The 140176-nt window shown below is 36.8% G+C and overlaps 20 protein-coding genes across 30 annotated transcripts; 12 read left to right on the top strand and 8 right to left on the bottom strand.

Moving 5' to 3' along the window:
• Positions 1-2072: 2072 nt before the first annotated feature.
• Positions 2073-5487, bottom strand: LOC110738224 (probable serine/threonine-protein kinase PIX13). The gene is made up of 6 exons (XM_021918601.1): positions 5327-5487; positions 4899-5215; positions 3476-3611; positions 3218-3360; positions 2877-3000; positions 2073-2740 (listed from the first exon to the last, which is right to left on the bottom strand). The coding sequence occupies exons 1-6, from the start codon at positions 5397-5399 to the stop codon at positions 2316-2318; spliced, it is 1218 nt and encodes a 405-aa protein (XP_021774293.1). The 5' UTR covers positions 5400-5487; the 3' UTR covers positions 2073-2315.
• A 16617-nt stretch (positions 5488-22104) lies between these two features.
• LOC110738196 (probable serine/threonine-protein kinase PBL21) lies at positions 22105-28233 on the bottom strand. 4 transcript variants are annotated; one of them, XM_021918584.1, is made up of 8 exons: positions 27803-28233; positions 27314-27408; positions 27193-27228; positions 26916-27094; positions 26542-26740; positions 23455-23846; positions 22513-22945; positions 22105-22422 (listed from the first exon to the last, which is right to left on the bottom strand). In XM_021918584.1, exons 2-7 carry the CDS (start codon positions 27399-27401, stop codon positions 22676-22678), a joined length of 1164 nt encoding a protein of 387 aa, XP_021774276.1. In that variant the 5' UTR covers positions 27402-27408; positions 27803-28233; the 3' UTR covers positions 22105-22422; positions 22513-22675. The 4 variants fall into 4 exon arrangements, with proteins under 4 accessions (XP_021774276.1, XP_021774268.1, XP_021774263.1 ...); XM_021918576.1 differs by having other exon boundaries at positions 27314-27405; XM_021918571.1 differs by having other exon boundaries at positions 27314-28233.
• A 7083-nt stretch (positions 28234-35316) lies between these two features.
• LOC110736809 lies at positions 35317-36828 on the bottom strand. Its single transcript, XM_021917127.1, has one exon. The coding sequence runs from the start codon at positions 36826-36828 to the stop codon at positions 35317-35319; it is 1512 nt and encodes a 503-aa protein (XP_021772819.1).
• Positions 36829-36954: 126 nt separating this feature from the next.
• On the top strand, positions 36955-39146 carry LOC110736801 (putative F-box protein PP2-B12). Its single transcript, XM_021917117.1, has 4 exons — positions 36955-36966; positions 37267-37527; positions 38237-38361; positions 38614-39146. Exons 1-4 carry the CDS (start codon positions 36955-36957, stop codon positions 39068-39070), a joined length of 855 nt encoding a protein of 284 aa, XP_021772809.1. The 3' UTR covers positions 39071-39146.
• Positions 39147-42728: 3582 nt separating this feature from the next.
• Positions 42729-43552, top strand: LOC110737588 (F-box protein PP2-B13-like). Its single transcript, XM_021917927.1, has 2 exons — positions 42729-42923; positions 43000-43552. The coding sequence occupies exon 2, from the start codon at positions 43067-43069 to the stop codon at positions 43451-43453; it is 387 nt and encodes a 128-aa protein (XP_021773619.1). The 5' UTR covers positions 42729-42923; positions 43000-43066; the 3' UTR covers positions 43454-43552.
• Positions 43553-44656: 1104 nt separating this feature from the next.
• LOC110736792 (proline-rich receptor-like protein kinase PERK8) lies at positions 44657-45172 on the top strand. The gene has a single exon (XM_021917104.1). It carries the CDS (start codon positions 44657-44659, stop codon positions 45170-45172), a length of 516 nt encoding a protein of 171 aa, XP_021772796.1.
• Positions 45173-46661: 1489 nt separating this feature from the next.
• On the top strand, positions 46662-47213 carry LOC110736785 (circumsporozoite protein-like). The gene has a single exon (XM_021917093.1). The coding sequence runs from the start codon at positions 46662-46664 to the stop codon at positions 47211-47213; it is 552 nt and encodes a 183-aa protein (XP_021772785.1).
• Positions 47214-48783: 1570 nt separating this feature from the next.
• On the top strand, positions 48784-51414 carry LOC110736777 (vegetative cell wall protein gp1-like). Its single transcript, XM_021917081.1, has 2 exons — positions 48784-49058; positions 50673-51414. Exons 1-2 carry the CDS (start codon positions 48784-48786, stop codon positions 51412-51414), a joined length of 1017 nt encoding a protein of 338 aa, XP_021772773.1.
• Positions 49859-58734, bottom strand: LOC110738183 (protein-S-isoprenylcysteine O-methyltransferase A-like). Of its 3 annotated transcripts, none has more exons than XR_002514573.1 (3): positions 58482-58734; positions 56261-57098; positions 49859-49944 (listed from the first exon to the last, which is right to left on the bottom strand). XR_002514573.1 is itself a non-coding variant. In XM_021918557.1 (2 exons), the coding sequence occupies exon 2, from the start codon at positions 56914-56916 to the stop codon at positions 56323-56325; it is 594 nt and encodes a 197-aa protein (XP_021774249.1). In that variant the 5' UTR covers positions 56917-57098; positions 58482-58732; the 3' UTR covers positions 55946-56322. The 3 variants fall into 3 exon arrangements, 1 of the variants encoding a protein (XP_021774249.1); XR_002514574.1 differs by lacking the exon at positions 49859-49944 and adding an exon at positions 51936-52566; XM_021918557.1 differs by lacking the exon at positions 49859-49944 and having other exon boundaries at positions 55946-57098; positions 58482-58732.
• Positions 58735-59101: 367 nt separating this feature from the next.
• Positions 59102-60773, bottom strand: LOC110738177. The gene is made up of 5 exons (XM_021918554.1): positions 60326-60773; positions 60163-60246; positions 59743-59825; positions 59417-59619; positions 59102-59245 (listed from the first exon to the last, which is right to left on the bottom strand). Exons 1-5 carry the CDS (start codon positions 60535-60537, stop codon positions 59147-59149), a joined length of 681 nt encoding a protein of 226 aa, XP_021774246.1. The 5' UTR covers positions 60538-60773; the 3' UTR covers positions 59102-59146.
• A 1541-nt stretch (positions 60774-62314) lies between these two features.
• Positions 62315-65900, top strand: LOC110738138. Its single transcript, XM_021918507.1, has 5 exons — positions 62315-63951; positions 64263-64556; positions 64657-64859; positions 64964-65193; positions 65428-65900. The coding sequence occupies exons 1-5, from the start codon at positions 62350-62352 to the stop codon at positions 65541-65543; spliced, it is 2445 nt and encodes an 814-aa protein (XP_021774199.1). The 5' UTR covers positions 62315-62349; the 3' UTR covers positions 65544-65900.
• On the bottom strand, positions 62578-72665 carry LOC110738156 (dihydroorotase, mitochondrial-like). Of its 6 annotated transcripts, XR_002514572.1 has the most exons (10): positions 72368-72663; positions 72126-72214; positions 71834-72015; positions 71040-71176; positions 70379-70544; positions 70151-70267; positions 69790-69950; positions 69337-69532; positions 65094-65153; positions 62578-62608 (listed from the first exon to the last, which is right to left on the bottom strand). XR_002514572.1 is itself a non-coding variant. In XM_021918538.1 (9 exons), the coding sequence occupies exons 2-8, from the start codon at positions 72206-72208 to the stop codon at positions 69341-69343; spliced, it is 1038 nt and encodes a 345-aa protein (XP_021774230.1). In that variant the 5' UTR covers positions 72209-72214; positions 72368-72663; the 3' UTR covers positions 68865-69231; positions 69337-69340. The 6 variants fall into 6 exon arrangements, 5 of the variants coding, with proteins under 5 accessions (XP_021774230.1, XP_021774224.1, XP_021774227.1 ...); XM_021918538.1 differs by lacking the exons at positions 62578-62608; positions 65094-65153 and adding an exon at positions 68865-69231; XM_021918532.1 differs by lacking the exons at positions 62578-62608; positions 65094-65153 and having other exon boundaries at positions 68865-69532; positions 72368-72662.
• LOC110738147 (putative RING-H2 finger protein ATL53) lies at positions 66775-68648 on the top strand. The gene has a single exon (XM_021918519.1). It carries the CDS (start codon positions 67018-67020, stop codon positions 68059-68061), a length of 1044 nt encoding a protein of 347 aa, XP_021774211.1. The 5' UTR covers positions 66775-67017; the 3' UTR covers positions 68062-68648.
• Positions 72666-73440: 775 nt separating the features above from the next.
• Positions 73441-79021, top strand: LOC110738127 (uncharacterized CRM domain-containing protein At3g25440, chloroplastic-like). The gene is made up of 5 exons (XM_021918496.1): positions 73441-73646; positions 74537-74846; positions 75485-75892; positions 76743-77293; positions 77986-79021. The coding sequence occupies exons 1-4, from the start codon at positions 73546-73548 to the stop codon at positions 77289-77291; spliced, it is 1368 nt and encodes a 455-aa protein (XP_021774188.1). The 5' UTR covers positions 73441-73545; the 3' UTR covers positions 77292-77293; positions 77986-79021.
• Positions 79022-79133: 112 nt separating this feature from the next.
• LOC110738118 (pentatricopeptide repeat-containing protein At5g09450, mitochondrial-like) lies at positions 79134-83474 on the top strand. Its single transcript, XM_021918488.1, has 3 exons — positions 79134-79438; positions 79518-79806; positions 82332-83474. The coding sequence occupies exons 1-3, from the start codon at positions 79404-79406 to the stop codon at positions 83223-83225; spliced, it is 1218 nt and encodes a 405-aa protein (XP_021774180.1). The 5' UTR covers positions 79134-79403; the 3' UTR covers positions 83226-83474.
• A 1112-nt stretch (positions 83475-84586) lies between these two features.
• LOC110738108 (serine/threonine-protein kinase PEPKR2-like) lies at positions 84587-89211 on the top strand. Its single transcript, XM_021918479.1, has 5 exons — positions 84587-84801; positions 84925-85001; positions 85121-86165; positions 86570-86866; positions 88560-89211. The coding sequence occupies exons 3-5, from the start codon at positions 85424-85426 to the stop codon at positions 88928-88930; spliced, it is 1410 nt and encodes a 469-aa protein (XP_021774171.1). The 5' UTR covers positions 84587-84801; positions 84925-85001; positions 85121-85423; the 3' UTR covers positions 88931-89211.
• A 10209-nt stretch (positions 89212-99420) lies between these two features.
• LOC110736750 lies at positions 99421-100377 on the bottom strand. The gene has a single exon (XM_021917049.1). It carries the CDS (start codon positions 100375-100377, stop codon positions 99421-99423), a length of 957 nt encoding a protein of 318 aa, XP_021772741.1.
• A 4301-nt stretch (positions 100378-104678) lies between these two features.
• Positions 104679-107785, top strand: LOC110738099. The gene is made up of 3 exons (XM_021918468.1): positions 104679-105636; positions 105975-106287; positions 107307-107785. Exons 1-3 carry the CDS (start codon positions 104870-104872, stop codon positions 107706-107708), a joined length of 1482 nt encoding a protein of 493 aa, XP_021774160.1. The 5' UTR covers positions 104679-104869; the 3' UTR covers positions 107709-107785.
• An 11430-nt stretch (positions 107786-119215) lies between these two features.
• Positions 119216-123339, top strand: LOC110738086 (root phototropism protein 3-like). Its single transcript, XM_021918459.1, has 4 exons — positions 119216-119746; positions 119938-120007; positions 121099-122412; positions 122571-123339. The coding sequence occupies exons 1-4, from the start codon at positions 119634-119636 to the stop codon at positions 123129-123131; spliced, it is 2058 nt and encodes a 685-aa protein (XP_021774151.1). The 5' UTR covers positions 119216-119633; the 3' UTR covers positions 123132-123339.
• Positions 123340-134924: 11585 nt separating this feature from the next.
• Positions 134925-139076, bottom strand: LOC110738080 (transcription factor bHLH143-like). Its single transcript, XM_021918453.1, has 4 exons — positions 138750-139076; positions 137292-137909; positions 137030-137184; positions 134925-136936 (listed from the first exon to the last, which is right to left on the bottom strand). Exon 4 carries the CDS (start codon positions 136916-136918, stop codon positions 135770-135772), a length of 1149 nt encoding a protein of 382 aa, XP_021774145.1. The 5' UTR covers positions 136919-136936; positions 137030-137184; positions 137292-137909; positions 138750-139076; the 3' UTR covers positions 134925-135769.
• Positions 139077-140176: the final 1100 nt, after the last annotated feature.

Below are 140176 nucleotides of genomic sequence, written 5' to 3'. Positions count from 1 at the left end.
TTAGCAATGCACAGCAGCAAAGGCAGATCATGCTTCTAGCACAGTTATCGGAAGATATCATGTTGAAAGGCCTATCAATGCATAATGTCATACTGTAACTGCTATGTTAATATATTGTTGCTGCTGCATAACCAGTTAACCACCTATCACACTAAGTCACTAACCACTACATACAGGCTACAACACAAATTTATAGCCACTGAGCCACATAGATACAAACACAAACGCTCACACACACCATGCATCATTCATAGGCTAATAGCCAGTCATTTTCAATTCAAATTTAGTAAAAAATCAGTATATATATTTTGAACTACAATACAATCAAAATTCATCCCCACTTAATTATATACAAAGTGTGTTAAGTTAGTGTGTACTACAGAGATTGATCTTAGTAAATGAATTAAATAAAAAAAAAAGTAACTAAATCTATAATGATCGAATAAGTGGTCAAATGACATAATCCGAATTTAGTTATCACACATAAGCTAAAATAATAAACATAAACTTATAAGTCTGAAATTAATGAGAAAAACTAATTACAATCTATACATATTTCGACTTTATTATATCTATTTTGTGAAATTAAATATAAAAAAACAAGTAATGAAAATTCTAGATTAAAACCCTAATAAACTAAAAAATTTGGAGGTCATCATATTCATACATTATCATACAAAAAATAACAGTAATCAACTACATTGCATTAGATTGAAAGTATCATACAAATATAACACGAAACCCTAGCTCAATCAAATGAAATATTGAAAACCGCAATCGAACAAATCATAAATAAAAGACGAATCACATACTTTCAATCGAAAACCCAATTAAGAAATTCTTAATTGAACATATTGAATTAAGAAAATTCAAAGATAATAATGCGAAAACGTTTACCTAAATTGAATGAGTTGCAGCCTTGCAAGATCGAGGTTGAAGAAGAAGGATCGAAGAGATTTGATTGCAGACGGACCACGAGGTTGAAGAAGAAGGATCGAAGAGAGGGGTTTGAGGCTTGAGGAAGAGATTCAGCGCTTGAGACAGTGAGACTGTGAGAGGAGAGAGTGAGGCAGTGAGGCTAGGGTTTTTGTTTTGAGAATGAGTGAATGACTGAATGAGGGTGGGTATTGGGTAAGTGGGTTACTGGGTTAGATTTCATTAGGTGTAGTAATTTTTTTTTTTTAATCGTATTATGCTATGGCTAGTCGGGTCTTATGCGGGTATGGGGTGGGTATAAAGCGGTTATGGGTCGGGTATGGAGTGGGTCAGGCGGGGCGGGGCGGGTACGGGGTGGGTCAGGCGGGGCGGGGCGGGGCGGGTATGGGGCGGGTCTGGGCGGGGCGGGTATTACATAACAACCATCCCCGCCCCATCACCCATGGCGGGTATGGATTTTAGACCCATCCCCGCCCCGCGACCCGCCAAAGCTAGACCCATCCCCGCCCCATCGGGGCGGGGATGGGGCGGGTCTCCTACTAGACCCGCCCCAGTGACATCCCTACAAAAAATCAAAGTGCGCCATCTAATAAAACTAAATTTCACTCATTCATCCGCATGAACGCTAATCATGTATAAACCATTATCTGATATGACCCAAACCAATTAGAGTATTAGATCCAATTTCTAACCAATTGCATACTTAATCTGACAGCAATTATACCCAATCTTGACTCTATCCAAAATATTTTTGTATAGTTTTGCAAAAATAAATTAAGAGATTGTTCAACTTCCAACAAAAACTTTCACTAGCTCCTTCTTCCTGAAGTATCTACTTGTCCATCCTAATTTAAGTACAAATTATGCTGATAACCTTTAACTTTAAATATAAAGTTGAATATACATAGTTTTCAAAATAAATCAATAATTGATGTAAAAGATGCCCAAGATGGTGATTGAAGTTGCTATGTTGAATCTTAATTTGACAGATAATGCACTATACTAATGCTAAGTACAAACTTGGTCAAAGCATAAATCTTTAACATTGAAAGCAACTTAAAACCACAAATATTACACTCTCTTGTTATTTGACTTTTTCGTCTCACAAAAAGAAATAAAATAATTTGTAGAAAGAATGAATGATGGGTGATAATAATATCAAGGAAAATTAAATTCAATTCACAAAGAATTATTACAAATACATACCAAGTATAACACAATACATCAAATTACAGAAACTCTTTCTTAACTAGCTATATATATTCAGTATTATCCCATCATAAAATGGAGGAGGTAATATCATTAAAAGAACAGTTTAATTTAGAGTATTAGGCTTGGCCAAAAAAATGACAAGTTAAAGCAATTTATGAAGACATATTCTACCTAGATTGTAGAGAATTGGGTTGTGATCGAATCCCATTTTGTCGACGATGTCCATGAGGACGAACAGCTGCACTACCTGCTGAGTTTCTCCTACACACCCTTGGTTTGTCATGAGCAATGCCTTGTATCTTTACTAAGGACTCCAAAACTTCTTGCATTGATGGTCGCGCTCTAGGTTCGTGTGCAAGGCAAGACAGAGCTAGTTCAGCAGTTGCTAACGCGGCTTTTGATGGATACTTTCCCTCCAACCTAGTATCCATTACACCCTTCAACTTCCTTTTATCAGATAAATGGGGTTTGATCCAATCCACCAATGTTTGCTTGTTGGTAGGACGATTTGCATCAAGTGCTCGTAAACCAGTCAAAAGTTCAACTATCACGACACCAAAGCCATAGACATCACTCTTGACATACAAGTGACCTATAATGAGCACAATGATGTTTTTTGGTTAGAAGTAGACTTGATTATTAAACAAACTCATTGTTAAGATTGTACATAAAAAAAAATTGATCTTTATTACTATGTACTGTTAAATTAAGGCTAGTTTAAGAGATACCTGTGGCAATGTACTCAGGTGCGGCATATCCATAGCTGCCCATAACCCTTGTTGTGACATGGGATTGACTTGCCGAAGGACCCAATTTTGCCAAGCCAAAGTCTGATATCTTTGCATTGTAAGACTGAGAAGGAAAAAAAATGTCTGATATCAAATTGTTGTTCGCATGTTTGAGATTTACGGTGTCTAGGTGAAACTTACTATGTGTCTATGTCAAATGTTCAATTAGCAAACTCTTATCGCTAAAATTCTCCTAAACAGTTCTATATGAAAATACACTATTACTACTATGGTAGTAGTATTTAATACCATATTTTACTACGGAGTATAAATTTACTTACGCCGTCTAGGAGTATATTGGAAGCTTTGGTGTCACGATAAATAACACGGTCATCCGAAGAATGTAAGAAGGCAATTCCCCGTGCAGCTCCGATGATAATTTTAAGCCGTAAGTCCCAAGGAAGTGGTTGAACAGCAGAGCCCCCTGTGTATTGCACAAACATATTAACATCATAACTTTTTTAAAAAAGCACTCTGATTACAATTATTATTCAGTCTAAACCATTTTCTACCAAAATAAGATTTGAAGAAAAACTTACTTCCAAAAAGATGATTTTCCAAACTCCCCTTTTGCATGAACTCGTATACAAGCAGCAGTTCTTTGTCTTCCCAGCAGTATCCAAGTAATTTGACAAGATTAGGGTGCGAAAGCCTTCCTAAAAAATTTACTTCTGACTGCATCGTAGGATAAATAATGACATTAACATTCGCCCCCAATTACTCCCAATATTCTAAAAAAAAATACATATTTCTAGGACAACCATTGTATAATGTTCAATGTTTCAAGCGTTTAGGTCTTTAGGATGTACTCTCTCAATCCCTAAATTACATTCCTAATTCTAACATTTATTCCTCACATAATAAAGAGAAGTAAAAATGTAATTTAGGGACAGAGAGAGTACCATAGATTTAGACCTCTCCTAAGTCCTAACCCCGACAAATATATAAATTTCATGCTCAATAATAGTTTGTACCGTATTAGTTTACATATCATAATCAAGCTTATCTATAAAATCAAATTCCACAATACATAAGAAAATGAGAGCCATGTTTTTGACTTTAAGTTCTGATTTCTAATAATTTCTTTTAATATAATAACTTGCAATTCCCCGTTGATTTTTTAACATCAATTATTTCCCTAGTATTACGTATGAAAATTGCCACAATTCCACAAAATATTAGTCAAACAATTTGGCTTTCATAATTGCAAGTCAACATATGTGGCTTCATTTTCCCAGTAGTTACGCTTACGCAAAACAGCCCTTCAATGCCAAAGATAACAGAATTTTTTCTGTAACAGAACAATTTAGACTAAAGACAAGAAACTTCCTCTAAATTCTACTCGTAATTCATATACACCGATTCAAATATAACATCTTCCATCTCTTAAGTCATTTACAAGTATACAATCAGTACAGTATATGTGATTATTAAATCCGTAATACATAGTATATGAGTTTGACCATCCACTATGAACGCATGAACTTTGTGAATTTAGGAATTAAACCATTTTGATTAGTGTCATTATTATATATTATTGTGGTTACATCTGTACTTATTCTCCTATGTTAAAAAAAAAAAAAATTTGTGTTCACTTTTACCCACTAATCCACTATAATATACTAATAACACCATTAATCAGAACATAACTTTGTCCAAGACTTTAGAAAAGGCATAATTCAACCTTCTAATGTGATTAATCATACTACTCCACTTCTGTCTATTAAAGCAACAAACCATAGATTAGATTAAAAAGTTTGCCTTTTGAGTCCTATAAAAAGCACAAAAGACATAAATGTACACCAAACTTCCTTGGTACTAAGAACCATCTTCGAACCCAAGACCATCCAAACTGTAACGAAATGACTAAACTAGTTGACACCCACGATAGGCAATACAATACAGACGGGTTTATTAATTATTAATTGAGTGAAATAGATGATGATGATGATGATGAGTTACCTGCCATTCCTCGAAACCTTGAACACTTTCGGAGTTCAACTTTTTAATGGCGACAACCAAACCGCTACCACTCTTAGGAGGATGTTTATTTTCAAGCCAGCCTTTATAAACTCGACCAAAACCTCCTTCACCCAATAAATTATCACCCTTGAAATTTCTAGTAGCAGATTTCATTTCTTGAAAACTATACTCTCTTAGATATGGAGTAGGCAAAATCTGGCCATTTGGATACACATCATCACCACTTGATGCCGAAAATTGGCTCTTGGTTGATATATTGCTGCTGCTTGTTAATGAGGTGGTCTGACTAATTACACCTGTTCATATACACAAATACAATCATCTATCGAATTAGTACTCTGTTTCGGTTGTTAAATTTATTACAGGAAGTCGATAAAGGACAGGACAATGATGTAGACGAGATTTACCTGAACTAACGTTTCCGGTAGTGCTAGGAGTTGTGGTGGGTGTCTCAGCTGGAGAACCCCAGCAATTTCCCATTTGATTCTTCTGAATTTATCTCTCTAATCAAAGAGGGAAAGAGAGAGAAAAATGAATGTTATGTATTTTCAATACTTATAATTATGACTAAAAATATGGAGGGGTGTTTGCTTTGTATTTTGATTGGTGGTTGACTAGAAGAAGCAGCACAAAATGATAAAAATTAAATTAAGATTTTTTTATTTTATTTTAATACCAACGCTTTCTTTGCTCTTGGTCATATACACTTGCGCCTTGTTCAATGGGTCCATTTATATAAAACAATACTTGTATATGTAGCACTCATTTTCTCATGTCCTTGATTTTCATACTTGGTTGGTCAGATAAATAATTAAATTTTCAAATATTCCTATCCATACTTTTCCTTTTGAAAAATTTGGCCTTCTAAATTGATTCTCACCGGACATTTTTATGATTTTTTATTAACAAAACAAATTTTATTATAGGGTAACTTTTACTTGAGATAAACAAACTTAGTGTAAGTATGTAACTTTGTAAGCAAATGTTGATATGACTGTCAAAATTGTGTAATCCGATTCAACATAAAAAAAACATTCAAAAAGAGTGATTCTCTTTTTGAATGAAAAAGAATACAAATCATTTGACACTCATAATTTGCTAGCCAAACTGCCAAAAGAATGTTGGACGGGGCCATGAGGTAATAAAAAAAAATCCCATACTAGTCTTCTTATGTAGTGCGTATTGATATTGTCTGGCATTGAACATAATAACGGAGTTTTTTAAATCTAGAGAGAACCGATGAACGGTAAAAATTAGTGATGTAGACGAGATTTAATCCTGGATTTTTTAATATTGCAAAACTTTAATTAACCAACTAAACTAACTGACACGTATAGATAATAAATGACAATATGTACTCCGGTAATTAGTCTAATCAATCTACAAGCTTGATGATTGTTGTTCTCATTTCACATTGACTTAAAAGTTAAAAAAAATAATAATAAATAAATAAATAAAGAGTGATATCCAAATGCAGTATAAACATAATCCTCGTTAGTCATACCATTAAAATAAAAGTAATGCAAAACAGAATTGTTATAACCATGAATAGAATAAATATTATTAACAGTGTGAAAGTTCCCAAGGACTGAGTCAAATTAACAAATATTAGCCTTTATAATTAAACTGTATTAAAATGTTGGACTTGGCAGCTGTAATAAAGTCAAGAATACCCTTAATAGTTAATACGATACGATGTTGATGTCAAAAGGAAAGTCAAGTCAAGCATTTCTTCAAGCAAACTCCTTCATTTCTCTCTTTATAATATAACCCTTTGCCTCCAAGAGAAAACTGAATTGAAGCTTCAATGAATTGCAAATGCAAGTAATGTGAAATTTCTCCACGTGGGAAATACTCGGGTACGTAAGTTTGAGACAAAGGACTATGAGTCCACACTAGAGATTATGATGACATTGAACTAGACTAGGTAATATAATAATACTTGTATGTCATACCTACATTTGTTTGGATATCGACTGCAGCGGCTCCGCCAATGACTTATCGGGCGTTCTAGCGTGGTGACACCGTATCAAGGGTGTTATTACGACCTCCAGCCTTATTGAAGTTATTACTCTGTACGATATAGCGTAGTGCACTAGTGCTTTAGTATACGTGTAAGATGAGTCATAAGAACACTTTGATCAAACCTTTATTGTTAATAGATTATCATACTCTTTTAATGTAAAATATTATTATCACATGATTTTTTAATTTGATGACTTGACTATGATAATTGATAGTCATGACATAGATAGGATTATAGGACCGTTTTTTTAACACTTGTAAAGATTTTTTGGACAAACATTAATAAAAATTCATAAAAATTTCAACTTTTCATTGTCACAACTAAAAATTTCTAAGAATTTCATTTGAAAAATAATATACAACTTCTTACGGAAATTTATTTTCATATCAACTAGGAGGAATTGTTACACCAATACACCTTGGTTACAATAAAAACAAAGTGTAGCTTTTGAAGTTGATGACATGATGACGTGATGTAGGCGATGTCAAACTCCCCGCGTAAAATAAATTTATAAACTTAGTAATTACGACGAAGAACGAAGCAATCTCATCGAGTGGAGTCATTAGATACATTAATGTAGATGATAATACGGAGAACCAAATTATACTGCTTCATAGTCATCGGCTTCAAAACGACGTCACATCAAATCTCTCTCTTACGTGTGAGCCCTACCTCTCTTCACACTATACAATTGGGCTTTTGTTTTTGAGTGGGCCAATATCTGGTCCCTTCAAGACTTTTTTAAGAAAATTTATTATTTTATTTGGGTCCTGAAAGTCTTCCCACGCTCCTCTCTTAATGGGCCCCCTTAAAATAAAATACAATCATAATGTATTTTGGATTCATGTATCAAACTATCAATGTATGGATGCCGTATGCAAATATCCGGTAGATTGTAACGTTTGTCATTTCATAAAATTTATAAATACAATACATAATACAATTTTTTTTTTTTGACACATACAATACATAATACTATAAGGTTCAATACTTTTGAAACTCAAATCACTAATAAATTTGTGGACAGGCTTTGCAAAGTAAACCATCTACAGAGTACTTCTTTGACTTGGATTTGTTACTTCTAGATCTCTTTTGCTTTAGCTCTAATTTTGATTCTATCTCTTGATGTCATGTTAAACGGGAAGGTAACTCTATAGCTCATAATTTAGCCCGCATTGTGCCTTTTGGTGTTGAACAGGTATGGGAGAGTCATGGTTCATGTGACGTTGCTCTATACATTTTGATGGATAAATTAATAATATAAGGCACCATCCATTTTTCCTCAGAATAAAAAATTGTCAGTGTTATTAGCTCCTATAGACTTTTTAGCAATAATAAATTCAAAAGGTCGTATCATAAAATAGGTCAATAAAGAATAATCATATTAATTTATAGTTATGCATCAGACTATCAAATTATCAATCTCGTTCAAAACCTTGTAATGTTATTTTATTACACTGTTTAGCATTTACTATTTAGTGATTAAAAAAAATCTCTATTATGTTTGAAGCTTGTAATTTGGATGTGTTCTCCCAAAATCATAGAAATTCAAAAATCACAGTGTATCACACCCAGGTGTACCGAACTAAGCTTGGGTTAGTTCTACTCTTCATTTGATGATTAAACGAAAAATAATCATTTAAATGAGAAAATAATACTTATGGGTGTATGGTGCACTAAGGTGTACAACTGTATACCCACTTTTCTAATTTTAAGGGGGAAAATAAAAATAAATAAATCTAGCAAAACTCCAGCTCATCAAGAAGCATGGTTGACTATAACATCTTGTTCACGGTCAACGGAAGATTGTTTTAAATGTTACTGTACTGTAGTTTACACATTACACCAACCACTAGTTAAAGCTTAAATTCGTTGTTAGATTTGGTTCTTCATTCAATTCTTGCTGAAAACAACATTTCATGCGATTATTTTCTTTATTTATTGGTGGTGACTAACATGAGTAACATCATTACGTACATCTGGTCATATGTACAGTACTGTGAGATCTTTTCAAGCATTATAATATCTTTGGCCTTTACCAGTTACCATTAACAAATTCAATTAATAGTAAATTAGTAATAGAAACTAAGAGCATACACAATGGTTGCCCAACCCCATCTTGGTTATTGATTATTTTATTATTTTATCCATCTTCCACCTCACTTATAACCACTCTTATAACCATTTAATAACCAATGTATGCCAATAGTTAACCATAATATTTTGGTTATACATTTTCTCTCTCCTACTTTTACCCAACCCCACCACACAATTTATTACTTAAATTCTATTATTATTAAATAATGCATTTGGAGAATTTGAATAATTAGGATTTTGTGGTGGTTGAAAAGGAAACGGAGTGAAAGTACTTGGATTTGAGAAATTGAGATTTTGTGAACCGTAATTCGGAAAATTTTGAAAATTTGTATCTAAATCTGAGTTGAGATCAATTGGAAGATTAGAATAGTAAGGTTGAGGATTTGGATTATTTTGGGGCTGTGATGAGTTATGAGATTTTGTGGATTTTTTTTTTCTGTTAGATTTTGGAATGTTCATCTTAACACAATTTGCCAATAAGAATAGTAATTTTCACTTAAAAAAAAGTTGTTTCAAAATACTTCAATATTGGGCTCATTTTATAGAGAAAAATAAAATAGAGCCGTTGGTGTATTTTTTTTTTTTTCAGAATTGTATTTTAAAAATTATGGCCGTTACAAAAATTACAACGGTTATAAATTCAGAGCAAATCTCAACCATTGATATTTGTATTACGTGTCAAAATCTTAGCCATCCATGTCAACCAAAAAGCAAAAAAAAAAAACTGCATGACCATATACATAACCGGTTATTTGAATAACCTGGTTATTCAATTGATACCCCAATAATTTCTCTCTCCTCAATATTTTATTAATATTTTCATTTTCTCTCTCTTAATAACCACCCAAATAGTTAATGGCTGTGGGTACTCTAAGAGTAAGCAGATACTAAGAAGTTAAGAACTAATCTACAACTCAACTAAGTGACACAAACGTTACGGTGATGTATATATGCTACCTCTGTTTGCATCAAGTAAATAAATAATATGTTACCTTTGTCCTTTAATATTTTTTCCGTTTTGCTAAATAATCTACCATAAGAGTTTGTTCTCATTGACTGAACCGAACTGAGTTGAACTGAGCTGAGCTGAATATTTTATGAGAAAAGGAAATTAGGACCTGAACTGAACTAATTAGAGCTGAACTGAAATGAAAATAATCTGATGAGAACAGAGCCTTAGTGAAAGTAATCTGAATAGGATACCTAGAAATGACCAATTAGTAAAAATAATCTTGATAGAATTACCGAGAAATGATTGTTGGTCTGAAACATTAAAAGAAAAAAGATTAGTGGTTATGAAAGAAAAGTTCATTGACATTTGACATCTAATTCAAGTACCTTAACATTTGGGTGACTATGATTTACTACAAAGTCATTGTCAAAGACATACATTTAGATATCCCCCATAGTTTACGGCTTGTTTCAGGTGAAAACAATGGGACCTTGTCGAAGGTCCGATGAAGTGGAGAAGACTAGATTCGATCCAAGTAATGTTGGGCCGAAGGTTTCCTGCACAGTAAACACACGTAAACTAGCCTCGGGGGTGCTGCCGAGGAAGGCCCCTCCGATGCTAAAGTCAGTACAGTGCGTAGAAAGAGTACACTATGCAAGAGAATTAGTTGTTTGAGGCTTTTTTTGAATGAATGTACAAATGTAATATTGATGGCTTTTATACCTCTGCATACATGGAGTAGTTGGGCCTTAGCCCAATTGGCTAACCTTGAGGACTGATCTTTGACTTTAGCACAATTGGAGAGATGAACCTTGACCTTGGGCTTTTAATTGGATCATTTAATGCCTAAGCCCAATTGGACTAAATTGGACCCAAACAACTTGCCCCCCAGACCCGATTTGGAAGGATGACGGGTCGGGTTTGATTTAATCAGAAAAGGAGGGAAGTGAATGATTTAATTAATCCAAAAATTTGAATTTAAACCGTAATTAATGAGATAACAACAGTTAAGGCGGATAATTGTGGAAGTTGGACGGATAATGGGCAGTTTAATCGCAAGGTCGTGTGTTTAACGGTTACTTAGTGGGGTATTTAAGAGAAATTGAAACGCGGACTCCCCGTATTCCCATTTCTGGAGATATAATCAGAGGCGCGTCATCTCTCCTCACTTATTCACCAACACAAACCCAGAATCCTCGAGAGAACCCAAGAACCCGCATCAAAACTTCGCAAATTCCCCGAGCATTAAGCTTAGAAACTGAGACTTGCCACTACCAATTCGTAAATCGGCAACTTTCGCTTCAGATTAAGGTAAATTCCTTTGATTTTAGTTTATTTTTCTTCGAATTTGAACTCCTTCCCTTTTTTTCGACTTTTTTCTTCGAAATTATCAATGGCAAGAGGAGTTAGGGGTAGAGCCCGTGCTCCAAGAAGAGCAAGGCCAATTCCCGATCCCAGGAACAGGATTGGGACCTGGAATGGACGAAGAGCAGAGTCTGACCCTGCTGAAGGGATCAGGGCGACTCCAGTTTCCTCGGCTCCTCCTCAGAGAACGGAGGGGCCGAGCGCTTCTGGGCGGGACGACGAAGTTCCCGCTGTCCTTTGGGATATCCTTCCCGGGTTTTCAGAGTGGGAGGATGCCGAAGTAGCTTCGGCCATGATAAAGAACCGCCCCTACTCATGGTGGTGGAGAATGCCGAACAGTATCGGTTTGCCGAACAAATTGAGTTGCATTACGGCATCCTTGAAGCTGATGGGTATTGGTGCCGAATGCCCGTGGCATCCGATAGAATCCATCGTCCACCCCCGGGGTATGTGGGGGTGTACACAAGACAACTTCAGTATGGGCTGAGGTTCCCTTTGGACGTATTCGTCCGAGACTTGCTGATCCATTACAATATTTCCCTATGTCAGCTAACTCCTACTAGCATCCGAAGGGTGATGACATACTTATGGGTCTGCAAGTTCTTCAGGTATGTGTCGAACCTGCACTGCTTCAAAAAGCTTCATCGGCTAGTGCCAAATATTCAAAGTGGGCACGGAAGTCATGGTTCTGGGTGGTACCGGATTGAGTCTCGGCCCCAGTACCTAACCATGTGGCCGAACGACTCTTCAGACAAGGACTGGAGAGGTCAATGGATTTGGGTTAGGGCACCCACGGACCCAGGCCACCCTTGCGTCTTCAGTGCTCCCCGGTACCTTGCTGAGCCTGATCCCGACATGGGAAGTTTAGGTCCCCCCGCAGATAACGGCCCAGATCCTAACCTTAATCAACAGAATATCTTCGGCAAGCTGCCGAACCGGGGGGGCAGCGGCCGAATGCAGCATATCCCGGAGACTTGGCTCCCCGATACGCATTATGTTTTCCAAGAGAACATGCTAGCAGCTGTTGGCCTCAGCCAAAAGTTTAAGGATGGTAAGCTTCTTCGGCTGGGGCCGAGGCTTTTTAATTATCTCTTTTTCTCCTCACTTCGCTTTTTTATGCTGTGCCAACCTAACTGAACTGACCTTTCCCCTTTTCTTTTTCAGAACAGGACGAGACCAACGTCGGCATTAACTACGCTCGTCTTGGCGTCAACCGAGAACGAGTTGTAACTGATTGGGCCCCCTCTATCACTGAACCGAGGCATAGGGAAGTTCATCTAGACTCTTCCCACTTCCAAATTGAGGCTGTTGCTCTGTATCAAAGGCAGAAGCCTTGGTGGAAGAAGAGAGATCCCTGGTTTCAGCTGCTGGACGAAGAAGCTGAAGCTGCCCGTACGGCCGAAGAGGTTGCACGGGTTATTGAAGCTAGTGAAGGAGGAGAAGGGTCCTCCAGGGCTGCTGAAGAAGAAGCTGCAGCTAGGGCAGCTGAAGAAGACGAGGCTTTGCTGAAGACCTCGGTGAGCTTTCAGACTTAATTTTGTCTGTTTCTGTTTGTTGTTTTGTTTTTACTCACATTCTTCCTCCCCCCCTGTCTTTTACAGTCTGAAGAGAGTAATAGACACAGAGAAGGGAAAGCCCCTATTCGTCCCGAAGACCAGATACAAGAAGAGTCCTCAGACTCAGACATGGACGAGTAGCCGCTTGAGAAAAGGCGCCGAAGAATGGCCATCATCGGCCCCCATGACTTTCAGCGGAGGCCGATGACCATCGGCGTCGAAATAAGGGAACCCGAGGAAGGCAATGGATCGCCGAGGGTTCCCCGGCCACCACCTCAATCACCTCCAAAGACCCCTCTGCCACCTCCCGAGATGGAGGTGGATCAGAAAACTCCCGAACCTAAGGGAGGGGTCCAAGAAGAAGTTCAAGAGAGTGATGCTGAGCACAAGAATGAGGATGTCGTGATGCCCAGTGCTGAGGGTTTCACGGCAGACATTGCAAGAGAGGTTGAGGCTTTCGTCCTCACCCCTGAAGAAGAAGAGGTCATAATAATTGACTCTTCTGAGAAGGAGGATGCTGAGCCATCCAAAGTTAAAGAAGCTCCGTCGTCATCCTTTCCTTCCTTCCAGACTCTGCAATCTGGAGAAATGGGTTTCTCGGCCCCCCGAATTCCAATCCCAGATCACATCTGGGACCTCATATGGGGTCAGAACCGAGAAGGTGTTGCAGCCTACTTCGACGATTTTCCTGGCACGTCCGAAGTAGATAGGGCAAGAATCTGGTCGCTGAAGGCCACTGCTGGGATGGGCGAATCCAGCAGATCAGTTCCTGACCCAGCCAGGTCTAACCAACTGCTGATGATGCAGGTGATTTTCCTTTCCTTTACCTCCTCTAAAATTCAGCTCTATTTTTTATTTTAACTTGTGCTCCTGTTTTCAGTTCGTGCACAATCAGACTCTCACTGTAGAGCTGATAGATACCCTACAAGATAGGGTAGACGCTGCCGAGCACGACAAAAAGGTAGCCGAAGAGGAGTTAAAGCTTGCTAAGCTGAAGCAAGCAGCAGCTGAAGAGAAGCAGCAGAAGGGTGAGGAATACGAGAAGAAAGCTGCTGAAGCCTTCAAAACCTTCTGCGATGCTATGGAGAAGGAAGTTTTTCCCCCACTGATGGAAGGGGAAAAATTTCTCCAAGAGCACATGGGAGTGGACATCTCCAAATTCAAGGCTACCATTGAGAGCCGAATCCAGGAAGGAGCTGCTGCACAAGCTGAAGTGCAGCAACGGCTAGAAGCTCTTGAAGCCAGCAGAATGATGCTGAAGATATGCTCCAAGCCAGGGATGTCCAACTCTCAGAGGCTGCTGCTGCCGCTGAAGCTCAGAGAGCTAAGCTCCAAGAAGCTGAGGATCAGCTGATGGCCAAAAAGGAAGAAGTGGCCCAGGCCCAGACAGAGGCTTCCCAAGTTCAGCAGCAGCTGAATGAGCTAAAAGGTTCCTCCTTCAAGCTCGCCGATGAGCTGAAGAAATCCAAGGAAGACTTGGAGGAGACCCAGAAGAAGTTGGCTGATGCTGAGGCTCTACTCAAAGTCCTTGTCTATACCCAGGAAGAATATGAAATGGGTTTCAGAAACGGGTTCAGAGTGTGCCGAAGAGTCTGCCTTCATGCTGAGCCGAAGTTGGAATGGTCCAAATGTGCTGAATGGGTCCAGAATCCCGAAGACCCTCATATGAAGTATGCAACTCCAGTCGAAGCTGAAATCCTTAAGGCTGAGGAAGCCGAAGAAGAAGCTGAGAGAATGGAGTTGGAGGCTGAACAGAGGGAAAGGGAGGCTCGGCAGAGTGCAAAGCCTGCTTCTTCTGCTGCTGGGGCTGAGACCACCATGAGGCCCAACAATGCTGACCAGTCTGATCCTCGGGCTGAAGCATAGTAACTCGGGCAGTCGTCTTCAGAATCTTGCGGTTCATCATGCGCTCAACTTTAGACTTGCCGCTTTCTGAATTTTTTGCCTTGTTTGTTTTTTGCTTCAGCTTGCCTTGTCGTACAAAACAGTTTAATTTTTTGCTTCTGTACGTATTTCGGCAGCTGTTATTTTCCGCTTGTGGGCGGCTGCCGATATAGTTTCTTAACTTATTTGAACTTGTAGCTCAATTTCTGAGCATAAATTATTAATTTGATGTTCTTTTCTTCAGCTGCTTTGTTTTTGAGTGCTTTACTGTTTCTTCAATTCTGCTGAACATAAACTTGCACTGGTAGTGCTTCTTGCCCCCCCAGAAATTAAAGTATGGCTTCAGCTGAATAAACAATTTCTTTATTTCTTAAAAATGGGTATTCGAAACACAGGGCCACCTGAAGGCAATGCTTCAGATAATGGCTTTCTGGGATAGGCAATATCCCAGAATTGTCCATGGACTCATGCCTTTGGAGAACAAATCTTACTGAAGCTTGACTTCAGCTGAAAGACTAGAGTTCTTTAAAAAGACGAGTTTGCCAGCAATCAGAAACCCGGTTACCCGAAGGCGAAGGTTTCAGACGAGGCTGAATAAACAATTTTTAACTGTTGCTGTTATCCTTGATTTTCTGTCTATCATTGAAAAATGGATATCCGAAACACAGGGCCAACTGAAGGCAATGTTTCGGATAATGGCTTTCTGGGATACAAGGCTCAGTTAAGGCAATATCCCAGAATTGTCCATGGACTCATGTCTTTGGAGAACAAGTCTTACTAAAGTTTGACTTCAGCTGAAAGACCAGTGTTCTTTAAAAAGACGAGTTTTGTCAGCAATCTGAAACCCAGTTACCCGAAGGCGAAGGTTTCAGACGAGGCTGAATAAAAAACCCTTAAAGAGTAGATAGAACCAAGAAAACTTTGAAAGGATAAAAAGTTGCAAACATTTATATAAATGGTGGCTCCAAGGCCTTTCATTAGTTCAAAATGTACTTACAAAGATTGTCCTGCCCCGAAGGGTTTACACATGATATTTTTTCAGTACATCAGCGTTCCAGTGATTTTTCAACTCAGTTCCATCCAACTGCCGAAGTCGGTATGTCCCTGGCTGAAGCTCATCACAGATTTCATAAGGCACTTCCCATGCAGCTGAGAGTTTCCCATGGATTCAGCCTTTCTGAACTGCAGCAGCATTCCGAAGGACAAGGTCTCCACTTTTAAGAGGCCTTGCATGGACCCTTCGGTTATAAAATTTGCTGATTCTCTGCTTATAAGCGGCCATCCTGTCTCGGGCTGAGTCTCTTACTTCGTCGAGGAAATCGAGAGATTCCCTCATCAGTCGCTCATTCTCAGCCGAGAAGTGGTGCACTCGTAAGCTCTCAGAGCCAATTTCCACTGGAAGAACGGCTTCTGCACCATACACCAGTTCAAAAGGTGAATAGCCCGTTGCCTCTTTTTCAGTTGTCCGAAGGGACCAAAGGGTTCCAGGGAGCTCCTCCAGCCACTTGGACTTTTGATCTTCCACCCTTTTCTTGAGGGCATTTAGGATCTGTTTATTTGCAGCTTCGGCTTGTCCGTTACTTTGCGGGTGGCATACCGCTGAATATGCCAGTTTGATGCCGAACTGATCTGTATACCGCTTCAATGGTAAGTTATCAAATTGCCTCCCATGATCGAAGACAAATACTCTCGGGATGCCAAAACGAGTAATGATATTCTGCCAGATAAATTTTCTGACAGTTTGCTCTGTAATGTTCGAGGCTGCTTCGGCCTCGATCCATTTACTGAAGTAGTCAACACCAACTATCAGCCATTTTTTCTGGTACACAGCCTCTGGAAATGGTCCTAGTATATCTAGTCCCCATTGGGCAAACGGGAGTGGATTAAGGATCGGCTGAAGATCCCTTGCTGGCTGGTGGATAACTGGAGCGTATTTTTGACATTTTTCGCATTTCCGGACCAGCTCCTTAGCATCTGCGATCATGGTGGGCCAGTAATATCCAGCCCTCAATGCCTTGTGGGCTAAGGTCCTTCCCCCAATGTGGTTCCCACAGATGCCGAGGTGAATCTCCCGTAGGATATAATCTGCATCTGTTGGTCCCACGCATTTCAGCAATGGGGCTGAGAAGGACTTTTTCAGAAGTTCCCCCCTGAAGACAATGAACCTTGAGCTGGTTCTCTTCATCTTGGAGGCCAAAGCTTTATCTTCGGGAGTTTCTCCCCGAAGCTTGAAAGCTAGGATGGGGTCCATCCAACTAGGCTCTGGGTCAGCGCAGCACACTTCAGGTGCTTCGTCGACACTTCTCTCTCGACGCACTTCTACATATACAGATCTGTTCAGCTCGGTAAGAGATGAACTGGCAAGTTTGGAGAGTACATTGGCTTGAGTATTCTGACCCCTTGGGATCAGCTGAACCTCAAAAGTTTTCAGCTCTGAAATGACTGACTTGGTCTTGGCAAGATAAGCTATCATGGAGGGCTCTTTGGCCTCGTAGCTGCCGCTAATCTGATATGCAACTAGCTGAGAGTCTGTTTTCAGGCAGACATGATCGGCTTCTAGGGAGATGCACAATTCTAGGCCGGCGATTGCTGCCTCATATTCGGCTTCGTTGTTCGAGGCCTTAAAAGAAAATTTTAGTGCATACTCAAAGGATTTGCCTTCGGGAGAAGTTATCACTACTCCTGCCCCCGAACCGTTTTCGGTGGAAGATCCATCCGTAAACACGGTCCAGACTTTCTTTTCTTTGTCTAGCGCTTCTTGGTATGAGCATTCGGCCAAGAAATCCGCTAGAGCTTGAGCCTTAATGGCAGCCCTCGGACGGTAGCTGATGCTGAATTCGGTGAGCTCAAAAGCCCACTTGGCTAGCCTACCAGATTTTTCAACCTTGCCGAGAACTTTTTCCAACGGCTGATCAGTTAAGACCACTATCTGATGGCAATCAAAATAGGGCCTCAGCTTCCGAGCAGCTACTACTACCACGAAAGCGACTTTCTCGAGTAGTGGGTAGCGAGTCTCGGCATCCGTCAGTGTATGACTGACAAAGTAGATCGGTTGCTGACTTTTACTTTCTTCCTTCAGCAGTACTGCACTGATGGTGGCTGGGCTAACGGCCACATACAGGTACAAAGTTTCTCCTTCTGCTGGGCTAGCCAGCGTTGTGAGTTGAGCCAGATGCTCCCGAAGCTGTTTAAAGGCGTCTTTTTGCTCTTCCTCCCAAACGAGCTCTTTTGTTTTTGGGAGTTTCAGGGCTTTGAAGAAAGGTAACCCCTTATCCGAAGCTCTGGAAATGAACCTCGAGAGGGCTGCCATTCTTCCGGTGAGCCGCTGAACATCCCGCTTTGTTTTCGGCTCAGGAAGGTCGAGCGCTGCTTTGACTTTGGAGGGATTGGCATCAATCCCCCTTTTGCTGACTATGAACCCAAGGAATTTCCCTGACTTCACGCCGAAGACACACTTCTTCGGATTCAGCTTCATTTGATGCTTTCTTAAGGTGGCGAAAGTTTCAGCCAGGTCCTTAACATGGTCCTCAGGTTTTTTGCTTTTGACGATCGAATCGTCGACATAGACTTCCATGTTTCGGCCCCTTTGATCGGCAAAAACTTGATCCACCAGCCTTTGATAGGTTGCTCCCGCATTTTTCAATCCGAAGGGCATCATTTTGTAATTGTACACCCCAACGTTCGTGACGAATGCTGTCTTTGCTCGATCGTCGGGGTGCATGAAGATCTGATGATACCCCGAGAATGCGTCCATGAAACTAAGCAAGGCATGGCCACTTGTCGAATCGACTAGCTGATCGATCCTCGGCAAGGGATAGAAATCCTTCGGACAAGCCTTATTTAGGTCCGTGAAGTCAACGCACATCCTCCAGGTACCATTGGCCTTCTGAACCATCACCACATTTGCCACCCATTCTGGATATTGGCAAGGTTTGATGAAGCCTGCCTCCAGCAATTTTTTGACCTCGGCTGCGATGTCTCGGTTATTATTAGCGGAGTAATTCCGCTTATTTTTCTTGATTGGTCGACACGTTGGGTCAACATTAAGCTGCCGAGAAATCAAACACATCTCTGTTGTCCCGAAGGAGATGAATAAGTTCACAACGGGTGTTCGGATCAAGGTCCATCCCGATTCTTACACATTTCTCAGCGTCTCTTTCGGCCAACTCAACTGTTTCAGTCTGTTGGTCCATGTCCATTGCTGATGGACTGGACTCTTCATAATCTGGCCTGCTGCCTATGTCAGCAGGTGTCCCAGTCTTTTTGTTCTTCGGCTGGCTCTCTGAGTCTTGCTGTTCAGCTGAAGAGCTAGCCTTTTCCCTTTCGGGCCCTTTACCTCTGGGTACAGATCCTTGGGCCGAAGCACTTAGGCCTTTCGGCTTTTTTTGTGCTTGGCTCTCTTTCTTTTTCTTTCTCCTCCTCATCCTTGTCGTTTGTGCTCCCTCCGAGAGCATATTCCTCCCGAGATAACATTGATCGGAGAGAATTTCCCCTCCGGTTTTTTACTGTTCTTCCGGAGGAAGTCGAGGTCTTGCCGAGAGTCCTTTGCTGACTTCTCGGACTCTTTTTTCTCTCGGTGATCCGCGATGTATTTTTTCAAGTATCCCTTCCAGACCATGTCCTCTATCTGGTCCTTCAGTTGGATACACTCCTCAGTGTTGTGCCCCGGAGACTCGTGGAACTCGCACCACTGATTTTTATTTTTTCGCTGATACCACTCTGGGAGTGGTCTCGGCTTTCGGTAACTCTGCTCCTCCTTCGTCACGCTGTAAATTTTGACGCGTGGAAGAGAGAGCGGAGTGTAGGACTCGTATCTGCCTGTGTATGAGGCAGATTTTTCCTTCTTTGGGTCGCTGGCCGAAGATTGCTCCGAGGCCTTTGACTTTCCCTTTGCCTTATGGCCTTGGCCTTCAGACAAGGGTATTTGTCTTTGTTTCCCTCCCCCAAATTGAGGTTGGGTTTTCGCTTTGTTCCATTCTTCGGCTCGGATGAACTTATCCGAGGCATTCAGAGCTTCCTCCAAGGTCTGCGGGGTATGCATGACCATGAAGTCTAGGAACTTCCCGGGCTGCAGGCCATTCTGCATTGCAAAAACGGCTAGCCCCTGGTCCAGCTGAGAGACGCTGGATGACTCGTTACTGAAACGGGTCAGATAGTCTCGGAGGCTTTCGGTTTCCCCCTGTTGCAGACTCATAAGTTCTGCAGTAGTCTTCTCTCGGCGGTTTGCCGTGGAAAACTTGCTCCTAAACTTGGAGGACAGATCATCCCACCCTGTTATGGAGCCTTGCTTTACTCCCTTGGAGATCCACGCTTGCGCGACCCCCTTGAGAGTGGTTGGGAAATATTTGCACCAAGTCGCTTCGGATCTGGGGCAAAGATGCATATGAGTCTCATACGAGGCCACGTGGTCCTTCGGATCCGAGGTCCCGTCATATGTGATGTGCGACGGTATTTTAACCGTGGGCACGTGCTCTTCCAGTATCCATTGCTCGAATGGCGAACTGGCGGGTAGCATAACGGCCTTGCCCTTGTTCCTGGCCGAAGGGACCGCGCTCCGCCCTCTTAGAGAGGTAGGAGGGGTTTTCGTCCCTGGCTGGGAAGTCTGGGCCTCGGCCGCAGGGAACGAGAGGCGACTGTGCACGCTCGGTTCCTTGCCGCCGAGTCGGTCGAGGACGCTTCGGCGAACAGTCTCAGGTTGTTCTCGGTGAGTAGATTCTGGCCGAGAAGCTGAGCTGCTGCTCTTATGCGTTTCTGGTCGGGAGGATGAGGATCCTTTGAAAAATTGAGGGTTCTTTTTCCTCTCTTTTTCATTTTTCCAGGTATCCTCTTCCCACTCTTCCAGTTCCCGGAAGGAAGGAAGCTTCCCACCATCATGGTCTAGCTTCCTCCGCTGATGCCGGGTATGCGGAGGAGTTCGATCACGAGGTGGTGGCATATTTTGTGCCCTCATTGCCTCCATGAGCACTGCCAGCGCTCTTGCCACCTCTTCCGAGCTGGGCCCCGTCAAAGGGGTCCTCGGCCGAGTATGGGAATGAGGGCGCACAGTCGATGGTTGGCTTTGGGGCACTGAATGTGTCCTATGATCAGACTCACCCCTGCTAGACCGAGAGTGACTCGGCCTATGATGAGAGTTATGAATTACGGGAGAAAGGGAATCCTCCCTGTATGATCCTCCCCCCGAGCTGGCACCCTTGGGAGAGTTCCGGTCCGGCGAGGGTGATGGTGTAGGGGTTTTAGGCTTTTCGCCCGCTCCTTGACGGAGGCCTTTGCTCTTGCGGTTCTTAGCCATTGCTACTAAGATAATTGCAAGATGATCTTGGTTAGAAATTTGGCTTAAAGATTTTTGGAAGTCTTCCCCACAGACGGCGCCAAATTGTTTCAGGTGAAAACAATGGGACCTTGTCGAAGGTCCGATGAAGTGGAGAAGACTAGATTCGATCCAAGTAATGTTGGGCCGAAGGTTTCCTGCACAGTAAACACACGTAAACTAGCCTCGGGGGTGCTGCCGAGGAAGGCCCCTCCGATGCTAAAGTCAGTACAGTGCGTAGAAAGAGTACACTATGCAAGAGAATTAGTTGATTGAGACTTTTTTTGAATGAATGTACAAATGTAATATTGATGGTTTTTATACCTCTGCATACATGGAGAAATTGGGCCTTAGCCCAATTGGCTAACCTTGAGGACTGATCTTTGACTTTAGCACAATTGGAGAGATGAACCTTGACCTTGGGCTTTTAATTGGATCATTTAATGCCTAAGCCCAATTGGACTAAATTGGACCCAAACACGGCTCAATATTTATTTTGATTGGTAGACTAAGCAAATGTATAGTTTCATGCACCTTTCTTCCTAAATGACTTACTAAATCATGTCTACCATGAATTTTACATGATTTGTAATTTGTATCACAACCAAGTCAAAGCATTATTATAGAGGAAGTAGTCAATCCTATTTATTATCTTTCACACCATTGCGACAGTTATCATATTTGCTCTTTTCTCACACAATACTCATTAAAATCAATACTCGTTCATAATAAGATAATTCATCCATTTCTTTTAAGTTGCAACAATTTAACTTCTTACGCTAATTTAATGTCACGCGCCTTTGTGGAACTCCCACCATGGCCGCCCATCGTGCACAATAAGCACAACCTGTGCAAGTGTCACATCTGCACCACTCAAAAGAGCCTCGGGAGTAGCTTTCTCTAGGCACACCCAAGTGTAAAATACGAGTATAATATATGAATATTGAGGGCTATCCCCACAGAAAAGAAAAGGAGGTAAAAGAAAATTGACAAAGAGCTGGTACCAAATAAACCAAACACTACTGAATAATTGTTCCATTTCATGCCAAGAGCTGAAAGGAAAAGAAGAAGAAAAAAAAAAAAAAAAGTTCTAAAAGCTTCTTCAACTCCCTAAAAAGTTTAACATTAACTCTGCTAAACCAACCTACTTATTTTCCTCTCTTAATCTCAAAGTATCCTATTCAACTATAGCAAACAGCATCTGGAACCCATCAAGCAGCCCACGATAATGAAGCAACTGTATCCTCGAACAAATCAGAGCAATCCAATATATGTCTTCTATACACAAACTGAAAACGCTGAATAATTTTAACCACCTGCATAACACAAAGGACACACGATAAATAAAAGAAAATCCAGAAACATGAAGGATTTAGAAGGATGAAGAGAGAATACAAATATATTACCTTATTCTTTCTGACCTAACAATACCAAATATATATGTGCAGTCATTAGACATATAATATAACTCAAACAAACTTCTTTCACTCCCACCACTTTGTACAATTGTTGAAATAGGATGTTGCGACTTCTTTAAATCTAGCATTTTCTTTTTAGGAGATTTTTATTCTAGTATCTGCTTTGATCACGTTGTGAAGGTGAAGGCCTGCAAGGACTTCGTTCTGCAGAACCAGCAGCTGCAGGAATATAAGGTTGTGTAGCCAGATATTCAAGCGCCACAAGGACATCCTTGATGAAGGGTCGGTGTAAGGGCATTTCCTGAAGACAAATGGCAATTATTGCAATGGCTTGATGGAAACATCGCACAGGATACTGACCCCTCAGTGCTGGGTCAGCCAGCTTGTAAAATTTTGTGCGGTCCTTGAAGATACGGAGTGCCTGCAGAGGATAAAGGTATATAGAGATGGGTTACTGTAACTGGATATGGAAATTTTCTACTAATATATCTTTGCTTGATATGAATGTAAACTCTAACATTCAGTTTTTGGCACCACTATTGCTTGAAAATAGCACAGAAAACATACGAAGTATTAGTTATGACTTGTTTCTTAAAGATAGATGAGAAGATGATGCACTGCCTTCGAGGCTTAGGATGTAATAATTGGATTCGACTTTTGGGTAAAAACCCCCGAAAGTTAAAAAACCAAAGCTCATTCTGGGAAAACAAAATGGTTAATGAGATGCAAATTCACAAACAGATTTTCTTTGTTGACATATGAGGAAATAGGCGACAATGTAACTCCTATTAGCCTGAGAGGGGAAGGGAGGAAAAACTAAATAAAATGGCGGATTTCTGGAAATATAACCAACAGATATATCAAATCTTAATGCTCTGCTATATACCATTAAAGGTGTAATATCGAAGTATGATTTATAAGCCAACTTACCCATTCAACTAAGTTTTGCTCTGCGCGACCCCTACTTGGGTCAATTGCTTTGCGTCCAGTGATGATTTCTAATAAAACAACACCAAAGCTATAGATATCAGATCTTATGGTCAGTTTACCACTCATGGCATATTCTGGTGCACAATATCCATAAGTTCCCATCACGCGGGTAGAGACATGGGTCTTGTCACCAACAGGTCCCAACTTGGCCAGCCCAAAGTCAGAGAGTTTGGCATTGAAGTCATTGTCCAGTAGTATATTTGCAGGTTTCAAGTCCCGGAAGATAACTGGTGGATCAGCTCTGCAGTGGAGGTACTCCAAACCCTTTGCTGTATCAATAGCAATTTTTATGCGCGTGTTCCAGTCCAAGGGAACCCAATTAGGCATCAAACCTGAAATATACCCCAATAGAGAAAGAATATCATAAATATACATACAATGTAAAATAGAAAAGCATTTAGGTCTAACCAAATATCTTAATCAGGTAACGAAATGAAGGGGATAGGAAAAGGGTGAGAGCGAAATAGGGAAGAAAATTTAAGCGTGATCCAAAATAAATTTAGAAGATTTATGTAACAGGCAATATATAGAAAAGCATATTTGTCAATTAACATTTCAGATCAAAATAAGTGCAGACCACACAAGATACTTGAAACCGAAGAACTACATAGCTCTTTCTAATTTTCTATGGCTACTTTTCTACCAAGTGAGAAAGATATACAACCTGAGCAAATAAAATTTATATTCTACAAAGAATTCCGAGGAATATAAGTACTAGGAATGGAATATAAGTACATTTCTACCAAGTGCACCACAACACAAATAGAATTTCATGTTTCAAATGCCTATACCGTTCCTTGCACTTGACTGGCTGTTAAATTACCCTAAATTTCGTTATATGTGAAAGAACGACGACTCCTTTGGTACCTCAAGATTGTAGAAATGACAATAATACGAAGCATAGAAAAGAACAGCGTTCTTTCTATATCAAAAGAAGCAAAAATATAAAGAAAGATATGCCTGCAGTCAATTTAGATCCGCTGCAACAAAATAATTTCCACATATACTGTGAGGCTGTAAATACTAGGAATGTTCTTTAATATAGTTTAAAAGACATGATGACTTTTTGTGTTGGTGCATTATTAATTAAAATAATTAATAATTAATTATACACTTCAGTTAATGTACTAGACATTCGAGTTTCCATTATGCTTACTCTCCCAGAATTACAGCCAATGAACCTATGTTGGCTTCATAACTAAAGCATCCCTTACACCCACGTTATTGCTACAGAAAGTATTTGTGGTAAAAATGGCTATATTTGGTGCATTCCTAAATTGAAGTGCTTGGTTAAGTCAGCACTTCATTTAATGTATTATATGGTCGCTTCCAATATGGTCATGGACATGATATAAATTTCATTACTTAAGGTTTCTATCTTACATAAAAAGGGATGCATGCCTACTTTACAGTCGTTGAACCTTAGTCCATTTAGTTAAGGCATCCCATATGCTCACATTCATGCTGCAAAGAAGGTTCCAAGCAATACAAATTCAATAACTTGCTTCATTTAAACCTAGGGGCAAGGCCAGAATCAAATAAACTATATACTAAATTTTGCAAGGGACGATAGACAAACCATATATTCATGTAATTGTTTGTGGACAAGTTTTTTCATGAACTTGACTAGTTGAGAGTCAAACTCAATATATTTCAGCCACCATTGATTATTCTAAGATTACCAATAAACCATCATAATAGCAGAACCTCCTCAAAGTCTCAAACTAACAAAAACAATTTTCCTCCAACATAGAGACCTCTTTAAACTCAATACTCAACAGTACAGTACTATAGTGCTAATATTTCAGTAAATCCCTAGATTCATAGGCTATTTTGATGAGAAAAACTATCCTCAAGCCTCACCCAATCTCAGCTCAATAATAAATAACAAATTTCCCTTTAAAATTTTCAATCACGTAGCAGTTTGTTTTCAGGACTTATTAGGCAAACCTGGGTAGCCCTAGATATCACTTGAATGACTTGCAACACAAACTTTGAACTATTCAAACCAAATCCTTTCTTTTCACTCCAACTGTCCAACATACTTCAATCAGTGGCATCCTATATCCTTTGATGGTGATTCTATAGAAATGACAGGAACCCGGAAGTTGGAAGGAAACACTCCAAAATAATTCTTATGAACATTTTAATTCCAGTGTTCTAGTCAACATACAGCAAGGGATTATTCATTATTATTGGCAAACAACTCTAGTTCGGTAGTTCCTACTTCCTAACAGGGCATATATCAGACTTCAACTCTGCTTCAAAACTACAGATGAATACATCAATACCCATTCACGTGTATTTATGGTAAAATTTGATCTACAAATCACATCAATACTTATAGGGTATATTCTAATCATTCTATCTGATGTCGTGAGCTATATATCCATATTAATAAGCAGACCATAATATAATTCAGCCAGTCATCAGACATCACCTTTTTGGGAAATTGATTTTGACACACCCTTAATTGATATTGGCACACCCCCATGTGAGAAGAGCATAAAAAAAACTTTGCTCTCACATAAGGGTGTGCCAAAATCAACTTATTGTGTGCCAAAATCATTTCCCCCTTTTCGGTGCTGATAAATTTAGCTGATCATAACTGACCGCATCCATTTTTTTTAATTTAATTAGATCCCATCTAATAAAATACTAATATGCATAAATAAAAAGGGAACACAGCCAACCTGACACCATTTTTAATGCTTACAACATGATTAAAAACAAATATGAGCATGATGCACAAATAGTCAAAGTAAGCAGACACCAATACCTAGAAACCTTGAGAATTATAAACAGCATTATTATACTTCTACTTGGCACTAGATTTGAGCAATATACCATAATTTGAAAACAAAGTATGGATTATCTCTAAATCGTAATGTGCTAAAGTGTTACCAAAACAAGATTAAACTCCAGAACGTGATTATAAACTGGGGATCTTCAAATTAGTCATATACACAAGCATAAATCAGAGATCTTTCAGCTTATAGCACATTTAACTGAGTGATCAGAACATACTTGGGTTACCGAACAGGTGGTCCTCCAAGCTACCCTGAGGCATGTACTCATAAACTAAGAGTTTTTCGTCACCATCCGTACAGTAACCTTTCAAGCCCATAAGATTAGGGTGGTGGAGAAGGCTAAGCATGAGAACTTCGATGATAAATTCCTGACTTCCTTGAATTCCTTCATGATTTAATTGTTTAATTGCTACAATCTACCAACAAATGCAGGATCTCACATTAATAGTAGTTTATAAGTACAAAAGATGTCATAATCCAATATAATAGGCCACAATTATATTCTAACATTTAAATTAAAACTATTCGGACGCAAATGTATGACAAGGTAACCACAGAACAAACAAAGTTGCAAAACTTTTAACCACTAACCTCCCCAGTGTCCAACCTTCCCTTGAAAACCTTCCCAAAACCACCTTCACCAATGATGTTAGCACCATTGAACATTCCAGTGGCGATACAGAGCTCACGATACGTAAAGGCTTTCGCCGGACTTCTCAACTGAGCAGCCGCATTAGCAATCCCTAAGTTTGCATGAACATTAACATTCTCTACAAAATGATGCACAATTTCTCTAACAATCAAACACTTTATTCTATGAAAATTCATACTTATATCATTTAAACAATGTCTCACTGTCACAACTCACCATTTTCATGCACCCTATCTTTTCTCTGCCTACTCACTGCATAAATCAACCATTTTCAGCAGTAACATTAAAGAATCAAGCATAAAACAACAATGTACATTAATAAGGTTGCAAATTATACCTGACGTACGAGAAGCAGATCGAGCTCGATCAGTATCCTCGACCTTCACAACCTTTTTCCGAAAAGCAAGGCAAGAAAAAAGCCCCATTTTTCTGCTAAAACACATAGAATTGAAGACACCCAAATCCAAATTAAAAAGAGGGGAAAATCAAGAACCCTAAGTACCCATTTGCACTAATTTTCCAGCAAAGTCAAATTAAACCCAACTCATTTCTTGAAATTTCAAATTAAACATAACCCAATTCTTAAAATTTGAAATTAAACACAGCCATATACTAAAGACATGAAATTAAACAAAACTCATTTCTTAAAACTTGAAATTGAACAAAACCCATTTCTTAAAAACTTCAAATTGAACCTTAGAACTTTCAAACTCAGTAACCCAGTAAGTAAAACTTCAGAGAAAAAATTGAGGACTGAAAGAAATAAAAGACAACCAGAAAATGATGAACAATAAGCAGAAAAAGATAAGCAGAAGAGTACAAAAACCTTTGAAGCAGATCTTAACGAACTCAAGTAGAGTAGAGAGAATTACTGTATTTTAAAATCTGAATTTTTTTTAGTTGCTACACAACAAATCAGCCTATATTTATATTGAAAAGGATGAACTTGGGGTTTTTTACACATTAAATTTCATCAAAACAATTGTTACAAATTCACTAAAAACCAATTTTTAAGAAAGGAAACAAAAATCAGTGTTGAAAATTAATGTGATATTCTGTGATTTCTTGAAGGGAAAAAGCATGATAATTGACCATTAAAAAGGAAATAAATCCCCGAAAAAATTGAAATGCTGATAGTTTCTTAATTTGAAGAGCTGATTCACACTTTAGTAAAAAGTTTCATCAATTTTTTTTATTTTTATTACCTAAGTGATTAGTTGACAATTTGACTGTACAAAATTTTGAGTTTCTAGTACGAGTAGAAATTTAAAAATTAAAATCATCTTTTTATTTTTATAAAATGGATAGATATAAAGAATGTGGGCCTATTGGGTTGAATTACTGCATAAATTGATGATTGTTGCTGGTCGTTCTCCATAATTTTCTCTCTCTTACATTTTCTCACAAAAAAATTGGGTCAATCTTATAATCTTATTTAAAGTTTGCTTTACTTTTAACATTTAAACGTTGCGGTAGGGATTTTGTCCAGTCTCCTCTATTTTTGGGTGGTTAGATTTTGCATCATGCATCAAATCATCCTACTGTAGTAAGTTTTTTTTGGGTCCAATGTTGGAATGAGTTTAGAGCTTGTTCTAATAGACTGAAATCAGCTGAACTGAGCTGAGATGAACTGAATTGAGTTGAGTTGAGCTGAGCTGAACTGAACTGAACTGAAGTGAATTGAACTGAGCTGAACTAAACTGAACTGAAATGAATATTTTATAAGAGAAGAAAATTAGGAGCTGAGCTGAACTGAATTGAACTGAAAATAAACATATGAGAACAAACTCTTAGAGCGTTACAAAAGACTCCAACAATGAACTTATGACTTAATGTACATATGCCCTTGTTGATAGGTTAATATTTCTTTGCTATTGTATTAGCTAGTAATCTGGCTACTAATGCTCAATTTATGTTTAACGGTTAAGTATTCCAACGTAATATGTGTCTTCTATGAAAAAAACTAAATATACTTAATTTGATTCCGATCTGTCCACTAGCTAAGCTAGTTTGTTACGAAGTACTACCTCCGTTAAATGTTATGTGCAACTTTGAAATATTTTATATCTCACAAATAATACCCCAAAGTTGCGCATAACATTTAACTGAGGTAGTATTACATTTGGCAATACTAGTAGATTTGATATATATATACCGCTATCAAGTTGCTTGTTTGGAAATAGAATCCAATGTACGTTATTAAAGTATAAATTTATATTGTATATAACTTGATCAAACTCATAATTGAACTAACCATCCTTATTCAGTTTAACCAGCAAACAAATTATCCATTAGTATAAATATTTAGATAATCAATGTAATGAATTCACGAGCTTAATTAGTATAAGCCTCATAGAATCCGACTTACATTAAGTTTATGAATTTGTTACGTGCAATGTTAGATTGGTTTCTATTATTGCAGCAAATAGAAAGATAAAAATAATTGTAGAAAAACAAAGGGAGTTTATGTTTATAATCAACTATTTATTTAAAAGATACAGAAAAATAAAGATTAGGAGATTTATGATTAGCTTTTTTGTATAAAATGTAATAAGCTATTACTGGACAATAAGCTATTACTGGACAATAAGCTATTACTGGACATATACTCTGTATCCTATGAGAGTTTGCGCAATCAGGTTCACGGTGAACCGTAAATCTAAATGTATTGTTTGCTCATTATAATGATTATTGCTCATTTAATCATCAAATGGTCGAAAAAAAATTTGATCTCTTGGTTGCACTATACATGTGGGTGTATGTAATTACTTTCAGTATTCTATATAGGTGAGATTGTGTAATACTGTAATGTATTGTCTCCTTTTCTTATACCTTGCACCCAAATTGAGAACTGAGGTAAATGATGTTTGCACCATTATAGTTAATTTATTAACACAGCAGAGAAAACAACCCCTAATAAATCAATTAATTATTGTACGAAAGTTAAAAAAATGTGTCAATTTATAGGAGCCTAGGAGGTGTATATACTAGTATATACCATGTAATATAATTTGGTACAGATCCATGTGACGTAGAACTAATAAATATTTCATAGACTGACACATTATTTAAAAATTACAATATTAAAGTAAGTAGTAATTCATAGGCTTTAGATGTCTGATGAAATATAATTAGTAAACAATTAAGTCAATAGATTAAAGTCCACTTAATTTGGAAATCTAGTTTAAAGGTTCGTCATGTGATTGTTAAAGTTGGATTTGGTAGCTTTGTACAGATTATGTATAATTTAATACTTATTCTACTTAAATATTAGTAATATTTTGATTTTTACATAATTCACTGTATAATTGTAATTTTTAAATGTTAGTATCAATTAAAAATATGTATTAAAACGGATCTAACAATATTTCATGCCATTATAATAAGTTTCCTTAATATAATTCGTCAATCATAATCAAATACTGCAATAAAATATAACGAAAGAAGTAGGGTGTTATATTGGTTGTTAAGTGTAAATTCCTTCAAAATCTTTTTTTTTTCCTTGTTAAAAAGGGTATTTTTGGTTTAATTAATATAGATTACATTTAATTTTGTTGGTGATATTTAGAGCAAGTTTCTCTTTTTATACTGAATTTTGATCTATGTTAAAGATAATAATAAAGTTAATTAGGTAACCATTTAAGTATTAACTTGGAAAAAAAAATAGCTTAGTTGTTTTTTCTTTGTTTCTTCTTCTATCTTTTTGTTTGTAATGTTCCACAATAAAATAATTAAATAAATAAAAAAAGCTTGATAGAAATGATGATGGATAAATTGTCAAGAAATTGAAATTTGTATCAATTATAAAAATAAATAAATAAAAAGACAAAAGAACGTACAAGACTACAAGTAGTGGAGATTGCGAGATGACAGTTTAACATTTACAAGGCTGAGATAAAGACTGAAAACCTACTTAATCTAATCTTATCCATCATTTTATTAAGACAAAAGCGTATTATTTGAGTTGATATGAAATGTCTCTCTTTATTCAAACAAAAAGGCATAACTAATTAACGACTTATTAGTTGTACTTTATTGGCTTAATTTATGATTACTTCCAAGATATTTTGCTGATTTTTATTTTATTTTATACTTGTACTTGTTACATATGTTATTATAAAAATAAAAAATAAAATAAAAAAATCATAACACTAATTGTACTAGAATATTGACTAATTTGTTATTTTAGCAACACTTTTTAAAGTGTATACTGTATAGTTGATTGATTTTATACTAAAGGTAACGTTTGTCACTCAATAAATTATACGAAGTAATAAGATTTGGGTTAAATACTTCGATAAATTTATGTATGTTACTCCCTATGAAATACTATATTCAATTCATTTTTATTTTTCACTAATATAAAAAATAGTTTAAGTGTAAGCAAACCTCAATCACATACTTTAAAAAAAAACATCGTAACAAGTTATAAACACCTGACATGATAACCTCTATAATAGCTAACCACTTATGCCAAATATGATTAATGTTCAATCAATGCAATTATAGAATTATTAGAATAATCTAATATCACTACTTCAGTCCGGCCTTTAGCTTGATAGTTGATACGTTGGCATTTCGATATCACTCATATTATTTTAAACATATATATGCCGTATATAGGTCATAAAATGTTATAAAATCATGTAATCAAGTTGATATTATACCTAAAAATGTGGTTACATTTTGCATGCATATAAAAGTAGGTTGCAATAATACAAGTGATTTGAGCCTTTAATAAAATTGCCATAACCAAGCATTTCAAGTCAATTAAGGCTCAACTTTAGTATCTCGTCCTCATTTATAATTGTATCATTAATATTTCCGGCCTCGTACAGTCATAACACATGTTCACACTTGTGGTTATTGAATGAGAACCTAGAAATGTTATACGACTTTGAATTAATTTAAGTATGTGAGAGCAATATATCCCACCAACAATCCTTATTGTTAAACTGAGTTTAGATGATTTTAAGGTACAGTCACCTGTACCTAGTAAGGTACAGGCAAAAAACGCGAAACGGACATGTAGCAGTTTTTTTAATGATGTTTTGTAAAGAACATATAACTGTTTTGTAAAGAATATCCAATTTTATGTGTTTTTTTATACATCTAAAGAACATCCCTAATATTTATAAAGAACATGAAAATATTATGTAATGAACATGATTTATGTAAATTCACCATAATTTAAAAAAAAAATAAAAAAATCAAAGAACATTTCACAATAAGTAATTAACATTATATCACAAATAAAAGTACATTACACTGACAATTAAAGAACATTAACATATATTCTTTTCACTCTTTTTTAATATAAATATGTTCTTTTTACTTTAGATATGTGTTCATTACTTTTTAATAGTATGTTCTTTTCATTACAACAGTATGTTCTTTACATGTGTGTAATATGTTCTTTTCGCGAAACGGCTTTACGATGCAAGGTACCAACGCCTGTAGGAACCATACACAGTTTAGATGGGTTTGTTGACAATAATTGACGGTAACAATATATACTTTTATATAGAAAAATATGAAAAACCTCAACAACGAAAGGACAAGTAGACTAAGATGATATTATGACACTTTTGGATCAATCATCAAATTAAAGGATGAAAAAAGCTAACCATGTAGCGTACAAGCCGGATGTAACAATGTTAAAACAATTGATGCAAACAAGAGGACTCATCGATTTATAATCGTAAAATGCTTATATACAGTAGTAGTATATCAATATAAATACTAGTATAATATTTTGTGAATTTCTTTATCCTATAAAACTAAGTATAATTTACATATTCGATCAAATGTTTTTCTTCCATATTTTATACAGTATATCAAAGTGCAAGTCAATGAAAAGTCAAAACAAAAGAAATAAAAAAAGGGGGGAAAAAGGTGTACATATTAGTTAGAGTCTTAGGCTCTTAGGTTGAGACAGAATTTGTATTTGTGCTGCATATTTCCAACACAATCTGATAATTATTCCTTAAATCTATAATAAATAATTAAATAACAATAGTTGGACTTTGATTATGCTTTATGCACATCCAAACAAAGTTGATTATCTGGAACTTGGACCACTTATCCATTCGAAATTTCTAATAATAGCTTCTAGCTTAGAATTATTGTACTACGAGTATTTTTTTTTTCTTAGTTTCCTTTTTTTTTTGTATATTTTATTTATTTATTTATATATAAATGATGTATTGTACTTATTATTATTATTATTATTATTATTATTATTATTATTATTATCTATACTAATCTATTAAAAGGCGTTTCTAAGAACGTCCACGTGTCATGTAAACTCTCTTTATCACGCCACGTCCCCTACTCAACTATTCATTACGCCACGTGACTCTCCTTCCATTTGTTTTTCATTCCATGTCATGCATTCATCATAATAAAAAAATAAATTGTCCATAAGAATTGAACCCACAACCTCTAATTCTAGAATTTAGTATCTTACCACCAAACTATGAGGTTTTTTATGCAATTGAATACAAAATATTAATATGTAGCAAAAAACAATATGAACAACAAATTTTATTACAAGAAAATTAAATTATACATTATAACATATATTAATGTTCAATTCCATGTAATAATCCGGGGCATCGCCCAGGCCCAAAATCTAGTTTTTTTTTTTTTAAAAAAGCGAGCTAATGTAAGTACTTTATTTGCTTTAAATTTAATTTAAGTAAGCAAAGATGCACTACAAATGATTTTGTAGCTGATTTGACCGTTAATTGGTGAATAATTTGAGTAATTAATTAATTTATTTGATTGATTAACTGAGATAATGATGATTAAGATCAAAGTCCAACTATTAGTCTATTATTATCAAAGATCAAAGTCCCCAAATAAAGTTGATTGTCTGGGACATATGGTTTGAACTTTGAGCTGAACCTCCATTAAACAGGCCCAACCAAAGTAATTACTTCGTTTAAAATGGTCCAATGGTTGACTCTTCTCACCAAATCCAAGTCCACTTATTACATTGTTGAAATACTTGGTATGTTATTAATTTTAGTTCAGATGAAATCAAATTGGGATAATGAGAATTATGATATATATGGACTGTGCTTTCAATAAGTGGGTTTAATACATAATTCGTACTCTCCTCGTTTCTTAATTATATGCCTACTTATCTCTATTATGTGAATAACAAATGACAAAAATAAACATATAATTAAGGGATGGAGGGACTAATAATTTATTTGTTACGTTGTATGTTGATTTTGATAAGCAGGTATGAGTTAGTTTAATAAGAATCTATAGCCCCTTGTTAGGATATCATTGCAAATTTGCAACTAATGTTCCATAACCGTAAAATAATTGGTATGGTAACGGTTGGTATACATTCGATCATTTGATTATTAGGGCTAAACATTAATATTAATAAGTTTTTATGAAGTACGGTGCGTAATAAGTAAGCTATAAAGTTACTACTTACATGGCACATCGTATTTATTACTCTGCATATTATTGATTCCTTAAAAAACAGAATACGAGCTAGTTAACCGTTATATATCCCTAACTAGTACGTATATCTTCAAATCATAATATACATATAGTTCTACTCCTTTAGTTTCAGAATAAATGTTCCACTTTGACTAGCATATCTGTTAATGGAGGACATTGACCAATAATAAATTATATTATCAATAAACATAAATTATACTTTAATTTGTAAAAAGTTGATATTCTAACAGGTTCCCACACGACTATGGGCCCGTACACATTTACTGAATTGAATTGAACTGAACTGATTGGAGCTGAACAGAACTGAACCGAAGTGAGCTGAAATAAATATTTTATGAGAGAGGAAAATTAGGAGCTGAAATGAACTGATTAGAGCTGAACTATTAGAGCTTAGAGTTGAACTGAACTAATTAGAGCTGAACTGAAATGAATAGAAGTGAAATTAGGTAAATGTGAACAGGCCATAGATTTAGCTTTATGTATAAATAAAACACCTACAAAAATTAAAGTGGTGTTTATTATTAGTGCAAAATTCAAAATAGTATTTTTTTTTAATAAAAAAACAAGATCAGATCAGATCGAGGGAGTATCAAAAGAGGCCAGGATAGCACTTGTCAGGAGTGATATCTCATTTGATTCCATAAATCAAAAATGATTTTGAAATGAGTTTTCTAAAACCACCTTATACTATCTATACATAACATACGCCACTAATTAACTCTCACATCAAAATCTTAAGCTAATTAATAATAATCCTCAAACAATAAACACTAATATTATTATAGAAAATGGCAAGAGAAATGGTAGAACAACTCGAATTCGAAAGACAAATCATCTCCTACATCGTTGAAAACATTAACAATCTCTCTGAAGGGTCAAAAAATAACGAGCACCGCATGACGAAACATGTCTATACGGACCCCACAAATCACAATGTATTTTTTCAAAAATTCTAGATGCTTTATTGTCACTCAAAGGAAAACTATCTCTAGGATGCTTAGCACGCATACATACTTCACATCCTTTATTTAAACAAGCTTTATTACTAACTGTGGGAAGCAACTTAACTACCCTCTCAGAAGGATGACCCATACGACGATGCCACAACTCCAACTCTGAATTTGCAGCGCTCACATGATGCACCGAATCCATTTTGCTAAAGTAATACAATCCGTCTCTCCTAGTCCCCGTTCCAATCAGCTCCTTCGTGTGGTCCTGTATAGCACAAATATAAGGGTTAAATTGGACAGTACAATTAAGGTCATCGTTGAGTTGCGAAACAGAAATCAAGTTACAACTCAAATTAGGGACATAGAGTACTCCGGTGAGAGTAATCTTGTCCGATAAACAAACAGAGCCAATAAGAGACGACGACACCGTGTCTCCATTGGGCAAACCAACCGGACACTCGAAGCTTTTTGTGTCAAAAAGCCAATATTTTTCTCCAGTTACGTGATGTGTAGCTCCTGTATCAATAATCCAAGAGGTGTCATCAAACTTACCACTCAAACGATTATCAGAAATTGTAGCATTACCCATCAATCCCGTAATTGCCTTCCATTGTTCACTAGAGAATAAACGACCCGAAGCAAAAGAACTTGTATCCTCCGACTTCGAGCCACCACCCGAAACTGCATTAGCCTTCACCGGAGCACCCCGACCACGACTAGCTGCGGGTGGCCCCCCCTGGCTGCCAGCAGCACCCTCCGGCCAGCCATGTTTGTCATAACAGCGGTTTTCTTCATGGCCTCGTTTTTTACAGTAAGCACAAATTTTATCGGACCAACACTTCACGGTTTCATGACCCACTTTCTTACACTTGTCACACACTGGCAGCTGCCTGTCAGAACCACCGGCGCCACCTGCACGACCCCTCCCTGCAGCAGTTCGTACAGCGAACCCGAGAGCAGGAGCAGGATCCTCCTTTGTACGAGAAATCCCTCTAACATTCTCCTCCTGTGAAACCTGTTGGTATGCTCTGTTCAAAGAGGGCAAGGGATCTTGCAAGAGCAATGTAGAACGCAAAGCAGCATAATAATCAGAGTACAAACCGAGCAAAAATTGTTGGAGACGATCCCCATCACGCCGCTGTGCGTGTTGCTTCCCAACATTACAAGAGCACTTCCCACATTTACAAGAAATTAGGGGTTCCAATCTATCAAGTTCATCCCACAAAACCGCTAATTTACTATAATAAACCGCAACTGTCATGTTTTTCAATTGTTCACATCTATTAATTTCAAATTTAATCTGTTGAATTCTAGGGCCATTAACGAGACAAAAACGCTCATGTAAATCATCCCACAATTTCTTAGCATTATCATAATGTGAAAGCATAGATTTTACCTCGGGATCGATTGTGTTCATGAGCCAAGAAACTAACATACATTGAATTGTTACCCAATCATCCTTCGTACATGGCGGCTCGAAGGTGGTGATACTACCATCAAGGAAACCAAATTTCCGGCGAGAGCAAAGAGCAAGTCGCACGGCATGAGACCAATCGTGAAAATTGTCCAATTTTAGACGTTGTGAGGTGATGTAATCCCCGGGCCGATCTTGCGGTCCAAGGTAGAAAGGGGAGTTTGATTCAATTTTTGTAGGTGCCGGTGGAGGAGATGTGTCATCCCCGACGGCCATTATTGGTGTTTACAGAGAGAAAAAAAATCAAGGCTCCGATACCATGTAGAATTGTATAAACTTACGGCTTGACCTTTCATTAATTGGAGCAAAACATATATATACAATGCTAATTCCTAGAGATACCTTAATTAGGTTACTAGAAATTAGGAAACAATATGAAAGATAATACCAAATATTCCACAAAATATATCCCACAAAATATATCCTCAATACGATGCTTGTCGTGTCGCGACTCTCTCTTCGAATTTCAATGAAGCGGCCAACTCTAACGTTGTTTGGAATCGTTTTCTGCCGTCCGATTATCGTGAAATGATCTTACGGTCATCCAACATTGATGATGTTCATATGTTGGATACTCTCTCGAAGAAGGAACTCTTTATGTATCTCGCTGATAATTCTCTTCTCATCGACGAAGGATTGATGGTAATTTAATTAATTTTTTTTTTTTTTTTTTTTTTTTTTTTTTTTTTTTGTCGTTTTAATTTGGATTTTGATTTCTGATTTCTTTTTATCATTGAATTATTTAATTTTTTTTTTTTGCAAATCCTTTCTTTTAAAAATAATTGTTACATTTTGATGTAGAAATAGGTAGAAATAATGATGATTTGGCTTTCAAATGAAAAGAAGCAATTAAACTTGATAATTTTAAGCATAGGAATAAATGTTAATGCTGGTGGCTTACATAATTTAAAATATGGTACCTTAGGACGGTACAAAATTGTTCATATATTACAATTTATTACATAAGATTTCCGTGAGAAAAATAAAATAAAAATTTACATCTAGGTAGATCTAGTGAAGGGTTTATTTGTCACATGTTCCACCATTTCTAAAACTAGTATAGGGCTTATTTGTCACATGTTCCACCGTTTTAAAAACAAAAAATATAAGATAAATGTGATGTATGTACATTGAGTTTTCAATTAAATAATCTCTTACCAATTTAATAATCCTAAGTGTGAATCTAGTTATATAAGCACTCGATCTATGCATGGCTACATACTACATTAATATTTATGATGCAATATTTTTCTTTCCTACATGAGAATCATCTATCATTGTTAAATTTGATAGAAAAATTCAATACATTTTTATTTGTTGTAACTAACCAAAAATCCAAACTCTTGATTAGAGCTTTTCACTGGAAAAATCAACCGGCAAAAAGTGTTACACACTAGCTGCAAGGAAGCTAGACATAACATGGGGTGATACACCAACTTACTGGCAATGGCTTGCCCATTTGGAGCCTCAATCGAGGTTCGTTTCACTTGTATTCGATCTCTTTAATTTTAATTTAACGTTGATTGTTAATAATGAAACAACAACTTTATTCAATTGTATAACCCATAATAATGAAAAAGTTGTTGATTTATTTACGAAAATACCCATATGAGAAACAAATTTTGTTTATCAATATGAAAAACAGGAAATTTCCTGTTAATATTACATCATTTCACTAATAATTATGGTTGATCATGCTATTTCCTTATCTAATTAAATCATCAACAGGTTTGCTGAAGTAGCAAGGCTTGAATATGTATGGTGGTTAGAAATTAATGCGAGAATCACAACATCAATGTTATCTCCAAACACAAGGTATGGTGCATACCTTGTGTTCGACGTTACGAGTAACGTTTGGGAATTCTACGATCTTCCCATTGATGTCGCGGTTGAAACTTCTGGAGGCGAAGAAGTGGTGACCGGGAGGGTCTACTTAGACCCACGTCGTGCAGGTATATTTGACCGCGAGTATGATCTAGTTGCATCATTCGACGATGAAGGGCCAGAAGAGAATGTTAAGCTTCCAAACAAGAGGAAAGATGGGTGGCTTGAAGTCGAAATTGGTGAGTTTTTTACTAGAGAAGAAGATGAACGTGTGACGTTTTCGCTAATGGAGGTTAAGGCTGGGATTGCTAAAGGTGGTTTAGTTGTTGAAGGAATTGAGATTAGGCCAATAATCGAGTAATGGTTTATGTTAATCGAAAATAATGTACCAATGAACAGATGATACATTGGTTTCAATAATAATAATAATAATAATAATTCTGATAAACAATTTGCAAGTTGATTAGTTTTTAATTACATTTTGGTATTGTGCTTATATTACTTATATAGTTATGTATAATGCTCTCATGAAAAGTATAGAGGAACAAACATATCACATCAAGATCAAGCCAAAGTGAATTCTAGCTAATAAATTGACAACTAACAATACATATTAACTGTGATAATGGTTTGAACTTTGATCTTAACCTCCACTGAACAGGTCCAACCTAAGTAATTAGTTGATTACTTCGTTTATGGAGTCAAAATGGTCCAGTGGTTGACCCTTCTCACCAAATCATGGGAATTACTAACTACTACTCCCTCTGTCCCCGATTGATATAGTCACTTTTGAAGAAAAATCACGGGAATTAAGGAGAATTAAAGAAAGTACATTGAAAAAGTAAATTTACATTAGGTATGCAAAAAAGTAGAGAGAGAAAGTAATTAAGGTACATGGGAAAGTAAATTTACATTGGAAGGTTAAATTTGCACAAATATTTTTGCAAATGTTAGAGAATTTTTGTAAAAAAATAATACTCCGTATTAATGGTACTTGAAAAAAATCAAATGTGACTAACATTTTGGGTGCCCAAAAATGGCATAAGTGAATATCAATTGGGGACGGAGGGGGTAGTTATTAAGTACTAATTACTAATTATTAAGTATTAATTAATCAGTACTAGCTATTAATTATTAATTATTAATGACTAATTATTTATTACTAATTACTACTTATTACTCCCTCATTCCCCAAAACTTTGACCCTTTTGGTTTGATTTCGCGGTTATTAAGAAACTTAAATAAAAATAAATAAAAACATATTGGAAAGATAAATTTACATGGGGTTTGTAAAAAAGTAGAGAGATAAAGTATAAAAACATATAAAAAAAACAAAATTTTATATGGGGAAACTAATTTTATACAAATATTGTTGTAAATTGCTGGTGGGTATTTTAATGCAAATGGATCGATCATTTTGGGACTAAAATTAGGCCAAAAGGGTCGAAGTTTTGGGGACGGAGGGAGTAACTACTAATTATTAATTACCTATTACTGATTATTAATTGTTACTTATAAATCATTAATTATAAATTATAAATTATTAAATAATAATAAAGAAGTAATTTGTTTAATAAAAAAACAAAACCAAAAAGGTAATAAGATTAGCTTTTGTTTTTGGCAGAAAAGTCAATATTTCAGCTAGCTTAAAAAGCCATTTACCAAACATATATTTTGGCGGTTTCACCAAAAGAGAAAGCTTAAAGTCAAAAGCCAATAAAAAAGCTAGTCAAAAGCCATTTACCAAACAAGGCCAACATGCAAAATACTCCGTGGTAAATAAGTAGGTTTAATAGTGTATTTGTTATGTCATATGTTAATTTTTTAAAAGCAGATATGAGTTAGTTTAATATAAGTGTCTATAGCCACTTGTTAGATTATTATTCATAACATATAGCTTAATCTATATGATATAATTGCAACTAATGTTAGAGAGATACGTAAAATACTCTGTGATATATATTCATCCATAAAATAATTGATATGGTAAAGATTGGTATATATTGGTCAAGTATTCAAAATGACCGAGTTTAACTGTTACCTTTATTAGGGTTTACAACAAAAAAACCTAACTCTAAGTATTTATGTGTTTAGATCATAACGTATCTATATACATTTTAGAAGTATGTAATAAGTAAGCTATAAAGCTTCCTAAACTACATGACAAATTGTATTTATATTTTGTATATATATTGATTCCTTAAAAACTGGATACGAGTTAGGTTAACCGTAATCCCCAAACTAGTACATATGTTTTCGAATCATAATACACATAGTTCTACACTTCTAATCCTCCCTTTTTAAATAAATGCTCCACTTTAATTAACACATTTGCATATGCTTTCGTAAATATATAAATTATACACCGTAAAGATTTATGATATTGTAACAAGTACTCACATGACTATTTTTATGTATAAATAAAATACCAACAGCTGACAGTTAAAGTAGAGTTTGTAACTACTGTAAAATTCAAAATAGAGCATTTATTTTTAAAACAGACTGGATTAAATGGGTTGGCACTTGGCAAGAGTGATATCTCATCCAATCTCATCCAAATCAATAGAATCAAAATAAATCAAAAAGATTTTATTATTACCATTTATTAGGGTTCAAAACAAATACTTACACCCTAAGTTTACTTTGCCACCTTATACTCTCTATATAACATACACCACTAATAAACTCTCACACCAAATTCCTAAGCTAATAACAATCCTTAAAACAAATTAAACACTAATATCATTGAAAATGGCAAGAGAAATCATCGTTAGAAAAACTACTCGTATTAACAACCTTCCGGATGAATCCATTGCAACCGTGATTTCATTCACCACCCCTCGTGATGCTTGCCGCGTCGCGACGCTCTCTACGGCCTTCAGCGTCGTTGCTGACTCCAACATTGTCTGGAATCGCTTTCTGCCCTCCGATTATCGTGAAATTATCTTACGGGCATCCAACGTTGATCATCATGCTCTTCTGTTGGATAATGTCCCCAAGAAGGACCTCTTTATGTATCTTGCTGATAATCCTCTTCTCATTGACCATGGATTGATGGTAATTTTATTTTTTCGTCATTTGAAATTAATTTGAGTTTTGTTATTTTTTTACGTTGAATTTATTGAACAGGTTTTATAAATAATCCTTTCGTTTTAAAATAATTGATTCATTTTACTGTGTTGACGTAGAAATGATGATTTTGCTTTCATGAATTGACATGAAAAAAAATTATAAAAAAAAAAAACCAATTGGCCATGATACCTACATACTCTTTAATTAAGATAGACAATCCGTAATAATTTTAATCACAATCGTATGTTCAAATTAAATCGTATGCTCAACTTTGACGGTAGTTTTGAGTTTTGTATGGAAAAAAAAACTATTATCATATAATTTTTAGTGGCTTTTAATTATATTTTAGTGGTCAAATTATTGCATAGACAAGTATGTTAATATTGGTGGCTTACGTAATTCAAAGCACGGTATCCTAGAATTGTACAAAATACTATGTATATTATACTTTATTATATATGTTCCCGTTGAAAAATAAAATAAAATTTACATTTAGGTAGATCTAGTAAATGGCTTATATATATGTCACATGTTCCACCATTATTTCTAACAAAAAGAAAAATAAAATAAAAAATATACGAAGTGTAAGATGAATATGACGTTTATTGTGTTAAATCAATTATGCTCTTACGAATTTAATAATCCTAACTCCGCATCTAGTTATATATGCACTCAATGTATGAATCCCAATTTTATTTCCTCAATAATTGTGAAAGGATTATTTAGATTTCCGGCCTATTATCTGTAAGAAATTCCTAATAACTAAGAATCAGGTTTGAGATTCCTACTACTCGTATTTTTTACGGCATGTTGCATGTATTGAGAAACAAAGAAAGCATAAGACTTAATTAAAAGATACTTCGTATATATGACGCATTCTTTTGCACTGATGTCACACCAATAGTAGCTAAAAAGTTCATCGTTGCTTGTTAAATTTAATTGTTTGATGCATTATTTTTGTTGCTTGATTGACGAATGTAACAACCAAAAATCTGAACTCTTGATCATCAGACCGTTTCGCTGGAAAAATCAACTGGAAAAAAGTGTTGCACACTTTCTGCAAGGAAGCTACGCATATCATGGGCTGATTCAACAACTTACTGGCAATGGTGGCTAGCCGAGGATTTCTTGCCTAGATCGAGGTTCAATTCAATTCATTTGTAATTCCATCTCTTTAACGTTAGTGATCATGTTTGCCTTATTTTATGTTGTCAACAGGTTTGCTGAAGTAGCAAGGCTTCTATATGTTTGTTGGTTTGAAATAAAAGGGGAAATCAAAACATCGATGCTGTCACCAAACACCAAGTATGGTGCATACCTTGTGTTCCATGTTAGTAGCAGCGCATGGAATTTCTATGATTATCCCGTGGACGCTGTTATCGAAACTTCCGGAGGCCAAGTGGTGACCGGGAGGGTCTATTTAGACCCTCGTCGTGGAGGTATAGTCGACGAGGGTTATGAATTAGTTCCATTAGCTGGTGCTGAGGACCCAGAAGAGGGTGTTAACCTTCCGAAGCTGAGGGTTGATGAGTGGATTGAGGTTGAAATTGGGGAGTTTTTTACTGGGGATAAAGATGAACTTGTCACGTTTTCGCTAATGGAGATTTTAACTGGGGCTTTGAAAGGTGGTTTAGTTATTGAAGGAATTGAGATTAGGCCAGTGATTGAGTAATGGTTTTGAAATCCAAATTAATGTACCAATGAACAGATGATGCATTGGTTTCAATAATAATTCTGATAAACAATATGTAACTTGATTAGTTTTTAATTACTTTTTGCCTTTTTGGTATTGTGCTTTTAATCTTTTATTGCTTATATATATTGTTCTTAAGAAATATATAGAGGAACAAATAAATGGCATGCATAGGAACAAATTAAACCAAATAACCTCAATATTAATTTTATTCAGATCAAGACCAAGCTAGCTAGATTAAATTCTAGCTAATAATGTGCGTTAAAATCACGTGTTGAGTTTGAATATTTCTTGTATTAGTATTTAGCACACAAATAGTACAGGGAAAAACGAAACATGTATATATATACCAACTTATAATGTTGAAAGTTTGAACAAGAATGATGGATTAAATAATCAATGTTGTCATCGTGTTAAACATACTTAAATTAGACAAGCTAGTCTTTGATTACACTTTACACATTACAGAGTGAGTTTGAGAGTAAAGAAAATTATGCCTCTATCAATTTCTATTGCACCTGAGGATGAAGTTCTGATGAGATTTCATGCATTATTTCATCATTTAAACAAAGTATTAGAGAAAAATAAAAATAAAAAAGCAATCAGCTTTCTGATAGTTTCTAACTACAACAGCCAGCTGAATTAAGCTTCTTAATTATTAATACAAGAAATTACAATATGATTCTGTCTTAAAAGTCTATTTTTGTACATTCGATTGACATTTGAGTGGATGTCCACAACATAATCAAGCATAAAACTTCGTTCAAAAAAAAAAAAAAAAAAAAAAAAATTCAAGCATAAAACTGACCAAATATCTAGTACATATTTATGAAAAAATATACGACACTTGTATTATGAAATGATTTGTATGAAGAATATAACAAGCTAATTAATTTAATATTCTCATCAAATGGGAGTAAAAAAAAAAAAAAATAGAGAACAGAACAATTTTATTGTGTGTTTAAGCTAGCTAGCTCATTACTACTAGTTCTTTCTGTAATTGATTCGTGGAAAGGCACTTATAACTCTGTAGTCTTGAAATGAATGAAAAGATCATGTCTATATTCCTGTGCATTATTACTTTTATGTAATTTAAGTCAATTTGATGGAATAATGATCTTGCTAAACCTTCACAAGAGTTATATAAAGTCTCAAACTTTGTGGGATCAGAATATAATTGAAATGGCAGGGCATAGCAGTATGATGAATTTACTATTAATGGTTATAATACTGGCAACTATGTCTTTCACCACCAAAGCCCAACCTGCGCTCGCGCCAGCCTCATCATTGCCACCTGCTAAGGTGTTTAGTCTGGCATTGTTTTTTCTAAACATTTCCCAACCAGATTTACAACCAACTCCAAACACCGTGCCCTCACCACCATCTCCAACCATGGAACCACCTACAAATGATTCTGTTCCTCCACCACTAGGGGGAAACACTCCGCCATCAGTTCCGATCATCAATCCTACTTTATCACCACCTCCGCCCATGGAACCACCTGAAGATGATTTTCCTCCTCCATTAGGGGGGACCACTCCGCCATCAGTTCCTATGATCAATCCTACTCCACCACCTTCACAACCAAACAAAATACCACCCACGGATGGTGATCTGGCGGTCAATCCTCCACCAGATCAACCACCATCACCACCAGTTAACAAGGATACTACACCAATGCCACCATCAAAAGAGTAAATTTGTGCAGCCAGTTTTCTACTGATGTCCAGTTGTCCACTGTTCAATTTCTTTACCGGTGCTCTCAGGTCTCACCTTATCAGACCTATCATCTTCAGTATGTACTACTCATAGTATGTTTTCTGTGAATATTGTTAGCTTTGATGACCTGGTTTAATCAATTTCTTATTTTACAACACCCTGCTATTCATTTTTCTTCTGTTTCTAATTTTTCCAATACGTTACTGTGCCGATAATACAATGTGTAACCTTTTTCAAAAAGTAATTACTCATTATTACATCAGTCAACTTCATTATTATCTTTATTGGCCAGGCACTAAGCTAGAGTATAGTTCCACCAAAGTTAGAGCAAGATAACAATCCATGACATACATTACATGCACGATGAACAAATCAATGTTAATTTGTCTGCAGCTATTGTGAAAGAAAACTAATAAATTTTAGCAACACATAAAACTTAATGAGCCACATAAAACCCTTCTTAATCCCTTGTATGTACCATTATTAGTCAATCAAGAATCCAAACTTGTTTGTTTGGCTAAAATTACTTTTCATTTCCGACAAGTCCGTGGGATGGAAATGAGGGTCCAAAATGTGGTGCATTTTTCTGTTGTAACCTATAACCCCCCAGCCACATTATGTGCCCCGTCCACCACCTTCACCAAGTCCCGCACCATCAAAAATTTATACGCATAACACCAGACGACCCCACCATGAGCCTAAACAATTGCTCCATATGCAAAAGAAATTTAATCAAGTGGGTTGGAGGTGTGCAGCCGCGCAGCAGTGCCTATCTAAGCTATCAGGGTAAAGTTGCTTTTACATTTTGCTCTTATAACTTTTTGGTTATAGATTTCCCAACTCGTGTTCCTCATTTTGGTCCTATGTCCAACTGCATTTAATTAACTCAGGAGAAATAAAGTGTTATTGCCATGCAGTGAGGAAAATAAAAAAAAGAAGTAATGAGCAGTCAGTTTTCTGATATTTTCTAACTATAACAGCCTGAATTAAGCTTCTTAATTAATACAAGTAAGTCATTTACAATATGATTATTTCTTTAAAGTCTATTTTTTATACATTTATTCGATTGACATTTTAGTGGATGTCCACAACAACATATTCAGGCATATATTGACCAAATATATACAAATACATAAAGAAAATAATATGGCACTTGCATTGATATGAAAGAATGAAACTAACTAATGTAATATTCTCATCAAATGGGAGGAAAAAAAGAAAAAAAAAGGGAGCGATATAGTCCTTAATTATTGAGTTTTTAAGCTAGCTAGGTCAATACTACTAATTCTTTTCTTACTTGATTCGTGGAAAGGCACTTATAACTCTGCAGTTTCCAAGTCAAATGACTGAAAACATCATATCTATATTTCTGTACACAGCAATTTTGATGGATTAATGAATGACCTTGTTAAACCATAACAAGAATTATATATAGTCTCAAACTTTGTGGGATCAGCATATAATTGAAATGGCAGGGCATAGCAGCATGGTGAGTTTACTATTAATGGTTATAATATTGGCAACTATGGCTTTAACCAGCAAAGCCCAACCTCCGACGGCCATGGTGCCTGCCCTCGCGCCAGCCTCAGCATTGCCACCAGCTAAGGTGTTTAGTCTGGCATTACTTTTTCTTAACATTTCCCAGCCAGATTTAACTCCAACTCCACCAACGCCGGTGCCTCCTCCTCCTCCAACTCCAAGGTCGATGCCCCCTCCACCTCCATCGCCAACCATGGAACCACCTGAAGATGATTCCCCTCCTCCTTTAGAGAATCCATCATCATCAGATGGTATTATCAATGAAAACCCACCTTTAGAGGCTCCATCGCCGTCAGATGACTCGGATGGTAATATCAACGACAATCCACAACCATCTCCGCCCCTTCCACCGGATGAGGGGACTGATCCATTGCCAGATCCTACACTCGCTCCAAATCCACCACCATCACCGCCACCACCACCACCAACAGTTACTGATCCGGAAGAGGATGCTACACCGATGCCACCATCAGAAGAATAGATTCCTACAGCTCTGTTTTTTTCCCACACCTTATCTATCTGTATTGCTATTCATCTAGTCATTTTGCTCTGATCACTCGTCATGGTTCATCGCAACGTTTCTCCACTATTTGTATTATTTCCCATATGTTACTATATAAGACGTCGCGTGTACTAACATAATTTTTTGAGGTTAGGGCCATCTTTTTCATTAAACATCTCATTTAGAGATGGGGATTAACAAAGTTTCGGTGTCAAATCTATTAAAAAAAAATGTTGAACTGATAGAGTTTACAGCTCTTGGTTATTATATTCTAAATCAAGTGTGCACTACAAAATCATCTAACTAAATAGACTCCAGTAAAAAATCAATCATATTATACTTGCAAATTGTTAATTAAACGGAAAATTTAAAACAATTGGTAGCTTGTCCTGAAATTCTGATCAAACCTTCCATAACTCCATATTATAATGCCCTCACACAGTCACACACACCTGCTACGAAATTTCCAACCAATTCTGTATCTAAACATAACATAAGTCATTGTTTCTTCAAATTCATAAGATTCGTGGGTTGAAATTAAATAGGGTTCAAATTTGTGGTAAGTCTGCTTTTAGTAGCCATGCTAGCCAGTATAGCCTTGACTACAAAGTCCCAGTACCTCAAGATTGTAAACCGCCAACTAATACTCTCCCTACCAAATGGGTTAGTCCAGGAGCCAGTGTCAGAGACCCTCCCTAGGCGATCCACAGGGATGCTAAAGATTGTTGGTAGACGGCTAAGATCACGAGTGTTCACACCGCCAGCACCTAACCAAGCTCCAGGATACATTCAACGAGCGCCACCAACTCCCCCTCCTATCTACAGGTGACATTATTGGGGATTTTAAGGCTATCGTCTTCACTGTAATACAATCTTATCATCATCATTTTCTCCTAACATTTTCTGAAATTCCATGTATTTCATCATTTAGAGTGAATTAAACTGTATTCGTGAAGAGAAAGCACTTATGACATGCAGTGAGAAATAAAAAAAAAAATGAAGAGCAATCAGCTTTCTAATGTACTGTAGTGCGTTTGGCGTTTCTACCAATAACTGCATGGTTAAACTTCTTAAGTAATACTATCAGTCATTGTTTCTTATTACTATGATGGATGATGAAATTCCCAAGAAATGTTGATGAATTTATCATAACACTTATTTGAAATATTACCCTCCAGAACATAAGTATTTAGTTATTTACATAATTTTTGAGCTTAGGAACACCTACTTTTTTATTGAACGTTTCATTTAGAGAAAAAAAGTGTTGAACTGACTGAGTTTACAGCTCTTGCTTATTATATTCTAAATCAAGTGGACACAACAACACAATTAATTAAATAGACTCCAGAAAAATTCAATAACACTATACTTGTTTGTAAAATTGAAAACTAAAACAAATAAAGAATTGGTAACTTACCCTGAAATTATGATTTAACTTTCCCTATCTCCATATTATGAACCCTGACACACCTGCTACAAATTTTCAACCAATTCTGTTTCTTAAATATCAAGACCTTGTTTCTTCATTGGATTAGTGGGTTGAAACTAAATGGGGATCAAAATTATGTCAAGTATGCTTTTAATAGCCTTGTTAGCCAGTATAGCCTTGACTACAAAGTACCTTGAGATTGCAAACGGCAGACTAATACTCTCCCTACCAAATGGGTTTGTCCAGAACCCAGTGTCAGAGACCCTCCCTAGACGACCCACAAGGATGCTAGAGACTGTTAGCAGACGGCGAAGACCACCAGTTGGCACACCGCCACCACCACAGAGGGCTCCAGGACAAATGCAACAAGCGCCACCACCTCCTCTTATCTACAGGTGACATTATTGGGGATTTTAAGGCTATCATCTTCATGGTAATACAATCTTATCATTATTTTCTCCTAAGATTTTCTGAAATTCACCATCAACTCCAGTAGGCGATTCTGACGTTGAGACATTCAACGACCATCCCCACCTAAGGATGTTTAGGGAACCACCAGACTATGATCCTACACTGAAGCCTAAACCAGAAGAATAGATTTATCATTCCTATTTTTTTCTCTGTTTTGCACTACTCATAGTATGTTTCCTGTGTTTATATCTCTGATAATATGTCAGTTTAGATGGCCTGGCTAAATCAGCTTGTTTTATTTTAATTTCCTACACCCTATCTGTATTATTGCTACTCAATCGTTCATTTTGCTCTAATCACTGATCATGATCCATTGCTACGCTTTTCTTCTCTCTGTATTTTCCAATATATTACTCATTCAACTTCATTATCATTAGTGGTCAAGCAATAAGTAAGAGTTTCATTATCACAAAGGTAACAGCAAGATGACATAAATCATGCACAGCGAACAAATCAATAATAGTAAAGTTTAGCAGGCATTGGATGTACCATTATTAGTTAAACACAATTCACCAATTTCTTAATAAGCCTAAAATCATTACCATTTCCGCCAAGTTTGTGGGTAGGACATGAGAATATGTGATGTGTTTCCTGTTTGCAGTGTTGCTAGTTTTAATGGCATCAACTGTAACCCTTCAGCCACAAAAATGTGTCCGGTTCACTGCCTTTACCTAGTCCTGCTGTGTCAAAAATTGGCATAACAACGAAAGTGCAATGGTTTTTGCCTTTTTAAGACAGATATAGTCCAATATTAGCTCTGCTCAGGGGTTGGAGGGGTGCAAGCGCGGTGCAATATCAGTGCAGCAGCATCTAGATCAAGGTCCCGTCAAAAAAATAATTCAAAGAGCACTCAACTTTCAAATAGTTTCTAACTATAACAGCCTGGATTAAACTACTTCCTAATTAATACTTCGTATAAAACATTTGCAATGTGGTTATTTCATACAAGTCTATGTTCGTGATTCAATTGACATTTGAGTGAATGTGTACAACAGCATAATCAGGCGTAAACTGACCAAATATATATATGAAGAAAAAATGGCACTTGCATTATGATATGAAGCTAATTTATGTAATATTCTCATCAAATGGGAGTATAAAAAACAAATTATAGAGCAATATAATGTTAAATTATTGAGTTTTTAAGCTAGCTAGCTCAATACTACTAATTCTTTTCTTACTTAATTCGTGGAAAGGCACTAATAACTCAGCAATTTCCACTAAAATGAATGAAAAGATCTTGTGTATATTTCTGTACATAATTATTTTATGTAATTTAAGGAAATTTTGATGGAATAATGAATGACCTTGTTAAACCATACCTAGAGTTATATAAAGTCTCAAACTTTGTGAGATCAGAATATAATTGAAATGGCAGGGCATAGTAGTATGGTGAGTTTACTATTAATGGTTATAATGCTGGCAAGTAGGGCTTTCACCACCAAATCCCAACCTCAGATGGCCACGCCACCTGCGCTTGCGCCAGCCTCAGTATAGCCACCTGCTAAGGTGTTTAGTCTGGCATTGTTTTTTCTTAGCATTTCCCAACCAGATCTACCACCAACTCCTAGCACGGTGCCTCCTCCGTCACTGATCATGGAGTCACCCGAAGATGATATCACTCCTCCAGCACCATTAGGGAGGACAAATCCTACACCAGTTCCTATGATCGATGACAATGATCCACCTGAAGATGATTCCACTCCTTCAGCACCATTAGGGGTGACAAATCCAACGCCAGTTCCTATGATCGATGACAATGATCCACCTGAAGATGATTCCCCTCCTCCTTTAGGTATGACCATTCCATCTTCAGATGGTGATATCGATTACATACCACAAGAATTTCCAGGGGATCCACCTACAGGTGAGCCCCTTCCACCGGAAGATGAGACTGATCCATCATCAGATCCTACACTTGCTCCTAATCCACCACCATCACCAGTTACTGATCCAAAAAATGATGCTACACCGATGCCACCATCTGATCCACCGTCAGATCCTACACTTGCTCCTAATCCACCACCACCACCATCACCATCACCACCAATTACTGATCCAAAAGATGATGCTACACCGAGGCCACCATCTAATCCACCGTCAGATCCTACACTTGCTCCTAATCCACCACCATCACCAGTTACTGATCCAAAAGATGATGCTACACCGATGCCACCATCTAATCCATCGTCAGATCCTACACTTGCTCCAAATCCACCACCACCACCAGTTACTGATCCAAAAGAGGATGCTATACCGATGCCACCATCAGAAGAATAGATTCCCTTAGCTGAGTTTTCTATTGTATTCTACTAAACAGTTTCTTTATCAGGGTTATCAAGTCTCAACCTACTACCCTCGTACCCTCGTAGTATGTTTCCTGTGTACATAGCTCCGTGAATGGGTCAGTTTTATGGCCTGGGTTAATCAGGGTTTTCGCACAATATATCTATCTGTATTGCTATTCATTTGGTCATTTGGCTCTGATCACTTGTCATGGTTCATCGTAACATTTCTCTACTATTAAACTCCTGCTTATTTGTTCAACTTCATTATATTTAGTGGCCAGGCACTTTTCCCCTCCCTATTGATCTTAGGGGCATTTTTTTTTTCCAATTAAACATCTCACTTAGTGACAGTGATTAAAGTAGTTTGAGCGTCTAATCTGAGTACTCCGTATTAAACAAAAGTATTTTAGTGTTGAACTAAGTTTATAAATCAAGTGGGTACAACTGTACAACAACAAAATTAATTAAATAAAGAGAAAATCCAAGTTGATATCGGTGATAAACTTGAATTGTTTATCTCATGGCAATTTGGTAATAAAATTGCATTGATGTGCGTGTCTAGGCAATAAAAAAATGCTAGAAGATAATATTATACGGAGAATATATTTGTACTTTGTAACGTGGAAGACTAAAACAATGGGTAGAATGTCCTTAAATTCTGATTAAACTTCCATATTCCGTATTATAATAGCCTCACATTACCTGCTACGAAATTTTCAACAAACTCTGTTATTAATCATAAGTCCTTTCTTCATATCATAAGTTTTTTTAGAGTTGAATTTAAATGGGGTTCAATTACATGGTAAGTCTGCTGTTAGTAGCCATGCTACCCTGTATGGTCTTGACTACAAAGTCCCAGTACCTTGAGACAGCAAACGGCCGACTAATACTCTCCCTACCAAATGGGTTAGTCCATCAACCAATTTCAGAGATCCTCCCTAGACGACCAACAAGGGGACTTAAGATTCTTGGCAGACGGCGAAGACCACCAGTCAGCGCACCACCACCACCTCAGAAAGCTCCAGTACGCAATTTTGTACTACCAAATCCTCCCCCTCCTCCTATCTACAGGTGAATTATTGGGGATTCTAAGGCTATCATCTTCATGGTAATACAATCTTATCATCATTTGCTCCGAGATTTCCTGAAATTCAGTGTATCTAGTTCAGCACATCTCATACAGTCATATGTTGCATACCCCCTTTTCTTTTGTCTATTACTTTTGATCGATCATTCAAAGCTACGCCCATCCTCGAAGATTTCAAGGGAAGAGAAGCCATCTGCAATAACTGCAAGTGCTCCTTCTGGCGTACATACCTATGTATCGGGGGACTAGGGGAAGCCTGTACTATCTCTGAACATCTGAAAAAGTTTGTCTACTTCTACTATAATTGACAAAAATTGTGATTCACATTAGCAAGTCAGCCAAACAACTTCATCTGTATTCCTATTTTGATTACAATATCGTGTAATGGTGTAATCCTTATTTTGGTTTTTTCTTACTGTAAATTCTATACTGCTAAATTTCTACCATTCCGTGTATCTGTTTGGGTGTCAAACAACTTCCCATTTTCCATAGCATTTCAGTATAGCACAACAAACCTGATGAGTTTGATTACTTCAGGTTTCAGGTATTGCTGTTCCTGAAAATCTGGTTGATTTGCATTAAGCCGTACTTTCACAGTTTCAAAGATTCCCTCTGTCCCAGGTTCCAAATATAATAGGCTAAACCTAACTTTAAGGTCAAACCTTGTCAACTTCATAATATATTATTTTTCATTTAACAACTTCAAACATTATTGTTGATCGATACCTATAAACTAATTTAATAATCTAGGCAATAAATCAAGTATAAGAGTTATAAATCCCTGTTGTTAGTCTTACCAGCAAGGTCAGATGTGAGTCAATCCCATAGGGAAGGGTCAGTAATTAAAATTACGTAAGCTCAGCATAGCCTTATTCCCGAAATAACAAAACTTCTCAACTATAAGCCGGTTTTAGAACTTTACTGCTACCCCTTTCCCTAAACTTAAGCATTTTCTGATAATATAGGCAAAGGATTCATGGCATTGACATTGCCAGTAAATACCTGATCCAATGCATGTTTTTCTCGTCTTCTCTAAGGATTTATCTATTAGTCAAACAGCAAACATCACAGTACCCGCTTGGTATAAGGTCACAGGGGAGTTGTATACAGTTTTAATCTCTTGAAACCTGTTTGGAGGAAAATACTTTTACGTAGTATTAAATACTAGACAATGTTATCATTCAATTGCATATCATCTCCATGACTCTATAAGATTTATCCACTTAAGCAGGGGATGATACCGAGTAGATAGTAAAATTTCTTATTTACAATGATAGCTTAACAAAGGTGTTGATTTGAATGGTTTCTGGCAATTTCCTATGGAACATAAGTATTTATGTAAACATAAAAAAATATATAAAAAATAAAATAATAATAAAAAAAATAAATAAAAAAAAAATCGATAGGAAATTACGAGTTAATTTTGAGCTTAGGGGCATTTTTTTCCAATTAAACATCTCGCTTAGTGACAGTGATTAAAGTAATTTGTGGTCAAATCTATTAAACAAAGAAATCTAAGTTTTTAGCTGACCAAGTTTACATCTCTCGCTTATTAAATTAAAAATCAAGTGGGTAGCATGTCCTTAAAGTCTGATCAAACCTTACGTAGTTCCCTATTATAATGGCTTCACATACCTGCTATGAAAATTTCAACCATTTCTGTTTCTAATCAAAAGTCCTTGTTTCTTCATGTCATAAGTTTTTGAGGGTTGAAATTAAATGGGGTTCAAAAACATGGTAAGTCTGCTGTTAGTAGCCATGCTAGCCAGTATGGTCTTGGTCTCGACTACAAAGTCTCAGTACCTTGAGATTGTAAATGGTCAACTAATACTCTCCCTACCAAATGGGTTAGTCCACCAACCAGTTTCAGAGACCCTCCCTAGACGATCAGTAAGGGTGCTAAGGATTCTTGGCAGACGGCGAAGACCACCAGTCCGCGCACCACCACCACCTCAGCGAGCTCCAATACACACTTTTTTAGCACCACCAACTCCTCCCCCTCCCCCTTACCCTTACCCTCCCCCTCCTATCTACAGGTGACAATATTGGGGACTATAAGGTTATCATTTTCATGGTAATACAATCTAATCATCATCTTCTCCAAGATTTTCTGAAATTCACTTTATCTAGTTCAGTACATCTCACATACTCATATGTTGCATATCTCCTTTACTTTTGTCTATCACTTTTGATCTATCATTCAAAGTCGCAGCCACCCACAAAGTTTTCAAGGGAAGAAAAGCTATTGGCAATATTGCCATACATAACAGTGAGTGCTCCTGGTGTATGCACATACCTTTGTAACAGGGGACTGGGGGTAGCCTGTACTATCTCTGAAATCTGAAAAAGTTCGTCTACTTTTACTATAACTGACATAAATTGTGATTCGCATCAGCAACTCATAGTATGAAGTGGACAAAATTTCTAGACCGAAGGGCTATAGGTTTTACATGTAATTCTTGTCTTCCCCCCCTGATTTATTTCAGTAAAGTAACTTCATTCGTATTCCTATTTTGATTACATACATTATCATGTAATTGTGTAATTCTTATTTTGGTTATTTTCTTACTGTAAATTTTATACTGCTAAATGTCTGTCATTCTATGTACTCACCAGTTTTGGTGTGAAACAACTTCCCATATTCATAGCAGTATACCACAGCAAAACTAATGAGTTTGATTACTTCAAGTATTGCTGTTCCTGAAAATCTCATTGATTTTCATGAAGCCATACTTTCATAGCTCCAAAGATTCCCTCTGTCACAAGTCCTCAATATAATAGGATAAATCTAACTTTTAAGGTCAAACCTTATCAACTTCATAATATATTCTTTTCATTTAACAACTTCAAGCATTATTGTTGACAATACCTATAAACTATTCCAAAATAATCTAGGCATAGATTTATTGAGATCAATCTAAAATCTGATAATGTTATTACTCTCTCTTGGTAGGCTTAGCAATTAGGTCAGATGTGAGTCAATCCCATAGGGAAGGATCAGTAATTAAAAAAAAAAAAAAAAAAAAAAAGGTGAGTTTCACTTAGCCTTATTCCCTAAATAATAATACTTCTCAAGTAAAAGCCGGTTTTAGAACTCTATTTGGCTACTCCTTTCCCTAAACCCAAGCACTTTTTGATAAAATAGGCAAAGGATGCATGGCATTGGCATTACCAGGAAATACCTGATTAAATTCATGTTCTTCTAGGATTTATCCATAAGTCAAATAGCAAACGTCACACCACCACTTGGATAAGGTCACAGGGGAGTCATATACAGTTTTAATCTCTTGGATGAGAGGTTCTATGTGATTATTTATGATGGATCCACTTCTTAAAATTTCTGTTTTTCATGTTTACTATTCGAGAAGTTTACAAAAGGGGCAAGAAAAATAAACTAAGAAAAACATATCACGAGACTATGAGAGTAAATGTGTTATGTGTCAAGGTTTTACTTTTATAAAAGCCACTCCCAACATTCGGGTGTAGATTCATTGATTTTGTACATATATTGAGTGTATCATTACAATGGTGAAACAAGTACATATTTCCCAAACCTTTAAGCAGATAAAGAGAAAGCATGAAAGTTTGTTCATGGCATCTTTTATCTACCAACTCAATCAACATACTTAGCATTCTAGAAACACCAAAACTCAAAATACATGTGTACAATGCTACACCATGGAAACAAAGGAGAATTTGAGCAACTAAGCAACCAGCTTTTAGAGTTCAGGTAAGGTTGAGAACAGCTAACCTGATTCTAAGCAAATCTTGTTGCTGACTGATGAAGACATGCATGATAGACAAGGAAAGTTTTCACTTCACAAATGGTACTCCGGACGGGACACTTTGAGCATATTCTTCATACTCATCATCAAAGAACTGTCTCAAGAAAAACTCTTCATAGGGTATGCGTCCAGCAAAGAACTTCCAAACTACCACTGCAAATGCTAGGGTACAAATGGGATTTAACAGCATAATCTGAGTGCCAACTGACCAGATGAAAAAGCCGCAATAACCTGGATGCCTCACAAATCCATAAATTCCGTGAGTTACTAGTCTGTGTTGCTCCTCATGGTGGACTTTAATCAGATGCGTAAAGGCATGACCAGCTGTTACCATTGCCACTTTTCGTATTATTTCCCCAAAGACAACCATGCCAAGGCCTGAGTTGCTTATCCACCAATATTCTTTCAGTCCAGGAAGGAAGGTGATCTCAAGCCAGTACTCAAGCAACGAGCATATCATTGCCACAATGTAATTTTTGCTTATCAAAAGAGATTTCAGAGTCACATTTGATCTCCCATGAATGTAAACAGCTAAAAAATACTCCGAAACATGAAAAAAACCTATAGCCACTATAAATTGAGATAATTGTCTGCAAGCAGTACTGCTGAAGAGTTCAGTCATTTCTTGACGAGAAGATAGTGAAGTAATATAAGCCAATCAGGACCCTTGTCAGAAGATTCAGACCTACTTATTCAACCACGTCAATGCATTAGCATTGTTGATTATCTCAGATCTGGGACACACTGGTAGAGATATGATACCAAGACAAAGAGTCGAGTCTGCATTTCATCCCCGCCTCATACCTTGAAAACAAAAAAAAAAAAAAAAAATGATTCTCGTTAGGATTCCCACCCCATGTGCTCCATAACACAACTAAGCTCACCAGATGTAGTATACACATAAAGGCAACAATAACATGAATATATAAAAGCCTCCTACTTTAGGTAAACCTCAAGCATTCATAATCAGCAGCACTTTGAGCATAACCATAAGAAACTGCGTGATGATAAGAAATAACCTAACAAAGTAAACATTAGGAGGATAGGAAAAGACTGTCTATAAGACACAATCAAAGCAACAGATCATTCATCAATGTAAAGATACTTCCAGGAAGGGTTTCTAAAAATGAATCAAATCTCTTCTCACTCTACTGTAGAAGGGATTTGTGTAATTGTAAAAGGCAACCATTAACCCTACTAACATACGATACAACAAAGCCATATACTGGAATGCTCTTATGTTAAGCAAAAGCACCAGTCATATACAGATAACAAAACCAAGTGATCCCAAAAGAAAAATGCAAGTAAAAAATGGTGGTGAATAGTTAGTCTTGATAACGATGACCAACTCAAAAGCAGTTAGGGAAGAGATCTTCTCTTAATTATCATTTGTGAATATTCACTAATATTTATCTCATTTAACAGCTTGTATGTATATCCTCTTAGCTTGTTATTATCTTTTGTAAACCTAGGTTACAGTACTTCTTAGGTGTATAAATACACGTTAAACTTAATGAGAATACTATCAATTATCTTATAAGTCTTTCATCCCATACAATCTTCAATCACATTTTCCTAAAAACCTAATGCTAGCTTAAACATAACACCAATATCACTAATATCAACACAAGATAAACGGTTTGGAAAGCCAAATCATGATTCATGAAACTCACTATAACAATTTCTTACATTGTACTCTATATCATATTTTGCTCATTTCCATTCCATCCTATCTATCATACAACTTACCGGCTAATTTTCCACCTACGGCGCAACTAGCTTAGTTGGTTAAAATCTACTGGTAGTAGTACCCATAGACCTAAAATTAATTCTCGTTACATCATTTTTCCTTTTGCAGCTATCTCCACACCTTAAATAAATCAAAAGAACTCGAATTACAAAATTTCACAACAAACTAATTCAAATTTCCAATAGACCCAAAATAATGGATCAAAATTCAATTTAAGAAACTACTAATCCTTAAAGTTACATTCTTTCAGTAATTCAATGTACAACAATAAATCTAAGTACCCTTCTGCAATCATAATCATAATGAATAAAGAAGACAATCTATAAATGCAGATTATAAATAATATTCAAATTGTTAGTTTCAAGAATGTAAATTAATCAACAAAAATGAACAACATTATACAGTTTATAAAAAAAAATGATTTTTGGTGAAAGAACCTGAAGAGTGTGATAGCAGAAGATGAATCGGAGGAGAGCCACTGAGTCAGATTCCCGAGTGCAGCCGAGTCGATTTGACTCACTGAAAACCGGCTAAAATAATGTTTGGTTTTATTTATTTTTTTTCCTTTTTTTTCATTAGGATTTAGGACAATAGGCCCATATAAAGAAAAGAGCCAACGGTCCATATAAAGGCCCATATTGTAATGGCAAGGAAAAGGCCCATATGTTACAGTTTCTACCAAAAAAAAAAAAAAAAAAAATCCATAATCTAAGGGTTAAAGTCACTCGTAGCGTAGAAGCAATAAATTTGAAATCTTATGATAAAATTACACATTGATGTGTTTGTTAATTTTTGGTTTTCTCAAAGTCATAGCTTAGAAGCAAGAAATTTTCTAAGAGTGATTGCTTAAAATAGATGTTTTTGCTTAAAAATCATCGTTTGATATAAAATACGGAGTAGTACATAATGCAAAGTAAGCCAAGTATATGTACGATGTATAAAAAGTGTCTATATATGTGCAATGTTGTTGACAAAATCCAAATTTAAAACAAGCTTAATCCATTTACGAGTATGTGTTTAAAGATCAGCAACATAATTTAAAGCATGGAATAGGTAATTATTGAAAACAATGGAATATTATTCGATAATTTCGGTTTGCATGCTACAATTTGTTGCTAGACTTTTTGTCATGTACAATTTTTTCAATAAAGGGTTCTAGTTTCTCTTCCACGTCTTCAAAGTCTTGCTTCATCACATCCACCTGCACATCATGTAATTTACAAAAACTTAAATGGTTGCCATAAAGAAATAACACAAAAATGTTTTTAGAGTATAACATTATCACCCAAAAACTTAACCAATTAAACTAGTTGACATGTACGAGAAAAAATAGAAATGACCTTAATAAACTAAAAATATCGTACGTGTTTACCTTATGTATGATTTCTTCAGCTAAGTGAGCATCCTTAGCAGCCTCCTCTGAAACATGCTCGACAACCAAAGCTGCTTCCTTAAATTTGTTACCATCAGGAAGTTCATTAGCCACCTCCTCCGAAAGCCTCTCCGTCACGGTTGCCACCTTCTCTACCACTTCCGCCACTTGTTCTACTTCTTTCAACACTACTTCCGCCTCACCTAATGTATTTGATAATCATATATAATTATATTAAACAACATCGAAAAATGAAATAAATAAAGATTGTTATGTACGTAACGTTAATGTTTATGTACTGTATTCAGTATATAAATATCAATTACCTCCTATTCTAAGAAGAGTTGTCCATTTAGGTGCCCAAAATGCTAGAAGTAGAGAAAACATAGAGCCTAAAACCATTTTTATCCTGCACACGTAAAACAACAAACTCGTTATTAAATTAATTTGTGTCTACACTCGAAATCCTTGTATATAAATTATACGTATAAATTAAATTGTCTCACATTTTGTATTGCTATCGGAGAAAACGTGATGAGAATAATAAATTTATTATAAAATTGTGATACTGATATGATATTACAAGAATAATAAATCTATCATAGATCAGATATATATAATCACTATATATATTCTCTAAAATATTATCGCAACAACATCAGTTCTAAGATTTCTAACTGTCTCTTAAAATGACTACTGTAGAATCATCCAATAAAGATGAAAATCATCATGAAACACATACATACCACGAAACACGCCTAGCTGGTGGTGGCCGTGGTTTAGGAGAAGGTGGTTTAGGTAACGGTGGTGTTGGCTTTCCATCGCCTCCCCTGCATATATAATTACATTAATAACTAATTAAGATCGCGATATAGCTAATAAACTTGCTAATTAATTATTTACTCTTACGTTCCGCCAGAAGTAGAAGCACCATCAGCACGAATCATTTTTCTACTTCCAGTAGATTGCACATTAATAAAAGAGCCATTATTATCTCCAATTCTTCGCCTAGAATTCGAAAAAACAGCATTATTAGCCAATGGATTGTTTGTTTTTGCTCTATAGAGTTGTATAAGCTCAATCAAACCGCGCATTTTGTATGATCCTAAATTGTTTCTCATCCTTGCAAACGATACTAATACAAATAAGCCGTGATTCTCAATACCAACTTTGATCTTCTTAGCCAAATCTACGTTGGAATTCGAGTTTCGTACAATTGGAAGAATTATGTAACGCTAGCTCGTCCTATATATAAGGTTAACTTTATATGAATATGGCGTGATAATATAAAGTTAAAGTTTGAGTTTGTATAAAGCATTTATATAAGTAATGGCCTAGCTAGTTCGCGTGTTAAATTGGGCGATACAATAATACAGTTTATTTATATATAATCAATTATTTGATGGATTGCTTTAAGGATATGCATGGCTTATGTGAAAAATTAAGCAAAAAAACTCGTAACTTGAAATATAAATTATGTTACTTGCAAGTCATGTATTGCCTAATTTGTATCATATATTAATTATCTTTCTTTCAATCTTTGTATTTCATACGTAAATATTTACTAAAATGGTTTTTTTTTTTTTTTATTGTTTATACTTCATGTAATCATGTTCTCTCATACGGCTCATTTCTTTGTCACGTCGTTAGGAGTACTTGCGTATAAATTTTTTTTGCTTTCTTAGAATTTTTTAATTAGATCCATCTCTAAAAATGTGATAAGAACAAAACTTTTTGGAGGAAAGGAGGGAGAAAGAGAAAATGAATAATCTCTTGTTTAGATAGATAACAATACATATGAATATATGATCGAAATGGGAAGAAACATCCTCCTCTCCTCTCATTATTACTTTTTTCTTTCTTCTGAAATTCCTTACTTAAACGCATGAAATCCACGACATGACATGACATGACAAGTTATCCGAAATTTCCATTATACAACACTAGCTAACAATGGATTAGGTTAGGGGTTGGGTTAAGTCAGGTTGAGTTGATATAAATGGCCTGGTTTGAGAATCTTTCAACCCAACTTGGCATGACATTTAAACAAGTGAACTTGAAGCTCGACTATTTTTAAGGTTTTTTTTTTTATTTATTTTTATTTTTTTCTTAATACAGAGTAAGGAGTATAAGATAATGCATTTGTGTGACTCTTCCTGTTTGATAAAATTTTTCTAATTCTTTGTTAGCATATTATCAACCCAACACTACAACAGTGCAACCATTTCTTAAATTTACCTATAAGTTTTTGCTTGTGATATCAATGGTGGGTAAAGTCTAAACTCTCGATAAAAATATGCTATGCATTTAAAATCCGAATCTCTAACATATTAGCAAACTTCGTAGGGATGTAAGATTTCACATAGATTAATGCGAGTTGGGAGAATGGGACAAATGTTTGTTTACACATTATACTAGTATATGTATGCAAGACCACAACCTTTTTGAGTGGAGAGCCAAGACTACTTAAGAGTGTCTTTATCTTCTTATTTTACTACCCGTTTTCTAAGCATTTTCTCAGCTTCTCCTTTTGCTAATTAATTGCCTTTTTTTTTGTACTAGCTTTTAGAATTTGATATATTTTTTTTACAAATCTTACCTCGACAACTTAATTCAAGTTAAGGCAAAACAGATGGAAAATAAAACTATTATCATAATTCAAAACGTGACAACTTTTTTTTCGGGGGGAGGGGGTGTGGGTGTACTAATGTTGCATACTTTAAATATAAAGTAAGGAAAAAAAAAAAATTCCTCAAAAAAAAAAAAAAAAAAAAGGAAAAAATATTATGGAATTAATAGAATAGCTTATTCATAAAGGTAGAAGCGATTTAAGCTCCAACAATCAGTTAGTCACTGATTCAACTTTGTCTTCCCAAAATCTTACTAGATTTAGATTTGTTGCTTTCTTGTAGCAGTAAGTAGTCTCAGGATAAATGATGGATAACCAACAGATTCCGAAAAAGGGGTCTGATTCAGCTTCACCTGCAGAATCTGAAACTACAAAAGTTCAAGAGATTCAACCTGAAAACCCAACTCCCACAAAGGAGTCTGATTCAGCTTCACCTGCAGAATTTGAAGCTACTAAAATTCAAGATATTCAACCTGAAAACCCAACTCCCACATGCCGCCGCCAAACTTCTCATACCTCTGTAAACATTTCTGATGATGTTTCAGCTGCTTCTTCAGGAGCATCTGCGCAACAGAGAGAATGTTCATGCTTTGAGGTACTATGTAAGATAATATTTATACTTTTGCTACCAGTTATATGTGCTTGTTATTTGTGTGTTGCTGCTATGATTATAGCAGTTTTTTTAGGCCTCATCATTACTTGCTCAGTTATTGCTGCCACAGTCGCGTTACCACTGCTATTGGTGTCATTTTTAGTTATACGGTTACTTCAGTTCTTTAGTCACGGTGATGCCTATGACAAAGCGGTTCAACTTATGCTTTTCATCCGTGCTTGGATACTCATAGATATGGTGGTGTTTCTGATTATATTATGGATTTTCTTCTGGGTACCTAAAAACATCTCAGGGTTAAAGCTGTTGTTAGGATTGACTTTAGCAGATTGGGTAAACCTATATTATGTGATCTTCGGCATCTACATTTTGAGCTGTTTTGTTTCAGTAGTGACCATTAATTTATTACCACTGGTCCCCTTGGATCACACAGAAAGTGGCCTTATATTACCCGAAGCAGTGCTTGAAATAATCGACTGTCTCATTTTCTGGTTGGCAGAATCCGAGGTTATGAAACGTGTTTCCACCTTTAAGCACCACAAGATACTTAGACTGAACACTCAAAAATGGATTGAGGTATCAATATTCGTCCTTGTTGCCTACAATGTCATCACCTTGTGTACTTATATGATAGTGTGGTTGCTAAGGAAGTTAGTTTGTCACAAAATACTTAAACCAGGGATTAATACAAAATCACGTCAATACTTAATTATAGAAAAGTTCCTGCGAGGGAAATATCTAATGTATTGGGCTAATGGAATGAAACGCAGCATCAACTTCATATTAAGATCATTGCTGCTTTTAATTACTTGGGTGTCGTATTTTGGCTCTAAGCTAAACAAAACAACCCAGGCCAAATACATTCTGGATTTCGGAACCTGGACTTGTCTGAGTCTTTTAATTTGCTCCTTTCTTTGGCTGGTCAAAACTTGTGTCTTGCTATCATGGGAGGCTTGTTCTGTGTATAACAGATTGAACTCTAAAATCTTGGAAGGTGGGAAGCAATTGTATTTCCTTGGCATCATAGGTCGCCACAACTACGACATCTTAAACCTTCTGTATGAGTGCAAAGATGATGAAACTTTGTGGAACTATGACATCTTAAACTATGACTCGGATGACCAGAGATTAAGACAGTTTGTCTCACATCTATGTAAAACCTTGTTTCCTACTAGGGTAATGAATTTACACGCTCATTACCTAAGTAAATTGGACGATGTGGATGATTGGGGATATTTTGAAGATCAACTTCATGAATATGTGGGTTCCTCACAAGAAATATCAGCTGAAAGGATGGTATGTACTTTCTTCACCAGTCTTCTTTAGTTCTCTATTTGGGAATTTAAATTAAGCACTTAGCTTGTGGGGTTTTACATTAAGTACTCCTGGAGTTTATTAGACACTTTATAGGGGAATTTATCTTTGGTGACCTCGATTTGGGATATTAATCAGATAGCTTCAATTTGGTGATCTCAAAAATTAGACAGGGTGAAAACCTCTGTTAAATTACTCAGGAGGAAAATTCTTTGACCAGGATTTTTTTTAATGCCATTTCATATTTGTTAGGGTTTAATTGATTGACAGCTTGATTTATGTACATTGATCAGGAAAGGGCACGCAACAATTGTTTGTTCCTTGCGAATACATTAAGTAGTGCCAAGGAGGTTGTTGATTGTTTAAACAAGATAATCAGTTGGCTTTTGATTGTTGCTACTTTCATAATGTGGTTGCTTCTAACTGGGTTGGCTTCCACAAAGGTACTAGTCATCATAGCATCTCCGTTGTTAGCTGCAACTTTTATATTTGGAGATGCTTGCAAGACCCTATTTCAAGGGATCATGTTTGCCTACGTTATACACCCTTTCGATGTTGGTGATTTATGTGTCATTGATGGAAACATGGTAAGTTATTCAACTTTTAATAAAAACTTCTGATTCATTTAGCAACAAATCTTTTCTTATATGATTATGGGATGTTATGATTTGCTATTGTTTTCCATAGGTAGAGGTTAAAACAATTGGTGTTTGGAAATCAACCTTCTCAAAAGTTGGGATGCAAGAGCAAGTGTTATATCCAAATTCAGAGTTATGCAACAAAAATATAATCAACTACAAGACAGAATTTGATTGGAATGATTATCTAGAGCTTGATACAGTCTCATTAGACGAGGAAAAAATCAAGATTTTGAAACAAGAAATAGAAAAGTAAGGGTTTTTAAATGCCTCCTCACATATTTTTGTGTCTCTGATTGTATTTTATGCAATACCATCAAATTATTCACAGTTGGTGTATATTTTTGTTTCATCAGATACCTTGATGATGGTGAGAACTGTAAATTTACACCAGGTTATAATTGTGTGGAAGTGGTGATAACTGAAGAAAACATCAAGATAGCTATTAACTTTAGACACAATGTAAACCTCAAGAATAGCACTTACTTTGAATGCCTCAAGGAAAAGCGCAAGCGGCGATCAGAGTTCATTCTCCATGCACAATGCCTTGTAAATCACATGAAAAATGGAAACACAAAAACCTCAGGTTAGCTTCTGTCCATCATTGTTAAGATTCAAACTTTAACACTTTAAAGACAAAAGCATAAAATTGAAAAAAGGATGAATCAATGGCATGTACTGTATTCATCCTACGTCTTAGTGTAACTTTAACTCTCTTACATTCTCCCCCTTCTCCCTTGTCCCTACGACGTTACATGTATTCTTGGTACGGTGTTTCATACTTTACAGTTAACCTTTAGTGTATTCACCTTCATTGCAGAGAGTTACGAAGATAAGGTAGAAAGTAAAAATGGCAGCTTGATGAATATTCCCGATTCAGGTGATGAAGATGACACTTTTGTAGCAGGAAAGGTAGAGGGAGTCTATGGAGGATAAGTAATTCCGTAAACATGTTTGACTACACTTTACACCTTTTGTACAAGTTTGCAATAAAGACAATCTTGCTACAAAATCATTAAAGCTAGGACTGATCTTATTAGCAATAATGCTATAGTTAACTCAAAGCACTTATATGAGCTTAAATCTCAACTCAAATTCAATTTGTGACCTTAATAACTCGGTGTTGAAATCCAGAATTTGTCTAGAAAAGTTCATCAGCTACGAGCCTAGGATTTTATTAAATGCATAATTAAGCAAACCAAATTTTGAATGTGATCTGATTAACTATTAGCTAATAAGCTTACTATACTAGTATTATCTTATGCTAAGATATACTTCCTCATTTTCCTTTTAGTTGACACGTTTGTTTAGTCACGTTTGTCAATGCACAAATTAAAACACTAATATCTTTAATTACTAATAAGAAAAAATTATAAAAAGTTGATATTATAAAACTATACATTGTGACGAATCTAATAAGATCCCACTTAGACTATATTTTTCCTTACATATAAATCACAAAATACGGCCAAAGGGAGGTGTGTGAATAGTGCTAAAGTCAAAACGTGTAAACTAATAAAAAAACGGAGGTAGTATAATATATTCATAAAGGTATCATCATAACGTCATTGTATAATGTCATAAAGTGAAAATTCCAACAAGAACTAGTTGCTATTAAATATTCAAAAGCATTGAAAATCTTCATTGCAAACGCAAGCAAGACAATAACAAACAATAACAAGACATATAAAGTAATAAAAATACTATCCCTAATTAACTACTCTAAATGATTTTCCACAAAATAATTTTCATGACCAATTGCTGATATCATTCACTATTACATTAATTATTTTTATTATGAACATAATACACCTTGATGTAATTTTAATTTTTAATTTTTAATTTTTGTGTTCTTCTAATTGCTCAGTTGTTAATTGTCCCTGTCTTCTTCTCCTACGACGGTACATACAATATTGGATTAGGTTAAGTAAAACCATCACAAATTTGCATGCCAAAAGCAATACGTACAACCTAATAATATTAACAAAAAGCAAGAACTTAGCTAAGAAAGATACAATATAAAGCGGCTTTTGAGGTAGTTATAATCCTATGCAAGATATAAAGTAGGTTATTTTGTTTGTAATTTATCAATTTTTCATAATCAGTACTGATAAAAATCAATTATCAAATATGTATGAAACTATGAAAATATCTTACTATATTTGAAAAAAGAAATGGTAATATGATTATGAAGTCAAACATACTAATATAAAATTATAAATATGTATATATAAACATAGTAAGTCTCTGGTTGCCGAGAATAAGCAGCCAAATTGACTTAACCTCTGTCTCTCATTCAAAGTCTCCTACCCAAATTTTCCCTATATTTAGTTTCCCCTCACAAAAATTTTCCAACACCTCAAACTCCTATCAAAAATTCTAACCCCTTTCTTTACTCTTCCAAATTCCCATGGCTTCTCTGCACGGTCACAGAAAACTCGCAAACTCGAACTCAAACTCAAACTCCGCCACTACCACTGATACCACAGTCAAAACATGCCTACAGTTTTGCAACTCCGAAAAAAATACAACCTCATCACTATACTCTGGTTTCTGCCCTGAGGTCTGTTTGGCAATCTGCCCTTCTCTTTGCATATACCCCCTCACAAATCTTCCCTTACCTCAAGACTATAACCCTTCGAAACTAAACAAGTCCCATAATCTTTCGCCTCTCCTAATCTGCATGCTTATACTTTTAGCCACAACTTTCCTCTTAATCATCTTTTATGTTCTGTATACCAAACTATACTTCCACTTCTATGCACCCAATAGTCATTCTTTTCTCCAAACAAGGCCTAGAAGTAGACGAGGAGGAAGGGTGGGGAGTGATTCTCAGGATGAAGAACACGTGAGTAGGGTGGTCTTCAACCCCTTCTGGTGCATCCCTACCGTAGGACTCCCTGCTATGGTGATCAACTCCATCGCCGTCCACAAATATGGGAAGGAGATGGAGGAAACAGACTGTGCAGTGTGTTTGGCAGAGTTTGAAGAAGGTGATGTACTGAGAGTTTTGCCTAAGTGTAGTCATGCCTTTCATGTACCTTGTATTGATACTTGGCTTTCTTCACATACTACTTGTCCACTTTGCCGTGCTCCTATTATTCCACCTGATCAACAAAATCACGATCACGGTCATGAGCACAAGGCTGAGGATACATCAGCCTCATTGTCACCAACAGTGGAGGAAGCAACAGAGGATAATTCCTCTGACGAGGTTCTTAGAATTAGTATTGTAAGTGGAGAAGAGGGAGTTGATGGGAATAATTTGGAGGAATCCTTGGAAAATAGTACTTCAGATAAAGATCAAGAGAATTTGGAGGAAATTAGTAAAGGGAGTTGTTCCCAAAGATGGTCTTTAGAAAAAGGGACAGCTAATTTGGTGACTAGATCACTTTCTTGCAGTGGAAAGATTTTTTCATCGCGTTCTAATATTAGACCAAGTCCAAATTCATGATTTCGGAACGATTATTTCTTACCAGAACACAATACATGGAAGTATACATTAATACATACCCTTGCATCCTGATGGGTTAATCATACATACTTGTCTCAAAGTCTGGTGGAGTGGGGAGAAATATCTTTCTGTCTTGACAAGTAATACCGTTTAGTTGGGAATTTTCGCGATCTTTTGAGATGGGACATGGAATAAGATATGAAGGGTAGGAAACATCCAAGGAGAATGCAGAACTTTGATGTTAACATCCTGGTTGGTGGATGAAACAAGAGTACAAATTCATTTTTGTTACTTGCAAGTATGAAGCTAGAAAACAGGTAGAATAGTTCTGTCCTATGATTTTGTCATTTGACTAGGATGTTTGAGCTAGCTTTAATTAAATTAGTGTTCTACATCAATGAGAATGAGAATAAGAAAGTGAAGCAACAGCATAACTACTTTTACTAGTTTAGCTGTTGCCTTTTAAAACCTATTTTAAGCATTGGTATAACGACTGCTAGTCTGCTACTTCCTCTATATTACTACACTTACCTTAATATTTAAACCTTTGAGTTTTGGGGTATGTAATGAGAAGTCTTTCAATCCCACAACATAGTTTGAAATTTCCAATATGCTATGCATATAGAGGTCGTGCAGGCAGCATGCACAAAGCAGGTGCATCAGCACAGATGTGTGCACATAATGCAACGGCCTCACATGCATAGTTGCTTATAGTGTACACTCCAGCAGGGGCACCATACTCGGTGCTAGAAGAAGCATGAGATTTTTTGCCCTCAACATGTTATTGATCTCATACCACCTTGTCAATTAAATTTCCTTTTACAGGAAAACAAATTTAAATGATCATATTTTGATGCTCTTGCATACATCAATGCATGGATACATTTGGCCAATCAATAGTTTGAAAGATAGACCATATAGTTCACATAGGAGTAAAATCATTGTGGTGTCAGAAGGATTCAGACCTACCACTAAACGTATCTTGTACAACATGTAACTAACACTCAATGCAAGAAAGACATAAAAATGTGTTGAACTAACCAAAATAAATAAAATTAAATTAAAATCAGTACAAAGTTTAACAAAACAGGGAGATAGAGAGGTTGAGTGCTTGGCATTGTCAAACTCCGATATATAATGGAACCCATAATTAGTGCCTTTTATTATTTCCTGCTTAAAGAGGTGAAGCTTTAATGTTTTAAAGAATTTGCAAAAATTAAGAAGGTAAAAATGAAATGGAAAGTAAAGACGGTAAATATAGATGGGGATCCGTACAGTATCAAGAGGATGTCTTCCAATCAAGCATTTGCCCAGCAAACATAGGAACAATTTCTCCGAATGGGAAAGATATACACTCTGGGACCTTCCATGGTTCTTTTAGCAACTTAATCTTAGATGTGTTCCTTGGAAGACCGTAGAAATCGGGACCATTGAAGCTTGTAAATGCCTCTAACTTGTCAAGTGCATTAGCCTAGATGAGCAAAGAAAGCAGAAGATGAACTTCCAGAAAATCCTACCAGCAAATACAAGTACTATATAATTGAACATCATGCAGGCAGGAAGAGCATGCCACTGCTACCTAATTTGTTTCACATTGAAAAAGAAAAAAAAAAACACTAATCATTCATCAAACTTGTTGGTAAAGAGAATTCAATCTCATGAAAAGATTCATCTAGCATAACCTAGCCCTCTCTGAAGGAGCCTACTACTTCTATTATAAATGCATACCTCTTCAAATACTTTGGCATATAATGACAGAGCAACAGGCGAATTAAAGATTCCAGCACATCCACAAGAACATTCTTTCTTCCACCTCTCATGAGGAGCACTATCAGTCCCGAGAAAATATTTTTTACTCCCACTAGTTACTGCTGAAACAAGTGCCTGCCCTGCATGTACAACCAAAAGGTACTATTAGAGCAAATCGAGACCAGAGAAAATGACAGAAATTCATGTGAAAGACACAACAGAGAAAATGTCATGTATTTTCTTCACTTAATTAGTTGTAGCAAACTACACACCCTATCTAAAATCTCACCCTACAATTATTATTATTAATTTGATTCATTACTGATTTGAAAGCACATACTATGGATTTCCCTTTTAAGCACTGGAAGACAATAATTATGTGGCTGCAAGCCTCCTTGGAAGAGAGAGTTCCTATTCAGAACAAGGTGTTGTGGAGTCACAGTGGCGGCTACAGTACCTGATAATTGTAGAAGGAGCAAGATTAATAAACAGGTAGATTTTAGCACTGCACTGATTCACTAAAAGAAAATTAGAAAATTAGTTTAATAACTGAAAAGGATAAACTTACCTTCATCACATGTTTCAACAAATTTGACAGCATCAGCTGTAGTGATATGTTCCATCACAACTTTAAGCTGAGGAAGTTTTTGTAGTAAAGGTCTTAAAACTGTCTCAATAAATAACATTTCCCGATCAAAAATATCCACATCAGGATCTGTAACCTCCCCATGGACCTGTAAAATAAACACAACTCTCAGTAAACAGTCACCTATTACAAAACCATCATGAATTTATTTGTCACACAGTAATGCAAGTAGCTCCAGGAATGTTGAACTAAAGCACACCAAAAACATTTTCAAATTTCAAGACTGTCATGAATTGAAAAGGTACAAACTCATAGCTTCATCTTAAATGATTTGTATCATACAATGTGAAGCATGTTTATTAATTCAATATGTTTGATCCTGCACCCAAGAGAGAGTGGCAAGACGTTTTGCTTGGACTGGGGAAGAACAGGGTTGATTTGCTTTAGTACTTTAGTTTCTCAGCTTCTCCCTTAAGAATCATGGTTCATTCTAGGAGGTGAAAGAAAACTTTAAAATATGAGCAGGTGAATAATCAACACATTTTCATGGTTAACACAGAATTTTTTTCATTTGCTTGATGGGTTATAACAAGAAAGACAACACCAATCCCTGCGCTGCATTTATTCGTGACAGACAACTTACCAAGAGAGGCATATTTTGTTCAGCCATCTCTTGGAGCACAGGCAAACACTTTCCAAAAAGATCAGTAACACCATCCTGTGAGTTAGTTGTTGCACCAGCTGGGTACAATTTGACAGCATAAACCACCCCACTTTCTCCTGTCAAAATAATTACAGTGCCAATCAAAAACAACTTAGATTAGACTTTGGGAAGGCTAACATACTATTACACGAACAAGATCCCAGTTAAACAACATTGTTCACTTTCAAGTTTCAAGTGAATAACAAATGCTAAACAAAATCTTCTATAAACACTAAGAACCAAATCAAACAAACTCTATAACTAAGAAAGCACAAAATGAACATGAAATGACAGAAATACAAATGTAGGGATCATGAAGCCATAAAGGTAGGAAAGCAATAGATAATTTTATTAGAAAATACAGCTCTATGACTAAGGATTTCTTGGGTTATAACTTATAAGTTTGAAAAGACTCGTGTCAATGTTCACGATAATGCTTGTCTACCACAAATATCACTTTTCCTTCATTAAATTCCCACTACCCACTTCTAAAATTGATTGAAAACAATCACTATTGAAAGAAGAAAAAAAATGTTTGCTAATGACTCTTCAAACCATGGATATTGACATGGGATTTTCCGTACAAACTAACACATAAATTCGTTACCATTTGTCTATTCCTATCATTTATTAGTATCATTAGTTCATTACCGCCTACCAAACGAGCCGTTGATATATAACAAGCAAACCCAATAACAACATCAATTTCACCTAAATCAAAAGTTTAGACTTACTAGCAAGCTTGATCTCATTAGGGGTAGTAGTATCAGTCAAATAGAGTGTCATAAGAGGATCAAATTCGCTATTCGAAGGCAAAACCTTCAAAATCGAGTCTCGGTACGCAACAGCAGCAGCTGTAGTAGTAATTGGAGGCCTTAGATTTGGCATTACAATTGCCCTCCCATAATATGTAGCACTGAATTACATAACAATACACTTCGTATTACACTTTTATAAAAACGGGTTTAAAATGAAAAGCGAGTCGAACTTTTAGAAACGGAGGGAGTATTTAAAAGAAATAATTACCTGAAAGGAGCAACGGCAGCAAGAAGGTTGCCGTCACGAAGATGAAGGTGCCAATCATCAGGGCGTGTTAGCGTTAATTCCATCTTATGCTGAAATAATTATGCAAAATTAATCAAACAAAAATTGATTTGAACTGTAATTTTAAACTAATTATGCGATTAATTGAAGTAATTAGAGTAATAATAAACTCTTAATTGGTGAAGGTGGGAGTTTGAAATTTGTAGGATGTGATTGGATCTTACGTTAGTAAAAGAGAGTGATGACTGATGATGAGTTGTTCATCAGTTGAGAATTGATTTTGAGAGGGTGAATTTGAGGAAGACGAGTCACGAGAGGGAGGGGTTTGAAATTAACCAAGGGTAGTTTTGTCTTTTCGTATTTTTTATGGAGAGTATTTTTAACTTTTTACGTAGTACAGAGTACGTACGCATTATGTATTTACTATTTTGAAGGTTTACTAGCTTTCGTCTATTTGAATCCAATATCTTGAACTTTAAAAAATATTTGGAGCAACTTGAACTTAGTTGTTAACTTGTCATACATTAACACCAATCAGTTCAGTTTAGTTCAGCACCAATCAGTTCCAGTTCAATTCAGCTCGTAATCTCCTTCTCTCATAAAATATTCAGTTCAGTTCAGTTCAGCTCATAATCTCCTTCTCTCATAAAATATTCAATTCAGCTCAGTTCAGTTCAGTTTACTTCAGCACCAATCAGTTCAGTTCAGCTCATAATCTCCTTCTCTCATAAAATATTCAATTCAGCTCAGTTCAGTTCAGTTTACTTCAGCACCAATCAGTTCAGTTTAGCTCATAATCTCCTTCTCTCATAAAATATTCAATTCAGCTCAGTTCAGTTTAGTTCAGTTCAGCTCCAATCAGTTTAGTTCAGCTCCAATCAGTTCAGTTTAGTTCAGTTTAACTCTTATCAGTTCAGGTCAGCTCAGTTCAGTACATGTGAATACTCCCTCCGTTTTTAAATATTTGCTCCATTTCTCCATGCGTGGAGTTTTATGAGAAATTGGAGAAATTAATAAAATATGAAGGTAGTGGGGTAGTTGAGAAAATAAAAAATTATAAAAAGCAAAAGTAGTGGAAGAATAAGAGGAGAGAGAGTATTTTGTTAGGTTCATTAAGTGTGAGAAATGAATTAAATATTGCAAAAGCTTTCCATAAAAGAAAATGGAGCAAGTATTTAAAAACGACCGGAAAAGAATAGTGGAGCAAGTATTTAAAAACGGAGAGAGTATGCCGTAAATAACAATAGATTTTACATTGATACCCTTTAAATTATATATATAATTCAAAAAAGAAAAAGCCAAACCCCAATTGGAAAAGCAGAGCAGCAAAGCAATAGTAGCAGTAAGCAGGGCACCACCGCATCAGGTGGTTGCGGCAGAGGAAGTAGCACAGCACCACAAAATGCGCAGGGTTGCGCTTTCTCCTTCTTCAATCTTCTTTCTAATCAGGCGTTTTTCTCTCAACCCTCTTTTTCCCAACTCCCCTTTTCTCCATACACCCTGGTACTCTCTCTCTCTCCTTTCACTCTTGCGCTTTCTTGTTGTTTATTAAACCTTTTCTTAATTAAATTACAAGTTTTATTAGCATTTGATTACACTAGTTACTTTAGTTCTCTCTGTTTGAGGGATTTTAATTTTGGGTTCTAATTTTGTTTTTATTTGCTTAAGGTTATTTGCTATGATGGGTTAATTTTTGTTATTGATATGATTTATGTTATCATTTCTTGTGATTGTATTGGGTACAATGGGATTAATGTTTACATGTAAATTGGGAAGGATTTTTTGGATTAAGATGAGATGCTTATTTAGGTGAAAATTTTATTGGAAATTTTGACTCCTGGGTTCTGAAGCTTGTGTTGCAGCATTTTAGTTATGTTTCACACAAATTACATACTCCCTGAAAGTAATGGTCACAAAGTATGAAAGTAATGGTCTTGTATTCTATTTTAAGATGTTTTGAGAAAGTTGTCATGGTTTATAAATTTGGGCTAATGATTTACTACCATTGTTTTGTTACTATGTGCTTCTGTCTAAATTATGTGGTGCAAAGAGCGTGCAAGTTTTATATTTTACTTCTAATGTAGTGAAACGTTTTCGATCCTTAATTATGAGGGATCGAGATAATGTGACACCAAAGGGTCATTGTTGTCTATGTTTGGAAAGTGATTTAGGGTCTTCTCTATTGTTGCTGTATTTATCACCGCTAAAAGGTTGTTACTTCAAACTATGAAATGTATCAGGAATTCAGGACGCTAATGTTGGGTGCGGTTTACTTTTTTAATATAACTCTCAAACCTATAATACACCATATGTTTTCTTTTTGTGGGTTTGGGATGTGTTGAACTTTATGTAGGTTGCTTTTGTGGCTATGCTAATGTCTCATTTTATACTAGCTTCCCTATAGTTCTACCCAAGGATTTCGCCCAAGATCCTCCTTTAGGGCCACTCCTTCGAGTTTCCTCTATTTCAGGCTACCGAGGCTTCCACAGTAGTCTGTTTTTGGACAGCGCTAGTACTGATGCAGATACCTTAAAGAAATCTGAGAGAAGCTCTACTTCACAGGATGCATCTACAAAGGTAAAGAGGAAAAAACTAAAGGGAAAGAGAGCAGTTGTAAGGTGGCTAAAGCACTTCAGGTGGAAGAAGAAGAAGGAGCATCAGAGGATGACTGCTGAAGAAAAGCTCTTATACAAGCTAAATAAGGTCAGCTGCTACATTCTTCCATTCTTTTCCTCCTTTCTGCTGTTCTGCATTTGAACATTTCAATGCTTGTTATTTCAATGTTTTATTACTTTAATACAAAAAGAATGAAAAGTGCTTAAACAGGAAGATGTTTCTGCGTCATGTGGCATTTACTAATCCCAATACAGGATGTTGGAATTTGCCTCTATCTTAAGAGTGATGTGCTTACAACTTTTGCATCTCATAATCTTATTCTTATACTGTTTTCTGTGCAATGTAACATCCTTTATAATGCGTGTGTATTGACTTCCAAGTATGGCATATTGCATTTTTTTTTTATATAATTCTGTTCTCTCATGACAAGCGTAGATTAAGAGAGGGAAGGACTGGGGATGGAAGGGTTTGACATGTGTATTTCTATTAAGGGTGAAGCAACTGCTTATTTTTGTTCTGTGCCGACTTCGTCTTTAAACATTATGCTTTCATCTAGCTGTTACAAGTTGGTTGTTAAATCTCAAAAGGGAAATTTGTCACTCGTAAGCTTGCTTGAGTATACAAATTAGCTTACAGTATTCTTTGTCCTTGCTCATGCTTTTTCACAGCCCCCCTTCCCCCTAAACAAAAATAATTGAGCTGTCTCTGACTTAGCTTCAGTGCAGGCTAGGAAAAAAGAAGAAAGACTTGTTGAGGCACTGAAGAAGTTAGAGCCAAAAGAGTGGTCAGAGGCAACTCATGATCCCGAGGTGTTGACGCCAGAAGAGCATTTTTACTTTTTGAAGATGGGCCTCAAGTGCAAGAACTATGTTCCTGTCGGTAGAAGAGGGATATACCAAGGTGTAATCCTCAACATGCATTTACATTGGAAGAAACACCAAACACTACAAGTAATTGTAAAGACATTCACTCCTCAAGAAGTTAAGGAGATAGCTACTGAATTAGCAAGATTGACTGGTGGAATCGTACTAGACATTCAAGAAGAGAACACGATAATCATGTACAGGGGAAAGAACTATTCACAACCTCCAGCAGAAATAATGTCACCACGTGTGACCCTTCCTAGGAAGAAGGTAATATATGTTATTGTAATGTTCTCATGTTTGATCATTTCATATCATGAATCAGGTTTTTGGCAAAAATAAAAATACTACGATATGTTTGTTATTTCTATTCCTGATGATAAAGATGGTGTTTTTTTTTTTTTTTTTTTTGTTTCTTTTTTTAGGGCTCCTTGGTTGTTTGTCTGCTTCTACATCAAGATAAATTTTTAGTTCATAATATCAGGCTGTAGAGTGTATAATAAAATTTCAATTTGCGTCGTATTATGCTAGCAAATTGTTGGTGGTGTCAAAGATTCAATGGGTACATTACATAGTGAAACTTTTATTCCTAGGAAAATTTAAAGTACGGATTATAACAATCAAAGCTGTGGGGTACCTCATAAAGATCAAACCAAAGCTCAGGATACTAGTGAAAATTTACACAAGCGGACAAGCCTGTCAAGCATCTCTTAGTAATCCTCATATATACTTCATTTATTCGTACATGACTTTTATGGCTTTTCATTGAACAGTTTGATGCAATACGTGATGTTTGCTTTCTTGAAGAACTTGGTATTGTGTTAAATTATTCTATTGCTCTACAATGACCTGTTGTGTCGAAATTCCTAATTATTCTATTGCTCTACAATGACCTGTTGTGTCGAAATTCCTTGAAAATCTTTAATTTTCATATCTTTACACCAGACTTTTAAAAATATTGAAATATTCTTCTTGAACATTGAGTTACTCTATAGCCTTATTTGACAAACTCAGAATCAGAAGTATAATTTTGTTGTAATGCTGCTGGGCATAATTTTATGGACAGATCAGGGAGAGTGCCTCTTAGCTCACTAATAGATGAATGTTTAATTCTTTATAGGCATTGGATAAATCTCAGTATAGAGATTCTTTGAGGGCTGTTAGAAAATATATTCCGAGGCTTGAGCAGGAACTTGAGCTGCTCCGCGCACAGGCTCAAAACAAAGAGAATCATGCTTCCGAGCTAGCTGAAAATCCTACAATTATATCATCTGATACGCATGATATTTCTTCTGCTCCCTTATCAAGCCTGGAGTCGCCCCCTTCAAACAAACTTAGAGAATTGATGGATCAATATGATAAAACTGTGGAGGATGATGATCCATTCACAGATGAAAGCGTGAACTCAGATTCAGAAGATTTATCTGACATTTTTGAGACAGATTCAGATAGTGCAGAAAATGTAGAGCAGCCTCTATACTTACATGAGTTCGATAAATTACCTGCCAAGATTACTGACACAGAAACATTTGCGAAAGATCTCCGTCAGATGTCAGTAGACTCAAAAAAGACTGAAATATCAAGTGAGAACGTTGACCTAGCTGATTTTGATGAGGTTGACCAGGTCTTTTTGCGAGCAGCTGAACTTTTGAAAAAGAAGAGACGATGAAGGTAAGACAATCAGATAACAAGGCTGTTGTGGAAATTCCCTTTTCTGCTGTATTGACACATGAAATCATTTTGATCTACATTTAGGGATATAGGTCATATAGCTATGCATGATGTGTGTCAGTGTGTGTATGAAGATGCCCAACAACGCAACATTAACTTGCTAATCCTCTGATTCTCTCAACATTTGATTAATTGGAAGCAGGCAATTTCTTGAACATATTTACATTTTTTTGTAATATAATACAGTAGTTGGTTTAAAAATCAAACCCCATATGTATTGATCAATTTTTCAAATAAATTGCTCCTCTTCCTTTCTGTATAGCTGTCTTGAGGAGTATTTAGTAAATTGAGATGTAATCTTTTCCCACTGAGCTTTTCGATCTCCTGCTTTTTTATTATTATGAAGGGCAAATGGAGGCCTCATTTATGGTAGATTGTTGCTGAAACTTTTTACTTTTTACTTGTCAAGTGCGTGTAGCACTAGATAGAAGTGGATGGAGGAAGGGGATCTTTGTGGATGACCACCAGAGATAAATTCTAGGTTCATGCAGTCGACCCCACCTTTTTGGGGATTAAACTTTGCTGTTCACTTGGTGGTTTTGATAGAGTATTTCATGAAGTTGCTTTTCTGTAAATTTGAATTTCTTAACCAATGGCTAGTGCTCTAACTCCTAATGCTTTGACACTTTCAGATTACAGAGTGGATGGCCATGATAATGTCAAAGTTGAGGAATTCTTTCAGCAAATCAAGGATTCTGTTTGTCCTTCAGTGCCATGGCCTTCAGTGAGGTGATGACTCGGTATGTCTGTGGGGCAAATGGTGAAGGTTTCTGCAGTTAGCGAAGATCTGAAGTTCCAAAAGGTTGGCCAGATCTGTTAACGTATAAACCTTTGGAGAAGTTCTTGTGCAGTAACTCTCAACAGCAATGTTGTACGAAGAAGCAATTTAATTGAGTTGGGCTGGGATCCATAATTTGATGAAGGTTGGACGGTATCCAAACCATGCTAATTATATCCGTGAGCACAGAACACCTTACCTATTTTTTAGAAGCTGAAAAAGTGTTACTCGGATAATGACGTACTTCTACTTCCGTCGTCATATTGCATGCTGGATTGGAAAACAAGGATGCGGTTGACTATAGATACGTAGATATTTGAGGATAACTGAGCTAATTTGGTTGAAATGTGCCTATTGTGTTAACATACATGATGTGGGGGAATACCGAAGATGCTACTGAAGTCATGGATCAGCAGGGGAAGACCTCAACAACCCTATTTTTTTTGCAATTTCCTCTGTGAACTGTACTTTTACAACCTTAATATTGGCGAATACTTCTGCTGAAGCTGGATTTGCAGAAAGTGTTCAACGTTTCAATCTGAAACAGGAATCCTGATATAATCGATGAACATAAACAGTCATGTTAGTTAAGAGGTTTTACTTAAAAGACTACCCGCGGTCTTGAGAAGAGCATAGATGGATGAATCCTCCATCTCTAGTGGTATTGAGAATTTGAGATGTAGCTTATTAGCCTGCCTAATGACAGTTTTTGACTTCTGATAACAAACATCAGACTTGTTTCGGAATAATATTTTGAAAAATTCTCTTGAAGTTGTAATATGTGTATCTTTGATGGAAAAATAAATCTCACAATCAGTTAGGTTAATCCACACTACCAAAATTAGAGTTGACTTAGTGAAAATGAGTTAATTTGTAAAATTCAGTTTCAATAAACACAATTTTTAATGAGCACAATATTTTTCATTCCAATACAAATGAGGTAAAAACAATGGAACTTTCAAAGTGACATTATTTTACACCTATCAATCTAAGGTCTCTTCAACCAATGAGGTCTTGACTTAGTGGTTAAGATTGATGATTAGTCGTATGTGGTCTAAAACTTTAAACCCCCAACCTTGAGCCGAAAATAACACCTTGTTTTAATACCCATGCCATTTAAATTGTCATGATTTACTTTGTATGTAATACACGTAATAAACTAATAATCATATGAGATCTTATTGGCTCGGATCGCAAAGTCCGAACTGGAACTACTCTAGCAAGTTAGCAGCAGGCCAGCAATAGTCACACCGTGCAGCATCAACCCACGCCATGGCAGCTCGCTCTCTCCTCCTCCATCTCAGACGGTAGTTCTTTCTCTTTCTCTCTCATCTTCCATTTTCAACATTTAGCTCAATTTCTCAAACATTTCTCTCAATTTTGCAGAAAAATCATCACAATTACAAATAGCAGTAACACCAAAATCAATGCGAAATTTCTGAGTTCCAATTCAACTTCCGACGCTTTATCAACCGAAACCCTAGAATTCGAAGATTATTCTCAACAAATTTCCGACGATTTGAAGAGTCGGATCTTCCGTCTTCGACTTCCTAAACGAAGCGCCACTAATATTATTCAGAAATGGATCAATGAGGGTAATTCTGTTACTCTCCCTCAACTCCGTCAAATTTCGAGAGACCTTCGTAAATCTAATCGCTATAAGCACGCTCTTGAGGTATTTTTCCTATATTTTTGTTGAATTTTTGGTCTATTCAGCTTATCATATATATGTATAATTAGATTTATGGCATTGAATCATAAAGAACTAGAATTTCAAGCTATTTTGTAAGTAGTATAATTAGGTAAATGAAGGGAAAACATCTAAGTGAATTGCACCCAATGATATAGATTATAGACTAGTCACCTTTTGGAGTTGGTTAATGGATTGGGTTAGGATAGCTAGATTTCATATTATATAGTGTGTTTGGGTGAAGGGGTACCAATTTAGTTGATTAGTTTGCTGGAACATAGAGCCTTCTATTATGGGGATATTGAATTAGACTATTATGTCATTGGGTCTGTAAGATGAGTTATGCAAGAATTGATTTAGCTCTAAACTTTTTGGAATCTTGGTGTCTCGTTTCGTCTTTATACGTAGTATATTACTTCATATGACGATAATGGTTGATTACAGAAAAGTTGTGGTGTTGCAAGTGGTAGTCTCTGATGTTGAGGGAATTCGCCAATGTCTATTGTAGAGACAGCAGACTAAAGAAGGCAAGAGAGTTAATTGCTTCCGAGTCATTATGGATACTAAAAAAGTATTAGTCTTGATTCTGAAACCAAATGAAATTATATTAGATTTTTGAATATGGCTGTGATTCAGGTTCCAACAAGGAGAGGTTCTACTATGATGTCCATGTGTGGTCTGTGTGTTAGATGGTGTGCGTGTTTTGTATTGCTGTCAATTTTGTAACCTTGCTGAAATGAGGGATATGTTAGAATATTTATGAGTCTTGTGAGATTTGAAGCTTCATGGTGTTTCTGGCTTTCTGCTGTGAATAATAAATACTCTGAATATCACTTCTTTATTTGGGGAAATAGTTTCAGGGGAGTACTGAGTAGAAACATAAGCTGCTTAATTTTGGCACAGAAGTTGAAGTATACACTCGTATGCTTTATGATTTTAAGCTTGTACTACTTAAAGATGGCCATATGATTGTGTTGTTTGATTTAGGCATCAGCAGCTTCAACTATTTTTGTAAAATTTACAGAATAAACCTGGTTTGAAGACTTGAAGTTTTTGAGTTTCTTGACCCTGTCTTTGTTATCATACAATGTAAGTATTTTTATTAAAATATAAAAGTTCCCAGTAAGCTGGTTTAAGAATACAACTGTCTCAGGGATAAAGAAACCAGAAATCACCCATAATTTCCATTGGATAGTGCCTTTTTATTGGGGAAAATATCTTAAAACCTGCTAATGGATGACTGGATGTACTGCTGCTGTGGAATGTGCCAAATTCACATTTCTGTCCTGACTTTAGTATCAAAACATGTTGTAGCTCTTTCTTTGGACGTACTCAACTTTATAATTGTCTCCCAGCTTTTATTTTATTTATTTTGGGAAGAATATTAATGATGGCAAATGCCTTGCAGTTATGCTTAGATATTTGAGTCAGAGAGCCTATATGTCTGCACTGTACCATCTTATTGACTTGGAGTGGTATAAAGGCTTCTTTTATTAGACTTCCATGAAGCACTATCTAGAATGGGTTATTATTGATAGTAATTTTAGGATATCAAGAATGGTTATATAACTGAGATGAGCAAGGTAGATAGGCCTCATACAGTGATACCGAAGAAATCAGAAGAGTTGACCTTTAACTTGTGTGAGCTATTTTAAAATGACTTATGGCAATTTCCCTTGACTACGTCTGATGAGAATAGGTCTAGAAATTATTGTTTTAAGATGGAAGAAAGAGAATTTATGGTTGATTCTGCCATTGTGGTCTAGTGTGTGGTCATCAGGGCAACACGTAAGAAGTTGTAAGAATGATGTTATATGAGTACTTGTTTCGTTATGGCTACTATGAAAATAAGTAGTCCCAAGATGCGAACTAGCTTCTTCTTCTTCTTTCTTCTTCTTTTTTTTTTTTTTTTTTTTTTGTAGGAATTCTGTGCTGCAAAGATGTTAGTTAATTCTGAATTTTAGTATTGCTATATTTGCTAACCATCTGCTCCTAATACTCATACTTCTCTGTGAATGGCATTTTGTGTTATAATTTTTCACAGTTAACTGTTATAATGTGTTATGTCCTTTTCTTTATATATCGCACGATTCCTTATGACGATTCATGTTAGCCGACTTCTTGTTGTTGTAACTGTTGTCACAAATGAGTGAAAAAAGTTCATGGCCAATATTATTAGGCATATAAGAGAGGGCCAAAGATCCCAATCTGTTTTCATACCCCCCATGTATACTGTGCCAAATCTTCCTGTTAAAATACAGTGGCTAGTCTTCAATTATGCTGTGAAATATCCAATGATTGTCATTGTTTCCGTTGCCTTAATGTTGGCTTCATTTTATGGTAGAGAGCACACTTTACTTTCTTTTTGCTTCACGTTCTTCTGTTTTTATGTTGCTAATTGAGATTGTTCTGACCTTTTCTGACTAATATACATGGTAGTATTATTTTACTTAAGTGCTTTGTGATGCTCGAGCTAATGGTCAGTTAACTAATGATTTGTTACCATACAGATAACAGAATGGATGGTTTCTCATAATGAATTCAAGTTATCTGATTCTGACTATGCTGTTCGCCTTGATTTGATGACAAAAGTTTTTGGAGTTGATGCTGCTGAAAGATATTTTGAAGGTCTTCCACATGATGCTAAAACAAATGAAACATACACAGCTCTACTCCACTGCTATGCATGTGCTAAATTAACTGATAAAGCCGAGGAGCTTTTTCAGCGTATGATGGAGTCAGGTCTATCCTTCCATGCCATTACCTACAATGAGATGATGACTTTGTACATGTCTGTGGGTCAAATGGAGAAGGTTTCTTCAGTTATTGAAGAGCTGAAACGCCATAAGGTGGCACCAGATCTCTTTACTTATAACCTTTGGATAAGCTCTTGTGCTGCAACTCTCGACATTGATGGTGTCAGAAGCGTTCTATCTGAGATGAGCCAAGATCCTCACTCTGATGATGGTTGGGTGACGTACCGAAACCTTACTAACATATATATTACAACGGGCCAACTTTCCAGCTCTGGGGGTAGCTCTCTTGTAGAAGCTGAAAAGATTGTTACTCAGAGAGAATGGATTACCTATGATTTCCTCATCTTACTTCATGCTGGCTTTGGAAACAAGGATATGATTGACCAGATATGGAAATCCTTAAGAATGACTAAGCAAAAAATGATTGGTCGCAATTATGTGCCCATCTTGTCTTCATATTTGATGCTAGGCCATATTGAAGAAGTAGAAGAAATAATAGATCAATGGAAGAACTCCACTTCAGTTTTTGATAGATCCCTCTGTGATAGATTGGCGAATGCTTTTGTAGAAGCTGGATTTATAGAAAGAGCTGAAACTTTCCGTTCCCTTTTGAATGAGAAAGATGATGCTATCAGTGAATCGGAATAGGCACAAAGTAGCTATGGTGGGTGAAAAGTAGGCAGATGAGTCCTGCTACTCAGGTGTGGCGTTTTTGAAGCCCGCCTGATGACAGTTTTGATAAAAGCCAGCAGATAAATTAATTTTTTTTTGAAAGAATCTCCCTTCAATGTATTTGTCATCGATCATGTACTACTCTTGTTTCGAATCTTCCATCTTTGGTAAATGAAACTATTTATCATTATTGGCTAGTAATAATGAGCAAAAATTGTATGAGTACAACGACGATCATGCTTTGCTCTATCATACTGTCGTATTGTGATTTTATGTGTAAGAAAGTGTTGTTGGTCATATGAGGTTTTGTCTTTCAAAAAATAAAAATATGAGGTCTTGTATTAATCTTTGGTATATATATTTACAATATAACTGTTTATCATTTTTATCTCTATTATACAAGTGAGGGCTTTGGTAGTTTGGTCATTTGGTGTCCACCTAAATATACAATAATACCTTTTATAGCTCAATGTTAATGTTGGAAAAAAAAAAAAAAAAAAACAATTGCCTTGAATGGAACGATAAATAATTGAAGGTGATAATTACAATTAAAATGAAAAGTAATCATTGGCAAATCAATCATAATTGACAAGTTAAAATTGACATTAGTTCTTCAAATAATTGTCACCAACTTAAGGAATAATAAATTATGGCACTATTATGACAATTAAGAAGATTTTATCAATGATTATTTCAGCTTTGTGAATAGATATGAATAATTATATTACTAAAATTATGAATACACAAACTTTCCCCTTTATATTATTGCTATTATTATTTTTATTTACCGATTCGTTTTACACAATCTTCCATCTCATCCCTCATTCATTGAAAGTGCAACATTATATGCATTGAATCAAATTTCCTAAAGCATACACACAAATTTAATATTTTCCATAATTGAAGCTATTTAATTTTTTTAAAAAAAAAACTTTTCACGCGCTATATAACACACATTCATCATTAAATTTCCTGCCAACTACAAATCTACAATTACACCTTACCAATTTAATCCTAATGTATAAGTGTATAACAACTCCGCACATAATGAATTTGCCTCAAATTATCATTACAATTTAGAACTCACTTTTTTAAAACACGAAAAATATTCTAAAAACATTTCATTATCTAAAACCAGTCATATGCAAAGTCATAATATGTCAACCGTCCACTCATTAAATTGTATGCTAATCAAATCCACTAATGGGAAAATCCGATTTGATACAACTCAATCCAATTTGATACTCAACTCAATCTGATTTGATATAATTCAATCCCTTATATTTAGCCCTAATCTTCTCCTTGAGAAGAAATTCTTACAAAGCAAATGAAAAATTAAACGTTAAGCCCCACCATAGAAATACGCAAATGTTCCATCTCACGGGCTCCTCGAAGTCCCACAAATTTCCATACTAAAGAAGACTACTGTACTCACTGAATACAGTATTCCCAGTAATTATTAGCACCTCTCATACTCCTTTTTCTCACTCTTTTCTTCTCTTCTACACTCTTCATTTCACTTACCTTTCTTTTCACTCTTCTTCTATCAAAGGTATTCTCTTTCCTGCTTTTCTTTTCTTTTTGATTTTTGGTTCATTTGATTGATTGATCTTTGATGTTATAATCTTGTTTTTGTTTCTGGGTTTGTTGATTTTGTTGTTGTTTGGTTGTATAGGTTTGTGGAAGAATTACTGAGTTGGTGATCTGAAATGGGTGTTACTAAGAGAATTAAAAAGTTATCTGATTTTCAAGGTAGGCTAATACCCTTTTGTTTTCAATTTAACTTCTTTTTTTGTGGGATTTATTGCTGATTTATTATGGTAGTTTAGTATTTTGATTTGGGTCTTTTTTTCACCCTGGGTTTTCTTCAGAATTTGATCAACAATGGAGGGTTTTGATGCGTTGGCTTTGGGTTGGTGGCGGGTTCTTGCTCCAATGATAAAGAAAGAATTTGGTTTCTGAACTTTTGCTTTTCAGAAAATTATGTCCATTATATTGATGAATTAGTTATAGCATTAGTTTGATTTAATTTGTAGTTTGATGTAATTTGCTAATTGTTATTAGTGCAACAATGCAATGGTAAGTTGAGTAGTGATTACTGATTAGTTAGAGTGAGTGTAGGGAGTAATTGACAATGTGGACTGATGAATGATTTTTAGTAATTTAGGATTTAGATGAAGTCGCCGAGTAAGAAAAGGAAGGGAGTTGAGGAGCTATTGAATGGTGGGAGATATACTTCGTCAATAGCATATTATAGGTCTCATGTATCGTTGGAAGATTACTCTAGGCTAAGAAAAAGGGGAAAGGAAGATGTAGTTAGAGATGATTGTAGATTGTCCGAGAGTAGAGTGAGTGGTGTCGTTACTGCTCCACCTTACGGTAGCTTGCCTTCTGGGTCACCTACGAGAGGTATTAAAAGGAAAATAGGTTGTATAGATGCAGCTACCAGAACAGGAAGGAAGAAAAAGATTGAGCAGGATTATTATTTGGGTGCTACGATTGGGAAAGGGAAATTCGGGTCTGTGAGAATGTGCTGGAGCAAAGCAAGTGGTGAGGTGTTTGCGTGTAAAACTTTAGCCAAAGGGGAAGAACCTGTGCATCGAGAGGTGGAGATTATGCAACATTTGTCTGGACATGTGGGCATTGTAACACTCAAGGCAGTGTATGAGGATGTTGAATCTTTCTATCTTGTGATGGAATTTTGCCCTGGTGGGAGATTGCTTGACCAAATGGCAAGGGAAAGGCAATATTGTGAGCAGCAGGCCGCTAACATACTAAGAGAACTTGTTATGGTCATCAAGTACTGTCATGATATGGGTGTTGTTCATCGTGATATAAAGCCAGAGAATGTTCTTCTTACATCCTCAGGGGGCTTGAAGCTTGCAGATTTTGGCCTGGCAGTTAGGATTGTTAATGGTAAGTGGGCTCCTAAATTATTATGCTTGATGCTGCATTTAAGAGCTTTACATGTTAGGTCTTCTTCATTGCAATTTCTGCTCATCAATTTATAAGCATCACTTTCGATTCGTATGATTTGTGCTTTTAAATACTTTGTATATTTTATGTAAATTTCTATAAAGGTATGAAGTCTGAGGTCATATTGTTGTGAACTCGAAGAAGTGGCAATCCTGGATTTTGTTCGTGTCATGTATGTCTTTGTTGATGTGGTATGTTTGTCAATTATCTGCTGTTCACATGATCACATCTCTCTCCAATCAACAGACATACACTAGGGGGGAATGGGGATAGCGACTAGATAGAGAGAGGAGAGAAAAAAATGCAATATATAATTTTTTTTACTCTTTGATGTCTCCTTTCAGGTCAGAGCTTGTCTGGTGTGGTTGGAACTCCAGCTTATGTTGCTCCTGAAATTTTGGCGGGTGAATATTCAGAAAAGGTGGATATCTGGAGTGCTGGGGTGCTTCTTCATGCACTTTTGATTGGTGTTTTACCCTTTCAAGGAAGCTCTTTAGAAGCTTGTTTTGAGTCCATCAAGAGTGTAGATCTTAATTTTGATAGTGGCTTATGGATAACAGTTTCACAGCCTGCTAAGGATTTAATTGCTCGTATGCTAACAAGAGATGTTTCAACAAGACTATCTGCCAATGAAGTACTAAGTAAGTTCCAGTCTTTCTTATTGGTCTTCCACTGCAAAGTCTAGCACCCTCTTCTGCTTGTTTCATATGTTTTAGATTGACAATAGTCACATATATTTGATGTGAAAAAATGACAAATGAAATTGGAGGATCTTATGTTTAGAGTTACGGTGGATTTCTCTTTTTTCTTTCTTGTTCAATTTGTAGATTTGATGGCAGGTCCATTCGAGTACATATACATATAGCAGAGTTATCAGTGGTAAAGAAAAAAAAAAAGGGACCCTTGAAAGATAATATTTTCTTAGTATTATCCTCAAGTATTTGTAATCCTTCCCCTCACCTTGATCATCTGATCTTTAATGAGTTTCTGTTTCTATTTCTGTTCCTATTTTATATTTGTTTCTCTGCCACGTAGGATAAGACCGAATTTTATGTTTCCATATCATTTCCCATTTTCATATCTGCTTATGTGCTACATAAATTGTGACCGAATCCTATGTTTCCATTTCTAATTCATATTTATGAGTTGTTTGAGTGGGACTCGGGAGGGGAGGTTTTTGAGAGCAAGCCGTCAACAGAGGCAGTTAGCACCTCCTTGTTTAGTATCGAATCACTATATCTATATTTATGAGTGTTTAGACTATCATTGTAGTTGGTTAGACTGATAGTTTAAGCTTGTAAAATCAAGTTAACTAGCTACGGAGCATGTTTGCAGTGGAGATGGTGACAGTCTATGAGAGGTGAACTGGAGGCAGCTAAACTTTTTGCAGATTTAAAGCTGAGTTAGTTGTGATGTACATACGAATCTAGGGTATTGGGCCTATTGGCTAGTTGGGAGGATGGTAAATCTATCTATGATGCTAAAGTTGTTTTCACTCTTGGAATTTATGCATGCTTGGTCATTTTTGGTTGCCGGTGTAGAAGAATTGATGATGTTGGTGCTGTAGCAAATGAGATATATTTGGGGTTGATATTAATTGTGCTTCTCATTGTTTAGTTGTGTATGCTTGTTAACTAGAATAATGAAGATTGCAACCATTATGGTTGCTGCGAGTCAAGTAATTCAACTTTAGAGTGTTTCTTTTGATAGTGAGATTGCACAAGTCAATAAGATTTAGCACATTTTCTTATTTTGCAGAAAGTTAAGAAATGAGGAAAAAAGTTGTTTGTTAAGGCTTGCTTGGAATGCGATTAATCATGATGGGCAGAAGGGAGGTAATAAAGAGGCTAAGAATGGGTGGAGGTGGTTAGTAATTTTGGTGAAAAAGAGAGAGGAAGAGAAGATAATAGATTACCCCCAATTCAGGGTTTTTAAGTACACCCCTGCTTCTGGGGCCTAGGTATAAGAATTACCCTCAAAATAAGGGTAATAATCTCCCATCACGGCCTCTTCCTTCAAGCATTACTACCCCCACTCGATTACTTATCACTTCTTATTGCCTGTCCTAGAGGAAACATCTTTACTCCTCAACAACACCCCCCCCCCACCCCACCACCTCCTCTCTCACCCCAGCTCGTAATGTTAGTTAGAGTAAAATCCATTAACTGCTGGTCATGTTTTGATTGATTATTTCCATCTCTTTTATCTTCAGCTATTTGTGCTATTTGGCAATATAAGTGTGATGGTACGAAAAGCCATTATCAACTTAATTGGTGAATTTGCTTGTGTGTGCTCATGTTATGGTGCTCTAATACAATGTTCTATTTGTGACAGAACATCCATGGCTTTTGTTCTATGCTGATCCACCTTTGAAGACACTGACCCTTAAGTTAACACCGAGCAAAAGTAGGAGAATGACTGCACGTGACGTGACTGTAAAAAAAAGGAATGAATCAGAAAATAAACAGGACAAGCCAGCTTATTCACACAGAGTTGACTCAGACAATGACTCGTCGACAAGCAGGTCGACTAGTTCTTCGTTCAAGTTGGAAGAGGACAGTGGATTAGTGGATGCTCTTGCAGTTGCAGTTTCCTGCATGAACATAACTGAAACTAAGAGGATTAGGTTATGCAACCCACCGACTATTTCTATTTCACATGAGTGTTCATCTAATATAAAAACTAATCTCTGTACAGCTTTCTGATTATTTCTAAAGTGTTGATAAACAGTTTTAAGCTACTGGGGTTAACTTAAGGTAATGTTAGCCACCTCATAGCTTAAATCAGAACTTAGGACTACCCTTATGGTATTAATCTTACCTGTTAATGCTTGTATTATTCGATAAGCGGGTTTTGACTCTTCTGTAATGTGTGCATATTTTCGTGCCAGTATGTGACTAGCTGAAGGACAGTTACCAATAGGATGTTATAATGTAACTTTAAAGTTAATATTACATGACTGTTTTTCCTTGGGTGCATCTTTTTACTCTTTTGTGCATTATATTCCCTTTTCCATATGCTGTCATTTTCGCAGCTGTTGTTTATATCCTGAGAAAGATTGAAGGATAGAACTTTAGAAAAATGAAACAATGTCTGCTTATGTAGTTTGAGTGCTTGGTCATCTTTACTGCTGTTTCTGGAAACAGAATGCTCCTGGGAGTCTTAGGGTAATAAAGGTAATCAAGATGTCCTAGAACTATGTCCAATATGTGTCCGAATTTCCCTCAGCTACGCCTTGCTGTCCGAGAGCTAGGCCTGCAAAAGAAAGAAGGTTAACTACCCCGGGGGTGTGACCCCGGGAAAGCCCCTCCGATGCTTAAGTCGGCGAACGTACTTTCTAGTGAGAGAAAGTAGAGAGAGAAAGAGCACTTTAGAGAGATAAAGTAGAGAGAGAAGATTAGAGAATTAGGAAAAAGTTACCATCATCAATGATTGGAGAGCTATTTATAGATGTACTTTCAGGTGGCAGAAGTTGTACTTAATTGGACAGATTAGGGGTAAATTTGTACTTTGCTCTGACTAATGATGGGCTGGATCATGGAGGGGTATTTTCGTAATTCCAGGTCACTGAGCTTAGGACAATGGACTAGGCCCAAACATTTAGCCCCACGCGTGATGTGGGAACGAGATCGCATGAAGTTCGGATATCACGCGGAATAGAGATGAGAGAAGTTGTAACATATGCTGAAGTAAATCCCGAGGTGTACCTGAGGGCTAAGATGAGCCCCGGGGGTTTCTGAGGGCTAAAAAGAGCCCTAAGCGACTTGCAAGGGTGAAAACCAGCCCCAAGCAATGCATAGAAGGTACTTTAATTCAGATGATTGAGCAGTTTTGAGAACTAAGCCTGATGATGGCTTGGGAGTAACTGATGAAATTTCCATTTGTGGAATATTTTTTTTTCAGGCCGAGCCTCAGGTATTTTGCTGAAGGCATGTCTTGTTTTCAATTTTGACTGAGCTAGAGACAATCTGATGATGATTCCCTTCTAATTAAGCTGGTAATCAAGCTTAATCCTTCAATGGTGACCTTCTGGGCTCAAGGATCACTTAGGCCCATTTGAACCAGGGTTTTGAGGAGTTGCTCTCTCCTTAGCTTGAACATATGAATTCCCACTATACTTGCACTTGCTTTTCACTCTTTTCATTTTCCTTAGAGAATTTTCAAAGAATTCCCCAAATTTTTCTCCCAAGTTCTTGAGAGTTTGAGTGTTCAGGTCACATCATTCAAGTTCATATCATAAAGTTCTTCCAAGTTCATCAAGATCTTCAAGAGGTATGTGAGAATTTTCACTTTTTGATTTATTTCTATAGATCCGAAAGCATGCCTAGGCGTTTTTGTACTTGGAATCTCTAAAATTTTGAATTTTGAACTGTCTTAACCTCGGGGTAGAATGGCTATGACCAGCCGAATTTAGGGATTTTTGCGGGTAATTTTCGAGTTTCTGAGGTTTGTGTAGTAATTTTCGAAATTTGGCTATGGGTGAGGGTGGTTATGGATTTCGGCCAGGAAGGTAATTGAATTTCATGATATTTTTTTTTTTTTAAAATAGTTTCGGGTATGCTGAGGTGAGGAGTGATGAGGGGGCCGAGGGATGTAGAGCAGGCCGAGAGAGGTTCTCACCTAGCCGAGGGAGTATGTCGCACAGCCGAGGGGGGTGCTGTGCGACTGAGGGGTGTTGTGCAACAAGTCGAAAGGGTCAACGGCGCACCAGCCGAGAGGGTCAGCGGCGTGCTGAGGGGGTATTAGGCGCCTAGGTGAAGAGAGATAGGGAAAGCCGAAAGAGCTATCCCTCAGGCTGAGGGGTTTCCCTTTTGTATATAGCTGATGAAAATAAGAGATGTGAGGACCGAGAGAGTAGGGGAAAACCGAGAGCTTTGTGAGCAGATCGGAGGGGTTTGACGCGGAGGTGAGAGGTCGAAAGCCTCGACCTTGCCCAGGCCGAGGGATGTGCCGATGTCCGAGGGGGTAGGCTTTGCGTGCTGAAGGGGTGAGTGTACGCTGGGCTCTCGGCCTAGCTGGGGGATGCCTAGCCGAGAGAGATGCGGGCTGATGCGAGAGTACCCGGGAGAAAGACAAAGGCGAGAGAGAGAGAAATATGCGGGAGAGAGAGAGTGATGCGAGAGAGCTGGGCTCGGTGCCGAGAGGAGTGTTGCGCACGGGCCGAGGGCCTTTGTGTGCGAGCCGAGGGGGTGAGGCTGAGAGATGGGAGTGAGACGCGGGAGAGAAAGTTGAGGCGGGGCGAGAGATGAGAAGGATGAGAAGAGAAAAAGCCGAGGGATGTGAGCTGCAGGCCGAGGGATCCGAAGGGGGGGATTCAGTGCAAGGCCGAGAGCTGTGAGTGCTTTTTTCGGGTTTATGCTCAAGTGATAACCCGGGGTGTGTAGAGTGAATGAAGAGCCGAGAGAGCGAGCAGCTGAGGGGATGACTGGTGCGCCGAAGGGGTATGCGGCGCATTAGACTGGCAATTCCGCGGGATTTAACATAGAATTTTTTGGGTTAAATTGGGAGTGGGAGCCAAAATTAGGCTGAGAGCTAGGATGTGAGATGCCAAGAGGATAGCTGGCGCGCCTATAGCTCATAGACTGAGGGGGTAAGAGAGATGGCCGAGAGGGTTAGCACCAGCCGAGGGATGTTGTTGTGCGGCCGAGGGCTTGCCTTGCGGAGCGCAACTCTCAGACTTTAGCAATTTATTTAAGTGATGAGTGATGTTTGATAGAAAGTCTAGGAGAGAGGATAGATGAAATATGAGGTGACTTCACCTAAGTAATGAGGGGTGATTTTACTTAGAAAAATTCTTTGAGAGTTTTGAGATTTTCAAAGCACTTTGATCGTGCTCTTCACCTGGGCTTGTCTATGAATGTTTTTCTAACACTTGAAATTTTTGTTGTTATTGCAGGAGTATTTCTCTTCGGGGTACACTTGAATTTGTCTCGAGAAATCCTTTCGGCCTCTCTGACTAGTTGGTGAGCCTTCAATACTTGGTCTTTATTCCCTAAGTATCATGTCTCCATGCTTAGTAATTGTTTGCTACTTTTTCCTTGTATGCTTGTTTGTTCCTCGGCTGCGCTTTTGATGATGTTAGGCTTAGAGGTACGCTTGTTGTATTTTTGTATGTACATTGAGAATCCCTCGGGGTAGTCTTGAGTTGAGCTATGCATGTATCATGAATGACCAAGCGACTCAAGATTACCTTGACTCTCTCCCCGGCCCTTCATCTTATGATTTGTTTAAGGAAACCTGGGCAGGGGAAGTGCTTGTAACAAACGTAATTGGTAGTAGTGTTGATTCTTCTGTTCCCTTGGGTGTGCCTTATCCATGTGTGTCATCCCCACCCCCCGAGCATGATTTAGGCTTTGATTATTTTTTGCCTCCTTCCCCTTGGGAAGTTTCTCTTTCACGTGAACCGACTTCTAGAGGTTCTTTGAACAGATTGATTGTTGACGGAGTGGTGACAATGTCAAGTGAGGATGATACTTCGGCTTCACTTGGGGCGCCGGTGGCCTTTAAACCCCCTGTTAGGAGAGTTAGCCCTTCTATGTGTTATCCCTCCACTTCTTGGCTTAGGTCTTTGTCTGAGGGTACTAGGCATTTGCAGACTAAGTACCACATTAGGGAGCCTTTTCTCATTTCCCCTCCTGGGGGTGATAGCACTGTAGATAACCCTCCCCCGGGGTGTATAGCTGTATATAGGCAATGCTTGGACAATGGATTGAGATTTCCGCTACACCCTTTCATTGAGGAGTTGTTGATCGAGTATAACCTTAGCATAACTCAGCTTGTCCCTAACTCCTGGTTGACAATCAACGCATACATAGCCACTTGTAGTTTGCTTGGAGCCCCTTGTACCATAACTTCCTTTAGGAACACACATAGGATTCAGGAGGTCCCGGGTAATGTAGATAGCCATGGGTGGTATGTTTTTCATGATAGGGAGTTCTATCTCACCATAAACACCAAACCCACGAGTCAAAAGGGCTTTCGCCATACCTTTCTCTTCGTCTACCATGCTGGGGGTTGGAGGGTTCCCCGAGACCATAGCGGAATACCTCGGGTTGGCTTGAACTACAATGTCCCTGCCATGGAGGTTGATGAGGCCGTGACGGCTGTTTGGTTGCAATCTTATAAGGAGAGAGGGTCCAAAGAGAAGCTTCCCACCATGTGGATTTTGAAGGATAAACACTTCCAGAAAGAGCGATTTTTGAGTATGGTGGGCTTGAGCCACACCTATGATGGTGGTAGGGTTTATTTTTGTTTTACTTATGTTTTTTCCACTTCCATGCTTTCTCCTGGGCCTTGTTGTTCACTAACATATTTATGCAAATGATGATTTCAGGGGTTGCTTTCAAGCAGTTGGCAAAGAGATTTCAGAAGAAAATGTCTGAAGTGAATTTTCGAGCTGCGAAGGTCAAGTCTTCCATGAGGAAGGGGGATATGAGCGTTCCTCCCCCTCCCCAGGTATGCCTCCTTCTCAGGAGTTGGCTTTACAAAATGTTGCTTTCTTGCTAACTTTACTTGTGATTTGTTCTTTCAGAACCCGAAGAATTCCAAGCTGAGGAGGAAAACAGCTGGGAGGGGAGAAGGATCCTCCCAAGCTACCTCCAACATGGAGATAGATGATTTGGGGTCCCAGCTTGTCTCCCCGACCGGCTCCGCTCACATCGAGCTCCTAAAGGCCGAGAGCTTTGGAGATCGAGGAAAGAAGCCTCGGGAAGAGGAGGGCGAGGAGGAAGGGGGGGAAAACTATGAGGACATGACCCCTTACTTCCCTGACTCTCTCCTCGGCATCACAAAAAAGGGGCGAAAGAAAACCGTGAGGCAAGCCATGGCCCGGTTTCCTTCGGCTAAGGACATCGAGGTAGTAGAGAAGGATCCCACCAAGGCTATCTCTTCGGCGTTCGATGGCATCTTGAAGGTATAGTTTGCTATATAACATCGAATTTTCTATCTTTACTTTAGTTGCCACTAATACTCATCTTATTGATTTTTGAAAATGTAGGCCGGCATGACTTTGAGCGTGCTTGTCGAGAAGTACCGGAGGGGGGCCATGGAAGATGTTGAGGGTCTCCGTGCCGAGCTTTTGAAGGCCAGGACCGAGATCCATGGTCTTAAGGAGGAGCTCAATTCGGCCCGGAAGACGGTGAAGTCGGCCAAGAAGGAGCTTGCTGATGCTCAGGAGGTCAGGACATCCGCATTCAAGCCCTTGAGACTCAGCTCAAGGAGGCTAAGGAAGAGAAGGAGCAAATCGCCAAGGAGCTGAAGGAGAGGAAGGACGAGCTGGCTCAGATGAAGAGCGACCTTGCTGAGGCTCAGAGGAAGGTAGAGCAAAGTCAGGAGGAGGTGATTGCTGAATGGAAGAAGACTCCGGCTTGTGCTGATTTCCAATCCGAGATTGGATACATGGCCTTTGAGGCAGGGATTGAGGATGTCCTGACTCATATGCAGGTTGCCTTCACTACCTTTGGTCTCCAGGACTCATATTCAAAGGTACGAGGTAAGGTCAAGGACCTTGTTCGGGAGGCCGAGGAGGAGGAGCAGAGGAAGCTGCTTGCTGAGGAGGATATGACCGAGGAGTAGCTTCTCCAGACCTTGGCATTATCTTCACCTATTTCTCTTAAGATGTCTTCTTTTCTATGAAACTTATGATGTTTTTGCTGGAACTTTTAGATGTCTACCTCGGCTTGTATATTTGTACATTCGACTTTTACTTGGGCTTTTCTTATTCGTAGTAGATTTTATGTTCTCAACCTCCAACTTGTTTGTCGTTTAATACCTTTTTTCTGCTTGCCTACTCACCCCTAGGGGCCAAAAAGAAGCCCCTAGGCATAAACAAGGGCTAAAACGAGCCTTATGTTATTTTTGTAAGGATACGATTTGTGTGATCATTCGGGGGCTAAACGAGCCTCAAGTTATAATTTAGCTAAGTAAATGGACTAGGAGAGCTGAGCTATCCCTGCTTGTTATAACAAAGTAAAAACGATTTTGGGGCTAACATAAGCCCCAAGTTATAAGAGTTATTCTTTTCCAACCTGTTAAATTAGGCTGGGGGCTAAACGAGCCCCAAGTTATGAGTGATCTTTCAGCCAGGACACTATCTCAAATGCTTGAGTATAGGCTAGCATCTTGCCCCAAACATTGGAACAAATTTTAGTGTTTATCGAACCGAAATGCCTGATGCCCGGCATGCGGTGCTATTAAATGAACGTTGGCTATGCTAATGAGCGGTATAAAATTTTCAAAAAATAAACTAAGTAAATAACAAATGCAAAATAAATGGGGCAAACATCCCAACCAGGGGTTTTTCATTATATTAACAAAAGTATGAAAGTCATTACAATGATGCGCTATATTGAAGTTGATCTCCTAGCATCGGCTCTTATTGCCCCTAGGGTATCATTGTGATGAAGATGCACTAAACATAAAACCTCCGGAGGTTGTCTGCATTCCATGGCCGAGGGAGGACCTTGCCATCAGGGGTTTGTAAGTGAAAGGTTCCTGGGCGGACTACCTCTGTAATCTTGTAGGGCCCTTCCCAATTAGGGCTTAGCTTGCCCAACGCTGGGGGCTTGCCCGCAGCCTCACATTTTCGGAGCACCCAATCGCCTTCAACAAGGGGTCTTGCCTTGACTTTTTTGTTGAAGTAACGAGTTATCCTTTGCTTGTATTCTATAGAGCGAAGCAAAGCATCTCCCCTTATCTCTGGGAGTAAGTCCAAGGCCATGAGCTTCAGCTGATCATTCCGGCCGGGGTCATAGAAGGTAACCCTGGGGGATGGGATCCCGACTTCCACAGGGAGTACCGCATCACTTCCATATACTAAGGCAAAAGGAGTTTGTCCCATAGCTTCCTTGACTATGGTATGAGTGGACCATAAGATCCCGGGCAAGTCATCCACCCAAGACCCCTTCGTACCTTCCAGCATTGTCTTCAACCCTTTTAATATTTTTTTGTTTGCCGCCTCTGCTTGGCCATTGGTCTGGGGTCGGCACACAGCTGAAAACCTTGTCTTGATTCCAAAACGCCCACAATATTCTATGGTTGGCCTACTGTTGAATTGTCGGCCATTATCTGAGATTAAGATGCGGGGTACCCCGAAGCGGGTGATGATATTCCTCCAGATAAACTTCTGGACTTGCTTATTAGTGATTGTTGCCACCGGCTCAGCCTCAACCCATTTGGTGAAGTAATCCACCGCTACTATCAGAAATTTCCTTTGTCTTGAGGCTATGGGGAATGGTCCTAGGATGTCCATGCCCCAACGATCAAAGGGTAGGACTGACTGAATACTTGTGAGTGCATTGGCGGGAACATGGGGCATGTCAGCGAACCTTTGGCATTTTTCACACTTCTTGACAATTCTGGTAGCATCATCCCTCAGGGTTGGCCAATAGAATCCGGCCCTTAGCGCTTTTCCAGCTATAGTCCTTCCACCCTGATGGCTACCACATGCCCCCTCATGGATTTCTCTAAGTACATAATTTCCCTCCTCCGGGGTTATGCACTTCAGCAGCGGGTGAGTGAAATATTTTTTGTAGAGGAACCCCTCATGAAGCAAGAACCATTGACTTCGCTTTTTTGTCATTTTGAAATCGGGGGTGTCCTCGGGCAGCTCCCCCTTTAAGCATTGAATGATTTGATCCATCCAAGTTTCCCCTTTATCAATGTCCATGATAACAGGCTTTTGGGTACTTGGCTTCTCTAACACTTCCCACATGATGTTCCGGGGGGTTATCCCCTCAGCCGAGCTTGCTAATCGGGCAAGAGCATCAGCTTGCTGGTTCTCTGACGGGGGATGTGCCTGATTTCAAAGTTGTCAAACGATCTTGCTAAGCTTTCAGCCTTTTCAAAATAGGCTTTCATGTTTTCTTCCTTTACTTCAAATTCTTTTGTCATTTGCCCCACTATGAGCTGAGAGTCTGAGCATACTTGAATGGATCTTATCTTCATGAATTTGCATAAGTTCAGCCCTAAGATAAGAGCCTCATACTCAGCTTCATTATTTGATGCATGGAAGGCAAACTTGACTGCATATTCAAACTTATCTCCCTCTGGGGAGATGATGACTAGCCCAGCTCCACTCCCGGCCTTACTAGACGACCCATCCACATAAAGAGCCCAAGGGGCGGAGGTGTCAATTGGAGTAGGCCTATGAGCGCATTCAACTATGAAGTCGGCTAAGGCTTGGGCCTTAATGGCCTTCCGGGGTTCAAATTCGATTCCGAAATCAGCTAACTGATCTGACCAATCTGTCATTCGGGATGAGTGATTTTTGCTCTCTAACACTTTCTTGATTGGTTGGCTGGTGAGGACTTTGATTGGGTGTGCTTGAAAGTATGGCTTCAGCTTCCTACTTGCCATCACTAAAGCATAGACCACCTTCTCTATAAGAGTATATCGGGTTTCAGCCCCCCTCAGGGCATGGCTGACAAAATAGACAGGTACTTGGCCTTCCTCTCTTTCAGCAACAAGGACCGCACTAAGGGCATAGTCTGATATGGCCAAGTATACAAACAATGTCTCCCCGGGGAGGGGGCTAACAAGCTTCGGAGTATTCATCAAATGTTCTTTCAGCTGCTGGAAGGCTTTCTCGGCTTTTTCATCCCATAAGAACTTAGGCCTCTTGAGGGCCTTGAAGAAAGATAGACTTTTGTCTACTGATCGGGATAGGAATCTCCCCAATGCGGCTAGGCAGCCTATAAGGCGTTGCACTTTCTTCACATTTCGGGGGGATTCCATGTCAAGAATAGCTTGAATCTTATCGGGGTTGGCATCAATACCCCGCTGATCAACCATGAAGCCCAGACACTTTCCACCTTGCACCCCGAAGACACACTTGCTGGGGTTGAGCTTCATTTTATATTTCCTAAGGATTGTGAAGGTTTCCCTTAGATCAGCTATGTGGTCCGGACTTTCCTTGCTTTTCACTATCATGTCATCAACATAGGCCTCAACATTTCGACCTAGTTGCCCTTCAAAGATTTTGTTCATAAGGCGCTGGTAGGTAGCCCCGGCGTTTTTGAGGCCGAAAGGCATCACATTATAGCAATACACCCCTTGGCTAGTGATAAAGGTTGTGTGGGCTTGATCCTTCTCAGACATGGGGATCTGATGATACCCAACATTGGCATCCATGAATCTTAGGATGGCGTGACCAGCGGTCGAATCCACCAACCTATCAATCTTAGGAAGAGGGTGATCATCCTTCGGGCATGCCTTGTTCAAATCTGTAAAGTCCACACACATTCGCCAAGAACCGTTGGGCTTCCTAACCAGCACTACATTGGATAACCACTCGGTATATTGGCATTCTCGAATGAAACCCGCTTCGAGAAGCTTTTTAACCTCAGCGGCTGCAGCTTTATTCCTCTTCGGCCCAGCATGATGGAGCTTTTGCTTGACGGGCTTGTAGCCCTCCTTGATGTTCAGCTCATGAGTCATTACCTCGGGGTCTATGCCCGGCATTTCATCTGCTGTAAAAGCGAAGATGTCCTTGTACTCTCTCAGTACTTGAATGATTTCTTCCTTGAGCAGGGGGTCCAAGTTCTTTCCCACCCTCACGGTCCGAGCAGGATCATCCCCTAAGGGTATGCTCTCATCTTCTTCAATAGGCCTAAGCCTACCATATTGCTTTGGATTCTCAGCCATGTAAATGCTCATGACCGGATGAGGAGGTTCATCAATTTCCATGGCTTTCCTCTTGGACCCCTTGTCCTCTTGATTGACGGAGCTCTCAGGCGTCTTAAAGCTATCTACATAGCATTTTCTTCCCTCAAACTGATCTCCGAATATCTTGCCCACCGATCCGTCATCGGTCTCGAATTGGAGGAGTAAGTGATAGGTTGAGATGGCAGCCTTAACCCTATTGAGGAGGGGTCGGCCAAGAACCATGTTGTATGGAAGAGGGGTATCCACAACTAAGAATGTATGAACCAAGCTTCTCCCCTTGTTCTTTTCTCCCAAACGGACGGGCAGCTTGATTGTTCCCAGGGGGTATACATGATGCCCCCCGAATCCCACTAAGGGTTTCTCTAGGGGTGTCAAGTCACCTCTTCCAAAACGCATTTGCTCGATGCATTTCCATGTAATGATGTCCGCTGAACTTCCACTATCCACTAGGATCTTCTTCACCTTAGCATTGGCTACCTTCATATGAATCACTAAGGGATCATCATGAGGCCTTTGAATCTTTTTTCCTTTGTCATCCCCCGAATACCATGAGAGGGTCCTTCGGGGCAGATGAGGGGGTGCCGATATCATAGATGGGCCCTTCGAGCGACCGCAAATGACTCTTGCGTGCCCTGTTAGACAAGCCCCCGGAGGCAAACCCTCCGGCTATGACATTGATGCTCAGGTTAGTGTCAGCTGAACTATGAGCTTCCTGTACTTCCTTAGCGGCCTTGCTTTGCTTATCCTTCGGGGGAGACTTAAGATATCTGTTAAGCTTTCCCTCTTCAGCTAGCTTGTCAAGGGCTCTCTTAAGCTCTCTGCAGTTCCGGGTGGTATGGCCACACTCCTTGTGGTACTCACACCAAAGCTTCTTGTTCCTTTGCTCTATCGGTGTGTTCATGGGGTTAGGCTTAGGAAGAATAGCCTTATGCTTTATGTCCAAGTAGATCTCACGCCTGTCAGCATTGTACTTAAGTCCTTCATCATCACTTTCAGCCCTCCTCGGCCTTCTATTCCGGTTGTCATGATAATTATCTTCTTGCTTTCTCTTCCCCTTGTTGTTTGTCACGGGTGCCTTGCACACCTCACTAGCTTCAATGATCCTTTCAGCTCTCTCCATAGCTTCAGAGAAGGTGCTCACCTTGTCATGGACAAGTTCAAATTTCAGCTTGTTGGACTTGAGCCCAAAGAGAAGGGCTGTGAAAGCAACATTGTCTTGGAGGTCGGGGATGAGCTGAGACTTAGTGTTAAACCTCTTGATGTAGTCCTTAAGACTTTCATTCTCCTCTTGCTTCACCGTCATCAAATGAACGCTAGTCTTTGTTTGCCTACTCCCAGCGATGAAGTGCTTTTTGAACTGAGTGGCTAACATGTCAAACGTCCTTATGCTCCTGGGGGTAAGGTTGTTGAACCATGTCTGGGCTATGCCCTTGAGAGTAGTAGGGAAGAATCTACACCATGAAGCCTCACACCCGGTTTGGACTCCCATTTGTGCTTTGTAAGCGTTCAGATGATCATTCGGGTCTGTCTTTCCATCATAAGGGTCCAATGTAGACCTTAGGAGGAATAGGGGTATTCATTATCTCCTGGCTGAAGGGGGGGATGTTCTTGACAATCCCGAGCCTCCGGGGCCTGCGGGAGGAAGGACGCTCGGGGCTTTTGCTTGCTGAACGAGCAGGCTGATTAGCTCCTCTTATTGGTCTGGAGGTAGCCGAGTGAATCATGCTATCTCGGTACCTTGTTGACCCATGCCGAGAGTGAACTCTAGTTCGAACTCTCCAGAGGGGGGTTGTTATCTTCCTTGGAGTTCTCCCTCTTGGAGTTGATTATCTCTCGGGCATCTAAAGTGCCATCCTTCAGCCTTCGGTCATTGATGATCTCTCTAGCATCTCTTGGCCTGCTTGGCTGCCTTGTCTCCTGCTAGGGGTCATGGGGCTGATTGGGCTGAGAGCGGCGAGATGTTTGAGGCCGAGAAGAGACTTGATGGATATGGGACGCATGAGGATTAGGTTGTGGAGCGTTCCCCTGCCTGCCTTGCCCCACCCCTTGGTTGATAAGTGCCCTGAGGCTTTCCTCCAAGTTTCTGTTGATTTGGGTTGCCAGCTGGTCTAAGTCTCGGCGAGTAACCACCTGGGGGCTGTTCACTTCTCTCTCCGGCTCACTATGAGTCCTAGGTAAAATTTCTTCGACTACATGAGGGTTCCTGGCCGAGAGAATTGGAGCTTGCCTAATGGCATCTTGATGAGAGCTACGGGGACGCCTAGTGTTCACCATGACTTTTTGTTTGTTATCCCCACAGACGGCGCCACCTGTTTCTGGAAACAGAATGCTCCTGGGAGGCTTAGGGTAATAAAGGTAATCAAGATGTCCTGGAACTATGTCCAATATGTGTCCAAATTTCCCTCAGCTACGCCTTGTTGTCCGAGAGCTAGGCCTGCAAAAGAAAGAAGGTTAACTACCCCGGGGGTGTGACCCGGGAAAGCCCCTCCGATGCTTAAGTCAGCGAACGTACTTTCTAGTGAGAGAAAGTAGAGAGAGAAAGAGCACTTTAGAGAGATAAAGTAGAGAGAGAAGATTAGAGAATTAGGAAAAAGTTACCATCATCAATGATTGGAGAGCTATTTATAGATGTACTTTCAGGTGGCAGAAGTTGTACTTAATTGGACAGATTAGGGGTAAATCCGTACTTTGCTCTGACTAATGATGGGTTGGATCATGGAGGGGTATTTTCGTAATTCCAGGTCACTGAGCTTAGGACAATGGACTAGGCCCAAACAACTGCCATTAATCCGATGACCTTTCCTAAACCTTTTCATTCACCTTAACCTGCCCGTGGTTGCGATTGAGTCCAGTCCTTTCACCGATTAACTTCACCGATAGTGTGCAGTGCAGGTCCCTTCACCACATCAACTTTGTCGCTACCTTTACCGAACCTTGATTATCGTCTACCAGGAGGGCTGGCAATCCTTGACCCAATCCGATAACCCGACCCAAACTCGACCCGAAGTTACTGAGAGAAACCCGAACCCGACCTAAACCCGAACAACCCGAAATCTGACCCAAACCCGACCTGCTGATCCGAATTGCCACCCCTATCTACCAGCAACCACCTTCCTTATACCCTTTGTGTGCAGTCCCTTGAGCATGTTAACTTTGCATGTACCTTCATATGAAAATGAACCTTGATTGTCAGCTACGGCCTTCACTAGGGCCTAGATCCTTTGCGTGCCTTTGCTCTGTAGACTGTAGCTTAATGTTATCCTCCATAACATACTTTTTCTAATGGTGTTTTGACGTTTGATTAATCTAGTCAATCTCATATGTTTGGATTTTATATATGATAGATATCAGAAACACTCAAATAATTTGATTTCTCTACTACATATTTATGTAGTACTATCTCTGTTACATATTATTTGCAACGATTAGACTCCCTCTCTACTTTATGTCAAATCATTGCAAATAATATGTAACGGAGGTAGTATAAAAGATTACTGAATTGCTGATACATAAAGGTGTCAAATAGTCAGAGCCGTCAAAAATTGAACCGACCTAATCTTAAGTGTCCTGGAGTCCTAAATTAGAATTCTATCTGAATGGATTTATTGCTTTAACATGACTATTTTGAAATGGCCAAACCAACAGGACCTTCTCCACACATCCATTATGATTGCTACCTCTATTTTTGGTCTTTTACTAATGTTAATCTCCATTTCTACCAAGCGGAACAAGACTCAGAATGCAGGTCCTAATCCAATGGAACACCTGAAATTCAATACTCCAAGCTCTTTTCTCCTTTAAATCATACTAGTAATTCAGTTTACACTAGATTCCTCGTCTCTTCTAAGCAAAAGCTCCCTAATTATTAGAATAAGCAATAGGGGTAACTTTTAATGATCAGGTAACATCCAAATTCGAAAATTTGAATAATTCACCTACAAATTCCTAACACCATGTGTCTTTATAACTCATACATTAACATTATCCAAATACCTTCTATACATAAGTATAATATAATATATAGTCTGTGGAATCATTGAAAAGGGGTACTATAAAATAGTGAAGGCCAAACGACTAAACCATGATAGATCCATATAGCAGAAATTTTTTGCCTGCAGGCGGATGCTCTATTTTTTTTTTTTTTTTTTTAAAAAAAGGCGGAATGAACATATATTTTTTTTTGCAAAGAACATACAGTTATTTTATAAAGAATATCACATATAATTGTTTTGTAAAGAACATATATCTATTTTTAAAATAAAAAAAATAAATAAATAAAAAAAAAAACATCCAGCTTTATGTTTTTTTTATATATATATAATATTGAGATCATGTGAGAACATCTCACCCGATCGGGCATTGTGCCGCCAAATGTCAAAGTAATAAATTAACTTCATTTATCATAGAAGTGAGGGTACGACTATATTAGTGCAATGTTATATTATTCTGTTTGATTATAAGTTGGTCAAATGTCAACTATATCAAGTATTCAAATGAGCCCTTTTTCCAATAATTGAATAAAACCAACCGTTTGATATACGACACGTCAAAGTAATTTGAGGGTTGACTTTGAACTCATGAATACTACAAATCTCAAGATATGCCTATTATAGTGTATAATCTATACGAAGTAATTCCTCCGTTTTCTTTTACTTGCAACACTTCCCTACAAAGGAAATGTCACAATACTTGCAACACACTATAAAAGGAAAGTTACTTTAAGGAAAAACTATACTATTTCCCTTATTTAAAGCACATGGCCCACTAAATTACACTCCTAACAACCACTCATCCCATTATAAAGTGTATTATATCATGTGAATCCCACATTTCTTAAATACCGTGAAAAAGTGTGTGTTGCATCTAAAAGAAAACGGAGAAAGTATACAATTAGGTCCGTTGCCACATTCTAGTGTCGACATGTTGAACAACCCGGGTTAGTTATATATCTTATACGAAGTACAAGACAAGCTCATAAGCGTAAAAAACATGGGTACAAGTTATATAATTTTTCTTAGTACTTTATTTTGATCCAAAAGACGCATTTGCGTGTTGCTTCTAAAAATTAGGTGATACTTAAGCTAATACTTCTAAAATTTGGGTGATACTTAAACTAAGAAAATTAGCAACTTCTTAAAATTGAGCTAAGGAAATTTGAAACAAAAACTTTCAACTATTGGAGCTTATTTCATGAAAATGTAGCTAACAAGGCCTAACTATTTTTCTTACTTTTTTGGGCAAGGTCACAAGAGTATTGCACTGCCTGCCTAATCCAACTAAGAACAACTAAATTAGGCCAATAAATCCCATTTTTAATTCCTTTGTTTTTGGGGTAAAATAATGATTGCATATATATTTCGATTAGCAAATGTCTTCGATTTTGATATAATTACGTGAGTATCGTTTGGTTAAAGTATTGAGAGTTATACTAAAGACGTGTGATCAAATCGAGTTTACATCAGTATCAGTTGTGATTATCGCACTAATGGAAAGAATTCTAAACTTTATGACAACAACGTTTATACTTCATTATGCAGTAAAGTAGCACCAAAAATTCTATGCAAGAAAGTAAACACAAATTTAATTAGTTAGGTTCATATCACGATAAATCTATTTTACACCCTCTAATTCTTAACAAGTTGATAAGTTATAAAGTATATACTTCCGTAAGAAGTAAGGCAATTGCAGAATTTCCTCGAGGTTTGCTAGCTTAGCACATGAACTTTACCATTTGTTTTCATTAGTTTTGGGTGAGTAGTGCTATATTAACCACATGTACACCCTCGAAAATTGAAGAATGTATTAACAACCACCCCTAATTTGCTCTTACTACACGTTATATATGCATACTTTCATTAGCAAAGCTTCTTCCTCACTTTAGCATACACACATATACAAAATGTGAGGGCAATGATTTAGGGTGCACATAAGTGAGAACAAATAAATCCGGGATCTGAATGTATGTACCTGGCTAAGCCGCCATGGAAAATTTTCCACAAACTAGTGAAAGACACACACATACCTCTAATATTCATAATATTCCTCCCTTGGTACCTAAATATTACAACCCTAAAAGCAAGCACAACAACTTATCTTTCAACTATTCACCAAAACATTCTATTATCATCTTACTCATATGTTTAACCATATTTCTTCTCTTCCAAATTCCTTCTCTTCAATTCCCTCCGTCGATTGAGTCCTTCAAGAAGGTTGCCTCCTCCTCCTCCTCCCCCTTAGGAAATCAAAATTCAACGAACGAAGATGAGATTGAGAAGCTCAAACACGCGGTGACATTCCTCCCCTTGAAGGACTTAAGATACTCGAGCACAGCCGCCCAAGGGCACACATGGTTCATGAGTTCCATGTACGACACACGCGACGAGGAAGGGGACGTGCAATACCAAAAGTTCCCATCAAATGACTCAAAGGGAAGGATCCTATGTATAAAGGGTCATGACACACATGATGGGTCATGGAATTATTATGCACTTGCATGGCCGGAAGCGTTACCCCATAATGCCACCCTTATGAAAGGCCTAACATTTGTGTCATATAATCATTATAATTATGATAATATATGGCATGGTTTGTCCGCCGTATTTCCGTTTGTAGCATGGCATATGAAAAATGGGTGCAAATTGCCTTCTAGATGGGTGTTATACCATTGGGGTGAACTTAGGGCTAAGATGGGTCTTTGGATACGTTTGGTTTTGCAAGCCACTTTTGATGGGCCAATCAATATTGAAGTGTAAGTTTATTTAAATTGCGTATATTAATTCTTTATTATTGACTCAACATAATTTCATATTTTCATGAGCAGAGTTGCAATCTTAAATTAACCTAAAATGGGGTTGGATTAGACCAAAAGCTAAAATGGTCTATCCGTTATTGGACCATGGCTTAGGTCAAAATTTTTGTGTTAAGCCCGACCCATTTTGGGCCGGGCCAACTTGAAGTGAAATTGAAGGAAAATTAATTAATTATAGAGTATTAACTATCTAGCTAGGAACTACTAAAAATGATCATATGACATGTGTTCATAATCTAATAAAATTGTTTTGTATGGATTTGATGATGAATTAATAGGTTTGACGGGGTTGAAGACGAGCAACCGGTATGCTTCGAAGAGGCGGTGGTTATGAGGCATAACGAGGGAGGGATGTCAAGGCAAAGAAGGATGGAAACGTATGATCTAATAAGGTGCAAAGCAAGGATGTTTTGTAGTGTAAGCCTTGATCGTAGGCCACATGAAATTGGGATGACTCTATTTATGAGGACTGGGGCTAGATCTTTCACAAATGATGCGGCTGTTATTGACCTCTTTAAAACCGAATGTGACAAGTTTACCAATTGCCAATTATATGTAGCTTACTCTAATAATCTCACCTTTTGTCAACAGGTTAGTCCTTTTTTATATTAATACTTTCAGTCGCAATTATTTATTTAGAGACGAATAGAGTAGTTGTTAATTATATTATTACGCTGGTTATTAACATTTAATGTTGATTATCTAGGGATATAGTGGCATAGAAATAGTGTGTTCCTTGCAAAGTTGCAATCTTAAAAATATGTAGTTGGATTGCTGAATTTAATCTACTGGGGGGCATTTTGTATAAATTTGATTATATATTACTGTTTCATATTTTAAGTATGGTGGCAGTTTTTGAGCAATTATACAATACCAAATGTGACCGTTGTAATTTTTTAAATAGTGATATAAGGGTGGGTAAGGATTTTGAAGACAGAATGTCGATATTATGATCATGGGATATCAAGTGACAAAAGATCACTTTAATTTAAAAAAGAACATTATACAGTTTTAATGGAGTGTTTGCCGACACCCCATGTACTTTAGTGGATCCGCCATTTGATATACTTTGCCATAGAGCTAGGATTAATTGGAAGTGACATAGGTTTCTTATTCTCTGCACTATTTTTATTGGAGCACACTAAAATAGTTGACATGTCATACAAGTTATCAACCATAAGCGATCAATCTATTAATTAATTAATTACAATTAGAATTTGGTTTACACAGTAGGTAATAGCCTTTAATATGAAGAGGGATCTAACACAACAATAAACCATGTAACAACAAATACTTATTTTTTGACATTCATGATTATATATAGAGATCTGACATGAGTTACATAGCTATGTATGTATATTTCCTCTGGCTTTCAATAGCTTGTAACACACCGTTTTAGTATAATATTTATCGAGTTTAATATCTTTTTTAAAGTGCGTGTTAAAGTGGTGTGTTACAATTCATAGGAATAGAAATAAAATGAAGTATGTATTTCCATTATATTATTATATACTTGTATATATATACCTTCACAGAATAAAACAAGCAAAAATTTAATATGATTAATCAATGCTAATTAATTATGTATGCCTTGAATTTGATGATGACAGGTTGAATTGATGAGCATAACAGATATATTGGTATCACCTCATGGTGCCCAATTAACCAACATGTTCCTAATGGACAGGAATAGTAGTGTCATGGAGTTTTTTCCTAAGGGTTGGCTAAAGTTAGCCGGTGTAGGCCAATATGTCTATCACTGGATTGCAAGCTGGTCCGGTATGAAACATCAAGGCGCATACCGTGACCCGAATGGTGAACCTTGTCCCTATCCCGAGGACGATCGTCGATGTATGTCCATTTTTAAGGGTGGTAAGATCGGTCTTAATGATACTTATTTTAGAGAATGGACAAGAATTGTGTTAAAGGATGTGCAGCTTAGGAAGGTTGATGAAGCCACTAAAAATAGTCTAAATTCTAAATCAACTATTGGTTGTACTTGTAATTTGTGATATGTTTAGTTACAAACAATTCAAAAAATTTACATGATGTTAAAAAATATTTTAAGAATAGTTGATGTTACCATTAAGTGGTTTGCTATAGTTTTACTTAGTTCATCGTCTCATTGTCATTATTGCCACAGTTTAAGAAAAATGTGACCACTTATTGAGACAATTGATGAGTATAATGACTACTACACCGTACTAGTATAATTATTACGGAATACTTAAATAACCCACCTTCCAACCAACTTCACTTATGTCATCTGGACCATTTTTAAAACTTAATATTGAAATTTATCTAATATTATTTTTAAAAAATAGAAATTTTACTACATTAATACTTTTTTTATATCTTAATGTTGTTCCTACTTTATGTCTCAATTGTGGTTTGTTTAGATAATGCTATAACAATACAAATCAATCATAGCATAACACTAGAGGTGTCCACCGTGCGAGTCGTGCGAGCTGGGTTAGGGTTAGGTGGGTCGCGGGTTGGGGTTTCATGACACACGGCACGACACACGTAGGGTAGGGTGGGCCGGGTCGTGGGTTGGGTCGGAGAAGTTGGACACACCAGGGTTAGGTTCGTGGGTTAGACGAGTCGTGGGTGGGTCGAGCTGGGTTTGTGGGTTAGACGGATCGTGGGTGGGTCGAGCTGGGTTTGTGGGTTAGACGGGTCATGGGTGGGTCGAGCTAGGTTCGTGGGTTAGACGGGTCAAGGTGGGTTAGTGAGTTAGGGTGGGTCGAAGGGTGGGTTAGTGGGTTAGGGTCGGGTGGGTTTGTGGGTTAGGTGGGTTAGGGTCGGGTGGGTTAGTGGGTTAGGGTCGGGTGGGTTTGTGGGTTAGGTGGGTTAGGGTCGGGTGGGTTTGTGGGTTAGGGTCGGACGCCACCCAATTGTGTTTGGACGCCACCCCCCGAAGGACGGGGGCCATTTTCGAACAAGTCGTGTTTATTTTGCAAATGCCGACTCAAGGTTCCGGTTCCATCTCCCGTTTTCCAATTATATGACTTGACATTTGCACCTAGCGCCTTGCAAACTAGGCATGTACACGTGAACCTCTTTGGTTGACCAGGTTGCCATCCCGGGGGTGTGACCTCAACTCGTTCAAAATGTTTCCACACCCAAGAAAAATGTGCTCGACCTCTACTTTCACCGCCACCACCTTTCATAAATCAAATTATTAAAATTAATTTTTAAATGCTATTCATGAAAATAAGCTTTTAAATTTTAAATATTTTAATTATACTTATTTAAACGCATTTTTCATGGTAATTAACTAATTGTAAATCATAGAAAATTGGAAACTAAACTAACTTTATAATCATTAATAATAGTTTTTTTAAATATTCATAACAATAAAAATTTAATTAGAAATTACCTTGAGATGAAGGTTGAGATGTTGGTTGCGATGGAGGTGGCATAGTTGAACTTGATGATTGGTGGGACTCGTGGGAGAAATGTTGTGGTGGAGACGTTTGAATATTTTGCCTATCTCCTAAACCATAATCTCCATATTCATTGACAAATTGGTTTAAATTTTCCGTATTAATTTCATACGAAAAATTTGCACCACCACTCCTTTGGCTACCACTTCGACCACCACTTTGACTCCTTCCCATTCCTCCTCTTGAGCTCATTTTTTTTTTGTATGATTACTAATTATAATATGGAGAAGAACTTTTTTTTTTTAGAATCTTAAGAATACTAATAATAATATTAAGGAGATTTTTTTTAACAAAAATATAACTCTATATAACACTTGAGAATTTGAGAACAATAAGAATTTTTAAGTAAGAGAGAAAGAAAGCTTGAATTTGTGTGGAAATTTGAGTGAAATGGAATTGGTATTTATAGGAAAAATAGAATGGATGATCATACACTTAAAAAACTAGCCGTTAGATACAAAAAACTAGCCGTTAGATACAAAAAACTAGCCGTTTTTTTTTTAAAATGGATGTTAGGCCGTGCGGGCCGTGCGGGTCGTGCGAATTGTGCGGGCTGTGCGGGCCGTGCGGGTTGTGCGGGCCGTGCGGGTTGTGCCGGCCGTGCGGGTTGGGTGGGTCATGCGTGCGGGTTGGGTGGGTCATGCGTGCGGGTTAGGTGGGTTGGCTCGTGCGGGTTGGGTGGGTCATTCGTGCGGGTGGCCGTGCGGGCTGGGTTGTGCCAGGTGGGTCGGGTTAGGTGGGTTCACGGGCTAGGTGTGTCGAATTAAATGAGTCAAAACGGGTTGTGCGATTTGGGTCGAATCAAACGGGTTAAACTGAGCTGGGTTGAAATGGGTTGTGTCGAAAATTTTGGACCCACGACACAACCCGGATTAAATCCGAGCTGTGCCGGGCTGTGCCGGATTGAAACCGGGTCGGACCCACGTGACCCACTAGTCGTGCGAGTTAGGGTGGGCTGGGTCCAACCCGGCCCACTGGCCACCTCTACATAACACCAATTCGAAATTTTAAAAATGGAGTATGTTGTAACAATTACGAGTGTTAATATATACATTTAAATATTTAATGCATTGCATGTGAAAAGTCAAAATTTTGTAAGTATTCATATTATAGGTTTTCGGGTTGGACTGAGCCCTTTAAAGGAGTTAACTGATCAATATGACATGACGGGCCCAAAAGTAATAAATTATCCCATGTACCTTTGAGTTTTGATTTGGATGGCTTTTGAATGGAGGAAATTTCATGGTTCAAGTTATATATAGAGCACAGTAATACGTAGAGATGTAAATTCGGGTAATCGGGTCGGGTATGGGGTCGGGTCAACTCGGGTTGGGTCAATTCACATTAATTCCATAACCTATGCGGGTCGGGTTTAGGTTGGGTCATGCTTGAGTTGGGTCACGTCGGGTCATACTTCTTCCTAGGTTTGGGTCAGGTTACATTCGAGTCGGGTGAACAATAGGTCGGGTTTAATTCGGGTTTTCACGGGTTAAAACGGGTTAGGGTAATTCTCGGGATAGAGACGGATTCGGTTCAAGTCAATAACTTGCGGGTTAGAATCAGGTCGGGTCATTCTCGAGTTTGAGTCGGGTTCGGTTCAAGTCAATAATTTACAGATTATAATCAAGTCGGATCATTATTAGGTAAAGTCGAGTTCGGTTCAAGTCAATAATTTGTGGGTTATAATCAGGTTGGGTCATTTCCAAGTTGGGTCATTCTCGGATTCAAGTCGGGTTATGTTCAAGTCAGTAATTTGCAAGTTACAATCAGGTCGTGTCATTTTCAAGTCAGATCATATTCGGGTTCAACTAACTTTAAATAGGTAATTATCATTTTTATCAAGCTAATTATTTCCTTTGACTATGATATATATGGCATTATACTATAATTTAGGAAGATAATTATCTCATTTGACCATACAACAAATATATACTATATTGAACTCTTAAATTTGAGGATGATGCTCCTTTCTTTTGCTGGCTTAGACCGACTTGGTCTCCCAACACAAAACACTTTGACCAACAATAATAAGGCGGACTAAATTGCATGTAAGGTGATTTGCAATCGGGTCAAGAACAGATTGGGTTGAATTTTGGCCGGGTCAATAAAAAGTCGTGTTAATTTCGAGTCGAGTTAGTAACAGATCGGGTTGAATTTTTGGCTTGGGTAAGTAATAGGTAAGGTAAAATCGGGTCGGGTCAATAACAAGTCGGGTTGAATTTGTGTCAGGTCAATAACTAACAAGTCGGGTTAATTTCGGGTCGGGTTTGTAATAGGTTGGGTAAAATTCGAGTCGGGTTGAATTCAAGTCAGGTTAGTAACAAGTCCGGTTGAATTCGGGTTTTGACAGGTTAAAACGGGTTTGAATCAATTTCGGATCAAGTCGGGTTCAGTGCAAGTTAATTAAATTGGTCGTTGTAAACCGGTAAATCGATGAAAATTGTAAACCGGTAAATTAGTCGTTCAAAAGCAAATTGAATGGTACGGTTCCACACACCCAATTGGACACCCAGAGGGTATTAGCTAGGGACCATGGTAAAAATTTCGGCAATTTTTATTTCCAAACGAAAAAAAGTCAAAAAATTCCAAAATTAAAGGTTAATATCCACGCTTTTTGAGAAATTTTGGAGGTTTCGGGGCCCGGTGTCGAAAAGTCTTGAAATTCTATGAGATACATCTCGAGGTCATATAATGTCGTTTGGAACCATATATGATCATCATTTGCTGTCATAAATGTTCGTGGTAGGCTTGAATTAATGAAATCGGTGCAAGTTGTAAACCGGTAAATTGGTCGTTTAAAGGCAAATTGGATGGTTCCACCAACCCAATTAGACTTCCGGAGGGTATTAGGGACCATAGTAAACATTATGGAAATTTTTATTTCCGGATGAAAAAAAATCAAAAAATTTCAAAATTAAAGGCTAATATCCACGCTTTTTGAGAAATTTTGGAGGTTTCGGAGCCCGGTGTAGAAAAGTATTAATATTTTAGGGGATACATCTTGGGGTCATATAATGTCGTTTGGGACCATATATGATCAATATATGTTGTCATAAATGTTCGTATTAGGCTTGAGTTAATGAAATCCGTGCAAGTTGTAAACCGGTAATTAAATTGGTCGTTTAGAGGCAAATTGGATGGTTCCACCAACCCAATTGGACTCCCGTAGGATATTAGGGACCATGGTAAAAATTTTGGCAATTTTTATTTTCGGGTGAAAAAAGTCGAAAAATTCCAAAATTGAAGACTAATATTTCGAGACCTGGTGTCGAAAATTCCAAAATTTTGGCTTTTTGAGATATTTTAGAGATTTCGAGACCTGGTGTCGAAAAGTCTTGAAATTTTAGGGGATACATCTCAGGATCATATAATGATATTTGGAACCATCTATAATCATTATTTGTTGTCATAAATGTTCGTGGTAGGCTCGAGTTAATGAAATCGGTGCAAGTAGTAAACCGGTAAATTGGTTGGTTAAAGGCAAATTGGATGGTTCCATCCACCCAATGGGACTCCTGGACGATATTAGGGACCATGGTAAAAATTTCGACAATTTTTATTTCCGGATGAAAAAAAGTCAAATATTTCAAAATTGAAGGCTAATATTCACACTTTTTGAGAAATTTTGGAGGATTCGGGGACCGGTGTCGAAAAGTCTTGAAATTCTAGGGGATACATTTCGGGGTCATTTAATGTCGTTTGGAACCATAAATGATCATTATTTGTTGTCATAAATGTTCGTGGTATGCTTGATTTAATGAAATCGTTGCAAGTTATAAACCAGTAAATAGGTCGTTTAAAGGTAAATTGGATGGTTCCACCCACCCAATTGGACTCCTGAAGGGTTTAAGGACCTTGGTAAACATTTTGGGCAACTATTATTTCGGACGAAAAAAGTCTAAAAATTCCAAAATTAAAGGCTAATATTCACGCTTTTTGAGAAATTTTGAAAGTTTCACGACCCGGTATTGAAAAGCCTTGAGATTCTAGACAATACATGTCGGGGTCATATAAAGTCGTTTGGGACCATATATAATCATTATATGTTGTCATAAATGTTCGTTGTAGGCTTGCGTTAATAAAATCCGTGCAAGTTGTAAACCGGTAATTAAATTGGCCGTTTAAAGGCAAATTGGATGGTTCCACCAACCCAATTGGACTCCTTAAGGATATTAGGGACCATGGTAAAAATTTCGGCAATTTTTATTTTCGGGCAAAAAAAGGTCAAAAAATTCCAAAATTGAAGACTAATTATCCACGCTTTTTGAGATATTTTGGAGGTTTCGGGACCTGGTTTCGAAAAGTTTTGAAATTTTAGGGGATACGTCTTAGGGTCATATAATGTTGTTTGGAACCATATATGATCATTATTTGTGGTCACAAATGTTCGTGGTAGGCTTGAGTTAATGAAATCGGTGCAAGTTCGTTGTAAACCGGTAAATTGGTCGGTTAAAAGCAAATTGGATGGTTCCATCCATCCAATGGGACTCCTGGACGATATAAGGGACCATGGTAAAAATTTCGACAATTTTTTATTTCCGGGCGAAAAAAAAGTCAAATATTTCAAAACTGAAGGCTAATATTCACACTTTTTGAGAAATTTTAGAGGATTCGGGGACCGGTTTTGAAAAGCCTTGAAATTTTAGGGGATACATCTCGGGGTCATATAATGTCGTTTGGAACCATTTATGACCATTATATGTTGTCATAAATGTGTTGTGGTAGGCTTGATTTAATGAAATCGGTGCAAGTTGTGAACCGGTAAATTGTCCGTTTAAAAGCAAATTGGATGGATACACCCACCCAATTTGAAATCTAGAGGGTATTAGGGACCATGGTAAAAAATTTCAGCTATTTTTATTTTCGAGCGAATAAAGTCAAAAAAATTCTAAAATTCAAGGTTTATGTCCACGCTTTTTAAGAAATTTTTTAGGTTTCGGGGCTCGTGTCGAAAAGCTTTGAGATTTTAGGGGATACATCTCGGGGTCATATAATACTGTTTTAAATCATAAATGATCATTATATGTTGTCACAAATGTTCGAGTAGGCTTGAGTTAATGAAATCCGTACGTGCAAGTTGTAAACCGGTAATTAAATTGGTCGTTTAATGGAAAATTGGATGGTTCCACCTACCCAATTAGACTCCGAGAGGGTATTATGAACCATGGTTAAAATTTCGGCAATTTTTATTACAGGCCAAAAAAAGTCAAAAAATTCAAAAATTGAAGGTGAATAACCACGCTTTTTGAGAAATTTGGAGTCTTCGGGGCCCGGTGTCTAAAAGCCTTGAAATTCTAGGGAATACATTTCAAGGTCATATAATGTCGTTTGGAACCATATATGATCATTATTTGATGTCAAAAATGTTCGTGGCATGCTTGAGTTTATGAAATCGGTGCAAGTTGTAAACCGGTAAATTTGTCGTTTAAAGGCAAATTGAACAGTTTCACCCACCCAATTGGACTCCCGGGGGGTATTAGGGAGCATGGTAAACATTTCGGCAATTTTTATTTCCGTACGAAAAAAAGTAAAAAAATTCCAAAATTGAAGGCTAATATCCATGCTTTTTTAGAAATTTCGAAGGTTTCGGACCCCGATGTCGAAAGTCTTGAAATTCTAGGGAATACATCTCGGGGTCATATGATGTCGTTTGGAACCATATATGATCATTATTTGTTCTCATAAATGTTTGTGGTAGGCTTGAATTAATGAAATCGGTGTAAGTTGTAAACCAGTAAATTGGTCGTTTAAAGACAAATTGGATGGTTCCACCCACCCAATTGGACTTCCGGAGGGTATTTGGTACCATGGTAAACATTTCGGCAATTTTTATATCCGGACAAAAAAAAAGTCAAAAATTCTAAAATTATAGGCTAAATATCCGTTTTTTTGAAAAATTTCGAATGTTTCGGGGCCCGGTGTCGAAAAGCATTGAGAATTTAGGGGATATATCTCGGGGTCATATAATTCTGTTTGGATCCATATATGATCATTATATGTTGTCATAAATGTTCGTGGTAAGTTTGAGTTAATGAAATCGGTGCAAATTGTAAACTGGTAAATTGGTCGTTTAAAGGAAATTTGGATGGTTCCACCTAGCCAATTGGACTCTCGAAAGGTATTAGGGACCATGGTAAACATTTCGGCAATTTTTATTTACGGGTGAAAAAAAGTAAAAAAATTTCAAAATTGAAGGCTAATATCCACGCTTTTTTGAGAATTTTTTGAGGTTTCTACCTAATACGAAGTATAAATTTTTAATATTTGTCTAATACCCACTCCAATACTTCGTATTAAAAAAATTATACTCATACTTTATAAATTTTCTTTTACTGTCTTTAATATACTTCTTAATTTTTTTTTTTTTTAATATCAGAAATAATATTACTCCGCATTGCCGTACAAAATATAAATTAATGCTCCCTACGAAGCATTATCTTACTAAGTAGTAAGTACTCTCTCCGTTTTTTTAAATGCATCACTTTGATTTTTACACCCTATTCTCATATCATGATTGACTTGATTTTTTCTCCTCTATAAAATAAATAAATGTTATTACTCCGTATATAATATATCATTAGCTTCGTCATAATGTTTAGTTTCATAATATTTTGTTATAATTTTTACTAATTACTCATTACAACTAAAGATATTAATGGTCAAAGTTGCATCTCGGTGAATGTACCGGTCAAATTTATAATTATTACTAAAATTAAAAACGCTGATATCATCTTTGTACACATGTCATTTTTTAATTAAATAATTTCCCTCCAAAATTGATTATGACATCATTTTTTTCAATTTTTTTATCTTTACAACAAATAAGTTCAAATATTAGGAAGATTACTTAATTAACTCTTTTTTCCTAAAAGAACTCTTTCATATGATTTGTTTCAAAATCATTAATTAATTAATAATATAATAAAAAATATAAAAAATATCTTTTAAATTATTATATCGTGCATTGCACGAGTACTAATCTAGTTGATGCAAATAAAAGAAAACAGAGGGAGCAAGGGAGAAGCTACATGGGGGTGGGTGGAGGCCTGACTCCCAAGGACCAATTTCGTGGCCTTTAATCTTAACTGCTCGCCCCTATAAGTTTTTCGAATAAATATTATCTTCGTCTCATATTATTTGCAATGATTTGACATAAAGTAGAGAGAAAAAATGTTTAACCGTTGCAAATAATATGAAACAGATGTACTCCCTGTGTTTTTAATAAGTGTTAAAAACTTACAATTTGACCAAACACGCCGAGGCACAAGTTTGACCATTAATTTATGTAATTATATATTAGTAAAATTATAGAAATGTTGATATTATGAAAGTATATATTATAACGAATCTAACGATGTATTATACAATAACATTTGTTTTTAATATATTTGTAAATTAATCAAGTCAAAACCATTATGTGAATAGTGAAAAAAGTAAAAACACTTATTAAAACACAGAGGGAGTAGTAATATTCTTGTTATAAATTAAGTTGTATTTAACGATTGTTGCAGTGGTTTGAATCCCATTGTTTGGGGTTTTAATTAGATCCTAAGAACAAGCCTGTTTTCACATTAATTTTTTATTAAAGTTTTAGTCGGCCCCTATAGCTTAAAAATCCTGGTTTCTCCCCCGAGGGAGTACTTTACTAGAAATATATTACTCCCTTCGTGTTTTTTTAAGTGTTACACTTATCAAATCCGGCCGTGCTTTAATAAGTGTTACACTTCCTATTTTAGCAAAAAGCTACATTAAAATATTGGAAAATGCTATACATAGCCCTTAGAACTTCACATAAACATTAAATTTACACTTGAAAATCGTAAAAGTGTAAACTGTTAATTACTTTCACGGCTGTTAAGTGTAAACTGTTGATTTGATTAAATGTTACTCCACTTTGACATGACTATTTAAACTATCCCACATTTGACATTCCCACGAGTGTGGAATGCCTAATAGGACAAATCTAGTGTCTGCTTAGATTAATGCATGCACGTGCCTTTTCTACTCTCTTTACGTGGCTTTTCTCCATCCATTTGATTTAATTTCGTCATTCATCTTCTTAATTGCCTCTTAATCATAAAATCTGCCTTAATTAATTAGACGCGTTTGTATAGAAATTTAACAATAATCGTTGTTTGATTAACATAATTATATACTATACATATGAAATATTAGAGTCTTAAAAATAAATGAATAAAACAAGTAAATAATTCTAGCTATTTATTTTTGTATATATGAAGTTAATTAATAAGAACAATTTTGTAAAGGGTATGCTTGAAAGGGGAAGGTTGTGGTGATATATTGAGTGAGTTCAAGAGGAGGAATAAGACACGTGATGTAAATTTTAATTTTGAAAGGAGGTGATGGGAATCAGATAAAGTATAACATCTATTTATAAGATAACGAAAATAACTCATCAGACTAGTTGATGACTAATCTTGTTGTTTGTCTCACCTTACCCTTAATCGATTGATATAGTATAGAAATAGAATTGCTCAATCTAAAAAGAGAAATATTTTTGTGACATAAATTCTGTCTTAGTGACATATAAACCCAATCTCACCATCAATTTGAAAATTCTGTAACAATATAATATACTCCACAAATGAATGAATTGTCAAAGATATAGCTAAGGATCGGATAAAATTAAAATAAAATGGCATAATTCAAGTAGCTATATCAAAGTAGGACTGTAGGACAACACCCCAAAGCAATATAAACAAATAAAAATATTAACAAAAAATTGAAACTTTTTAAAAATAAAAAATAAAATTCCAGTTGTGTAAATTTTTCTAAGAAATCAGTGAAAGTGACTTAAATTAAGGGACCCATGAATTGGTGGCTCTTTTGAGGTGACAAAGGCTAATTGAATTTTGCATTAAAGTTTGAGCATAAGGTTGAGTTAATTTTTGTACCAAATGGGGTATTACTATGAATACCAAACATATTAATTGTCACCATGTTATCATTATTAACAATGTCCAAGGCTCCAAGCTATACATACACCACTATTACTACCGTGAGTACCATTTTGTCCATTTACTATCGCATGCTACAAATTACCGATAAGGTCAGATCTTGGCATAATGACAAAGATTGATCTAACGATTTATATATAATAAGCTACAGATTCAAAATTTCTCCTATTCATTGTTTATACAGCTCTTGTGACTCATCTAAAAAAAAAACCTTGTACCTCACTAGGAGAAGGAAATTTGTGACTGATAAAGGAGTAGAGGATCATGTTATCTAAAAATTAAAACCTATGAACCAATAGGCAATAGTTAGCACATGTTTGGTATGTGGTATTAAATTGTGATAATGATGATAGTGATTTTCTAATCGGATTATAAAGAAGGTGGTCTCGATCATATCAAGGTATATAGTTATGTTTGCCAATCAACTTCGTTCTAGGACTATAAAATTCACTAAAATTCAATCATTTTAGGAAAATTAATTTGGGCCGGTAAGTAAAGACGAGTTTTTAAAAAATAAATTTTTTTCAATTTTTAGATAAATAAAAATCAGGTAAACAAAATGTATCCTAATATTATGATTTTTATGTTTCATTAATTAGTCACAAAATTTACAATAATGTGAAGGTAAAATATATTTTCAGGAGAAAGTTTCATCAACATGATCATTGTTATGAAACATTTTTACAAAATACCGAGTACATTTTGGGATAGATTTTCATAATTATTATTTTTTGTAAAGTATGAGTAGTTAATAAGAATGAAGTTCGGTAAATTTTCATTTAACCACTGACAATTATAATTGATGGAATTTAGTTTATATTAACACAAGCATTTCTTAAACATGTTTTGATCAATTAAATGATTAATCAATTTTAACAAACAAAATTGATAGTACTGGTATTAGAGTAATAATTAAAAAGGCCGTTTTAGATACGTAACCATCATAAATGAGGCGAAGAAAATGCAACCATGTAATATAACTCCTATCTAGTTATTTTGTAACAGTATGACAAGTACAATTAAAATCCTAGTTGGCAAGCAATATACTCACATCTTAATCAATTTTAGTGAACGGAGAAAAGATATTTCTGTGATCATAAAAGCTCTAAATATGGTAACAATTTACTAAGTACTAAAAGCTACCACAAGAAAGACAGACAAAGCAAAAGCTAAAATCTCCCACTTATGGCTGCTCCAATTACAGGGCAAAAATAAAAACACAATCTTTATTTTAAAATTAAAGATCATCTCAAAAAGTGATGAATTTTTAGAAGAAAAATTATTCAGATTTCTGCCCATCATTCAACAGCCTGTATTTTGCAAGAATAGTTTGAGAAAGAAATCAGTGAAAAATTCCAAGAAATTATTTGCTGGGTGTTAAATAATTCCAAACATTGCCCATGTTTACAACTTCCCATTTCATGTTATATTTCTTGATTACTTCTCTTGTATTATTTCTCCATTTTTCTTCATTTTCATTAGAAAGATCTTAGCTTTTTTAAGTTTCATTATGTGGGACTCTGAATCTGAGTCTCTTGGAGGTAGAGAGTATGGAAATGGAGCTCATGTTTCTGCCAAACATGGTGTTAAAACTGATGGCTTTGAGCAAAGAGGTCAATCATGGTATGTTTTTACTTGTACTTCCTTTCTCTGTTCTGGTTTAATTGTCGCGTTACTAGTTCAAATTACACTATCAGCGTGACTATTAAATCCAGACTGAGGGAATAATAATTCTTTCTTGTTGGTATTAGTCTCTCCGGCATAGTTTGAAGTAGTTTCTGACTTTTTCTTTTCAATTAATTTTGTAATTGAAGGTATGTTGCAACTGATGTTCCAAGTGATTTTCTGGTTCAAATTAGTGAAGTTAACTTTCACTTACACAAGGTAATTAATTGTTATATAGTGTTTATAATTTTATTTTTTATTTTTTTCTTTGGAATTGGTGTAAATAATTTCACATTGAATCATTGATTACTCATTTTCTTTCAATCAATTGTAAGAATTGTCTTTTCAAGTTTAGAAATTAGGCTGTTGCGTATAATAGTTTCAACTTCTAACCCCAACCACAAAATTGGTATTATTAGAGGATAAAACTATTCTATATTTTTGCTAATCTAATATATATATATAAAGGGGAGTTTTTCCCCGACTAGGATTTAATTAAATAAGAGATTATTTATTTCTTTTACAATTAAATAATTCAAATGACACGTAAGCAAAATTAGCAAATGAAATTTTAAAGTTTAAATTAATTAAATACAATATATTATCTTTTGATATTAGGAATTTTATCTAATATTCTAAAACTAATATAATAACAATTTTAATCACATAAATATGAAAAATAATTTTTTAAAAAAAATATTGACAAACCGTGCATCGCACGGGCTTCATCTAGTCAATCTATAATTAAATCCCTTTTTTTCAATTCTTTTTATGGCCAATTTTACTTTTTTTTTTTTTTTTTTTTTTTTTTGTTGTTGTTGTTGTTGTTGTTGTTGATATTTTGTAGATAATGATATATGTATCTCACATATGAGAATATGAGATGAGGGCCTATTAAGCGCATTATTATGTTATTGGACCATCCTGATCCGATTGGGAGGGGAGGGGAGGGGAGGGGCGGGGGAGACTTTTTTTCGAAAATTGTCCCCAAACCCTCCACTTATTTCCCGTCTAATTACTAGAGAATCTCGATCCTTCCAAGTAGTCATATTATTGTGAACCTTGTTGTTCCAACTTCCAACTGTACTTAATGTCTTGCACATGAATGTATAGATTAGATCATTGGACTGCATACATGCATCAGGTCCACCAGATCTGTCAAAAGAGAAGATTTAAGTTAAATGCTCTAGGTTTGATGGTCATATTTACCAATTCTCTTTAACTTATGAATTTGAATGCTTGATTGCTTTATTTTGTAGATTATGATTATGTTACACTAATAAACAAGGTCATAATCCCTTAACCTGCAGTACCCTTTAATTTCGCGGTGTGGGAGATTGAGTAGGATCATATATGACACCCATGAAGGAGATTTAAACAAGATAAACTTGGATGATCTCCCTGGTGGGCCGGATTCATTTGAGTTAGCAGCGAAATTCTGCTATGGAATCGCGGTTGATCTGACAGCAGGCAACATCTCAGGCCTAAGATGTGCTGCAGAGTATTTAGAAATGACAGAGGACCTAGAAGAAGGAAACCTCATATTCAAAACTGAAGCCTTCTTAAGCTATGTAGTTCTGTCATCTTGGAGAGACTCCATCATTGTGTTAAAGAGCTGTGAGAAGCTCTCGCCTTGGGCAGAAAACTTGCAGATTGTTCGTAGGTGTAGTGAGTCTATTGCTTGGAAGGCTTGTGCAAATCCCAAGGGCATAAGGTGGAACTACACAGGGAGACCTTCAAAGGTTTCAAGCCCCAGTTGGAATGATCTTAAGGACTCGAGTCCAAGTAGGGCGATTCAAGTGCCTCCTGATTGGTGGTTTGAGGATGTCTCAATCCTTAGGATTGATCATTTTGTTCGTGTGATAACAGCAATTAAGGTTAAGGGAATGAGGTTTGAGCTAATTGGTGCTTCGATTATGCAATATGCATCCAAATGGATACCGGGACTAATCAAGGATGGTGGTGGGGAAGCCATGTTGGATGATCTCAGCAATGGGAATATCAGCAGAGAGAGCAATGGCAGCAGCAGTGGCAGTGGATCCGGAAGCTGGAAAGGTGGGCTCCATTTGATAGTCGCGGGGAAGGAAGAGCCTGAAGCGATTAAAGCAAAAGATCAAAGAATGATCATAGAGAGCTTGATTAGTATAATTCCACCCCAAAAGGACAGTGTTTCCTGCAGCTTTCTACTGAGGCTTCTGAGGATGGCTAACAAGCTGAAGGTAGCTCCTGCTTTGGTCACCGAGCTTGAAAAGCGCGTTGGTATGCAGTTCGAGCAGGCAACCTTGTCAGACCTCCTTATACCATCTTACAGTAAAAGTGATACAACATATGATGTTGATTTAGTTCAAAGACTTTTGGAGCATTTCTTAGTGCAAGAACAGACTGAGTGTGTAAGCAGTCCTAACAGGTCATACATGGAAAAGAATATGTTTGAGGAGAGTCAAAGAGGGGGTGCATCCAGTGCTAAGATGAGAGTAGCAAGGCTCGTTGATAGTTACTTAACAGAGATTGCTCGCGATAGGAATCTCTCGCTTACCAAGTTCCATGTCCTTGCTGAGGCTCTTCCTGAATCTGCAAGAACTTGTGATGATGGTCTTTACAGAGCAATTGACTCCTATCTAAAGGTATTTCAATATTGATCTCCTTGTTCTGCTTAATTAGTCTATTTTTTTAATCTTGCAAATAAATTTGTCAGCTGATAATCATACTTCCTCCGTTTCTTTTTAGTTGCATCACTTTAAGTCCCATTAATATATTGTGTTTTGCTTCTTAAAATAAACAGGCACACCCTGCATTATCAGAACATGAAAGAAAGCGATTATGTAGAGTGATGGACTGCCAGAAGCTTTCGATTGATGCCTGCATGCACGCAGCACAAAATGAGAGGCTTCCCTTAAGGGTAGTGGTGCAAGTCCTCTTCTCAGAACAGGTTAAGATTAGCAACGCGATAGCCAACAACACCCTGAAAGACAACACTGCAGTAGAGTCCCAATTTCAGCCCATGGTCTCAACCCGAAAGACCCTTCTTGAGGGTACTCCTCAGTCGTTCCAAGAAGGGTGGTCATCAGCAAAGAAGGACATTAACACGCTCAAGTTTGAGCTGGAGACAGTGAAGTCTAAGTATGTAGAACTCCAGAACGATATGGAGACTTTACAAAGGCAGTTTGATAAGATAGTGGCTAAACCGAAACAACATTCTTCATCAGCATGGACTAGCGGGTGGAAGAAGCTAAGTAGACTTGCAAAGATGAATAATATGGATTCTCAGGATGATGGCTCTGATCAACCAGTAGCAGAACAAACCAGAAAAACGCCGAGAAGGTGGAGAAACTCCATTTCTTAAGCCTTGTGAAAAGTTTTTCCTTTTCTTTACAATAGTTTTTTTTTGTTCTTACCATGTCCATTATATTGAATTTGCCTTACTTTTTTTCTTTTCTATCATATATATTCAAAGAAGAGAGAATTAGCTGCCTTGTGAGTGAGTGTGTGTAAGTTTTTTTGTCTGTGTTTAGGGTGAATGAAATTGACTGCAGAAGTTTTCACTGGTTCAATTTCTTCAGATTATATTTCAGAATACAACTAAGATAAATAAGGACTTAATTACTTAAATAGCTGAATTTTATAAACAGTATGACATACTTCTTCCGTTTCATATTATCTGACCACTTAACAAACTCTTTTTATATCTGGCCATAAACGAATAGCTTTTCAAGACAAGCAACCACACATTTTCTTACAACTTCCTAGTTCCGAAATTGCTAAAACATCTAGCATCCATTGCATGCTGACCTATCCTGCTTCATGAAAGTCGAAAATCTTCATAATAGGGAAAAATTGACAACTCTTTGAAAAACAGGTGATTTTGTTCCCTTTTCTCCTTTCTCAGAAGAAAAAACCAAGGAAAAATACCAAATTGAAGTGGGTTCCATAATCAATAAACATATGTTTTTCTGTCTCAATTATTTTGAAAGTTCCCTTACGATGCATGACTTTTCTTATTCAATATTCATACACCAGACCAATTGGAACTTTGGCCTTACCTTAGTACATTACATGTGATTCGAGTATTACTGTCGTTTTTGCCTTCAGTTTTTTATCGTTTCGTTTGTAGTAAGGTAGGATCATAAAGTGCTCAAGAGTGAACACCATGGGGGCCTATTTTCCCTAGTATAACACAAATGGAACATGGCAGCTGCATCATTGGCTGCATATGGTGCATCATTGGGACGATTGTCAGAACTCAGAAGTGTGCCTTCATTTGAAATATAGTCCGGCTCGTTACCTATACGCTACTAACAGAGAACAAAATGTTGGTTGTAGATTAGTAGTTCAGAGTTTTCGTCCCTTGTTAATTGCCTAACTATTAACTAGTTCGGAAAACAGAATAGCTTCATTCTTGAGATAACAGAAACTTCATAGATCATCTTTTTATTACAATGTATGCTTTTTTCCTATGTTACTGATGTACTATTAACAGTCTGTCTTCCTGCAGCAAAAAATTCAGCACCAGAGTTACCACATTATTTTCAGATACTGTCGAAACCTCTTATAACTTTTATAAGGCAGTGTTTCTAGTAAAACTCACACCCTTTTTAAGTTAAGAGAGGATGTTTTCAATTGACCCTTAACCTGATGCGCGCACAAAACTAGAGAAAAAAAAAAAAAAAAAACACCCCGGATATGAATTGACTAGCATTGTTAAATTAACCGTCAAGTGTAATAAAACTCAACTATAAAACGCAACCTATTAGAGACAAATTGCAGTGCCCTGAAGAAACTATGTACATTGCATATTGAAAGAAATTACAATAATTAAAAACATACCATATGTAGTGTGCAATTATATGATAGACATAGAATCCAAAATAGTTCTATTTATGATGTGATATGACCAAATTAGAGGAAATACATTGGACATGAATTCAAGAGTTAAAGACCCTTGAAAATGAAAGATGATAATTTTTAGTGTACTGTTATTAAGACCTTTCACAAGTACTCCATATATAATTATCAACTGATAGAAAATTAACAACTTTTGGTAACTTGATTGATTATGATACAAAAAAAATTGACAATTCATATTCTAAAAAAGTTACCCATTATACAATATATTCTTAAGTGAAATCATGTTCTTTGTCTTTAAATGAAATTCATTAGTGAATAGGAGTTTTCAGTCTTTTGTCGTGATGCAAAACTACAAACTACTAGTATCATTGTATGTAATTATACTCTCTTTATTCATAAAATAGTGTCTTATAAATTTGTATTTGTAAGTTTAAATTAAAGTTTATGAAATTATATCATAAAAGGATATTAGGATGTGCAAAGTGATCATTTGAGCAAGGTCACACCATATTTCGAGGCTATTTGATTAGAAAATTCACTATTTATGAGACATAAAATATTCCTTTGTTGCGAGTAAATTGAACCGGAAGTAATACAAGAGAAATCACAATTATACGTTATTGAAATAGGGTGAAAATTACATAGCATAAATTATTAAATACTTGTGGATTGAGTTTGGGCCTTATTTTAGCTCACACCTTATCATATGGGCTTTATACAGGTGGGCCTTGTCTATCTTATTTTAGCCTATTGGCCCATAAAGTTTTCGTTGATTAATGGGCCCTAAACTTTTATTTTTCTAGGGGTATGGGCCTTGATCTTCTGCAATGTGAAAATATTGACTCATATTTAGTTATCCTTTTGCTCAATTATTCTCACTAATAGACCCCTTCAAGCTTTAATTTGTCTCAGCCGAAGCTTACCTGCTTTAGGCTTGGCTCAAGCTGAGTTTGACTATTATTTAAAGCTTGGAGTCAAGCCGAGCCGAGCCGGTCGCGACAATGAGCGTTCAACTTTTCTTGTAAAATTGCTATTTTCGTTTTTTTTTTTCAGCAATACATATTTTTGCCTTTTTGCCTTTTTGGAATACTACAGTTTTCTTATGGTTTGTTTAATCAATTTTGACAAATGCGAGAATATGATATTAAGTAGAGCTATCAAAAGTTGACCCGACTCGAAATACCGACTTAAATTCGATTATTAACCGACTCATCTGTACCCGAAAAAATGGTGATCCAAACCCGACTTGACCCGATCTGAAACAAATCCTAGACCAGAGTTGACCAGAGTATGTGAGACCCGAACTTGAACTGACTTGGAGATGACCCGACCCGAATATAACACGTAAATTATTGACCTGAACCGAACCCGACTTGAACCGAAATTAACCCAACCTTGTTTTAACCCGTCAAAACCCGAATTTAACCCGACTTGTTACTAACCTGACCCGTTCCTAACTCGACCCGAATTTAACCCAACCTATTACAAACCCGACCCGAAATCAACCCGACTTGTTATTGACCTGACCTAAATTCAACTCGACTTGTTATTGACCCGACCCGAATTTTACCAGACCGATTACTAATTCGACCCCAAAATTCAACCCGATCTGTTACTAACCAGACTCGAAATCAATACAACTTGTTATTGACCCAACCTAAATTCAACCCAAATTGTTCCTAACCCGATTTCAAATCACCGTAAATGCAATTTAGACCACCTTATTATTGTTGATCAAAGCATTTTGTCTAGGGAGACCAAGTCGGTCCAGGCCAGCAAAAGAAAGGAGCATCATCCTCAAATTTAAGAGTTAAATATATTATATATTTGTTTTATGGTCAAAGTAGATAATTATCTTCCTAAGTTATAAATTATAATTCACTAGTATATTGCCATATATATTATAGTCAAAGGAAATAATTAGCTTGATAAAAATTATAATTATCTATTTATAGTTTGTTGAACCCAAATATGACCTGACTTGGAAATGACCCGACCTGATTATAAACTGCAAATTATTGACTTGAACATAACCTGACTTGACTCCGAGAATGACCAGACTTGAAAATGACCCAACCTAATTATAAACCGCAAATTATTGACTTGAACTGAACCCGACCGAACCTGAGAAATACCCTAACCCGTTTTAACCCGAATTAAACCCGACCTATTGTTCACCCGACCGGAATGTAACCCGACCTGTTATTAACCCGACCCAAACCCGATAAGAAGTATGACCCGACGTGACACGACTAAAGCATGATCCAACCCAAACCTGACCCGCATAGGTTATAGAATTAATCTGAATTGACCCGACTCGAGTTCACTAGACCCACTCTTACCAACCCATTTACCCGTATTGACAACTCTACCTAAAACCTCAAAAATTTCTCAAAAACGTGGATATTAGCTTTCAATTTTGGAATTTTTTTACTTTTTTTCACCTGGAAATAAAATTGCCGAAATGTTTATCATGGTCCCTAATACCCTCCGGAAGTCCGATTGGGTGGGTGGAACCATCCACTTTGCCATTAAACGGTCAATTTACCGGTTTACATCTTGCACCGATTTCAGTAACTCAAGCTTACCACGAACATTTATGACAACATATAGTGGTCATATATGGATCCAAAAGGCATTATATGACATAGAGATGTATCCCCTAAAACCTCAATGCTTTTCGACACGGGTCCCGAAACATTCGAAATTTCTCAAAAAGCGTGAATATTAGCCTTTAATTTTGGAATTTTTTTACTTTTTTTTCGCCCGGATATAAAAATTGCCAAAATGTTTACCATAGTACCAAATACCCTCCGGGAGTCTAATTGGATGGGTGGAACCATCCAATTTGCCTTTAAACGACCAATTTACTATTTTACAACTTACACCGATTTCATTAATTCAAGCCTACCATGAACATTTATGAAAACAAATAATGATCATATATGGTTCCAAACGACATTATATGACCCCGAGATCTATTCCTTAGAATTTAAAGACTTTTCGACACCGGGACCCGAAGACTCCAAAAATTCTCAAAAAGCGTGGATATAGCCTTCAAATTTTGAATTTTTTGACTTTTTCGCCCGTAAATAAAATTGCCGAAATTTTTACCATGGTCTCTAATATCCTCCAGGATTCCAATTGGGTGGGTGGAACCATCCAATTTGCCTTTAAACGGCCAATTTACTGGTTTACAACTTGCACCGATTTCATTAACTCAAGCCTACCACGAACATTTATGACAACATATAATAATCTATAGTTCCAAACAGCATTATATGACCCCGAGATTTATCCCCTAAAATCTAAAGGCTTTTCAACACCAGGCCCCGAAACATCCAAAATTTCTCAAAAAGCGTGGATATAAGCCTTTAATTTTGGATTTTCTTTTACTTTTCTATGCCCGAAAATAAAAATTGCCGAAATGTTTATCATGGTCCCTAATACCCTCTGGGAGTCCAATTGTGTGGGTAGAACCATCCTATTCACCTTTAAACGACCAATTGAACGGTTTAGAACTTGCACCGATTAAATTAACTCAAGCCTACTAAGAATATTTATGACAACATATAATGATCATATATGGTTCCAAACAATATTCTATGACCCAGAGATGTATCCCCTTCAATCTCAAAACTTTTCGACACCGGGACACGAAACATTCCAAATTTCTCAAAAAGCATGGATAATTAGCCTCCAATTTTGGAATTTTTTTGACTTTTTTTCGCCCAAAAATAAAAATTGCCGAAATGTTTAACGTGGTCCCTAATAAACTCCGGGAGTCCAATTAGGCGGGTGGAACCATCCAATTTGCCTTTAAACGACCAATTTACCGGTTTACTACTTGCACCGATTAAATTAACTCAAGCCTACTACGAACATTTATGACAACTTATAATGATCATATATGGTTCCAAACAACATTCTATGACCCCAAGATGTATCTCCTTCAATCTCAAAACTTTTCGACACCGAGCCTTGAAACATCCCAAATTTCTCAAAAATCATGGATATTAGCCTTCAATTTTGGAATTTTTTGACTTTTTTCGCCCAAAAATAAAAGTTGCCGAAATGTTTACCATTGTCCCTAATACCCTCCGGGATTCCAATTGGATGGTTGGAGCCATCCAATTTGCCTTTAAGCGACCAATTTACCGGTTTACAACTTGCACCAATTTCATTAACTCGAGCCTACCACGAACATTTATAACAACAAATAATGACCATATATGGTTCCAAACAGCATTATATGACCCAAAGATATATCCCATAGAATTTCAAAACTTTTCGACACCGAACATCGAAACCTCTAAAAATTTCTCCAAAAGTGTGGATATTATCCTTCAATTTTGGAATTTTATGACTTTTTTTGCCCGAAAATAAAAATTGCCAAAATATGTACCAGGCCATGGTCCCTAATACCCTCTTGGAGTCAAATTGATTGGGTGCAACCATCCAATTTGCCTTCAAACGACCAATTTACCGATTTACAACTTGCACCGATTTCATTAAATCAAGCCTACCACGAACATTTATGACAACATATAATAATCATATATGGTTCCAAACGGAATCATATGACTTCGAGATGTATCCCCTAAAATCTTAAGCCTTCTCGACACCGGGTCCCGAAACCTCCAAAATTTCTCAAAAATCGTGGATAATTAATCTTCAATTTTGGAATTTTTTTTTTAATTTTTTTCGCCCGGAAATAAAAATTGCCGAAATGTTTACCACGGTCTCTAATACCCCCTGGGAGTCCAATTGGGTGGGTGGAACCATCCAATTTTCCTTTAAACGACCAATTTACAGGTTTATAACTTGCACCGATTTTATTAACTAAAGCCTAGCTACCACGAACATTCATGACGATATATAATGATCATATATGATTCCAAATGACATTATATGACCCCGAGATGTATTCCCTGGAATTTCAAGACTTTTTGACACTAGGTCCCGAAGATTCCAAATTTCTCAAAAAGTAATGATATTCACCTTCAATTTTTGAATCTTTTGACTTTTTTTCTCCCGTAAATAAAAATTATCGAAATGTTTACCATGATCCATAATACCATCTCGGAGTCCAATTGGGTAGGTGGAACCGTCCAATTTGTCTCTAAACGACCAATTTACTGATTTACAACTTGCAATGATTTCATTAATTTAAGCCTAGCACGAATATTTATGACATCATATAATGATCATATATGGTTCCAAACGGCATTATATGACCCGAGATTTATCCCTTCAAATCTTAAGGCTTTTCAACACCGGGCCCCGAAACCTCCAAAATTTCTCAAAAAGCGTGGATATTAGTCTTCAATTTTGGAATTTTTTGTCTTTTTTGCTCGGAAATAAAAATTGCCAAAATGTTTACCATGGTCCCTAATACTCTTCGGGAGTCCAATTGGCTGGGTGGAATCATCCAATTTGTCTTTAAACGTCCAATTTACCGGTTAACAATTTGCACCTATTTCATTAAATCAAGCCTACCACGAACATTTATAACAACATATAATGGTCATATATGGTTCCAAACGGCATTACATGACCATGAGATGTATCCCCTAAAATCTCAAGGATTTTCGACACCAGGCCTCAAAACCTCAAAACTTTCTTAAAAAGCGTGGATATTAGTCTTAAATTTTTGAATTTTTGACTTATTTTTCGCCTTTAAATGAAATTGCCGAAATTTTTATCATGGTCCCTAAGCTAATACCCTCCAGAAGTCTAATTAGGTGAGTGGAACCATCCAATTTGCCTATAAATGACGAATTTACCGGGTTACAACTTGCACTGATTTCATTAACTCAAGTCTACCATGAACATTTATGACAACATATAATGATCATTTATGGTTTAAAAAGTACTATATGACGCCAAGATGTATCCCCAAAAATCTCAAAGCTTTTCGACAACGGGCCCCGAAACCTCAAAAATTTTCTCAAAAAGCGTGGACATAAGCCTTCAATTTTGGAATTTTTTGACTTTTTTTGTTCGGATATTGCCGAAATGTTTACCATGGTCCCTAATACCCTTTAGGAGTCCAATTGGGTGGGTGGAACCATCCAATTTGCCTTTAAAAGACCAATTTACCGATTTACAACTTGCACCGATGTCATTAATTCAAGCCTACCACAAATATTTATGACAACAAATAGTGATCATATATGGTTCCAAACGACATTATATGACCCCGAGATGTATTGTCTAGAATCTCAAAGCTTTTCGATAACGTGCCCCAAAACCTCCGAAATTTCTCAAAAAGCGCCTTTAATTTTGGAATTTTTTGAATTTTTTTCACCCGAAAATAAAAATTGCCGGAATGTTTACCATGGTCCCTAATACCCTTAGGGAGTCCAATTGGGTGGGTGGAACAATCCAATTTGCCTTTAAACAGCCTATTTGCCGGTTTATAACTTGCACCGATTTCATTAACTCAAACCTACCACGAACATTAATGACAACAAATAATGATCATATATGGTTCCAAACGACATTAAATGACCCCAAGATTTATCCCCTAGAATTTTAAGTTTTTTCGACACCGGGTCCTGAATCCTCCAAAAATTCTCAAAAAAGTGGATATTAACCTTCAATTTTGAAATTTTATGACTTTTTTTTCGCCTGAAAATAAAAATTTCCGAAATGTTTACTATGGTCCCTAATACCGTCTAGGAGTCCCATTGGGTGGGTGGAACCATCCAATTTTCTTTAAACGACCAATTTACCAGTTTACAACTTGCACCGATTTCATTAATTCAAGCATACCACGAACATTTATGACACCAAATAATTATTAATGATCATATATGGTTCTAAACGGCATTATATGACCCTGAGATGTATTTCATAGAATTTCAAGACTTTTCGTCACCTGGCCCCAAAATCTCCAAAATTTCTCAAAAAGCGTGGATATTAGCCTTTAACTTATGAATTTTTTGTTTTTTGTTCGCCCGGAAATAAAAATTGCAGAAATGTTTACCATGGTCCCTAATACCCTCCGGAAGTCCAATTGGGTTTGTGGAACCATTCGATTTACTTTTAAACGACCAATTTACCGGTTTACAACTTGCACTGATTTACCGGTACACAATGGCCAATTTAATTAACTTGCACCGAACCCGACTTGAAATGAAATTGACCCAAACCCGTTTTAACCCGTCAAAACCTAAATTTAACTCGACTTGTTACTAACCTGACCTGAATTCAACCCGACCCGTTCCTAACCCAACCTGTTACAAACCTGACCCAAAATCAACCCGACTTGTTATTGACCTGACCCAAATTCAACCCGAATTGTTATTGACCCGATCCGAATTTTACCTTACCTATTACTTACCCAGCCCAAAAATTCAACCCGATCTGTTACTAACTCGACTTGTTATTGACTCGACCTAAATTCAACCTAAATTGTTCCTGACCTGATTTCAAATCACCTTAAATGTAGTTTGGACCACCTTATTATTGTTGATTAAAGCATTCTGTCTTGGGAGACTAATTAAGTCGGTCCAGGCCAGCAAAAGAAAGGAGCATCATCCTCAAATTAAGAGTTAAATATATAGTATATCTTCCTAAACTATAGACTATAGTGCCTAGTATATTGCCATATATATTATAGCCAAAGGAAATAATTAGCTTGATAAAAATGATAATTATCTATTTATAGTTAGTTGAACCCAAATATGACCTGATTTGGAAATGACCCGACCTAATTTTAACCTGCAAATTATTGACTTGAACATAACCGGACTTGATACCGAGAATGACCCGATTTGATAATGACCTAACCTAATTATAACCCGCAAATTATTTACGTGAACCGAACCCGACTTGAACCCGAGAATGACCCACGTGAAAATGACTCGACCTGATTATAATCTGCAAAATATTGACTTGAACCGAACCCGACTCAAACTTGAGAATGACTCGACCTGATTCTAACCCGCAAATTATTGACTTGAACCGAACCCGACTCGAACCCGAAAATTACCCTAACCCGTTTTAACCCGTGAAAACCCAAATTAAACCCGACCTACTGTTCACCCGACCCGAATGTAACCCGACATGTTATTAACCCTACCTAAACCCGACCCAAACCCGATAAGAAGTATGACCCGACTCAAGTATGACCCGACTCAAGCATGACCCGACCCACATAGGTTATGGAATTAAACTGAATTGACCCAACCCGAGTTTATCCGACCCACTCTTACCCGATCCAAACCTGACGCATTTACCTAAATTTACAGCTCTAATATTAAGGGCTTGTATCTAAAGAAAATAGGATTACATTTAGCATTGCTTTTTCGCAATATAACGCACATGCTCAAAATCATTACAACTAATTAGTCACCTATATAATTGAATAAACCATTTCATTTTAATGATCCCTCTCATTCAAAAATATCTACAACATTTTGATTATTAATTAATTTGATTATGCATTAACTTTAAGCACGTTTTCTTAAAACATACATAAAAGATTAATTTTTTGTTTCAAAAAAATTATTATGTTTGTGTGTATTATATTGTTGGATCATTTCTTTTTAACAAATACGAGTATTAATTTTATATTCGTATGCTTTGAAATACACATTGCATAGGTTTATGTACGTAATTTTACATTAACATTCCAAAACATATGGAATATTATAAAACCAACATTATTCTATTATAGCTAAATAAAATCCCTGGCTATTTTTAATTCTACCTTTATAAAGAGTACATCATATAATTTCTCAAAAAAAAAAAAAAAAGTCATATAATTTATCTAAGATTTAGGAATAAATAAAAACTAGAATATGATTTTGATCAACAAAATATTATTCCCGAAATCAGAAAAAAGCAAAGAAATAAAGAAAAAGAGGAAAATAAAAAGGGTGACTATTTCCCTTTTAAGCAGGAGCCTCTCTTTATGAAAAGCTAATGGAAGAAACTATTTAAACTTGTTAATCATGAACAGAAACAACATCATTCTAGCATTAACTCTAATTTAATTGAAGGCTTTAAAAGTAACCTTATCAAAATTAAAAATAAAACTGAAATTTATTTCTTTTTCAAAAATGCAGTGACTTAAAAAGTGAGTTATACTTTTTGGTAAATTGCGATCACGCGAAATCTTTGGCACTTATTGGCACCACATCAAACTCATTTTTTTTGTAACTTTATAAAATTTTCTTCAGTAGTCCACAAAAGACAGCCTAAAAAAGGGTGAAAAGATTACTCATTCAAGTGAGTTGTATCTTGTATGACGCATATAATTATATTTTTAACTTGTACTAAGTCCAAATTATAGACAATTTAACATCATATTAGGTAAATTCAAGATCTATCTTAATCATTTTCACATTACAAAGGATTTAACATGGAATTAGTCATGCATGGAAGAGCTATTTGTTAAATATCTACCTAATTCGTACACACCATATATTCCTTATTAGTGCAACAATGCAAGTAAAAGTGGTTAAATTGATTGATCGTAAATGACCTGATTTATACCTGATACTATACACAAATCTAGATATGTGACGTTGATTGGAAGCTGAAACCATGTGGTCCATACCAACTCGAATTGATCACTATTTGAAATTGATTATGGCTTTAATTAAACAGTTTATCATAAAAATTTAATAGACGTTATACTCAAAATTGACCCAAATCCATCTAAATGACACACCACTTGAATGCAATCTAAATGAAATTATCTTAATCTAACAGACTTATTTTTAGTACATGTCTACATTATTAGATAATAGAGGTCTTAAAAGATTAACAAGACGTACATTAACCTCCATCTATAAACACTGAAAACACATCTAGTCAAAAAATACATGCAATTATTGTTATGTTGTATTAAACATGTATGTAATTGATTCCAAAATCAATATTGAAAATCAATAGATTTCATTATTCATCCCAAAAATATCTAGTTTCATATGCATTTCTGTCATTCACTTCCTAGGTCAAATTATAGATATAGTAGCTAAGTTATAAAAGTAGATGATTAGATCCATGAGAAAAGAAGCAGCCAATGAAAAAAAGACTAAAATACCCTAATCATTGACTTGAAGAAAAACCATAAGAAGCAAGGCCAGGTGGGTGCACAAAATTATAAATAAGCCACCGCCATGAATGTAACCATAATTTCATTTTGTATTCTTATAATATAAAAAAGTATGTAACCCCACATTTTAGCCAACAATTCTCAATTACAAATCTATTATGATCTTTATTGGGTCCCAAAAATCCCTCATCCAAATAGCAAGGAGACAGCCTCTTCTGGTGCACAAAAGATGTAACATGACATTTCATTTCATTTCCTCACTAAACAAATTGCACTACAATACAACAGTACAATACTCGAATACGTCACGATGTGTAAAATTACTAATTTACCCTTAAAGCGTACCCCTCGGGAATGCTCGAAATTCATTTTTAGCCGGTTTTTTCCGTCTTTTAACCGTTCGGCCGAGTGCAAATAAGGTACATGATCAAAGTATACTAATCACAAAAGCAACATACATAATTATATATTACAGACAAACTCATGACAGTAACTAAGTAAACCACTAAGAGAACACTTTAAGACAAGGGCTTATGAAAAGCATGGGGCCTAATCAATTCAGGCTAAGAAAGAAAAGCAAAGAAAAGATAAAGGGGCCCTCTTTAAAGAAATGAAAGCTCAAGAAAGAATAATAAGAGGTAAAAATAAAAAGTGGGGGCCTTTTTTAACTTAATGCGCATGCTGCTAAGAAGCCATATTAGTCTTTCTTCCTTCAAATTTCAGGGTCCCTGCCTTGGGTCGTTTTCCAGCACAAACAAGCACTAGTCATCCCCCATGCGTTCTATTCCAAGACTTTTTCGACACCCGAAAAGGTATTACTATCATTACTCGTCAACAATGACAATGAACGAGGCCTCATTTCGTGCAATGATGACCACCATTGGATTTGATCTGAGGCCGTAGATCTCACCTTTGCACCCTCTAGCTATGTGTTTATTACGCAATTATGTACAATCCCAGTAGAAGAAAATAACAGCGTAAAAGGACCTACTTACAAGCGGAGTTCCTCACTCTGGCTTTGAGTAGTACGTTAAACAGATAACTTGGACTGTGACTAAGGACGTTCAATTTAGAGGTTCGTAGGAGCTGGAGCTATCTGGATCTCCTGATGACATGGTCTCAGCATTGTACTTCAAACCTTTTAAATAGCTGATGGCTTCGTCTAGGATCACTAATGGATCCTTGCTCGTCAAACCAGGAATTATACCTTCAAGAACTCTCAATGTATCATGGATTTTATCTTTTCTAGGTCTCTTGGTACCAATCGTAGGACACATTCGCTCACTGGGAGCATCGATGAAACCTCCATCATTGACATCCTCATATGCAGGGCTATGCCGCATTCTGTTAAACCCACCATGAAGGCCTTTCTGTCGCTTTGAAGATCTTTCTAAACTAGCCACTTGATAATAAAAATCTTTTTCACCCTCTTGGTCCTCCTGCTTCTCACAATCTCTGATCTCTTTGGCCAATGGAGAGTGACCACTGCTCACTTCATCATCATCCTCACCATCACAATCATCATCTTCCAAGCCATCATCATTATCATCATTGTCATCCTCAGAATAAAGCAAGGCATTAATTTCTTCTGTGTCTTCACGCATTTCACTGATTTCGTCAATAATTTCATTTTCACCTGACTCCTCACATAAAGCAGGTGTCTTAGTCCAAGCTTGTTCGATGATTCTTCCTTGTTTTTCAGCAAGATATTGGTGGCATGCACCAAATGACTCTTCAGCTGGCAGATTCCAAGCAGGACAAGTAGTAGTTAGTGGAGTTGTAAGATTCTCCACCCGAGGACACAGAGAACTAAAGATAAGTCTAGTTTCATTTCCTGACCGATCAAAAATGAGAAACTTCTTCTGTTGAGCAGAAGGTAATTCACACGTTGATGGCTTCTCACCACCACCAACTCGAGCTGGAAACAGAGGATTCTGTTCTCCGTGATATTGATTTTGAGTAAGTGGGGTCTGAGAATGAGGAACAGATTTTTGTATTGAGCCATAACCTTCAATCGTAAGGCCTGTTTCGGGATATCCAGAATACCCAAATCCATTCAAGTCCAAGTTTGCTGAAACCCTGCAAGGGTTTTTAGAAGCAGGCAAAAACTCGTGTTGCCTGTGCTCAATGGGTGCAATCATGCAGTTTCTGAAAGCAGATGATTCCAAAGGAAAATGTTGCTGACAAAGCCAAGAGCTACTAAGCTCAACCATTAAACTGAAAAAACCCACCTAAAGTTGGAAAGGGAGAAATTTTATTAACTATTACACAAACCAGATGAATATTTTTTACGAGAATGAATGGTAATAAGTTTTGATACTAACCAATATTATAGATGCTTCAATATGATATATTCAGCCTCTCCCTCAAGATTATAATAAAGAAGAAAAAAACGCGAAATATTCAACAGAAAACTAACAACAGCTAGTGCAAATCCAATCTACGTTACAGGTTTAAGCAAATGACGAAAATACTCAGCCTGCAGGCAACAAAAAATGAATATAATCAATAGATACTCAAAAGCTCATCTTCATTAGCAGAAAACAATGCATCAAATTGAGTTGAAAGGGAGTGATTGACACATACCTGGCAATCCTGCAAAAGTTGAAAACAAGCTATAACTCTAACTATTATGGTTGCTTTTCCTGCGATCCCATTCTCATGCTTCAATGCCCGAAATCTTGACTGGCTTGCTCCTTGACACACCATAACTACTACTAAATCCTTTCAGATAATACCCTCAAAATGAGCTATAAAAGAGACCGAAATACTACTACCACTGCTACAAACAAGGAAGGATGATTTCTAAGGAAATGAAAGAGGCCGAATTACTGAAGGAGAATGACACCAAAGGGATATTTTAGTGGAATGGTAGTTAAACGCTGACAAAGAAGGAAGACAATAATACTACAAGTTCTAAACTAGAACAACTCTATATCTATTCTTAAATCTAGATAATAATGTACCAAAACCAGGGAACGACGGCGACGTGGTTAGATCCCATGGTAAATGATGAAAAATTCAGTTAATGACTTATTGAAAATCAACGGAAAAAGGGTGACACTTTACAGGATAACCTTACAGTACAAGTTCAAAGAGATAACATAGCGGTGTACATCAATGGAAGAGCAGAACCAACACATGCTGTTTTATCCCTATCCCTGAAGTTTGCGAAACCACAAAACCTAAAGGTAAATAAAGATCCTGCACGAAAAAATGACAGCAATTTAACAACAATATATATGATTTTCTAGATGAAACAGAAACAACAACCAGTATGAATTCTCATATTGAAAAGGGTGTAAGAGCAACAACAACAGCAACAACAACCACCAGTGTGAATTCCGATATCTAAAGGGGACGAAAGAGCAACAAGCCTAATACAATAACCAGTATAAATTCCGCCATTCGCGGCAAGGCAGCTAAATATGTACACAGCCTAACCTTCAATCAGTAAATACTAAGAAGAAAGGTAGTAAAGAATCATGCTATAAGTATAACAAGCTACAAAGTATAATTCATACTCAAACTTTCAAAAAAAATTCAGAACAACAAAAACATACATAAACTAAATTCACATATGATACTGATTCATGAGGCTACAAACTTTAAAGCTGCAATTTAAATAATACAGTACTCCTTAATGAAGTAAATACAAACTTTGAAGCAGCAAATTAATAATTACGGAGTATAAAATTACCAAGTAATCACTTTACTTTCTTCTTTGTACTCGTAAGATAATTATATATTTAAACATCAAGATTCAATCTAACTTCCGTCATCTTTTCTTCAGTAACATATCAATTACCAAAAACCCTAATTCTCATAATTAACTAACAACAATTTGAGATTATGGGTACACCCAAAATCATAAATTTCTTTCAAACCCATAAAAATTTTAAGAATTAATTGACAAAACAAACATGGGGTTTTAACTATTGGGTAAATATATTCTATCTTCAGCTACAATTCACCAAACAACAATCAATTCTTAATCTCTTCAATCTTACCAAACAAAAATTCATAACAAAAATCAAAACTTACCAACTAATTTCAGGTGAATGAAAAAGATGGGAAATTGCTGAGTAGTTTGATCAGATGAACCAATTACTGACTGCAAACTGCAAATAAAGGGAGAAAGAAAGAGTTCAGGAGAAATGGTGGGTGAAGAGAGAGAGAGAGAAAGAGGGTGAGAATACAACAGTCAAAAAGGGGTGAGAAGGCAGAAGGATGATTTTATAGAGATTTTTTTTTTTTTTTTTTTGATGTTGTTAAAATTAAATTAAATTAAATCAAAGAAGATAAAATGTGATCTCACTGGATTACCCCCAACCTTTTTTGTATGCAGTGTCAAAAGTGTCAACCGCACGGGGGTAATATTTTGCCAAACTCTTTAATGACATGCCATTAAAGAATAAAGAGTATAATACTAATAAAGAACATATAAACCGATGAAATGACACAGGCTATTTTCGTTTTCAAAGTTTGACTTAGGATGAATAAAGAGTATAATACTATTAAAGAGCATGCGTTTTTTCAAAAAAAAAAAATACTAATAAAGAAAATATAAACGGATGAAATGACACATGCTATTTTTGTTTTCGAAAGTTCGACTTCGGATGTATAAGGTTATCAAAATTCAATGTACTATTGTTTCAAAAAAAAAATTAAATGTACTATAATTAAAAAATATATATAATTATAATCTATGGATAAGATATAATAAGATAAGATGAGTAAAAATCAGGTTAATAGAATGATCCCTTATAGTATATTTGGAGTAAAAAGTTGGTGGTGTGAACATGTGATATGTTATTATCCTCCTAGTCTAAAAAAAATCTACCAAATTTGCATGTTTAAAATTTGAACAAAAAAATGAAAGAGGGGAAGTCTAAAAAAAAAAACACAAAAAAACAACTAGTAGGTGGTGCCTTGGTGTGCATCTTTTTAAGTAAGAATGATGGATAAGTTGATGAAGTTGGGTGAGACATCCATGTCAATTTGTCAAACCAGTTTATCAATAAGATGTAAAAGTTTGGGAAATTGATTTTAAGTCATTATTTTGTGTGAGATTGATTTATTCTGGTATAATATACCATCCCTTCAAAGCTTTATTGATTAGAAGTATGTTTACCACCTTAGTTTTAGTTAACTAAAATTATTTCTATTTATTGACTTGATTTCAATTTTGCTAAGTAAATTGAATTTGCGAATAGAAATGTTTGATATTAATAATCTGATCTAGTTGTTTTCTCTTGTTTTGTATATAGAGTTTTATCAATTATAAAGTATGATTGCTTAAAACTCGTATTTATACACGTATCTAGTATTTTTTATGAAAAATAAGGTTTAAACCCATAGAATATTACTCCGTATAATTATTGCATGTATGGTCGTAGAGTTCTATATATATCTTTTACCCCTAGAAAATGTCCACCTAATTCCATAAATCTATAATTGTTATGCATGGT

Source organism: Chenopodium quinoa, unplaced genomic scaffold (genome assembly GCF_001683475.1).
Source record: "Chenopodium quinoa cultivar QQ74 unplaced genomic scaffold, ASM168347v1, whole genome shotgun sequence".
Lineage (NCBI taxonomy): Eukaryota > Viridiplantae > Streptophyta > Magnoliopsida > Caryophyllales > Amaranthaceae > Chenopodium > Chenopodium quinoa.
The sequence above is the reverse complement of the archived record's forward strand: the minus strand, read 5'-3'. Positions and strand labels throughout refer to the sequence as shown.

Bases quoted from the DNA above. Each gene is read 5' to 3' on its own strand.
- LOC110738224 (XM_021918601.1), bottom strand. From the start codon at position 5,399: ATGGGAAATTGCTGGGGTTCTCCAGCTGAGACACCCACCACAACTCCT. The intron at 3,361-3,475 runs GTAAGTTTTTCT...TGCAATACACAG, and splicing joins GGAAAATCATCTTTTTGGAA to GGGGCTCTGCTGTTCAACCA. The intron at 2,741-2,876 runs GTATCTCTTAAA...TGCTCATTATAG, and splicing joins ACCTGAGTACATTGCCACAG to GTCACTTGTATGTCAAGAGT.
- LOC110738196 (XM_021918571.1), bottom strand. From the start codon at position 27,419: ATGTGTTTTAGCAGAAAAATGGGGCTTTTTTCTTGCCTTGCTTTTCGG. The intron at 27,095-27,192 runs GTGAGTTGTGAC...ATCATTTTGTAG, and splicing joins AGATAGGGTGCATGAAAATG to AGAATGTTAATGTTCATGCA. The intron at 23,847-26,541 runs GTATGTTCTGAT...GGTATATTTCAG, and splicing joins CCACCTGTTCGGTAACCCAA to GTTTGATGCCTAATTGGGTT.
- LOC110736809 (XM_021917127.1), bottom strand. From the start codon at position 36,828: ATGAACACAATCGATCCCGAGGTAAAATCTATGCTTTCACATTATGAT.
- LOC110736801 (XM_021917117.1), top strand. The intron at 37,528-38,236 runs GTAATTTAATTA...ACTCTTGATTAG, and splicing joins TCATCGACGAAGGATTGATG to AGCTTTTCACTGGAAAAATC. The intron at 38,362-38,613 runs GTTCGTTTCACT...AATCATCAACAG, and splicing joins CATTTGGAGCCTCAATCGAG to GTTTGCTGAAGTAGCAAGGC.
- LOC110737588 (XM_021917927.1), top strand. From the start codon at position 43,067: ATGCTGTCACCAAACACCAAGTATGGTGCATACCTTGTGTTCCATGTT.
- LOC110736792 (XM_021917104.1), top strand. From the start codon at position 44,657: ATGGCAGGGCATAGCAGTATGATGAATTTACTATTAATGGTTATAATA.
- LOC110736785 (XM_021917093.1), top strand. From the start codon at position 46,662: ATGGCAGGGCATAGCAGCATGGTGAGTTTACTATTAATGGTTATAATA.
- LOC110736777 (XM_021917081.1), top strand. From the start codon at position 48,784: ATGGGGATCAAAATTATGTCAAGTATGCTTTTAATAGCCTTGTTAGCC. The intron at 49,059-50,672 runs GTGACATTATTG...GTTTTTTCTTAG, and splicing joins CCACCTCCTCTTATCTACAG to CATTTCCCAACCAGATCTAC.
- LOC110738183 (XM_021918557.1), bottom strand. From the start codon at position 56,916: ATGACTGAACTCTTCAGCAGTACTGCTTGCAGACAATTATCTCAATTT.
- LOC110738177 (XM_021918554.1), bottom strand. From the start codon at position 60,537: ATGAGAAACAATTTAGGATCATACAAAATGCGCGGTTTGATTGAGCTT. The intron at 59,826-60,162 runs GTATGTATGTGT...TTACGTGTGCAG, and splicing joins CCAGCTAGGCGTGTTTCGTG to GATAAAAATGGTTTTAGGCT. The intron at 59,620-59,742 runs GTAATTGATATT...CAAATACATTAG, and splicing joins AACTCTTCTTAGAATAGGAG to GTGAGGCGGAAGTAGTGTTG.
- LOC110738138 (XM_021918507.1), top strand. From the start codon at position 62,350: ATGATGGATAACCAACAGATTCCGAAAAAGGGGTCTGATTCAGCTTCA. The intron at 64,557-64,656 runs GTAAGTTATTCA...TGTTTTCCATAG, and splicing joins GTGTCATTGATGGAAACATG to GTAGAGGTTAAAACAATTGG. The intron at 65,194-65,427 runs GTTAGCTTCTGT...CCTTCATTGCAG, and splicing joins TGGAAACACAAAAACCTCAG to AGAGTTACGAAGATAAGGTA.
- LOC110738147 (XM_021918519.1), top strand. From the start codon at position 67,018: ATGGCTTCTCTGCACGGTCACAGAAAACTCGCAAACTCGAACTCAAAC.
- LOC110738156 (XM_021918535.1), bottom strand. From the start codon at position 72,208: ATGGAATTAACGCTAACACGCCCTGATGATTGGCACCTTCATCTTCGT. The intron at 70,268-70,378 runs GTAAGTTTATCC...TACAATTATCAG, and splicing joins TGTTGAAACATGTGATGAAG to GTACTGTAGCCGCCACTGTG. The intron at 69,951-70,150 runs GTATGTGCTTTC...TTGTACATGCAG, and splicing joins GCTTAAAAGGGAAATCCATA to GGCAGGCACTTGTTTCAGCA.
- LOC110738127 (XM_021918496.1), top strand. From the start codon at position 73,546: ATGCGCAGGGTTGCGCTTTCTCCTTCTTCAATCTTCTTTCTAATCAGG. The intron at 74,847-75,484 runs GTCAGCTGCTAC...GCTTCAGTGCAG, and splicing joins TCTTATACAAGCTAAATAAG to GCTAGGAAAAAAGAAGAAAG. The intron at 75,893-76,742 runs GTAATATATGTT...AATTCTTTATAG, and splicing joins TGACCCTTCCTAGGAAGAAG to GCATTGGATAAATCTCAGTA.
- LOC110738118 (XM_021918488.1), top strand. From the start codon at position 79,404: ATGGCAGCTCGCTCTCTCCTCCTCCATCTCAGACG. The intron at 79,439-79,517 runs GTAGTTCTTTCT...TCAATTTTGCAG, and splicing joins CTCCTCCTCCATCTCAGACG to AAAAATCATCACAATTACAA. The intron at 79,807-82,331 runs GTATTTTTCCTA...GTTACCATACAG, and splicing joins GCTATAAGCACGCTCTTGAG to ATAACAGAATGGATGGTTTC.
- LOC110738108 (XM_021918479.1), top strand. From the start codon at position 85,424: ATGAAGTCGCCGAGTAAGAAAAGGAAGGGAGTTGAGGAGCTATTGAAT. The intron at 86,166-86,569 runs GTAAGTGGGCTC...GTCTCCTTTCAG, and splicing joins GGCAGTTAGGATTGTTAATG to GTCAGAGCTTGTCTGGTGTG. The intron at 86,867-88,559 runs GTAAGTTCCAGT...TATTTGTGACAG, and splicing joins ATCTGCCAATGAAGTACTAA to AACATCCATGGCTTTTGTTC.
- LOC110736750 (XM_021917049.1), bottom strand. From the start codon at position 100,377: ATGGGAGTCCAAACCGGGTGTGAGGCTTCATGGTGTAGATTCTTCCCT.
- LOC110738099 (XM_021918468.1), top strand. From the start codon at position 104,870: ATGGAAAATTTTCCACAAACTAGTGAAAGACACACACATACCTCTAAT. The intron at 105,637-105,974 runs GTAAGTTTATTT...ATGAATTAATAG, and splicing joins GGGCCAATCAATATTGAAGT to GTTTGACGGGGTTGAAGACG. The intron at 106,288-107,306 runs GTTAGTCCTTTT...TGATGATGACAG, and splicing joins ATCTCACCTTTTGTCAACAG to GTTGAATTGATGAGCATAAC.
- LOC110738086 (XM_021918459.1), top strand. From the start codon at position 119,634: ATGTGGGACTCTGAATCTGAGTCTCTTGGAGGTAGAGAGTATGGAAAT. The intron at 119,747-119,937 runs GTATGTTTTTAC...TTGTAATTGAAG, and splicing joins GAGCAAAGAGGTCAATCATG to GTATGTTGCAACTGATGTTC. The intron at 122,413-122,570 runs GTATTTCAATAT...TAAAATAAACAG, and splicing joins CAATTGACTCCTATCTAAAG to GCACACCCTGCATTATCAGA.
- LOC110738080 (XM_021918453.1), bottom strand. From the start codon at position 136,918: ATGGTTGAGCTTAGTAGCTCTTGGCTTTGTCAGCAACATTTTCCTTTG.